At 40.8% G+C, this 127,975-nt stretch overlaps 1 protein-coding gene and 1 long non-coding RNA gene across 2 annotated transcripts; both read right to left on the bottom strand.

The window, feature by feature from the left end:
• Positions 1–11,792: 11,792 nt before the first annotated feature.
• Positions 11,793–50,796, bottom strand: ntf3 (neurotrophin 3). The gene is made up of 2 exons (XM_026147352.2): positions 50,649–50,796; positions 11,793–13,546 (listed from the first exon to the last, which is right to left on the bottom strand). The coding sequence occupies exons 1-2, from the start codon at positions 50,664–50,666 to the stop codon at positions 12,683–12,685; spliced, it is 882 nt and encodes a 293-aa protein (XP_026003137.1). The 5' UTR covers positions 50,667–50,796; the 3' UTR covers positions 11,793–12,682.
• Positions 23,915–25,508, bottom strand: LOC145421491 (uncharacterized). Its single transcript, XR_013902860.1, has 2 exons — positions 24,930–25,508; positions 23,915–24,854 (listed from the first exon to the last, which is right to left on the bottom strand). It is a non-coding gene; the product is annotated as an uncharacterized LOC145421491 (long non-coding RNA).
• Positions 50,797–127,975: the final 77,179 nt, after the last annotated feature.

The raw sequence follows: 127,975 nt of genomic DNA, 5'->3' as shown, positions 1-127,975 counted from the left end.
TAAAGTGTCTTGCCCAAGAACACAACGACCAGGACAGAGAGCCCAGGGATCAAACCGGCGACCTTCCGGTTACGGGTATGCTTCCCAACCCCTGAGCCACGGTCGCCCTTATATAATATATTTATTGTGCACATGCTGATAATCATCAGATCTACAGGCCTCGGGCCATGCTGCAGATTCCAGCTAAACCACCTCTGAAAAAGTTCCGTTTCATTTTGTTTGTTTTAAAATGTTTGAGAAGTTGTCAACACTCAAAACTGTTCTTGGCTCTGAAGCAATTTCCTACTTTTTAGCTGTAATGTGTGAGCTCCAGTTGGACTGACAGTTACCAGATCTTGTTGCCACCTGCAAACACCTTCAGGTTCTCACCAGGTGCCAGGATTGAATGAAAACCCCGGAGTAGCTTTTCAGTGCCTAAGTTCAGAATTTTGATTTCACACACCAATCATTGTGGATAGCTTCACCTTGAACACCCCTTCCTGCAAATCCTCATCGCCCAACACACACAGGAGTATCAATTCCGGACAGAGAATGGTAAATGGCCTGTATTTATATAACGCTTTACTAGTCCCTAAGGACCCCAAAGCGCTTTACATATCCAGTCATCCACCCATTCACACACACATTCACACACTGGTGATGGCAAGCTACATTGTAGCCACAGCTGCCCTGGGGCGCACTGACAGAGGCGAGGCTGCCGAACACTGGCGCCACCGGGCCCTCTGACCACCACCAGTAGGCAACGGGTGAAGTGTCTTGCCCAAGGACACAACGACCGAGACTGTCCAACCCAGGGCTCGAACCGGCAACCTTCCGATTACAAGGCGAACTACAAGGCGAACTCCCAACTCTTGAGCCACAATTGCCTCTTCTTGTAGTTTACTGAACTACAAGAAGAGAAAACCTCTTGTAGTTCAGTAAACCAGCTTTACACCCACGCCAAGTCTGTGTAAAAGAATCCTATTTCCTGCTATAATCCACTGCCTTTCTTGTTAGTCAAGCAAGTAAGAAGGATATAAGTTAAAACCCTTACACCCAAGCCAAGTAGGTATAATAATAATAATAATAATAATAATAATAATAATAATAATAATAAACTTTATTTATAAAGCACACTTAAAAACCAAGGGTATTCCAAGGCGCTTAACAAGTAACATAGAGAATAGAAGGAAAATAATAGAAATAGGACCAAAGCAAGTACTAGGTATGCAAGCAGGTAGCTGTCACTGATACATAGGAAAGCAACAGGTACAGAGCAAAGAAGAAATTAAATGAGCATAAAAGTGCATGATATAAAATCATAAAAGAAATATTAACTAGAAGGAAAGGCAAGATTGAATAAGTGGGTTTTTAGTCATGATTTGAACAGTGCAATGGAATCAGATGCACGGATGTCGAGAGGAAGGTTATTCCACAGTACCGGGGCAGCCAGAGCAAACGCACGGTCACCCCGGGACTTCAGCTGAGATCTAGGTTGGGTCAGAAGTAGTTGAGTGGCAGATCTAAGTGTTCTAGCAGGAGCATGTGGTTTGAGAAGTTCACTAAGATAACTTGGCGCTAATTTATTAATAGTTTTGAATGTAAGGAGTAATATTTTAAATTGAATATGGTACTTTATGGGCAGCCAATGCAAGCTAGCTAGAACAGGAGTAATAGGGCAAAATTTCCTGGTAACAGTCAAGAGGCGGGCTGCTGCATTTTGGACTGTTTGCAGTCTAAGAAGAAGAGAAGAGGGAAGACCGTAGTACAAGGAGTTACAATAATCCAACCTGGAGGTCACAAAAGCGTGAATAAGCTTCTCCAGGTCCTCATGCGGAACATAATGCCCAGCCTTAGAGATAAGGCGCAGTTGGGGGAAGCTAGATATCACTACAGCAGACACTTGCTTATCGAGTTTGAGCGAGCTATCCAGCAGTACACCCAAGTTACTGACATAGCCACAGGAAGAGCTAGCAAAGGAACCCAGAGCAGCACAGAGTTGGGCATGAGGGATTTTACTGTTAAAAACCACAATCTCAGTCTTCTTATCATTTAAAACAAGATAATTACTCAGGAACCATTCTTTGACCTCCCGCATGCATTCTTGAAAGTAGTATAGGGACACAGCAAGGTCGTCAGTAAGTTCAAAATAGATCTGTATGTCATCGGCGTAACAGTGGAAGGCGATATTGTATTTTTCAAAGATTGCGCCTAGAGGGAGCAAATACAATGAGAAGAGAATGGGCCTAAAACTGATCCTTGAGGCACACCACAACGGAGGAAGAGGAGAAGGTGCCTAAGTTAACTGAGAAGGATCTATCAGCAAGATATGATTTAAACCAGTCGAGGGCAGTGCCTCTAATACCCACAATGTGCTCAAGTCTTAGTAATAAAATGTTATGGTCCACCATATCAAAGGCCAAAGAGAGGTCCAGTAAAACTAGGACCATAGAACATCCAGTAGCAGTGATTACAAGAATATCATTAAGAACTCTAACCAACGCTGTTTTAGTGCTATGCAATGGCTTAAAGGCAGATTGAAATTTCTAAGCAATATTGTTCGTGTCCAAGTACGCCTGGAGCTGGGAGAGAACTAGTCTCTCCAGGATCTTGGACAAGAACGAAAGCTTAGAGATCGGTCATAACAGTCAGAGTTTCTTTTTTTAAGAATCGGGTGGACTGCAGCATGCTTAAAGGCCAAAGGAGCACAGCCGGAGAGCAAGGAAAAGTTAATAAGAAATAGGATACTAAGCGAGATAGAAGAATGTCAAGCACAGTATTGGTGTTATTCATTTGAACAACTAGCCACTTAAGAGTCAAAAGTGACACAGGCTCAAACTGGTGGAAAGTTGAAATGCATTCAGGAATGGGGAGAGGATATAAAAAAGGGGGAAGGGGGGACTTAAGAGATGTGGTCTTATCTAAAAAGTGAATTTGAAAATAGCCTGAGAATAAATTAATGGCATGTCCGGTGATGGGTTAACCACAGAGTTAAAAATTTTAAATAAGGTACGGGGGTTATGGTCATTGGCCAGGATGATTTTGGACAAGAAGGACGCTTTGGCCGTTTTAGCAGCACTTTGGAATTTTAAGTCCGTAGCATGTCATGAGAAACCTGAAATTTATCTTCTTTTCCACCTTCTCTCAGCACGCCGACACACGTGATGTAAAGCGTGCGCAGTGTCACTAAGCTAACACTGAGAGTAGGCTCTAGGGCACTTCATCTTAATGGGGGCAACAGTATCAAGGATTGAAGAAAGTAGCGATAACAAGGTATTAGCACAGTCATCAACCAAGCGAAAAGAACAACAGTCGAGAGTGACAGATGCAGAATCCAAGAAAGACATAGAGAAGTTTGACATCACTTCAACATTAATTACACGCAGCGGGCGAAGGGGAGCCACAGGATGTAGTTCATTAGTGCATAAGCCAGTATCAAATATAGCTGGGAAATGATCCAAGATCCCAGCGTCACTTATATCCTTGATACAAATGTCTTGATACAAATGTCAATCAATCAATCAATCAATCAATCAAGGCTTTATTCGCCACGTGCAGGTTGCCCTGCAGTGAAATGAAATAGGACACCCCCCCCCCCCCCCCCCCCCGACCTTACACACACAACACTGACATCACATGGGGATACAGGTCGGAGATCGGTAGCATTACAGAAAAATAACACTGAAATATACACTACAATGGGAAAGTACAAGAGGAAAAAAAAGAGACGTCTACAGGAAACAAAAAAACTCCTCTGCACAAAAAAGCACATAAATGTCCACAGCACAACAGTATGGAACACGTGTTAAGCCACAGGGTCAGGTGGGGGGTGAGGAGTAATCCGAAGCAAACACAGCAGCCATCCTGCCCAGCGCTACCATTCCAGCACGGGCTCAGGAGGGAACAAGCATTGAAGGCGTTTGGAAAGGGAGGGGGGATGAGTGTGTGCATATCAGTGTATATGTATGTGTGCGTGTCCAGAGTTCAGCTGAGACAGTGTCCTTCGCCCTGCTAGGCTAAGTAAACAGTCTTCCAGCCAACCCAGGTGGCCTTGAATGGAATGGGAAGGAACAGACTCAACACGTTATCAGGGTGTTTTTGTTCGACTCCAGGCTTGCGACCGCATCTGGCGCCGAAAGGGTATCCGCATGAAGTGGTGGTGCTTTTTTTTTTTTGAGCGAACAGCTCATATGAATTTCAAAGCAGTTCTACAGTCCAACACTGGTCTCTCAATCTCCCGTTGGAGAGCCGCGAGCTTCGCCATACTTGCGCTCTGTGATGTTGTCATTCTTGTGCTCAAAGAGCCGATTCTGACAGTGTGCCTCACCGAGATGGTATCCAATTTGCGCTCAGAGATGTTATTCGGAGTGAGCCCTTCCAAGATGTATCCAGTCTGCACTCAGAGATCTTATTCTGAGTATTCACGGCAGCCGTAAGCCTTTCCAAGATCTTATCCGTGCTGCACTCAATGAGCCCATTTTGAGAAACTCACGCCTCTTCCCATTGTTCCAATCCCAGCGGGCAGCCTTGTGGGGGTTTGAACAGCCGGTTCCACTTTCTTAATTCTTCGATAAGTCAGGGCCAAGCCAGCTCCGATCAGCCAGAACCCTGTTACCATGGTTCCGAATAGGTAGATATCTTCAGCACTCAGGCTCACCCAAGCCCAAACTTCTCGTTGAGAAAGGGGTGTCAATTGCATTTAGGGACCAGTTGATCAAATCCATAATTCCTCTTTTAGGTTTTAGAGAACATACTGTGGGAGAGTGTTCCAGGGAAAAGTAATACAAAAAAACACGAGACTAGACAAGGACATAAGAGGCTAAGCAGGGAAGCTAAGGGAGAGGAGGAGAGGAGAGGAGAAAAGTGCGACCGCCTTCAGGGGGTCATATGATTGTTGGGTTTTTCTCTGTATCTATGAAGTGCCTTGAGGCGACATATGTTGTGATTTGGCGCTATATAAATAAAATTGAATTGAATTGAATCAAGATCAAGAGCATATGTCCAGACCATATGAGAAAACCAAGTCCAAAGTATGTCCTTTAACATGCGTTCGGTCATTAACCCACTGAGCCAGGTTAAAAGAGTCCGTTAAAGTAAGGAAGTCTTTAGCAAATGGGTCATCCTTACAGCAAGTGTGTATGTTAAAATCACCGGCAATGAGAACACAACCATACTTAAAAAGAAAGGAGCCTAGGAGATCAGCAAAGTCCGTGATAAAATATTTGCTATATTTAGGTGGTCGATAAACCAGAGTGTGGTCGTGGATGCAGTCATCTCCAATAATTGGACTTCAAAGCTAGAGTAGGTAGGTGAGGGTAGCTGCCGAACTGCATAAGAATTTTTAAAGACCGAGGCTACACTGCCACCCCTACCAGTAAACCTTGGTGAGCTAAAAGCGACACAGTCCGATGGAAGAAATTCGGTAAAAGGGATAAACTCTCCAGGTTTCAGTCAGGAATAAAGCATCAATCCCATTATTGGAGAGGAAGTCATTTAAGAGAAAGGTCTTATTGACCAGCGACCTGACATTAAGCAATACCATCCGTATCCTAGGGGCTAAGTCACCACGGGTGGTGCGTCATAGGACACTTAGGTTGCTTCGGCAAACGCCGTGTCGGAGCGATGTCTGTGGCTCTGGCTTTAAAGTAGACCCTGAGGCGAACGCGACTGCCGCTCCTTCTACCGCGTTTCCTATAGCGTTTCTTGTGTAGATTCGGAATAGGTAGGTGGAGGAAGCCGGTCGGAGGGTCCGGTCGGAGGGTCCGGTCGGAGGGTCCGGTCGGAGGGTCCAGTCGGAGGGTCCGGTCGGGGCGCGGTGGCGTCACCCAGGTTCCAGCAAGGATCAGGCCGAGAGGAATGAGAGAGTCTTAGATTTAAAAGTGTTTTCCTGTCGTATGTAATCAGTGCACAGCCATTAGATGAGCATACAACTAAAAGGATAAAAAGATACAATGCCAAGGTCCATAAAGAGCATAGAGAGGGTAAAAAGCAGCGAAGCAGATATAGCCGAGGACGGCAAGCCATGTACACCGGCGCCATCTTGGAATAATACTACATTACTTGCTTTTCTCCAATAAGTGTGGCAATCACCTGAAATGCTGGTTTTCTTTCTGTGAGAAAAATATCACAGCTTGCAGGGTGGGAAAAAATGCATGTAAACTTTTATTTATCCTCAGTAGACACAGGTGTTACGACTTGCAACAGATACTGCTTAGCGGTTCCTTAGTACTTGTCATGGTCCTGGGCCATGTTGGCCCAGTGTTCTTAGTTTTCTTGTATTTTTGTATTCAGTTCCCTGTCTAGGTTCTGTTTCCTGAGTTGCCCTATTATGTGGTTCCCTGTGTGCTTTCCCTTTGTGACTCTCACCCCCCGTGTGCCCCTCTATGTATTCATGAGCCCTTGTCCCCTTTCGTGTTTTATTCCATGTTTTCCCCAGCCTGTTATGTCTGTGTTCTCCCCGTGCTCTCTCCTCTTGTCTGAACCTCTGTACTTCCTGTTTTACTTTGACAGTCTCTCGTCAGTATGCGTCATGTTGTGTTCACTCCTGCCCTGTCTCGTTATGATTATCTGTGTCAGCTGTGTTCCCCGTGTGCTCCCACTTCCCTCGTTAACCCTCTGTGTATTTCTGTCTGCGTCTCCCTCTGTTCAGTGTGACGTCGTCCCTCATGCTGTGTGGATCTCCCTGTGTGTCTACCTGCGAGTGTTAGTTTACTTTTCCCCAGTTTAGTTTTGTATTTCCTGTGTTCTGCCGTGCCAGCATTAAAGCTGTGTTTCTCGAGTTCATCCCCGTGTGTGTGAGTTTTGCATTTTGGGTCCTCCTCCTGCCTGCCACACAGCCGAGCCTTGACAGTACTTCCAAATACGTAATCATGTTGGCTGCTCTTACAGCTACCTTTGCCAAGTTCTCCTACTAATATTATCCTTAGATGTACGTTGTTGTGACATCACAGATTAGTCAAGTTGGTGATGTACTTATAGCTCTGACTCTAAGGCAAGGAACAAAAGCACCAAGGTGTTGCTGATCGGCTCTACTCTGCAGCCTGACAAGTGGTAAGCTGCTCTTAGAATAAGAGATTACAGCCTCAGATCCCAGCTCTGCATGCATGTACATCTCCTTAAGCTAGCTTTACCTCTCAGTAAAACCCAGTGTCATTAGAAGTCACACATTCTGGCGCTCCTCTTTCCACTTATTTCACCTGCTACTGATTAATAACAAATTACCGAAGGGTGATGGGTAACCGTTGGCAGTCTAACTGCTGGGACTTTTAGTGAACACTTTTAGAGAGAAAGGATTTGCAGTGGATGACCTCATGACTTTATTTGGACTAGGTTCACCTGATTAATTCACCAGCGGGCGGCTGAGTGGGCGGAGTCTGCACACCATTTAAAGGTTTTTGAGCTTCTTTGACAGATGCCCCAAACGGTTCAAGGGTTGTACAAACCTTCCTTGACTGTATTGCTAATGCAAGAAGAACAGTGCAATACTACAGTGTTTACAAATGTAATGACTCAACAAATTGATTTGCCAGATTTTTCCCCCCTAATTTTTACAGTTTTGTTTGTTTGTTTGTTTGTTTGTTTGTTTGTTTGTTTGTTTGTTTGTTTGTTTGTTTGTTTGTTTGTTTGTTTGTTTGTTTGTTTGTTTGTTTGTTTGTTTGTTTGTTTGTTTGTTTGTTTTTTAGCTCTGCCACTTTTTGGTTTGTCCACTTTTTTTTAAGGATACACTTTGTTCCATGCTAAAATATACCAAGTTTTCTTTTTGTATTTTTAATATATTCAGCTAAAAAAATAGAACAAATGATATGTTTTTAACATCTCTAGTAACAGCATCTTTGTTACTAGAGATGCCCAAAGATACCATTTAAATTGCTTTTTTGTTAAGTTGTCTTTTTTTTATCTATACACAACACTGGTTCATCCCTTGAGTGTGGTAATGATAAAAATAAAGACTAGACAGAAAATGAGTGAAAAAGACAGTCAAAGTGTCCAAATAAAAATGATCAAAAACCTGGAGGACTAATACTCAACAGCACTTTAAAAAAGTACACAAAATTCTTGCACTTTGGAAGCAAAATACAACACAGTACTGTATTTGTGTTAAGAGTACGGTGGGTTTAAGCAACCACACGCTTTGTTTTGATGGGGTGAAATAATGATATAGGAAGTAAATTTTCTCAATACTCTAATCTCATTACCCTTTCTTTTCCTTTACATAAAGCCCACTGCACACCCAGTGTCACCAGAAGTAAACAGTCACACCACCAGTGCTGGAGTTGGCTGCAGAAAACATCTGATAATGACTCACACAGTTTCAATTTATAACACCAGAAGCCCTTTAGAATCAAATAAAGTTGAGCTGAATGAATGATATTCAGTTGAATTTCTGTGCCTTTTGGGCAAAAATCAAGGTCAGTCAAGGTAATTGATAGTAGTGTTTCTTATGTTATCTGTGACTTTTAAAACCTACCAGTACATTTTCCAAGTCATTTATTTCAAATTGACCACATTATGTATAATTAGTTCAAGTAATGATATTAGCCTGTCAATTATTTTTGATGAATGTTCAGCATCAGTACAAGCTCAGTATCACCTATCAATACTTGGAACAAATATCAAATGAAGGAAAAGTTTTGTAGTTTCAGTGTGAAATTCGAAGGGTAGCATTAGTGGGTATTATGTGTATCATAATCCGTCATTTGCCAGTTATGAGAATAGTGACAGCAAGTGCAATATTAATCCACTAATATAATATATATATTTATTTCAATTAACTTTAGAGAACACCAGAACTTGTGGGCTCCTGTCTCTCTTTTATCATTTCTTCATCATGTTTATAGTGCTGGTCTTCATGTCTTGCTGTTTGGTTGTCTTTTGACTGTTTCCTGTTTTATTTTGATATCTGGTTTTCTCAAGTTACTTTTTTTGGTTTTTATTTCCTGTCTTTGTCTTCACACCTAGTTGATTTTCTGCCCTGCTCTCTTTTGGAGTTTTGGAATACGCTGTGCACTATATATGCAGCATTATCAGTTACCACCCTTTTTGTTTTGTTATACGGAGTCTGCTTAATCATTTTATTCATCACAACATTAAAAGAAATGTTGCTTATCGTCTTTGTGTTTCTTTCTTTCTGCTTGTGGGCATGTTTTTGTATTGGTATCTCTTACATTTTTGTACCACTCATTTCTCTTTCCTTACCATTAAAGTGCAATTGCATCTTCAGCAAAAGGCTCTTACACTTTAATTATGTTTCAAACATCAGATTGTAATATTACATGTCCCACAGAAAAACCTTTAAAAACAAAATGTATGCAGCATCTAGTTTTTAGCCTAGCATCAACAGCTGTGACCCTTTAGCTGTTGGATTGCTTCATTACAGAATTGTTTACTCTAGAAAATGAGTCCAAGCCACAGGTAATGTACAGGATGGGCCATTTATATGGATACACCATAATAACATGGGAATGGTTGGTGATATTAAAGTCCTGTTTTTGGCACATTAGTATATGTGAGGAGGCAAACTCCTCTAGATGGGTGGTGACCATGGTGGCCATTTAGAAGTCGGCCATCTTGGATTCAACTTTTGTTTTTTCAATAGGAAGAGGGCCATGTGACACATCAAACTTATTGGTAATGTCACAAGAAAAACAATGGTGTGCTTGGTTTCAACGTAACATAATAAATAGCCCACCCTGTACTCTCACAGCGTATGCTTCTTGAGGTGGAATCTCTTTCTTATCATCTGAATCATTATGATTTCACACAACATACTTTTAGCTTTAGTATACACGTTCCTGTCTGCAGTGACCGCACAAGAATTTGATAATGACTGAGTCACATTTTTGACAATCACGTTGCCTCCGGTCTGTTTCTGTAGCGTTGCTTGATTTGATTTTTTCATGCCCTTGTTTTGGTGCCATTCTGTCTGTACTGATCTCCTGTTTATTATTTTCAGCATCAAGGCTGCAGATTGTTTGTATCAACTGTTCCTATAATTACCCTATGTTTAGTCTAAGGAAATAATGACTTAAAATATTTTGATCTTAAGTTTTTGCCCCTTAATACAGCCTCTGCAATGACTGTTTTTCCAGCCTCTGAATACTATAGATGATATCATATGGTGATAAGTATCAGATAATTTTATCCTGCATTTGTCATATCATTACGATTTCATCCATTGTGACACTTAAGTTGATTCTTTAGATATTTGGACCTGCATCTTTTTTTGTTTCAGTTCTTTAACAAATAATTTTGACTACCTTATAAATTTTGTTCTGCAATTTGAGTAAAACGGCTTAAAGTAAACAGATACATTTTTTTTAACTTTTAATGTCCATATTGTTAAAATCTGAACATTGACCCCACCAGATGAAGCTTTGATACCTTTGTTCTCTCTCTCTGCTGCAAAGGAAATGTAAAACATGTCATTAGTGAAAGCAATAACCATTTATTAAATCTTTACTAAACCCCTTTCTTTCCCCCTCTCTCGACATTAGTCTGTCTTGTGTGCACTGATTTGTGTCTAATTACACAAAATGCATATTTTTCAGTTTGGAGGGATTGGTCAGTCATTTTGCAGTTTAGATACACAGACACAAAAATTTGTGTCATACATGTCAGATCATTTTAACATATCCTTTGTATCATTTTTAATCAAATGCTTAAAAAACAACAACAACAACAACAAAACGTTTAGGCATTACCAATAACTTGGTTAGAATCTGGCATTAAAAATAAATTAGTTGAGGTTAGTTAGGTTAGAACTAAAAAAAAAAAAAAAGATCTGTTTTTGGATAAAATAATTGTTTTTTTGTTCTTTTTCATACAATTTAATTTAAATTTATATATTAAAAATGCTGATCGTTTTGAAATTCGAGTCATTTCAAGTTACTGTAGTAGAGTAAAATATCCATTGAACTGGAAAATTTGCAAACTAGCTCTGATATAAAGACAAGGATAGTAAAAATCTATAGGCTTGCTTTTATTAAGACAATACAAAAGCTAACCATACATGTGTTTTAAGTTCCAGTTTGTGACACTCAATAGCTAACTTAAGACAATCATCCTTAAAGTGTGTCCTAAAAATATGTTGTAATTTTTCTTTTATAAAAAGGCTGAATAATTGTCTGTAACAGTGGTTCACCATAGTTTCAGCTGTACTCAACAATGTTACTCAATGTAACAATCTGATAAAGATCCAGGGGAGCCGTAACTGGTTTGGCGACATTTCCTTTTACTGGAATCAATCCATTGTTGGTTTTGTCGTTGTAACAAAACATTTTTTTAAAATGTGAAAAATACAAATGCTCTATCTTCAATCATTAGTGAATAAACATAACAGTCTGTTTAGTCTGAACTTCAGTTTTCTGACTCTCATGTAAGTGTAAAAGATGACAAAATAAAGACTTTTGCCACGTTTTATTTCTTTTCTGGCTTCTCTTCTTAAGAGGGTGTTCTTCCTCCCCACAATCACCAAACTCATAGAGTTTCTCTTAATATTGCAGGGTTATGTTATGAGATGATTGGCATTATAAGGTGAACTGAATAACTATAACACTGAATCTTTTTATTTTTATCAAATTTTAGAGACATTACATATAATGCATAAATGCTAATAAATAAACTCAATTTCCCCCCTAAATTGAAGTAATTAAGGAAATGTTTATTTGGATAATTATAGACTCTTGTTAGCTCTGTGGGTTTACAACTAACAGTTTGGAATTGGCTGCATTTGTTGTAAAGAGGTAAATAATGGTATAAGTCAGAAAAACTGGAAGCGTTTCATATTAGCATTTAAATAATGAAAATGTTCCAACTTTAAGAAATATACATTTTTATTAAAAGGAAGAAACAAAAACAGCTCAAGATACCAGTTGAGATTAAAAATTGGTGAACAAAGCCAAGGTGGTCTGTGAATCTTGAATCTCCAGTCACTGCCAGCAGGTTCCACAAGAAGTTTTTTTTATTGGTCAAAATTGTCTCCCATATGAAAGAATGGGCTTGCTGTGCATTACATCATAAAAGTAGTGTCAATTGTGAATGCAGTGTACATGTCTATGATCACAAATGTCAAATCGGTCAGAATTTGGGCTCCATATTGGTCAGTAGGTCCCTGCTGTTCTGTCATTTTTTTAGGTTCACTCACCAAACCATTTGCAGCAAATGCTGTCTGTGAGTTACCACGTCCTATTGCTCAGCTCTGGAGCCACACTGGTCAAGGCACACATAAAGTCTTACTGTGAAGCACCTTTGCAGCCCATCTCAGTATTACAGTCTCTGAATGAGTTCCTAGATTGTTTTGTTCCTTTTTATAAACATTTTATCCTTTTGAAGAAGACTTATTTCAATAAATAACACAAATATAGTCATAGATCATATATAGATAGATAAACATGTATAAACTACATGCATTTTTTATAATTTAAATAATTTATATATACAGTTCTCTCTCACACACTTATTGCCTCCCTCCCCACACCCCCACCCATCCCCTTAAGTGAGTTCCTCAGTGCTGCACCAGCGTTTGGATTTAGAGCAGCACATTAATGTTGAAATATCATTTAAATGGACCTAAGATTCTTCAGTAGAAGCATCACTTTATAGCAGATTTTTGCTGGTCACCGGCATGACACATAATCCTGTGATGGGAAGCACTGTGAGCAGGAAATAAAATCCTATACAGGAAGTAGAATTCCCAACAAGTCTCTTACGTCCTGCGACGTTTCTTTGACAATGCACAGACACAGGAAGTGTTTATGCGTATCCACCTCCAGCTCACTTGATCTTGAAACTGTGTCAGTGCTCGAACATACGACTGCGCCGTCTTGCACTGTGAGTTCCAGTTCTTGTCGTCAATGCCCCTGCAGCCATCCTTGACAGGCTTGGAGGTCCGACAGTGTGTCTCATAAAAGAACTGTCTGATGTCTTTTGTGGCACTGGTTTTAAACTTGGCCAGAACAGTCACGCGCTGTCCCTTGATGTCGTATGCTAACGTTTTATTCATCACCCAGTCGCTCACACTGTCACAAACAGAATATTCCCCCCGGTAGCTCTTGTGCTCAGTGTGACGCTTCTTTCGTGTCTTGTTTCCTGCTGCCCCTAAGACCGGTACACTGCTCACAAAATTATCAGAAAGGTACAATGGCGGTGGCTGCAGTGGAGGCCGGTCGCTCAGTAGCACTCGCGGTGAGTTATAGCGCTTGTGTTGCCTAAGGATGTCCAAGTTCAACAGCATCACCGGCTGATCCATCAGAAAATCATCACTGTGACGCGTTTCTAGCCACTCCTCTGCATCTCCTTTGTCCTCCAAAGGAAAGTTTTCAATCTTGACGGGAGGCAGAGTGTCCCGCGGCTCAGTGTCTCTGCTTTTCCCCTGCTCGCTCTGGTTCCCTCTGGTCTTCCCCCTTGTTAGGTCAGCCTGAAGTAGCTGGATTATGAGAGAGTTTAAAGGGTCTGGACTTGGCTGCTGCTGCTGTTGACTGCTACCCATGTTGGTTGCCTGAATACCATAGAGGTACACGAGGACCATCACATACAGCAGGATGGACATCACTAGATTCACCTGTAAGATCTGCAATGACAGAAAAAGAAGAAGAAGATACTATAAATGAAAGTTCTGTCCTCCTAAAACTCAGGACTTGATTGATTTGAAGTTTTATTCCTTTTCAGAGTGAAAAGATAGTCAAACAGAAATATATCCCACATAGCAAAATTGGTGTGGCCCGGATCTGGCCCACACAATGTGCTTACACATGGCCCACATACCGCAAAGAATGATGGCCCTTTGGTGGCCCGGATCTGGTTTGCCAGAGGTGGCCCACACATGGGCCAGCACAAAGCCAGTTGCAGACACACTGTTGGCCCTGCGCTGGCCCAGAACAGTTTCAGCTCTGGCCCCAGATGTCAGCCTAATGTGTACCTTAAACAAGCCATGTAATAACAACATAATAGTGCAAAAGTAACATGACAAAACTCTGTTCAGACAGTGAATCTCACATAGCACTTTTCTACTCCAGCAGATTACTCAAAGTGCTCTATACAGCATGCCACATTCACCCAATCACACACTTTCTTTAAACTGAGTGCTTCCTAACAACATTCATACAGAGTGGAGGAGCCAGGTATCAAACCACTAACATAAATAACATAAATATTGCCATCATTGCCAGATCTGGCCCACATCTGGTTGACATACACCCTGCCATGACACCAGTCAGTCAGAAGTGCCAGCTTGATGCCGGATCCAGGCCAGACCTGTTTTCTATGAGCCTGGGCCGCATAAATCAAACCACAATCGGGACAGATGTGGCATGTCATCACATAAACAGTGCCACCTACGCCAGGCCTGGCCCATCTGGATGACATACCACTTACCATGCCAGAAGTCAGCCAACAGTGTCAGCTTGACACCAGATCCGGGCCAGACTTGTCTGCTATAAGGGTTATCACTAATGTTTACCTGCGTTTAAAACTTGGGTTAGAAATCATAATAAAAGCTTTTCTACAAAGCTTGTCAAGTTATACCCTACAGCTAACGACAACCTCTTTCCTATTTATACAGAGCCAGTTTTGCCATGATGCCTTTTGAAAACCAATTCACACTTTGACAGGTTTAAGACCTGAATAGTAACACTAGCAAATTGACTGGTTCTTATATAATGCTTTTCTACTCGAGCACTCACGGTGCTTTCTACGATGTCTCATTAACCCATGCACTTTTTTCCAAATCTGAGTTCTGCTTTTTAAAATTCACATTATGGTGAACACATTGGCAATAACTAAGGTTTCAGTATGTTGTCCAAGGATACTTTGGCATGTAGATTGGAGCAGTCAAGGATTGAAGCACTGACCTTCTTAACAGATGACCTGCTCTACCTCATGAACCTCAGCCATTAAGAGAAGGACAAAATCTTTAAAAACCACCGCTGGGGGCTATTCCTAGCTCCAAATGGGCAGGGGTTATAAAAGTCTCCATGGACAACATGCACCAAGGGAAAGGGTGCGTAGTTTTCTTTGGGGGAATGTTAGGACTTCAGACTAATGTTAACTAGTTAAAAATGTTTCTGAAAACTTGAACATTTCAACAGTGTAAATAACAGCCAGTGTGCATGTATGTACGTGTCTCTAACTGAGCACATTACGGGAAATAACACGCCGCAGCATGTATAACATGTTTTTTTAGAAGTCCCATAATTGTCCTTTGACATAAAAAATGCCTGTAACATTCATTTGCATAATAAAAACCTCACTCCCATACATGCATTCATGGTTGTGTCCCCAAAAAGTGTCTTTGTCCTTTATAAACACATTAAACTAATGATAACGATCATGTAAAGAAAACATGAAACTATCAATTGCTTTGCAGAAATGTAGAATAAAATTTAGTTTAGATGTTATTTGGTGGAGAGGCAGTTTTGTAATTGGATGGTTAACATTTTACCAGGAGAAAACACGCTGCTGCTTATTAAACAGTCTTGCATCACTGTCATATACTAACGAGCGATGACTAATTACAGAGATCCTTAAGGTCAAATTGTTTAGCATTATACTTAATTATGGGTTAGGCCTATGTGACAGAGGGCTTGGCTGTAAGAAACAAGTGAACTTAGTCATGATGTTGCCTTTCATTGTCAAATTATAAAAAGACAGAACTCTGTTTTCTGTCATCTCTTGGAGTCTTTCTTTATTAACTACGACTGTGGACTATATATTTTTAAAATTCGTGTGTAAATTTATGCATTTGCACCAAAAGCAGATTTTTCATCACCACATGACTTTCTCTACAAACAAAGCTGAAAGACCCTTACACGTATTAATAAAGTTCCTCATATGAACAGCGCTCTACTACAGCCACAGTCGTTAGCAGTTGGGCAAAATTTAAGCTAACACGTTTCAGCTTTTCATTTCCCCAGCTCTGCTTTGTAAAGTCATGGATCCATCAAACTTAAAAACAACAACAACAACAAAAAACTTTTAAAGAGAGAATTTAAAATTTAACATTTTCCGAAAAGTCATATTTTGGAATGACCATAAATACCAAAGTTGTGTGTAGTGAGTGGCTGAAGAAAGAGCAATTAAACTAACTTGCTGCATGCTCATCAGCTACAGTGTGATTGTGAGAATGCGATTAATACCTTTAAGATTAAGCAAAACTTTGAAGGACATGTCTAGATATTTCTTTATATATGCAAGTGCTGCCGAAAGGACACAAGCATGTTCACTAAGCCATCAGCTAATATTGCAATGTCTTAGAGGGAGAGGAGAAGAGGAAAAGGAAAGAATAGAGAGTAATTAGCTGACAGGTGGACCCAAACAAAAAGAGTTGACATGTTCCCATCAGCAATATTTTGCCCAGTTCATGTAGCTGTTGGAAGGTGGGGAGGAAGACGCACAGCAATGTCACCTTGTAATCACTGGCTCAGAAAAGACAAGCACGTGGACTGACACACACATTTCTTTGTTCTTACTACATCGCAGTTGTTTGCAGGCCCATTCAAAAGTATCACTGCAATGCTGCTGCAAACTCACACACAGATGACAGTCATGTGGGGACAAAGATGATCATATTTGTTTTTAACAGCAAACACTTTTTATTAGAGCTTCATCACAATATTCCTGTGTCCCCGGAACATATCTGAAATGCTCCTTAATGAATTAAGTGGAGTCTTTATTCAAAGAAACCTTTAGCTCTTGCACAGCCTTGAGCTATGGCTCCAAAATAGAACATGTATATTTCTAAGAAGCTGTTCAGCCTTTTCCCATCAGTCTCCCACTTCTTAATGCTGTAGCAAACTGAAACAGCTAAAACGACGATCATTACAAGAAGATTATTATTTCCACCTGTAGTAATTTATGTTAGTGGTATGGCTCTGTTTACAGCAGCATGAAAAGGAGAAGCTGGGGGTGATGTGGGTTGTATGGTGTCTTGCAGATCCAGAGCTTGCAAAGACCCCCCCCCCAAAAGATAACACCATTTAATAACACATCTGGATACTCTATACAGTAATATTTGCTGGCGTCCTTTTTTTTTTTTTTAAATGAAACTGTTTATACAAGTCAAAACCTCAGCAATTATGTATTTGACATCACTTCCTTAAGATGCCATTCACTTAACCTTTGAGTTTTTCTTCCACTTTTCATTAGACCAAAAATCTGTGTGACTGGCCTGTAAACACTTGTGCATAAAAAAAATAAAAATGAACGTGAGAAATTAATCTTACCCCTGCTCTCATAATGACTACCATAAAAGCCCTGACTCTAGTAAATGAGGCTGCTTTAATGAGGTGCTGTCAGTGAGTGACCACTTTTTCAGCTGCTGGACTGATATGGAGACTGTGTGTCTGCTCTGTGCTCCTCTACAGGGAGTGCAGAATTGTTAGGCAAGTTGTATTTTTGAGGAATAATTTTATTATTGAACAACAACCATGTTCTCAATGAACCCAAAAAACTCATTAATATCAAAGCTGAATGTTTTTGGAAGTAGTTTTTAGTTTGTTTTTAGTTTTAGCTATTTTAGGGGGATATCTGTGTGTGCAGGTGACTATTACTGTGCATAATTATTAGGCAACTTAACAAAAAGCAAATATATACCCATTTCAATTATTTATTTTTACCAGTGAAACCAATATAACATCTCCACATTCACAAATAGACATTTCTGACATTCAAAAACAAAACAAAAACAAATCAGTGACCAATATAGCCACCTTTCTTTGCAAGGACACTCAAAAGCCTGCCATCCATGGATTCTGTCAGTGTTTTGGTCTGTTCACCATCAACATTGCGTGCAGCAGCAACCACAGCCTCCCAGACACTGTTCAGAGAGGTGTACTGTTTTCCCTCCTTGTAAATCTCACATTTGATGATGGACCACAGGTTCTCAATGGGGTTCAGATCAGGTGAACAAGGAGGCCATGTCATTAGTTTTTCTTCTTTTATACCCTTTCTTGCCAGCCACGCTGTGGAGTACTTGGACGCGTGTGATGGAGCATTGTCCTGCATGAAAATCATGTTTTTCTTGAAGGATGCAGACTTCTTCCTGTACCACTGCTTGAAGAAGGTGTCTTCCAGAAACTGGCAGTAGGACTGGGAGTTGAGCTTGACTCCATCCTCAACCCGAAAAGGCCCCACAAGCTCATCTTTGATGATACCAGCCCAAACCAGTACTCCACCTCCACCTTGCTGGCGTCTGAGTCGGACTGGAGCTCTCTGCCCTTTACCAATCCAGCTACGGGCCCATCCATCTGACCCATCAAGACTCACTCTCATTTCATCAGTCCATAAAACCTTAGAAAAATCAGTCTTGAGAGATTTCTTGGCCCAGTCTTGACGTTTCAGCTTGTGTGTCTTGGAACACAATGGAAGTGTTTTGGGGGAAACAGTAACATACCGGACAAGCTGCAGACGTGACAAGCTAACACTAAACAGTATTATATGACGCATTTGAATTTTCAGGGTCACTGTACTTTCACGTCCTCGTATAGATTACCGAAAACATTGGTGCCTGTCTGTTTTCACAGAGGACAGGAAATTGATATATGTTGGCATGTGACATAGGACCGATGTAGTGACCGGAATGATGAGCGAGTTAAGGAGTGTATGAAAAACTCAAATAGGCCATCAATTTTGGTTACTAGTTTAGAATAGCCTACGTGTGACGTGATGACGAATTGTCCCATAGAGTTTTGAGAACGGGTTAATATGCCAATTTCCACTCAGTTTTCCTTTATTGTATCAAAGCACTACTGCTCATATATTGCAGTTTGACCAAACTGAAGGTATTCTTGTGAATTAAATTTTTTGCCCGAGTTGCTAAGAAGGTGAGAACCCAGGGATGCAATCATTCAGCTGGCGGGCATAATCGCCAAACTATTGACTCACTGTGAGCTGGTTACCACTAAGTTACTGCACTGTGTACATGCTCTAAATTATTAACGAAGCATGTTAGGACAAGAAGAAATAGCTAAGCCCTCGGGGAAGTTTCTGAGGAACCCTCACATTCATCTACATGTCACCAGAGCTTCTGTGTCACTGTGACAAAGCCATCGCTCATTACCAGTCTGTTTTAGGGTGAGATTATCATGAGGATCTTTTTGTAAACTTGCAGTTTTTCTTAGCCCAACCTTCACCCCTTAAACAAGAATCGCTTCTACGTAGCATGTTTACAAGAAATTCTCCGCGTGCCTTTGAGCACTGTACTTCACACTCAAATGGATAATTGCTCAACAAAAATACATTTTTCATGTGACATTCAGATGGTACTGTGCCCTGAATATAGTCAGAGAACTGGTTAAAGCAGGAATGCAGGATTTTGGGGCCTTGTTGCCCTGCACAACCACAAAAACCCCATGTGATTCACATTAATTTAAAATGAATATTGGCTAAATGTTCTGTTGTCTGTGAACCAGGCCACTTATCCTAAATAAGTATTCTAGGATAATGCTTGAGCCAAAAATCAGTCTCAGTGATAAATGGAACCATAAAATAAATTAATGTGTTTTTAAAAATCTGCTTTAGACACAAACAAAATGGAAAAACAGGATATTGCTTTTGGTGCTGGATTATTTTGTTTAAAAGTTCATGATCAAAATATATTATAAAAGGCATTAAACTTCGGTTTGCAGACAGGTTCAGAATCCAACAAACATGATACAGCTGGCTTTATTTCGATTGGTTCCTCTTTCTAAAGATGGACAAAGGAAGTGCTCATAGTTGTTAGGCCAGTCTGTGCAGTAGTTCTTTCCAAATGTCCTTTTAAAGCTTTTATAATCACAGTATGCCAAGTCAGCAGGGTCTGAATTGAGGCAGGATAAACTCATGAGGCCAATGTCACAGTTACTGAACGGATGTTGATCAAGTACGGTTTAAAATCTGAGTTTGTTCTGAGTAAATTAACAAATGATTATCAGCTTGTTTTGTATTTAGTTGTCATAACCTCTAGGCTGCGAAGTAAGAAAGGGTGTAACAAATGAGAAGAAATGAAACAAAACACCATTGAGGCTTGTGTTGAAGTACACAGTAGACGTCTAACAGCTCGAGAATTGTTTAGTCATCATGGAGATTTGTGATTTTATACGCAGTACATACAGTATCCCTATATGCAAAAGTAGCTAGCAGACCTGACATTAACAGCAGACATGTGTAATTCAAGGTTAAAAATGAACACCACAGACAAAAAGACAACACACCAGAGAAAGTTCGCTGGTCTATAGAAGGTAAGATCTTAGATTTAAGGATTCTTACAGAAGGAATTCAAAACATTTTCTATAGACATTGTTGGAGAAATAGTATATGTTGGACACCCTGTGAAGAACTTCGGCCTATATTTCAGCCTGTTTTATTGCTGTCTCACCCTTTTATTTACACAGCTCATGACCATAACTGAGTGCCTGAGCAGTAAATTGTTAGATTAGCCTTAAGATCCCCTATTATACTACAGTCCCTCTTAACAGAAATGACGCCAATTTATCCACCTAAACAGGCTGGATAAAGGGGCATCATTTCAGATGCTACATCAGTTCAAGCAAATCTTGAACTCTTTCACCTGAAGAAGCAACTTACCCTTTGCATTCAGAGCGGCTCGCTCTCGTGTGAGCCAAGTACATCATCAGCATACTGCAGAATACCACTGCTTTATTCCACAAGCTTTTTATTCTGCTTCTTGCGGTCATTGACACGTAAGTCAAAGTTTTGACAGGTAAGAGCTTGATGAAGACAAATCTACAAATGTGAGCTTTAACGTCCTTTAAAGAAAAATGGGGTGGGGTTGTGGGTTTAAAGTATGTGAAATGACAAGAGATTTTTTTAAAAGATTTATTGATTTTGGAGAAAGCCAAAAAATGTGAGTAGTTTTTTGTGTGTATCAGATAGAATGATTTATTATTCTTCCCTGACTGCCAAGTAGATATGCAATTGATAGTGAGTTCTCTATAGGTTCTCTGTCGTATGAGATATTAGTGTGAGTATTAGTTGCCCTCACACATACAGTATTGTACAAAAGTCAGCCACCCTTCTACTGAGAGCATTTCTGATGAGGCTTTAGTGATAGACAAGCTGAAGAGTCACATGTTCTGTGTCAGGTCTATCCTGAATCTTTTCCTATTTCTTAAGGATGCGACTTTCAGATTCTGGTCATTTGGTGCCATTTTCCCGAAAAGCTTAAGGACAGACTGCATACCATGCTGAGACATGTACTGTGTTCTTTGGGAGCAGCTTTTATGGTGCAAAACATTATTTTATATCTGTATAACTGTATAACAAAATAAAGTTGAACTTTTGCTTTCAATGAAATTAGGATATTTTGGGACTCTTGCCCTTGTATTGCAGTGGCTATGTAGGTTGCTGGTTTGATTCTAGCCAGAGAAACAAATTCCCTGGGGTTGCATCAGGAAGGGTTTCTGATGTGAAATAAAACAGGCGGTGCTACTTTGCAACAAATGAGCTGTTAAAAGTAGCTTTTAGAGCGACTGTAAGTTTAGCTCCGGGATTGTGTGATTGATGTCGCTTCCTACCATGTTGTATGAGGTTTCTGTTTGCTATCTAAATACCTATGTCTTCTCTCTTTATAGCAGTGATAGAAGAATGTAATGACCTGTTACACACACAGAAATCACAAGACATCACTTATATCACAAGACTTATACAAACAAATAATTCAGAAACTTTTCAAGAAAAAAACCTTAACAATTATACAAGACGTCTGTAGGGACTTCATGTCCAAATCTAGAGAAAATTAGAAAATTAGATTTATCTGAATAAATCTGAGTAGGTGGATTTTAACCACTTCATGGTTAAAGGAGACCTTAGCGCAAGTGGAAAACATCCTTGGATTATAAAAACAAAATAAATTAATCATAAAATGATTTAGTACATTGTGACAAAAAGAAATATGCTGCTTAGCTTGGCAATATTAAAAAGAGTAAGCATTCAAGGAAGAAAACAGCGGCAGGTGATCACAGAACTGTTTCTATGGTAAGGAAAAGGGTTTTTTTAGCAAACATAGCCAAGTGACAAACACTCACTTTAGCAAGGAATTTTAGACGAGCAAGAAATATCGTGAATGATCTATACCTAATGTAAAAGTTTTGGCACTTTAAGCCCATAGATTGATGTGTCTTAAATATCTAAGCTAATCATTCCCGTAGAAAACACAGTGAGTGAAATTGCCAAGAACTTTGTTTCACCTGCTCTTCACGCTCACTGAAGCTGTTAATCTGGAACAAGCTTGTGTTGAAACAGGAAGATGCTGCACACAGAAAAACATGCTTATATGTTCATGCACAAACTTTAGAAATCTTGACAGGTACATGAGATTTTGCAAAAGATGCATGATTGCAGACAGTCTGACAGTGCAAAGGCAAAAGCCCATGGCTTTTGAAATTGTCACACCTTTGATTCAGACAGCCTCAGGCTGGCAGCATCTTAGTAAGACCACACACAGGTTTCGTGTGTTGATGTGTGACTGTGTCGCAATGGTTGTGATGGGTAATAGACTCTCATAAATATGGCGTTTTGTTGCATCAGGCAATGATAATTCTTGCCCGGTGCTTTGTATTATTGCAGATACTTGATGAATCAGATAAGAAACTTGCCATCAGGGAAGTACAGTTGCATAATTTCAGTGAGACGATAAAAACCAGGCAAAACACAAATTTTTAATATTTGCCTAGATTAATGCAAAATCTTCCCCTATCGTCTCCTTAATAAGTGGGCCAACCTGAACAAAACATTGCACAAACATCACACATAAAGCCATTATTAACGTCTATATGTTTTATGAATCCAAATGTTTTATGTTCATTTCATCATCCCCTTGTTAATGAAATGTTACATTCTGTGTTTAGATTGTCTCACGTGTTACCTTCACCTACATGTCCTGTAACTTAATGTTCACCAACATTTTTATCTGCTACTGAATTTTGCTCAGCTCACCACTGACTGTGAAATATGGCAGCACTTCCTTTTTGGCCTGGACAAAAGTCTGAGGGCTGGAAGAATTCAGTGTACACAGAAGCGGACTGTGATTGTGCATACAAGGTGATCTGTTCAGCTTTTGTTTTTGAGTGTGGAAACAACAAACGGAGTGAAGAGCAAAGATAAAGCTCCAGTGCTACTCTCTCACTTCTAATATTGAATTTGAAGAGTTTTTATCAGCTTGTTTTCAGATTTCAGATTTCTCTTTTTTTCATTTTGATTTTCTAATGAAAGGTTTTGCAAAACAAGTACAACATTCAAAAAGTGTCACCAGTTATCTTAATAGATGCATCTAAAGTGTCCATGCACCTCTTTGTTGCTCACTGGCAAATGACAGTGAAGCCTGTTTATGTGCACCTCCTCTATCCAAGTCTACTGTTTGCCAGTAATTGTGCCAAGTTAACCACAGACATAAATACACTGCGTGTGTGTACACGATCGTCCAACACAAAACTGTCAGTGTGTTTGTCTTCTCCATGGTCTCTAGTATGTGTTCATTGGTGTTTCGTGTGTGTGTGTGTGTGGTTACATTGAGGTTCATGAAGGACATGGACCGTGACGAACTGCAAATTTATTTAATGAAACACAAAACTTACCTCACTGCTGGAAAAGACTGAAAACTAATATTCTGTAATGAAACACAGCCTTTGAAAAGCATTTACACATATAAACCACATCCCTGAACATTTATTGTGATTATTGTGACATGAGGTCTGAAAACACTACAAACTAAATACAGGGAGTGCAGAATTATTAGGCAAGTTGTATTTTTGAGGAATAATTTTATTATTGAACAGCAACCATGTTCTCAATGAACCCAAAAAACTCATTAATATCAAAGCTGAATGTTTTTGGAAGTAGTTTTTAGTTTGTTTTCAGTTTTAGCTATTTTAGGGGGATATCTGTGTGTGCAGGTGACTATTACTGTGCATAATTATTAGGCAACTTAACAAAAAACAAATATATACCCATTTCAATTATTTATTTTTACCAGTGACACCAATATAACATCTCCACATTCACAAATATACATTTCTGACATTCAAAAACAAAACAAAAACAAATCAGCGACCAATATAGCCACCTTTCTTTGCAAGGACACTCAAAAGCCTGCCATCCATGGATCCTGTCAGTGTTTTGGTCTGTTCACCATCAACATTGCGTGCAGCAGCAACCACAGCCTCCCAGACACTGTTCAGAGAGGTGTACTGTTTTCCCTCCTTGTAAATCTCACATTTGATGATGGACCACAGGTTCTCAATGGGGTTCAGATCAGGTGAACAAGGAGGCCATGTCATTAGTTTTTCTTCTTTTATACCCTTTCTTGCCAGCCACGCTGTGGATACTTGGACGCGTGTGATGGAGCATTGTCCTGCATGAAAATCATGTTTTTCTTGAAGGATGCAGACTTCTTCCTGTACCACTGCTTGAAGAAGGTGTCTTCCAGAAACTGGCAGTAGGACTGGGAGTTGAGCTTGACTCCATCCTCAACCCGAAAAGGCCCCACAAGCTCATCTTTGATGATACCAGCCCAAACCAGTACTCCACCTCCACCTTGCTGGCGTCTGAGTCGGACTGGAGCTCTCTGCCCTTTACCAATCCAACCACGGGCCCATCCATCTGGCCCATCAAGACTCACTCTCATTTCATCAGTCCATAAAACCTTAGAAAAACCAGTCTTGAGATATTTCTTGGCCCAGTCTTGACGTTTCAGCTTGTGTGTCTTGTTCAGTGGTGGTCGTCTTTCAGCCTTTCTTACCTTGGCCATGTCTCTGAGTATTGCACACCTTGTGCTTTTGGGCACTCCAGTGATGTTGCTGCTCTGAAATATGGCCAAACTGGTGGCAAGTGGCATCTTGGCAGCTGCACGCTTGACTTTTCTCAGTTCATGGGCAGTTATTTGGCGCCTTGGTTTTTCCACACGCTTCTTGCGACCCTGTTGACTATTTTGAATGAAACGCTTGATTGTTCGATGATCACACTTCAGAAGCTTTGCAATTTTGAGACTGCTGCATCCCTCTGTAAGATATCTCACTATTTTTGACTTTTCTGAGCCTGTCAAGTCCTTCTTTTGACCCGTTTTGCCAAAGGAAAGGACGTTGCCTAATAATTATGCACACCTGATATAGGGTGTTGATGTCATTAGACCACACCCCTTCTCATTACAGAGATGCACATCACCTAATATGCTTAATTGGTAGTAGGCTTTCGAGCCTATACAGCTTGGAGTAAGACAACATGCATGAAGAGGATGATGTGGACAAAATACTCATTTGCCTAATAATTCTGCACTCCCTGTATAATACAGTTATCTTCACCTAAGCTACTGATGCTACTGTTGCAGAGATCGCAATATGTCTAATTCACACAAAAAATAAAGCTAGAATTGTCCCAACAGAAGGATGAGCAAAGAGAGAGACGGAAAAATTAAAGATGCCATTTAGCTTCTTTTAGCATGCTGTTTTGACTTCCCAGCCCAAAAACTTCACTCTAATGTGCCTTGTTTTCCAACAATAGAAACCGAGCAAATAATTTAAACTAATCTAAAAATAAGATCATCAAAATGCACCAACATCAGTAAAATCTAACACAATCTTTAACAAATTCTGATACAGGTTTTTAACACAACCAGAGGACTTGTATACGAGAGGCCTTTCTTTTCATTACCACTGCTTCACATTCATTCCTGTGAGCACAGGTCCCACCTGTGTTTTCCAGGAACTGTTTCTGACAGTTTGGTCATGAGTAGCCTGCTGGAGGTCATTTTGCAGGGCAGTGCTCCTTCTGTGGAGAAGCTACCAGGAGGAGATACTCCCCTTGTGACATCTGTTCCCAGTTTGTATTAAAAATGAGGGCATGTGTGATTAACAAGGGAGCAGCTACCAGTCCTGCTGATGGGATGACTTCCATGCCCAGGTAATGTCCAGTGTCCTGGTATCTCTTCAACACTCTTGAGGCTGTGCTCAGAGCCATAGTATATATTGATATGCCATGTCAGAGGAACCAATACAAACACTAGCTAAGGACACTAGCAAAAATCAATCTGAATGGATGAGGAGAGAGTGGTGGTCTGAGGTCACTACCTTTCCAGTGCACCTGTTGCCACTTTCATCAAAGCAGAAGAAACAGATTCACAGTGGTTTATGCTTCCAAATTAGACAGACTGGGATCCCTGGAGTTTGAATTTCCATTATACTGTGATGATCACACGTTCCCTTCATTTTTCTAAATAGTGTATGTATGTGGATGTGTGCTTATGTGCCCAAAAAAGCACAAGACGATTTGTCTACCTGTCCCATGTCCCAGGATTCCGGAAAATAGGACAGAAAAGGAAAGTAGGGCGCAAAGACTGATTTCAAAATGACAGCAAGGAGCTCAAAGGGTCATCGCATATTGTCATTTTCAATACAAACTGGGAGCGGGAGTAGGAAGGGGAGCGACTGAAAAATGATCATGGCTGAGCAGTGATAGGAGGCTAAGGCAGAGTTGTGGGAGAAGATTAAGGATTTTTGAGAAGATGTGGTGAAAAGGACACTGAGAGGCACTCCACTGTGTAACCTCCGAACTGAAGGGTGATCTGCTTAGTGATCGGCTGACACTGATGCTTAAGAAGGAATGCCTGAACTGTTTTAAAATGCTACCAGAGGACAGAAAATCATAAACCCATAAACATTTGCATATTGGGTCAAATTTAACTTCACACACAACAAAGACCAAAAGCATTTCACTGCATATTTTGAGGCATGACAGCAGATATTTTTCTGACAGTAATTTACTCTCTTATGGTTTTATTTTCCACTTTCAGTCAACTTTCAAGCATTTAAGACTGAAACGTTTTTTCTCCAGGCAGAATGGAATACAAGAGAAAATATCAGTCACGCACTGAACTTTCAGCCTCTTATGAAGCTTGATTTAATTGGCCGTTTGAATACTTTTGCCTGTATAGACTCGACTATCTTGCTATAGATCCATCGACTGATCCACTCAAGTGATTAAACTTGTGCTTTGGCTGACAGGCTAAAAAGGTAAGGACGCCAGCTTTAAACTAATTAGTGATTAACTGCTGTTTGTGGAGAAGTAACAGGGTAGCAAAGAAAAGCTCTTTACTGAGAGTCGTAGAGTAAAATGAGGACTTGGGGAAACACCAATGTCCTGACCAGAACCTCCAATCAGGGTTTTTGCACCTATGTCGCACATAAAACCAGCATGGTGTTTAGTATCCTCACACCTAATTAATGCCAAATTATATTTGATGTCCTTTCTCACTGCATTTTCAGGTGGATGCAATGTCTCTATGTGCTCAGTTGTTCTTTAGTTTCTGTTACACAACAAATACTGTCAACAAAGCAACTAGATTACTAAAAGGACCTACAACTGTGTTATTTGTGAAGTAGAGCTATATGCATTGCACAGCGGCTCAGCCAACTTCTGCCGTTACTGTTTTTGTTGTGTGTGGTTTGTTCTTATGAATATTTTTCTTTTATTAAATTTTTATCTGTATGAAGGTGCTTACAGCCAGCTGCTTGCAACATCAAACGGCTCACAAACGGACACATTATTTTTGCAAAATGTAGTGGAAAGTAGAATTACTTATCATGACAGTAAGTATTGGATGCTAGACATAACTGATTTGTTAAAGGTATAAATGTTCTATTAAATTGGACCTCTTCTATTTTAACACATTTTCTTTCTAAACCTTTGCTTCCTGTGAACCTTATAACCGGAATGAATAAGCAGAAGAATATGGATGGATGGATACACTTTTGCAAATATACTGTGGATGATCAAATTAAGCATATAATAAAAAAACATGAGAATGAGAACTGTATGTACCCCTCTGAGCCAAAAGTCCCATATTCAGATAGTTTCTTCTTCTCTTTGCTCTGTGTAATGTCAGTGAGAATGGAGTCTGCCAATCTAAAGCAAACAGCGCTGCGAGCTCAGATGTCCCACCCACTTACTGTTCAAACCTATTGTTTAGAAGTGGCAGCCAATCAAAATAAAGCTGGCTGAAAGACAAAAAACCAGGAAGGAAAAAGCAGCTTATTTGAGATAGTGGATGAACCACTGTAAGGGGAAGCACTGAAGCCCAGTATTAGAGAAAGATTATTTTGAACTGTGACAATGTTACTCTATTGAAGTCCAAGAATAAAAACTACGGTGCTGGAAATGAGCGATATAGTTCATTGTATAAGTGTGTAAATCCAAAAATACAGTCAGACGGACTAAAGGAGCACAACTGTAGACATTCTAAAAATATCTTATTGAGCCACTGATAAGTTAAGGACCTGCATGATAGTGAGGAAAGCAAAAAGCCATTCGACCAACAGTACAAAAGCAGCAGTAGGATTTGTTGGATTTACACTTGTTTTTTTCTACACAACTCAATAGGAAAACTACAGCGGCAGACCGCAGAGCTAATGAAATACAAGGAACATCATTCTTCCACTTCACACAGGTACTGAGCGAGCCAATAGTTGAGAAAACAAGACATGAGCAGTCCCTTTGCATCGCGAAGTAATTTTCTTGGTGCAGTTACACTTGATATAAACACACCTGAACTAGCTGCAGAAGTGCACGAACAAAAGTTAGTAAAATAAAACCAGAAATAAGCTTAACCTTAGGCTAACCAGTTAGTCCTGCCTACTTGTCGTCAGATCTAAGAATAGGTTCTAACAGTAATGCAAACATCACTACCTGAAGTTGTCTGAATTCAACTTTAGCTTCTTGGAACTTTGATGTAAACAGCTTCAGCTTCTTTATGCAGAAAAATGAAATGAGTCAAAAGGGATAACTATCATTTTTCCACATTAGTGCTGTATTGTCCCAAGTCCATTTTGATTATCATTGCAAACTGTTAGCTAAAATAAACCCCCTTAATGCGTTTAGTAGAACTTTTTCACCTTTGGGGCTCCAATCAGAACCAGTTAGAAACCTGTAGTCACCGTGGAGACCCCAGTGAGGTCAAGGACACTTATTGATGGGACTTAGTGGAGCAGTGTGCCAAACCAGCAAATCCTCTAGAGGGATTTTCACCCAGCAATGTCTGAGCCCTAATGCTGTCCAATTGACTCCAGATGTTGCAGGACACACACACACACACACACACACACACACACACACACACACACACACAGAGTGACAGAGGCATCCAGTCCAGTCTGCCGCTCAACTTCCATTCAAGTGTTTATTCATCTCTGCGTTCATCAGCGCAGAGAAACTTAACAAAATGTAGTGTGGACATGGAGGGGGATGAGAAAATCCCATTCCCATTTGTTACATAGGTGCAGATATGCTATGAAAAGCTCTGTGTAATCACTGAGCTATTTATGACAAAAGGCTCAAAGAGTAATCTGGAGCTCCGAAAGCCTAAGCAAAAAAAGTTTAAATAAAACACGAATAACGTGTGGAATGTTTGGTAGAATGTTCCAACTAATACACCAGGGCTTTTATTTTAAAAACTCATATTCCCTACCATCTGGCCTGCTAGCATGGCAAAAGTAAGGAAAATGCTAAACAGCCAGAGAAACAGCAAGTGGAGTAGTGATAAGAGAATACCTGAAATGTCCCACAATTTTCAAGCATTACCCGTGATACGCTAAAAGCTGTGGTTCAAGCCTGTGATGATCAAGGCTTGGGGGGTTTGTTATATTCCAAAACTGATCGCAAAACAAGATCTTGAAAAATAGATTTCCAACTCAGCCATTTGATAACAGAAAACAGAAAGACGTGTTGAGGTCGCGCCAGGATCTCTGGTGCCGACGTATCTGAGCAAAAATGTATTTCCTGAAATGTAAATATATTTAAATAGTTTCTATCTTTTTTATTTGGGCTTTTTTAAAAACTTCCTATATTGTCATAATTCTCAGTACATTCTACCTGTGCAAACAAAGCGAATTTAAGATCGCACACTCATTTATGCTGTGAGGATCTGCCTTTGCCCTTTACGTTCTGCCACCTCCCACCTCGCTCTCTTTCAAGCCTCTGAGCTGTTATGGTAAGTGCAGGGAAGGGCAGAATTCCAATCATAACAGTGAATTACCCTCTGAATGTTTTGTTGCCATGAGCCAGGTGAGTCATCCGCATTCACAATGATTATTTCTTAAGAATACTAGTTTGTGCCCGTGCGTGGATGCAAAAGCAAGCGACGCGGCCGCTGTAGCATGTATTTGTGTGTGTTCAAGAGAGGGAAAGTGATGTCAGTGTGTGTGTGTGTGTGTGTGTGTGTGTGTGTGTGTGTGTGTGTGTGTGTGTGTGTGTGTGTGTGTGTGTGTGTGTGTGGTTATAAAAGCTCTGTGTGAAAGAGAGGGAGTGGAAAGCTTCAAAACATTTTGAGGTCAAAGTGTTGTGTGTTTAGGAAAGTCTGCTGTCTGCACACACACAGGTCGGGTGTGAATTCTAACTCAGAGTACATGTACGTACACATGTACATACCTACAGGTAGGCATTCCTTTACCTTTCAGAGGAAAAAACAAGCTTGAACACACACCTCGAGAAAATAAACCACAGACAGGAGAAAGACGGACTATTGCTCGTGATTTTCTAACCACACAGCAATGTAGTAAACTGTTTGTTGTGGATTTTGCACTTATTCATACAATAAAGGCACAAAACAGAGTCGTTTCAGTGCTTGCAGCTTGCCTTGGGGGCCAAAAATGACATGACAGCTGCTGGAGCACATGCTTTGCGAGCATGTGCTCTGGTGTTCTTTACGCTTGTTGTGCACCTTCCAATTTCGGTAACCTGCTGCAGCATGGCCAGGCTCCAGGCACAGGTGTGCGAACGGGTCAGTGTTTGCAAACATGGGATTCCCATGCGGCACTGAGGGAGGCTGCTGTTACCCTTGAAAGAGATAAGATTTTCCACAGAAAACCCCACTAGTGTTTTCTTTTCATGTTATGATTTCTCGCAGTGCTGACATTTCCATTTCAGCACCGCAGTGATGTTTACATCTGAGCTAAATTGCCTAGGAGTGCACGAATGCACCTCAACTGCCAGTGTAAATGGTTACAGGTCTGTTACAACATCACAGTCCCGACCGTCAAGCATAACCTTGACGTTAAGAGGTAGTGGCCGAGGTAGGTAGAACTGCAACATGTTTAGAAAAAATACTTTTAATTTTCTTTATATTAATTTTTAGGCTTAAAAGAGATCTTTGGGTCTTGAATAGCTTGCTTATCTTACACTAAGACTTGGTGCAACTCCTCAGTTCACTGCCTGTCTGAAACAGCACACTCTCCTCTCCTTAAGCAAACTAAAGGAGAGGAGAAAGGGCCATATGATGGATATCAGCTTTCACCGGCATACAGAGTGAAGAGTAGAAAAAACTGATCCTGAGCTTTTCTGGGGATTACTCAGACTTACACTGAAAGTCTTATTTAAAACTTTTGTCATGTTTAATATGAGCATCCACTATTGTAACTGTGTGTTCTATATAACAGAAAATAAGGGCAAACATAGTATTTCCTTTGACTTCTCCTGCTCTTTTTCCATTGTTTGGGCAGGTTTGTAAAAGAGATTGTGGTTTAGGTCAATGAATATTAACCTTATTTTTCAAAGCTTGACTTTCTGAGCATGCCATTGAATTCGTCATAACTCAGAGGACAATCGTGCTGCATCTGTGATATATACAATTTGCATGCATGATGCATGGGAATAGATCTCAAAACAAGATCTCAACCATTTGACGCAGAAAATAGAAAGGCGGGTCAAAGTTACTGTGGGATCTCTGGTTTGGACGTATCTAAACAAAAATGTGTTTCCTGAAATGTAAATATATCTAAACAGTTTGTGTCTTTTTCTTTTTTGTTGGCTATATTTTTTCCCACTTTCTGTTCAAAAAGGGTCAAGAAAAAAACAGCTAGAACTGTTTCTGAAATTGTCATGATTAGATGTTGATAGCAATAAAAGCTTGGCTGTGACTCTACCGAAACAGACGACTGCATGGAGACTGTGGGGCAAGGAAACCCTACTAGTCTTTGGTCTTAGATTTTTTTCACAGACAAGCTATAAATGTAATTTAATATGTAAATTATACTTTCATTGTTTTTTAAATTCTCTTGTTAGAACTGCTGGATGAACAGCAGACATCCTGGAAAACCCGTCATTGCTGGGCTGTCTGTCAGTAAGTCAATGCATTGGCTGAAATCTGCAATAAAGTATTCAAGCTGTTGACAGATTGTTCCCCTGGATGAGAAGAAGTGCCAGAGTGACCTGGTTACAAATTTAAAAAAGGAAAATCACCCAAGAAACACCTAAAACCATTAGAGAGTACACATGAGTTTCACTGCTGTACATAGAGAAAATGACACAAATGAAAGTGGTTAGCTGAATCTATCTGTTGTGGTGAAGCGACAGTGGAGCAGAGAAGTGAAGGTGTCAGTTTACTGGTCAATCAGCATTTCTCATCCTCACCTATGGCCACGAGGTCTGGGTAGTGACCGAAAGAATGAGGTCATGGATGCAATGACAGAAATGAGTTCCTTCAAAAGGTGGCTGGACTCGTCCTTAGAGATAGGGTGAGGAGCTCGGGCATTTAAGAGGTGCTCAGAGTAGAGCCACTGCTCCTCCACAACAAAAGAAGCCAGTTGAGGTTTTGCTTGGTGGTTGGACACCTCCTAGGTAAGGTTTTTTGGGGGGTATGGAAGAAGGCCCAGGCAGAGATCCAGGATTCACTGGAAAGATTATATATGTTGGCTGACTTGGCATCCCCTCAGATGAGCTGGAAGAGGTAGGCAGATGTGCCGGCCACAAACCAAACCCAGATAAGTGTTAGGATGTATTGACAGTTTTAAACTTTAAAAGTGCTCCTGTGGCTACTTCTTCAGCTGCACATCTTATTTGTGATTTAGCTAGATTGTTCAGCACTGATTTATTATTGCACTTCCAGAAAGTTGCAGGGTTGTAGGACATTAATGTGAAAATGTAGGCACTTACACGACCTGCTATTTAGTCCTAAGTGTGGCGAGATCCCACAATCCCCAAAATGCAAATCCCTGTCATCTTTTATTATGTCCATCAGGTGAACCTACAGGTCTTTTAAATCCTGTCTAGTTTGTAACAGCGAGCTTTAAATAGGTAAACCTGTAAAACTGATGATGTCCTGTTAGAGCCCTGCCAAGTGAAGCATTAAGACTGCATTAAATGTCAGATAAATGTGAGTGGAGCACTGAAACAGAATGTTACTATGCACTCCCAGAATGAGAGTTTCACCATTACACAGCGCTGTGTAACTAAAGTATGCTTCGGTTTATCAGAGCTTTCAAACTTAAAAATAAAGATTGAGAGCAGCTGTTGGAGTGTTTGGGTAGCAAAGCAAACCTGCAAACTCCTCACCCTCAGTGGTACGTTTGCCCCTCCCTACCCCATTGAATAAACGAGTGCTGCAGTGTTGACAGTTTAGTCCTTGTGTGAAAGAGAGAGGAACAAATGGAACGAGAGAGCCTCTAGCCATCTCTTTTTTTTTACACAACAGGCCATGCAGACACAACAGGGATGGTCAGAGTTGGATTTCTGTGGTTTACCCAAAGAGTAAAGGAAGGAAAAATCCTCTTCTACCTTGATGTGGTTTTTCATTGTGTCTTACATCTGATGAAGTCCACTTTGGCTGGAATTACACACAGCCAAACGCACTCACGGACTGAGCAGTGTTTCTGGTCTCTTCTACACCTGACCTATTTTTTAAAAATCAATTTTCTGCTTTTTTTCCTTTTGCCTCTTGAGCACTTTGTGACACATTTGTTTGTTGAAAGGACTCCAGAGTTACATTTAAGTAGATTTCATATCCAACACTTACCTAAATCCGCAGCTTCTCCGCATGCCTGGCATCAAGCCGCAGGAGAAGAGTGAACAAAGACTGAGCACAGGAGTAGCCTGACAGCTGAGAACTGTGTGATCTGATCACTGAGAAAAATACTGTATGTGTATGCAGTAGATTGATAGTCAGGAAACTGCAGAGTGAGAGAATAGTAAGAGAGCGAGAGCAGTAATAGTTTACCAATCCAAATCAGATGTAGAGATCAAGGGAGCTAATCCAGTGTCAAGCCTAATAGAATCACACAGGAATAGACTGAACGGCTCAACGGTGGCTTAGACCTGGCTTCTTTGTGTGCGTGAGAGTGCATGTGTCAGTGTATAATGGAAGTATTCCCTGGATTAATGGTTGGCGAGAGAGACTACCAGCAAAACAGGTTAAATGTGCAGCTATGTGCATACGGTTCCTAACAATGACAAGCGAACCGTATGAGTGGCAGATGAGTTGTTTTGTTGATCAAACCTGTGTATAAAAGACATGGCCGCTGTGACATCACCCTCAAGTTAGTGAAGTACCATCTCAGAGCTTCAAGCTGAGTATTTTGGGTGTTCCCATTATAGCTTTTTTTTTTTTAACAAACGTAACAAGCAAGAGGGCGGCTCAGACTGAGAAACCGAAGAATCAACACAATCAAACCCTAGCGGGTTGGGTATAATTGTCGGCAGCAACTGATGATGCGGTGATCCTGATATTTGTAAGCAAGAAAAGGGAGAAACTGAGGTCCTGAATTCTTCCAGTTGTCGCAAGAAGGCAGCAGCAGGGAGAATTTCATCCAGGAGTTGAAGCTGTATCCCAGCCAAGTGAGCCTGAGCAGCCTCTAGCTGTGTGTCCGACATAAAATACAATTATTTTACTATTTTCATATCATTATTCAGAACCAGTGTGTGTTTTGAGCTACAAGCGCAATTGTCAAACTCAGTGGTCCGATTGGTCAGATCTGTTTATTTGCATTTGCGAAAAATCTTGATCCAAAAATAAATAAAATGCTACAAAATTATGTGGTCGCTGTAAACCCCTGCATTAAGATAGATCTCTAACGCACTAAATATTTGTACGAATTTTACGAGTCTGGTGGGTAAACTAGAAACTGAAAGCTTTGTCCATTTTTCAATATACAGTTTATACCCAAAACACAAGCCATTTTTGTTAATGTTTGTTGTCATTTAGATGTAGGAGTGCACAGATTGCACAGCTGACTGCCAACAAGCTGTAATGGTTATAAGATTATCTTGGTTAGATCAAGAAGTCTGTCTACTGGCTGCTGATTGAGACTGATGAGTTCAACCTCTCTCCTCTCCATCTCTTGTGGCCCCTAATCTCCATCTTTTAACATCACTGTGATTTCCTGATTTCTTGCATCTTATCCGAGTCTAACTGGAAGCAAGTCTTGCCTTTTTAATGTCTCTGGGTCAGAGTAAGAACATCTATAGGAAAGGTGTGGCAGAGCCACGGGTTTCATTTCACTGGTCACCAAGATGAAAAAACAACTGCATGATTTCCCCTAAAATAAGGCTTTTAAAGATTTATAGCACTAAAGCTTTACTCAGAGCATAATCCAGACTACCAACACAATCGACATATTTGATTCATTCCCCCCTTTGTACTGAACAAATGTAATGATAATGTCAAGAATAGAGTAATCCAAGATAGTAACCTTTGCTTCTAGTCTACCTGCTGTGAAAGTCCATTGTGGACTTCTCTCAGTGTGATTGGATTACTAGTTGTCTGTTTGGCCAACTGTGTCTTCAGTGGCCTTCATGTCTCTGCCTTTTTTATATGTCTGCAATTGTATCTGAAAAGCTGTCTCGTGTGTCAAGCACTTTGGCTGATATCACGTCATCTTGGAATTCCTCAAACAAAAGGACTTGTCCTGATCTGCAAAAGTGCAAGTTTTGTGATGCCTCTATGGTTTTTCTACAGTTCGTGTAAGATGGGCAATTGGAGTTTTGGCATCGTTGCACTACAGGATGTCTCAGCCTGCTCAAGCACGCAGACTCATCTGATATGCCAGTTTGAACCCTAATCGAAAGCAGACGTGTCCTCTTCTTTGCCCTAAATTGGTCTGGGACTTGCCCTGGAACAAGCAGCAGTTACAGGTGTAATTGGCACTTTTGTGTTAGTTTGTGATTTATAGCCTGCTAGACACTGAAGATGATGGCAAGTTATCATTATTGTTATTTAGGGCCCTCCAACAGACAATATTTGGGCCAAGGCTTCCTGTTCAATTTTGGATGATCGTTAAGTGTTTTGAGATGCCAAATGCAAGTGCATTCCCTCTTTTGCTCCTTAATCTATGTCTGCTGTTTTCTTACTTTTACATATGGCTGTCGATTGAGCTTGATGCCTTCAACCTCTCTCTGTTCTGTCTCTTCTGGTCATACTGTGATTTTCTAATTCCCATCTTTTTGTCCACTTGTTTCAAAGACGTAAAAGGCACAACTATCAGTCTTTAACTTTAAGTGACATCACAGTTTTAAAATCATCTCCTTTTTTTCCTCCTTTTCACCATGTGAGTCGGATTAGTGTTGCCAAGTCAGATTACGATTTGCATCTATACTTCTCTCCCTTTTGTGTAATTATCATTAAGTAGCTCTCAGACCATGATAAATTGGACAGACGACAATCAGATAAGTCATTAAGGCAGTGTGTCACATTCGGCGCACATGATCGGCCTTCCTCTTGGTGAGCTGTTCTAAATTTCTTCAAGCATGCCAGCAAAATCAACAACAAACTGACAAAAGCCATGGTAAGTTTAGTCACAATAGAACCTGCTTTGCTGTTTTGTTCTCGCAGGCACTATTTGTCATCTGACTTGAGATCCAAATAGGAGTGTTTTGCTGGCTGTGTGTCCCGTGGTTAAAGGAAAATTGGCAGGAGTTAAAGCCAGACTGATAACTAAATTGATAACTGTGTTTTACAGTCATTAGTTTTTGCCCTATTTCTTTGAAAGACCAATGCAGGCTTGTGTGAATGTGTTTATTGATTTGCTAGACGTGATCCAAGGCTATGTAACTTCTGAGGAAATAAATGCCACAGATGACACATTTCTCTCAGACTCACTAGTTTTGTGTACAGATTACAGAGTTCTGATTAAACTTTGGTAAATGTAAAGTTAAGGGTTTGAATGCTGTCATTAGAGGTCATCGTAAGTATAGTCATTCATCATGTGTTTGTTCCACCCTGGGTGCTGGTGCTTATTCTGCTGTCAGGCACTTTGAACACAAGCATTCCTAAACCCCTTTACAAAAAACAGAAAAAATCATTTTATTTGTATTCCAAGAGGTTACAGTTTCCAACAAAGTAATATTAGCTCAAAGGATTTGAAATGTTAAAGACACATGCCTAATTATTCTTGCCCAAATAAGACTGCCGTTGTTCTTGGACAGCAGAAACCACCACATACTGAATTATTAACTACCTCCTGTCAGTATTTTGGCTGTGGATTTGGTGTGGTTTGGCAAACTAACCGGACTGTAGAATTTCTAATTGCTCATCGCGTTATTTTCTTTCTTTATTTTTGAATTCTTTCATTCTGCCAAAAAAATTGTGCTGAATGAAAAGTGCTGATGAGCTGAAACCTGACACACAACCTGAACACCACTAAGAATGGCAAAGCAGTTGCCTAAATGTGGTTTAGGGAAAAAAGTCACATTTACATGCAATGTAAACGTATTCTGCAAACCATGTGGTTTTTGGTGAATGCGAAAAAAATTCTAACCTTGGTCTCCTCAACCTGTTTGTATTCCCAAGTCACCACATATGGATGCTTCTTCAGGACTCCTGAGTGTCACATTGCAACACACTTCGTAACCCGTTAGGATAATTTTTCAATATAGCGGTATTCTGATAGCACCAATAGGAGTAGATAAGCATTTGAAACAGATGCCTTGAGCAGTCAAAAGTACTCTCTTGGTGCCATTACCACTTCGGGACTGTTATCAGTGCTTACTGAGGATGTGTAAGTGAAATGTATTTTTACATAAATCAAACCACATAATTTAATTCAGAAACCTAACTGAGAGCAACAGAAAAGATGAAGTAAAGCAAAACAGAAAAATGAATGTTTAAAAAAGAAACTTCTGACAGTGACTTTGCTGTGAATGTTTCTTTAAAACAGAATCATTATCCGTTGGTGTCCAATTACGATATGACCAGAACACCAAACAACACCTTGTGCCAATGACATTTGATAAAATGATAGTGTTTGATGCTCTGGATATATAACACACACTCAGACTACCCACTGAAATATTCAGCTCGGTAGGAAAATTCATTGACAACAACAGTAATAACTTATTTTTAGAAATGTTACAGTGGAAATTTTCATCATTTGCTTGTTCCAGTTAATTGTTTTAATACAAAACATTTCAAACACTATATATATTTTTAAAAAACTATCAGATTTATGTAAAATAAGAGTAAGCCTTACTCATTTTTCTCTTCTCTCTTGGTCTGAGCTGATTGAATTTTGCATGCTGCCAAATCTAACACATTCTACCTTGTGGTTCTGTCACATTAGTTATCACGTTCCAAATGCAAATAACTGAGATAAACTACATTTTTGTAAGCACAATGGTAATACTGTACCAGGGGGAAAACACTGCTGCTGCCAACTGATTTTTGGTGTGATTCTTGCAAGAGGAAACCACTGGGGCAGAAAGATGAAGCCAGTGTAGAAGTGCCAAAAAGACAAACAAGCTGCATTTCCTTCAGAGATTACGGGAACCTGGTTTCAAAAGTGAGTTACTCACCATTTATTTGCATTAATTCTCATCTTAGCAGTGTTAGAAAGCACGTTTACCGCATGGTCTTTGTGTGTGTGTGCGTGCATTTCACCCATGATGTTTATGGATGGAGCTTGCAAAAACCAGGCTTGGCTCATGTTAATCAGTGCTGGGATCATTGTTCAAAAAAAGTACTGTATTACACATTAGTAATGAGGCACATTAGTTAATTACTCTCCAGAGAAAATAATTTGTTACACTACTCGTTACACTGTTTTCTTGTTGTTCTGTACATTAGCCCAAAACACAGTATCTCATAATAACCAGTTAACAATATAACCCTGGGGCTACAATCCCACAAACCAACACTAATCCCTATCCTAATAAGGACACACATATGATCTTTCTTTTAGTTTTTACATATGAACAAGAACTTGATGACACAAAGCAAAGATGAAAACCAGCCCAAACAGAGTCTGCAAGCCTGACCACTGATCACTGCCTTTGTTACCTCTTCAGTTTAAGACTCACGCTTGTCTTTGGGCTAGATTAGCATTAGCATCCTGTCTGTACAGGTCTCAGCAAAGAGTTGAAGTTGCGTTAGCGGTATAATGACGCTGTTTCTGTCCTGGACACACTTTGCATTTGCCATCTGCTCTTAACCTTAATGTGTAATAAAAAATAAATGCAATGTCTATATCTCATCTCTAGAACGTGCTACAGTAATGTGTTACTTTGTAATGTGTTACACCCAACAGTGGTGTTTAAATGATAACTCCTGTCAAATATGGTCACATGCAAAAAGCATAGTGCCACTAATTGTACATGTTACTGGCATTAAGAAAAATAGTTTGAGAGTCATATAAAGACCTTTACACTCAGGGAAAACATTATGACAAATGACTGTTTTTTATCATTTGAAAGATTTGAGTCATTTGAATATCCCATGAAGTTTTTAATTTGCCTTCACACATCTATTGACTGCTGGGTTGCAGCACACCACATCACTTGCAACATGTTTCTCGAGGAAGTCAGGCATTGCCTAACCTCTGTTTTATCATTAGTTTTGCAATGCTTATTAGATGCAGGCAAATTAACCACTATTGTCCTTCCACATGCTTGCAGCAAGAAGTCATGATATTAGATACCAAATGATATACGGTATATCAGCTGGGCTGTCTTTCCCTTTGGTTTTACTAAACCCAAAAACTGAAATGAGTAAGTGCAACGCCTTTAATGTGTTTATCTTTCATTATCCAGACATAACTCAGACTGTTCATGTTTAAATGTGAAAAAAGGAATAGTATTGCAGAATCAGTTCAGGTCATGTTGTGTTTCAGATCTTAAACTGAAACAACTGAAAAGTGAAGTAGCTTGTAAAATCACTAAATGGTCTCGGAATAGAAATACAAGTGAGATTAAAGGCCTCAAATACTTGCAGCAGATATAGTGCAGATTACAGATTAAGCATCCAGTCAGTCTTGAAAAGGAACACAGGACCAGGGTTGGGAAGGTTACTTTTAAAATGTATTCCACTACCGATTACAGAATACATGCCCCAAAATGTATTTTGTAACGTATTCCATTACTTTACTCAATGAGAGTAACGTATTCTGAATACTTTGGATTACTTAATATACACTCAACAAAAATATAAACGCAACACCTTTGTTACTGCTCCCATTCCCCATGGGATGGACGTAGAGACCTAAAATTCATTCCAGATACACAATATAACCATCCCTCCCAAACAGTGGTCACAAATCAGTCCAAATGTGTGGTAGTGGGCACATCTGCTATATTGAGATAATCCATCCCACCTCACAGGTGTGCCACATCAGGATGCTGATCTGACATCATGAGTAGTGCACAGGTGTACCTCAGACTGCCCACAACAAAAGGCCACCCTGGAATGTGCAGTTTTTTGCGCTATTGGGGGTCTGGGGACCCAGAACTGGTCAGTATCTGGTGTGACCACCATTTGCCTCATGCAGTGCAACACATCGTCGCATGGAGTCTATCAGATTATCAATTGTGGCCTGTGGAATGTTGGTCCACTCCACTTCAATGGCTGTGCGAGGTTGTTGGATATTCGTGGGAACTGGTACACGCTGTCGTATACGCTGGTCAAGCACATCCCGAACATGCTCAATGGGTGACATGTCCGGTGAGTATGCTGGCCATGCAAGAACTGGGAGCTGCCAACTCAGCTGCCAACTGCCCTGAACAATGTGAACCATGATTCATCCGTGAAGCGCACACCTCTCCAACGTGCCAGACGCCATCGAATGTGAGCATTTGCCCACACAAGTCTGTTACGGCGACGAGCTGGAGTCAGGTCAAGACCCCGATGAGGACGACGGGCATGCAGTTGAGCGTCCCTGAGACGGTTTCTGACAGTTTGTGCAGAAATTGTTTGGTTGTGCAAACCAATTGTTCCAGCAGCTGTCTGGGTGGCTGGTCTCAGACGATCTTGGAGGTGAACCTGCTGGATGTGGAGGTCCTGGGCTGGTGTGGTTACACGAGGTCTGCGGTTGTGAGGCCAGTTGGATGTGCTGCCATATTCTCTGAAACGCCTGTGGAGACGGCTTATGGTTGAGAAATGAACATTCAATGCACGGGCGACAGATCTGGTTGACATTCCTGCTGTCAGCATGCCAATTGCACGCTCCCTCATTGCTTGTGGCATCTGTGGCATTTTGCTGTGAGACAAAACTGCACATTCCAGGGTGGCCTTTTGTTGTGGGCAGTCTGAGGTACACCTGTGCACTACTCATGATGTCAGATCAGCATCCTGATGTGGCACACCTGTGAGGTGGGATGGATTATCTCAATATAGCAGATGTGCCCACTACCACACATTTGGACTGATTTGTGACCACTGTTTGGGAGGGATGGTTATATTGTGTATCTGGAATGAATTTTAGGTCTCTACGTCCATCCCATGGGGAATGGGAGCAGTAACAAAAGTGTTGCGTTTATATTTTTGTTGAGTGTATTATCATGCTTTTTACAACTACATGAATGTACTATTGCTGTGTGATTTATTACTATTACTAAAGGTTACTTGCCATACCAATACCAACTAGATGTTTAAATTTTAATATAAATGAGTAACAGTAGTGTGGACATTAGGTAAGGCTGCACTTTTTGCAGCGATCTCCTATAGAAAACTATTCCGTGCGTATATAAAGGGACCTCTGGCTAATACGTCGGGTTCGTGTCGGGCTCATAGCCGAAAACTAGCTTTACTTTGTTGTCTGGGTCAACTTTTCTAATGAGAGACAGAGAGAGGGATTGAAAGGCTGCTTCAACGGAACTTTTTGTTTCGGAGGAAAACACAAACACAGCGTAAAGTTGAGTCTTAATAGCTCACTTACAACTGGGCTCATCAGGCACTCTTTTTGGCTGCAGTGGTTATTATTATATTTACATGCTTCCACCTCCTGTTTCTGTTACATGTATTCTGTTACTCCCCAATACTGCACAGGACTCTCAGGAAATAAACTTACTGTCAGGCAAACCACCAGGCAAAGCACAGACGAAGAGTGAGTCACCTTTATAGCATGCAAAGCCTGTGCAACTAGTACTAGAATTATGACTACATTGGACCATAAGAGGCCAGCCATCAGTGGAAGTAATACGGTGGAAGACAAGGGTATGGAAGCTGGTTTCATTCTGATTTAATACACACTGCACCATAGTTCCAAGCTCCGTATATTTCATAAATATTTAATGCAGATTTTTGAAGAATAGTCCAATTGTAGCGTCCTTGTCTACCCATATGGAAAAGATATATATAAATCTTATAAAGTTTGTATCTGTCTTGTGTGAAACTTGTATGAAAAGCATATAAGAGTGAAAACAGATATAAGATGCCTTGAAAAATTATATAATGAAACTTGTATGTTTTGGATACTTACTAAAACAATGTATGAAAGTAATGAGAAAGTGGCCACTTTCATGAGTAAATCATGTAAGCCTTATATGATTTACTCATGAAAGTGGCCACTTTCATGAGTAATCACATATAAGTTTTTACTATTTCTTTTCCATATGGGTAGTGATAGGGTTAGCGTGCATTGCTCTCATGTTTCCAACTGCCACATAAACACATCATTCAAACAGCCTTTCCAGTGCATTACCACCCCACATTTATACAAGCCTCCTTTCACTTAAAGTGTTCTTTGATTATTGTTACTTCACTCAGATGTTTGAATGATGGATTTAATGCTACACAAATATGAACCTACTGACCAGTTATACTGGGGAGTCAAACATAATGTGTGTGGTAAACCCAAGTCATAAATCCAAGCTTCTTCTTCTCGCTCATTCATCATAACTCAGTCAAATCTTGACACACAGACAGGAAACACATCGCATTCAGTGTGAGTTATAGTTTGCATCAAAAATGCACTTCACTTGGAAATCACAGAAACAAAACATAGTTCAGTACTTGGCTGAGAATGATTATGCTTTTGTTTTTTCTTCCCTATCAAGTAATCAAATCATAGTTGCCTGTACATTCAGGAGTACCCTGTAAACAGGAACTTGAATTGCTAATTTAGCATACAGTCAGAAATGTATCCACAGGGTGTGTTTGCCCCCAGCCAATGTCACTAATGCAACAGAGAGATCAGTAAAATCAGTCCTTTATTCCTGAGTGATAAAAGCATGGATAGGCCAACAATGGAATCCAGGGACGGCTGAAGAATGCTGAAAAATGAAGCCACTGTGGAAGTGGTAAAAACTCCAGTTCCTCTTGAGCCACTTGAGACAGTATTCATTTTCAGCCTCTATGAACAGCTTCACTTTAACTCTGAGGAAGTTGGATGTTTTTAAGTCATCCACCTAGATTACTGAGTTAGAGGTGTGGCCAAACTGATTATGGGAGTCCTGTCACAGGCAGCTGGAAGCCAGGCCAACGTCTGCTAGGCCTCAGACATTGAATTAGACCTCTTCACTAATTGTTCGTAGTGTTGATACCTTCAGGAGCATTTTAATGGGTTATTTGACTAACATTAAGGCTTACTGTTTTGGTATAGACCACCACAGAATTCTGTGCATACATTTTGCTGACTTAATTTCTACCTTTTTGTTCGTCTGTTACTTAGTTTTAGCTTAAATGTGACAAAACCCATATTATGTCATACACTAATGATGGCTACCTAGAATTTAAAAAAAAGAAAAGAAAGAAAGATGGCAAAACATGTTAGTGTTAGTGCCAATGTGTTTCACACCACTGGAAACATTTCTTTGATGATTACCCCAAATTTGGGGTTTCTGGGCTTTGAGATAAACATTAGTTGGGATTAGTATTATGTTTGGTTTAGAATTAAACCATATGAGGGGACATGTATAGGGAACTGAGTTTGTGTACAATGACTATGAGTCTGTGTTAAAAACACCAGGCAGCAGGTTTCTCCCCGAGGCCACCTGAACAACTGCCAGCTCAAATATCAAAGGTGGCCACATCAGTCCTCACAGACGTCACCTATAGGCATTTCATTCTATACGGAGAAAAAGAAGATTGCGCATCATCTTAGACACATTGGACATGTGTGCTTTTTTTTCATTTTTTCAATGAAACATTAAAGTTGAGTGGGATCCCACTGCTGCTAAAAAGTAGAGAAAAACACAAAACTCTTCCTCCAAGGGAGTCATTTTTCATGGAAGTGACGTTAAGAAATGAAAGACAACATAATCTGTAGTAAAAGCAGCACCTCCATGTCATGTCTTGGCAAATCAAATAATGACTGTTAATTTAGCAGATGTGAGAAGCACCATAGATTACGCATGGGCCACTTGGGTGCTATAAATCTCTGCTGAAACTGACAGATTGGAAGAGAATGTGACCTGACTTTGCCTGCAGTTTTATAGTTTTAGCGGGGAAACCATAATCATCTTAATGGTGAAAGACCCCAGATCTTAATCTGATATAACAACTAAATGAAATCAGGTTGCAAATTGGATTAGTGTGACCAAAAATAATGAAAACGTGTACATAATCTTTTTAGACACCATCTGACCGTCAGACTCCTTTTGACGAAGGGAATAGTCGAGTAGCTAAATACAAAAGATATGGAATATAGCATAGAATTGTTATTGTTAGTTTAGTTCATTTTTTTTTTGTCTTATTTATTTATTTTGACCCTGTGAGATAAACAACACAGACAAATGGTTTCATAAAACAATCTGGCATTTAAAAAAAGTCACTGGTTAACTAATGGTTGTGTTTTGTAGCCAGGCTTGTCTGTGGTTGCCCCTCAATCCGACCCCTGCATCCCCTATTGAGTACTTTTACTACAGATGCCGATATATCTGTGCTCCTGGTAAATCTAAGATATTCAGCAGAGCATATCTCCACATGATATGAATTTTTACTTGAAAAGCTCATAATCTTTTCTGTTTAATAAGGAACACTAAAAGTTAAACAAAAATTAAAAAAATATGGATGCAAATGTTACCTCTCAGTGCTGACTAGGGTGACCTGATGTCCCTCTTTATGTGGGACTATACGGCCTTTTGCCCCTGTCCCACAAACTGAGTCGATGTCCCACATTTTGACTGGCTCTGTGTGATGTGCGTCTGCACAGTTTAGTTCTATTTTTATTTCTAAGTTAGATAAGAAAATTTCAGACTACCTCCCAGCATTAGTAACAGGCCCCACATTGTTCCACAGAAACAGTTTTTGGCCCACATTTGTTTTTTGGGGATCTAGTCACCCTGGTGCTGGCATTGACCTCCAGAGAGGAGCTAAGCTATATTAGCTAAGATTGTGTATCAGATTTATGTCTCAAATTTGCATAGCCAGAAATAAATAAACAAGTTAAATAATTCGCCTTGCAAGTCCAACGGGAAGCAGTCGTTGTGATTAGTTACCTACTTCCCATAAATGTTCTGTGTGCAAGGTCAGATTAGGAGCGTTAGGAGATGTTTGAAAGGATTTCATTTAGTGCTTTCAGTCAGCCACAGTCTCTAAATTTAGTGACAAAAAAGTGAGGTATTTAGGTACTTCTGCTACTGTTTTAACTCCATTAAATAGATATTAATTTGTTCTGGAAAAACTGACATTTTGAAAGGTCATAAGACAGCAAAGCCGAATACTGGCTCTCTTATGTTTAGCCAGGCAGGTTTTATGTATATACATAAATAACCACTTAAAAAGCTTTTTATGGGAATTCATCACAGAGTTTCCCTCTTAATTTGGAATAGTGTGAGTGGAAAGAAAACTGTCTGGGAAGGAGACGTAAAGAGTGAAGAATGAAGGACATAACGATCTAGACAGTGGAGGTGAGGGAGATAAAGAAAATCGTTGAGACAGGGAGGAAGATTACCGTCTCAAAACTAACAGAAAGAGGACAGCTGGACTGTCATATGACTGCACTGCAAGGAAGGCCAAGCCTCACCTTGAAACCTCATGATCTCTATCTACTCTGACTCTCTGGGAATTGTGGGAATTACCGTTAAAGAAAATGAAGAAAAAAAATAGACAAGCAAACAGAATTGTGCTAATGAGGATTTCCATTTAGAGCCTTTTATATCACAGCAAGACTCAAGGTTACAGGTCAAAGTAATGAACATCTTAAATGAATTGTGGAGGATGTATACGTGCATGCGTCTGCAACTCCCCTGCTTTGTGTCGTTTCTGTTCTACAGAGCAGAGCTGCCTAATCCCCATCCTTACAGTATGTTTTGCTCTAACTAGTCATAAAAATGTGCAGCGTAAACACTCTGCTAAATGTGTAAACCATGTCAGAGCAGGCGAGGCTGAGAATCTGTGACCATAGGATGAAAGAATCAGCTTGGTCCACACCAAAGACCAAGGGAAGACAGGAGGGAAATTAAAGATCGTGGTAAACCCACTAATACTTTGCTTTCCTCACCCTTTTGGTATTAAGACTGCTCTTGATTCATTTGCTTGACATTTAGGCTTTAACTGCATGTTGATGGGTCTTCGCTGACCAGAAATCTTTTAAGAAAAGTGCTTGAAGTCTCGAGTACTTGACTTTAATTACAAAACACTCAAAAAGCATCTCAAACCAAACATAGTCGAGGGCTTTTGGGGATGTCGGCATTATAGATGGACCTCTGGGACCAGAAAAGTTACTACTGGTCCTTGTGAAGGTGACATTTCTTCACTTTCACTTCTCCAACTATTTTATGGAATAGTAATGCTAGATTGAACATGTTCTGCCAACTTTCTGTTTAATCCAAGTCCATAATACTGCATTAAAGTTTCAATGGTTGACCAAAAATGTAGAAAAGATGATTGCAGAACACGATGTAATGAAAATAAATGAGAAATTAAATTCATAATTTCTGAATATTTTTCATTTGTTTTAATTTGCAGCTTCTTGTTGCATCTTTTTTTATTTTGAAAGTTTAATTTACAAACAGTAACAGGCTCAAACAGACCAAACAGAACCTTTTCAGATGTTTTTTTTTTTAGTACAGAACCAGAAACTGGAAAACACGGTCAGAAACCTGAGCAAGGACTTTGCATGATTTTTTGTGACTTTATTTGTTGTTTCAACTATCGGATTTAGGGGTCTGCCTTATTTGGAATTTATTTCAATTAATAATTAACTTGTAAAATGCAGTTGCTGAACAGCTCCATAAGGTGGTGCCATTTTCCTATTTGCGTTTGAGTTTGAGTTTTTAGTTGTACACAGACACTGACGAAGCGTATGTCGTAATGGCCTCCTATTGTGTGGTAGAAGTTGAGTACTGGAGAACAAAGCGCTAGTGTAGAAATCTCCATTTCCATAATCCCACAAAGTTCTAAGATAGGAAGCTGTCCCATGCTAGATAAGCTAGCCGACTTTTGCTAGTTTTTCCACAGGCACCATCGCATATTACAGGCTTTGTACCCTCATGATTTAATTGTTTAATTGTTTTTCCCCCTCAGTGTGGGAGGTTGTGCTGCACACATAAATGCCTTTGTGAATATATTGGTAATTAGCACATTTTCCAATGCTAGATATCAGAAAAGTGGCGTATCCGAGTACAGAAGCAGATACCTGTTGATATTCCTTTTTGGTCATCTATGTCCCACTAGTGGGACCCACAGTTTAAAAACCACTGCTTTAAACTAACTAACTTCACAACAAGAATATTTGAACATTAAGGCATTTTGGCTTCTGTGCTCTCAGCCAGAGCACTCAGCTCACATGTGAACGTACTGAAAAGAAACATGATGAATATAATGATTTTTTTTTTCCTGCTGCCCATCACCCTTTGTGAATTTTGCATGGACCTTAAGCTGAGTACGAGCAGTAGGCCCATCCTGAAAGAATACCCTCATCACTGTTAGTTAATAATAACTGAATTAAAACAAGTTTATTTCAGGAAAATATACCAAATGAGCACACTATACATGTTTTTAAATAATTTGTTTTTTAGCCAAAGTATGTTAATAGCACAGGACTTGTCGGTAGGGATTTCTGCATAACTCTAAATGAATTTGAAATTTGTTACAGCCACAAAAAGCTGAGAATGGGATCCAAGATTGATTCTCTGGGTTTGTCCCACTAAATATATCCCAACACTGATTCTGTAAAAGCCTGCTTGCATTTAAAAGATAATGTACTACTTTCATTTCCATGGTAAAAGTTGTTAACCCTCTCAAGGCAGGCGTTGTCGATTTGCAAGAGTTAAAAACTAACAACCCCACATACATATTTTATGAGTGTTTTTTTACTCAGAAGTACCACTGCAGGACTTGGTTGTGCATTAGCAACAAAAAGTTTAATTTGAGCCTGAGAGGGTTGCATTTTTTGATATATACATTTTCGCTTTATCCTTCCCTCATACATCTGTTGGATTTTTTGTTTTCTGTGATCTAATAAAACTAATTTGCCATTTTTGGAAAGATTTAATTGTACAGTTTCTGGATATGTAGAAAAATGTCAGTTGTAAAGTGAATTATACATAATCCTGCAACACAAGGAGAGGTGAAAAAACATCACATGTTGAGGGGAACAGATTTCCAGAAGAAGAAGGGGGTTCGGGGACACTACAGCTTCTGGTCAGTCCATCTGGAAATGTCACAAAACATCTGTGATGGGATAACACTGGTGACCCACCCAGACTGCCTTTTCCTGGCTGATGCTCCAATCCAACTCCATTGGTCAACAAGAGACCAATTAAACAGAACAGTGATTTCATCTGTTTCTTTATTTAAGTTTCTATCTGGTGAGGAAAAATGTACTAAGCACACTTTTTGGTGTTGTATAGTTACAGTCGCACATTTTTACACCTCCAAACTTCTTGGCACGATCTCTGCCATTTTCACTCTGCACATTCGTTAAAGTTGATTTTATGCCTCATTACGTTTGTTTCTGTTGAAATAAGCTCGCTCTGATTTTGATCTTTGGTTGTTGTGTTTTTGGCGGCAGTCCTTTGATAGCTGCGCATTCATAATTTCCCGACATGTTTTCTCAAGCTACTCTTGGAATTTAAACCAAGGTGATTTAAAAGAAAAACTGCCACAAGAAATGAAAGTAGAACAAAAACTATACAAACAAGTTATGAGATGAGATGCATAAACAAGAGAAAAAAGTTAAACTATCCACAATAAAAGTATAGTGTTTTTAACCATATCTACTGTACTTCATGTTCTTACACTGAGCACCGCCCCTACGCTGTTCACAACCCTAACTCCTTATTTTTTCTCCATTCTTCCTGCAGTAAAGCACAAAATGAACGCTGTTAAACTGCAGCTGCATGGCATGCCCGCACGCAACAGCTCACAGCTGGAGCAGCAGCTTCTCTCAGGATTCCTGGGAGGCCATCATTGACTCAAGTGCCCATAAAGTTACGGAATTGAGCCGGTGTCTCCCTCTCTCGCCTCCTTCCATGTGTCCTAATTTCCCAGTCCTGCTGTGTGTCTGGATGTCAGGAAAGGCTCAAATCCGCCACCGCAACAGCTGCTCCGGCGGCCTCTTGGCGTGCATACACACTTCGACGCACGCACGTACTCAGAAAAGTGTACGAGAAGCAGCAGCAGGGACTCATCCACCAAAAAGGCTGAATACGCCCACAGATGCGCGCCATTACACAAAGCTGCCCAGACCACAGATCCTACAATACACGCGCCTCATCGGGCCATCATGTTAGTCCACGCACCCGCTAACAGCATCAGTATTTCTGGGAGGATTATGCGACTCATTTAACACCTGCCAACAGTGAAATCTGAAGTCTGAGGTGGTTTGATGGAAGGGAACAAGGTTATACAATGTACCCACGTGCACCTACTCCAACCCCAATTCAAATATTTTAAGTATGTTTTCACATTCATTTTAAACGAGTTGGGAATGTTTCTTGCATGCGCATTTTTAACAAAATACTAATTTAAAGTACTGAAGTTCAGTACGTATGAAGATTCTGGAGAGGGTATCTTTGCGCCCGGAGAGCTCTCACTTTTTCTTTTCTTTTTTTTTTCTTCTTAGGTCTAACAGGTTTTAGTCTGCATGCGTATACAAACAACGGGCACGCACACACACGGAACGAGCAACAAGCAAAGAGGGAGAGCAGTGCGCACAGGCCACCTTTATTGTAGGAGTCATCCGTGACACATCAACTTTCACAGCCACTAACCGCGATCTGAGGAGCAATTAGCGCGTGGGTAATCCAGAGGCACATCGTTCTCGTGCGCATTCGGCCAGATCCGCTGGTAAAACTCCCGCGTGTGACTAAACAACAGGAGTTCCAAACATTTGTATGCGTAAACCAACTTTGTAAATAGCCAACCTTCAAGTCTACCTGTTCCAAACTCCGAGGAAAACGTGCAACATACGTTACTTTGTCCATTCTGGGTAGTTTCCCTTTTTACTTGGTTTTACTGACCAAAGTTTAAAGTTAGAAGGTGAAATAGTCGGTGAACACAAAATAACACAGTTTTTTTTAAACTAAATACGAAATCTTCAGCACATATTTAGACGCGATTCTCTACCAAATTCAGGATTTCTGAAACTTTTTAAAGCCATTTGTACAAGTTGTAAATCCAGCAGCTCTGAGCATCTGAGTCTGTTACCATCGTTTAAATAATGTTGAGCAAGTCGCACACTTTGGCTTATACCTGGTGTCAAAGAACCAAAGAGTTTTGCAGCGACAAAAATACTCCACTAAGTTCCCAGTTAAATGAAATCAGTTGTTCCTACCGTAATAAAGGTAACCATAGCATCGGCGGGTTAGTATCCAACAGAGTCGACATGAAGGTGATTAATTTTTACACTGAATCCTTCGGCGAAAACTTCCCACTTTGTGAGGGCTGCCGCTTGTCTGTGCGCCACACTAGTTCTGTGTGGACAAGATCAGGGTGTGCGTAATGCTCTCTCTCTCTCTCTCTCTCTCTCTCTCTCTCTCTCACACACACACACACACACACACACACACAAACACACACACACACACACACACACACACACACACACACACACACACACACACACACACACACACACACACACACAAAAACACACTCACACTCGCTCTCTCTCCCTCTCTCTCTCTCTCACACACTCTCTCTCTCTCTCTCTCTCTCTCTCTCTCTCTCTCTCTCTCTCTCTGGACAACATAATCTACGCCGCTCTTTCTGTTACAGGACAGATGGCTCTTGGCGCATGCAGCAGCAAAGAGCAAAGACCTGCATGCATGCATGCGGGCACTGTCTGTCAGCGAAGCAAGCCTACTGACATGAATTAGGACACAGAATTAGGAGCGTGTGAGTGTGTGCGTGCCGCGCGTGTGATTAATGCTCTCTTTCAGTTTGTCTGTATGTAGTTCTGGCTTTTATTGGTCAAATTCTTCAAAGCCTAAAACTAAGATTAAACTGCAGTCTGAGTAACAGTACAAGTTTTAGACAGAAAATTTCATTCAGATTGTTTTATAGTCTATAAAAACTGGTAAATCATTGTAATTTGGGAAACATTAGTGTGTCAAACTTTTATTTGCAAGTTCCTAAAAAAATCTGACTCAGCTTCTTGTAAGAGTCAGTTTCAAGCACTTTATTTAATTCTAAAACACATCAGACTTTGCTAAAGAGGACAAAGTCCTGTTAGTCCTCACAGGAGAATTATTGTTGGCCGCCTGTCCAAGGTGTACCCCGCTTCTCATCCTGTGGCAGCTGGGATAGGCTCCTGACACCATGGATAACGATATCGGGACACAATGCTTAATCTTGAAATTCTGGTGTTTTCAGTACCACTGCCACAGATTTATGAAATAAATCACCAGAGCTGCCAGTTTAGCTTACTGGCTTAGCATCACTCATATGTCCTGTGGCTAAAATGCAGTTTGAAGTTGACCTGTGGGCCTTCGCTGTGTGTTCTCCTGCTCTTTCTCCCCCTCTTTTCTCCACTGCTGACCTATCAAATAAAGGCAACAAGCCTATAAGTAAATCTAAAAAAAGAAATCACCAAACATCTAGCCATGAAGTCTGCCTTTACAAACATTTCTAAAGAAACAAATGGGCCATTCTACAGAGCTCACTGAATTTGAGCGTGGTACAGCATTAGCGTGCCAGCTCTATAACAAGTCAGTTTCTTCCCTCGTAGATATAAAATGATCAACTGTAAGTGCTATTATTTCAAAGTGGAACCTTTTGGAACCACAGGAGCTCACCCACGAAGTGGCAGACCACTAACTTTAATTGTTATGTTGTACAGCACTTTGGTCAACGCTCTGTTGTTATTAAATGTGCTTTATAAATGAATAAAATGAAATGAAATACCAAGTTACAGAGTGCTGTAGCACACACACCAAACCGCCAAACATCAATTCAAAAACTGTGTGCCAGGAGCTTCATTGATGGCACTGTTGAACAGCTGCTGTAGGTGTGATGTGTCGGTGGCCCAGTAGTTTTGTTCATATACTGCACATATTATTGTTATATCATTGTCATGTTTACCTTGAGTGAACACGGTATAATATTATCAGTATAATATGATAACTTTCAGCATTTTTGCTATGCATTTGTAGAGATCAGCATAATGTAAATAAAAAATAATTCTTAAATGAGGAAAATAATAAAACTCAGAGTTGGATTAGGCCTTGGCTATCTCCTAGCTTCAGTGTCTGTAGGATAAGGCATTCTACTTAAAGGCTTGTTGTAGTTTCTGTGTCCACCAGTCTACTACAAAGTTACTCAAACTTGCACCTGCATAGATTCAACCTCATTCGACAAGATGCTACCCTGCATTGCCAGCAATGACACCAAAGGATCTCAGTGGATGTTTGACTGTAACCAAATAGGCTGTAGACTACACTATTACTTTGTAATTTAATTCAACCAACCATTGACAATGCCCTGCCCCACCCAGTAACCGGTGCTATACCTGTTTTGCTCTCCATTTTGGCAAAGACGGATAATATCGCTCAAGATTATTTTAACCCCAGAACAGATAAATTATCTTCAGCTTTAGCCAGCAAGCTAACTAAGCGTAATTTTGTCTTCAAGGAGTTTGTGTACATCCTCCTCATCCTAAGGGACCAGACCAATAACATCGGGTTGTTTAGGAAATAATAATAACACATTAAAAAAACTAGGAGATGAATAGAAATGAATAAATAGAGATACATTACAGCATATTTAGTTATGGCGGCATCGCCACGTCACAGCAAAAAGGTCCATAGTTTTCAATCCAGTCTGAGGCCTTTCTGTAGCTTACAGGTTCTCTCCGGGTACTCCAACTTTATTCCACCACACTGTTAAAAAAAACGGTAATATTCCGGCAGCTGGGGCGCCAAAATACGACCGTAAAATAACAGAAAATAACTGTCCCATAAAAATACGGTTATTTTCAGTAATGAAAATAGAGTTTGTTGCGCTAATTTTACATGGGATTCTGCCTTTTCCAAGTGCTTTTAGACATTAAATTAGGAACATTTTAACGTGATCAAACAATGAAATTACCTATAAACAAGGTCAATGAATGTGGCAATATGAATCATAATACGTATATGTACAGAAATATACAGTTAACAGTTGGTTTAAATAATAATGGATTGCATGCCCTGGGACAGACTGACAGAGGTGAGGCTGCCATATCGCACCATCGGCCCCTCTGGCCATCACCAGTAGGTGAAGAGTCTTGACCACGGACACAATACCGAGAGTGTCAGAGCCGGGGATCGAACCGGCAACCTTCGGATCACAAGGGGAACTGCCAACTCTTGAGCCACGATCGCCCTAAATAGCAAAGATAATAATACTTATGTGACGTAACACAAGCTTATAGGAATGATGTTATATACTTTTCCATAGCATTACATTTGAATTCAACAGTTCAATCTTTCAAATAACGGACAAATATTTGTGAAATCATGATACATTTGTGAATGTATTTTAACAATCTAAAATGCATATGTACAGACAGATACATTTAATAATCATGAAAATTTTTTTATTACATTACAGTGATTTAACGTTAATCACAGTCTATTTACGTAACTTTAATGATATTCTAGAAGAACAGAACAAAACTGAAAAATGCACAGTAGAATATTTTTATATTAGGATTTTTTCCTACAGTACAGCCATACCTGCGACCTTGTGGTTGTTAGTTCACATTCACTGGCCGATGCTTAGCGTCATGTTATTATGTGTCCCAACATCCAATGGCATGTCACATTGTTTTCATGGCCACACCCTCACCCCAGGTGCAGAGGCCTATTTCTGTTCAGGAATGTTGTGAATACTTTGAGATTTATATTAATTGCAATTCCTACCTCTACATTTATTTTTTAAAATATATAATTAGCACAGCGTGTCCGTGCAATGTTTTATATGTTTTTTTTAGTTTTCATTCCTATTAATTATATTTTCACTTGTTACCTCTGAATTATTGAATCAGACCTAGATGACATGAAATTTTCAGCAAAATTATGATTCAAATACTCCTTTAATTATTGATTATTCTCATTAATTTTCAACCATTTTATATATTTTTCCATAGTATTACATTTGGATTTAACAGATCCTTCTCTCACATAACAGACAAATATTTGTGAAATTATGATACATTTCTGAATGTATTTTTACAATCTAAATATGCATATGTACAAAAAAATATATTTAAAAAACAAGTAAATTGTGTTTTACTATATTTACAGTGATGTTATGTTACCTTCGACATGTAAAATCACAGTCTACTTATTGATATTCTAGAAAGACAGTACAAAACTGTAAAGATACTTTGACATTACTATTTTTTGGAACAGTGCATCCAAAGACATGGATTGGGTTAGGATAATTGGTGTAAGTGTGTGTTTTAGTGGTTATCTTTGTGTTAGCCCTGCTGAGCTGTACAGAGAGTGCATAGAGCATCTCTTGACTTGCGACAGCTGGGATAGGTTTCAGCCTATCTGTGACCCTGATCAACAAAACACTTCCAACTTCCACTCATTGAATATTTTCTCTTTTTTGGACTATGTGTAAACTCTAGAGTTGGTTGGTGACTGTACATCCAAGTTATTTTTTAGATATTTACATCAAAACGTTCAAAAGGCACCATTGATTGAGAGGTCCAGTTCCAGGAAACAGCTAGCATATCCACCTGTCACTCAAAGCAGCAGTAGGTCTATTGTTAAGACTTAAGAATGACTGAGTTACATCAAAATGTGTACAGTTGTTTTGCTGAGAAAAAACAGAAATGATAAATAGCAAAACCAATTTTGTACCGCTTCATAAACCTGTTTATTTTCCTATAAATTGGGGTGTTTTAACATAAGATTTTGGGGGAATTAAGTCATTTGTTGAGTTAGCCTCTAGTGTCCACCTAAGGAAATGCAAATGTTCAGACTTACACCGTGTCTTCATTTTTCAGCCGTGGAGTTTGACCCTTGATTTGTACACAGGCAAATTTGTAACATGTTAAAGTTTAAATTTGAAGTTTAAATTTTTACTTAATATTAAAGCAGAAAATAAATAATAAAACCTGCGATTTGATAACCTTGTAAATGATGACACACAGCTGCTCTACTTACTGTAACAGGATTGGTGATTACCAAAGACATTTTTTATGTTTATTTTCTGCTTCACAAAGAAAACAGAAGAAATAGTAAAAACACATTTATTTGTATTCCTGGAGAGAAAAATTAGTCCAGTGTGCTGGCTCAAACTGGTGCATAAAACATGACTTCACTTTGTTATTTGCCCGATACATAACTATGTCAGTTTTAGTTTTAAGCACAATTCCTAATATTTTTTGTTTTTCTGACAGGTGATGTAATAACTTCTTTAAACCACGTGTATGTTTTATGTCACGCAACAACATTTTTGTTGAGGATATTAGGGAGAAATAGGTCTCTACTTTCCCCTCCTTGAATCGCTACCTTATCGTGGTGGAGGGGTTTGTGTGTCCCAGGGATCCCAGGGGCTATGTTGTCTGGGGACTTTTGCCCCCTGGTAGGGTCTCCCATGGCAAATTGGCCCTGGGTGAGGGACCAGACAAAGAGCGATTCATAAGACCCTTATGAAAAGGACACCGAGGGAACAGTTTACCCTGCCCGGGATAGGGTTACCGGGGCCCCGCCCTGGAGCCAGGCCCGGGGAGGGTGCCCGAGGGCGAGCGTCTGGTGGCCGGGCCTTAGTCCATGGGGTCCGGCCGGGCACAGCCCGAAGAGGAGACATGGGCCCATCCTCCCGCAGGCCCACCACCCGCAGGAGGCGCCATAGGGGTCGGGTGCATTGTGTGCCGGGTGGCGGCCAGGAGCGGAGGCCCTGGCGGACTGACCCCCGGCTGCCAAGACTGGCAATAGGGACATGGAATGTCACCTCTCTGGTGGGGAAGGAGCCTGAGTTAGTGCGTGAGGTTGAGAGGTACCGGCTAGATATAGTCGGGCTCACCTCTACACATGGCTTGGGCTCTGGAACCAGTCTCCTGGAGAGGGGCTGGACTCTGTCTCAGTCTGGAGTTGCCCCTGGTGAGAGGCGGCGGGCTGGGGTGGGTATCCTAATATCCCCTCGGCTTGCTGCCGGTACGTTGGGGTTTTTCCCGGTGGACGAGAGGGTTTGTTCCCTGCGCCTTAGGGTCGGGGAACGGGTCCTGACTGTCATCTGCGCTTATGCGCCGAGTGGCAGTTCAGAGTACCCAGCCTTCTTAGAGTCCCTGGGGGGGGTGCTGGAGGGTGCTCCACCTGGAGACTCTGTTGTCCTGCTGGGAGACTTCAATGCTCACGTGGGTAACGACAGCGAGACCTGGAGGGGCGTGATTGGGAGGAACGGCCTCCCTGATCTGAACCCGAGCGGTGCTTTGTTATTGGACTTCTGTGCTAACCACAGTTTGGCCATAACGAACACCCTGTTCGAACATAAGAGTGTCCATAAGTGCACGTGGCACCAGGACGCTCTAGGCCGTAGGTCGATGATCGATTTTGTAATCGTATCAGCAGACCTGCGACCATATGTTCTGGACACTCGGGTAAAGAGAGGGGCTGAGCTGTCAACTGATCACCACCTGGTGGTGAGTTGGATCAGGTGGCGGGGGAGGACGCTGGACAGACCTGGTGCACCTAAACGCGTAGTGAGGGTGTGCTGAGCCGGAAAAGGGTGGAGTGCCCACTCCGGGTCGGGGATGAGTTCCTGCCACAAGTGGAGGAGTTCAAGTATCTTGGGGTCTTGTTCGCGAGTGATGGGAGAAGGGAGCCGGAGATCGACAGACGGATTGGGGCTGCAGCTGCAGTAATGCGGACGCTGCACCGGACCGTCGTGGTGAAGAGGGAGCTGAGTGTAAAAGCGAAGCTCTCAATTTACCGGTCGATCTACGTCCCTACCCTCACCTATGGCCACGAGCTGTGGGTAGTGACCGAAAGAACGAGATCGCGGATACAAGCGGCAGAAATGAGCTTCCTCCGAAGGGTGGCTGGCCTCTCCCTTAGAGATAGGGTGAGAAGTTCGGCCATCCGGGAGGGGCTCAGAGTAGAGCAGCTGCTGCTCCACATCGAAAGGAGCCAGCTGAGGTGGTTCGGGCATCTGACAAGGATGCCCCCTGGGCGCCTCCTGGGTGAGGTGTTCCGGGCATGTCCCACCGGGACCCAGGACACGCTGGAGAGATTATATCTCTCGGCTGGCCTGGGAACGCCTTGGTATTCCCCCGGATAAGCTGGAGGAGGTGGCTGGGGAGAGGGAGGTCTGGGCCTCTTTGCTTAGGCTGCTGCCCCCGCGACCCGGCCCCGGACAAAGCGGATGAAGATGGATGGATGGATGGAGGTCTCTACTTATTTTAAGTTAAAACAATTACATGTCCGCAAAATTAAAGATTTTATAACACAATTGAGAGCTGTAGCAAAATTATGACTATACTGTGTGTGTGTTTTTTTCCTTTGTATGACTAAGCACTAGTCATACATCACAAGAAGTCCCTTTTGTTCAGCATCATCACTGTAAAGCAGTCTGTAAATTTTTAATCAGAACAGTGGCAACACACATCTCCTGCAGGTCCCACAGGCCCCCCACGTGACATGAAAACTGTGTAATAATTATCCTGGACGGCAGTGAAATCATCAAATATGCACAAAGTTGGGTGATTTGGAAGAGTGACATGGATGGAGAGGCAGAGAAGTAGAAAAGGAGTCAGTAGAGAAAAGAGAGGCCGATGAAAAAGAGGAAAAGCACGAGTGAGGACAGGAGGTGAGAGGAAGAAAGGGTTGAGTGAAAGTAGAATCTATTGAAGAGGAATTATGTGAAAGTGGAGGAGAAGTAGATGAGGCACAGAGTGAAAAGTAACCTTGAGATATTTTCAGAAATGTCTCTCAGACATTTTTCTGTGATGTCGTAAAAGATCTTCATCTGACCTGCACGAATTATCCACTATTGCAGCAGGAGAGGAAGTTTCCATCCTCTCCTCTGTGTTAATGTTAGTTCACATTTGCTCATTATTATTATTATTATTAATGTTGTAATATTATTTCGTTATTGCACCAACAACAATTCAATTTATTTATTTCAATTCAAGTTTATTTATCACAAATCACAACAACAGTAGCTTCAAGGGACTTTATATTGTAAGGTAGACACTTTATGAAGGGAGCACTCTTTAATCAAAGCATCAATTAAACTTGGGGGTCAATTAAGCGGCAGTATCAGTTTCAAGTTCCAAGGAGAAGAAACAACACAGTTTTCATCCAGGTCATGGAACACTGGACCAGCTCTTTACCTCTTTGTGGACTTGGAGAAGGCAGTAGACCTTGTCCCTTGGAGTATCTATGAGAGGTACTTCGAGGTGTCTGGTTCTTATGCAACCATTGCAAGAGCTTGCTTCGCATTGCCAACAATAACTCGGACTTGTTCCAGTGAGTTTTGGATTCGGCCATGGCTGCCCTTTCTCACCGATTCTGACCATAATTTTTATGGACAGAATTTTTAGGCATATCAATTTGGCACAAATCTTCCACTTGGGTGGTCTCAGAATTGCGTCTCTGTTTTTCACAGATGATGTGGTTCTGTTGGCTTCACTAGGTGATAGCCTCCAGCTTGCACTGGAATATTTCATAGCCAAATTTCAAGCAGTGGGGATGAGAATCAGCATCTCAGCCAGGAAAGGGTGGCGTGCAATACATTGTCTTTTATATTTTTTTTGTTATTTTTGGGAGAACAGCTGTTACAAGTCACTCCCTAGCTTTGTTGTTTCATTATGGATAATTTCCAGAACAGTTTTCTATTTGTGGATGTGAATGTAGTACTGGTGGTGAGAAGCGAGTGGGACAGTTTGTAAAAATTCTTAAATTTGTAGTTGAAAAAAAGAACAGACATGCTAGTCGTTCACCGAGTGGGCATCCTCCAAGCTTGGAAAATATCCCCTTTCAACAGAAAACTGCTAAAAACTGCTGCATAATAAACCGCAATGATGCTGCTTCACAAAAAAGTCTAGCTGGTGTGACACAATTCAATTCAATTTTATTTATATAGCACCAAATCACAACAACAGTCGCCTCAAGGCGCTTCATATTGTACAGTAGATCGTACAATAATACATACAGAGAAAACCCAACAATCATATGACCCCCTATGAGCAAGCACTTTGGCGACAGTGGGAAGGAAAAACTCCCTTTTAACAGAAAGAAACCTCCGGCAGAATCAGGCTCAGGGAGGGGCGGGGCCATCTGCTGCGACCGGTTGGGGTCAGAGAAGGAAAATAGGATGAAAGACATGCTGTGGAAGAGAGACAGAGATTAATAACAGATATGATTCAATGCAGAGAGGTCTATTAATACATAGTGAGTGAGAAAGGTGACTGGAAAGGAAAAACTCAATGCATCATGGGAATCCCCCGGCAGTCTACATTTATTGCAGCATAACTAAGGGAGGATTCAGGGTCACCTGGTCCAGCCCTAACTATATGCTTTAGCAAAAAGGAAAGTTTCAGCCTAATCTTAAAAGTAGAGATAGTGTCTCCTGAATCCAAACTGGAAGCTGGTTCCATAATGTGCAAAACAGAGTGAGTGAAGTGAAGGTAAGCAACGTTTTTCCGATGTCTTGTCAATGAGAAAGCTACATTAAGGTTACCAAATCCCTCTGAGAGACCTGAACCGTAGTGATAAGTGACTGAAAAATGACCTCTTCCCAATGAGAACCTACCACTAGCCACATAGTGGCTATACATTGCTGCGTCGGTTTCTGTCAGTGTTTGTATGGATAGCATATAGGCATATATGGGAATGATATTTGGGGATTCTAAACATCATGTTACTTTGGACCCCTGACTTCACTTTTACAATTCACATCTGCCAATTCAGTTTAATTCAGTTTTATTTATATGGCTCAAAATCGCCAACACTGGTTGCCTCAAGGTGCTTTTTATTGTGAGGTAAAGACCCTATAATAATACAAAGAAAAAGATTATGTTAAATACATTAAAATGGGATTGAACAGAGCAAATAACAAAAACTTGCAGTTTGCAATTTGTTTTACAGCCTTATAAAAGGAAACAAAATTAATGTATATAAAATACAAAACTGTTCCATTAAAAGTAAACACTACCCCAGAGTGAGCGGCCTTGTGTAAGGTTTGCACTCTTGGAGTGCTTCTTGTTTATAATGGAGCAACAAGCTATGCCAGAGGCTGCGTTTGGGGAAGGCCTCATTGAGGATTGGCAATAGCTCCTGGGCCTGGTAGATCCCCCTGAAGCCTTTGAGAGAGGTTGGATGCGGTCCAAGAGGACCTCCTATGTCCCAATCCTAACCTCTTTTCCTTGACCACAAGAACATAATCCATACTCATGTAAGTTTTGTTCTACAGTGAAATTCCTTCAGGGAGCATACATTTACAGTACTTCCTGTGGAAATTAGAGTCTGGGTGCTTTTCTTGCTGTCCCTGCTTTGCTTTTGTGTTGTCTGTCCTTAAGATTGTTTGAAACTCCATCCATCCATTCGCTTCCACTTATCCTTTTCAGGGTCGCGGGGGGCGCTGGAGCCTATCCCAGCTGTCATAGGGCAAAAGGCGGGGTACACCCTGGACAGGTCGCCAGTCTGTCGCAGGGCTAACACATAGGGACAGACAACCATTCACACTCACATTCACACCTAGTGGCAATTTGGATTATTCAATTAACCTAACCCCACAAGCTGCATGTCTTTGGACGGTGGGAGGAAGCCAGAGTACCCGGAGAGAACCCACGCAAACACGGGGAGAACATGCAAACTCCACACAGAAAGACCCCGGCCTGATGGTGGAATTGAACTCAGGACCTTCTTGCTGTGCGGCAACAGTGCTAACCACCATGCCACCGTGCTGCCTAAGTTTGAAACTCCCCATACATAAATATGACTTGTATTAACCTGACTGGAATCCAGATATTAGTTGTGAAGCTGCTACATGGAGGGTGAAACACAATCCTACTTTGGGATCCCCGTCAGTCTTATCTGACAGGCTTATTCCGGACACAATCATGAGCAATGTCCTAAATTACATGATCTTGATTAGTTTTTTTGCACAGTTAATTCTCCAAGAAAGCCTGTTCTTAAGCGCAGTGCGTTTGTTTTTGTTTGGAGTGTGCTAGGGCATCAGCGAACAGTCCTGGGCCCTGTGCTTCGTACGTCGCTTACTACATCCAAGATCAAATGAAACATCCAAGACCAAATCATCGCGCTAACTCTGAGCTCGCTATTCCGGTTCCCCGAACACACCTGTTGTTGACGATTAGTATAGCTGGATGAAGTAATGTGAGATCACTGGGTGGCCCAACAGGGGCTACGCATCGATAGTAGAAACATTGATCGGCAACCCTTTGATTGGTCGGCGAAAATGTCGAAGGAGCGCGCTCGGTATTTTTCGGCAGCAGAGCGAGAACTCTTGAGTGAGGGATTTCAGGAGTTTCAGAGTTTAATTAAAACGCAAGGGAACACTGCAAAGGCTGCAAAAGCAAGGAGAGAGGGCTGGCAGAAAGTTGCTGACAAATCAAACTCGTAAGTAATTCAATAATAACAATAATAATGGAGTGGATTTATATAGCGCTTTTCAAGGCACCCAAAGCGCTGTACAATGCCACTATTCAGTCACTCTCACATTCACACACTGGTGGAGGCAGCTACGGTTGTAGCCACAGCTGCCCTGGGGCAGACTGACAGAAGCCAGGCTGCCATATTGCGCCATCGGCCCCTCTGGCCAACACCAGTAGGCGGTAGGGTAGATTTATCATATCACACCATATTATCCAATATTATATTACATTATATTATATTATAATATGTTATATTATATCCCCTTTCACATTAGAGCCACAACAGGACCCACTAGAACATGGGAACAAGTAAAAGTGAAATATAAGAATATTCTACAGAATGGTAATATTTATCACTTATATTGCTTGTCGTCTCTTGGAAAGAGACCCTGGAATAATCTGTTTGTTTGTTCATAACAGCAACCAAGAAAAGGGCAGAGCAAAAAAAAAGACAGGTGGTGGTCCTGCACCCCCTCGTCAACAAGTTGGTTAAGTGAATAATACCCTCACGGGAAAATCGATATCTCTCTATGAGCACACTGTCGCGCTGAGCTAACGGATCCTGCCTGTCCCGCAATATACGCTGAATTCTGAGGACTCTCCTTATCAATCTTGCACCTTCCGCAATGGGTTGCTCGCGTAAACGGACAGGATATGACTGCGACAGACTTCCCAAATCCACCTTCGCTTTTATAGCCGTGGTCTCTCATCTTGATTACACGAAGTAATTTACAATTACTACTCTGAAATATGAATTACATCTGTAATAATCACATACATGTAATAGAATGTTAATAGTACATTTCCCTTTTTTAGGGAATGACCTGTATGTATCTGTGTGAAATCAATAAAAGGATCAAGTGCTGCATTATCTTTAGTTACATTGATGTTATTTATTTATGGTGAAACAGTGGTGGAATATCGCTGTTGCTTTCGTATGAATGACGCGGACATACCTGCGTGGCCGCGATCTAATCCTGTTTACATAAAGTAAACCTGCTCCCCAGCAGGTTTACGCTTACAGCTCTGTTGCTATGACAGCAAGTCCCGGATGGGCTTCGGGGAACCGAATGATCCAGGATCACGCGAAATCGTCAACAATCTCATCCAGCTAACTCACTTAGCGCGGTACGAAGAACAGGCCCCAGATCACCAATAGCAAACACTTCTCCTGTTGAAAAATATCAACAACAGGTAATTGATGGGACAGTGGTTTCATCACAGCCTTCTGGGTAACATGCCACCCTTTGCTTCATGGAAAATTAAACAGCAGTGCTGATGAATGCATTTATGGAAAGGGATGAATTCAGCACATGCAATCTTATTTAAACAAAATAGGATGACAAACACGCACATAATTAACACAGACAGATGTCTGCAGGCGGACAGGGAAAACACAACATGAAAACGCATGAGGATGGAGAGCTGAAAGTAGTGTAAGGAGCGAGTTTGGGATAGGATGGAGGAAGAAAGCTAAATGACAGAAAGGAGGCACTAAGGAAATTGAGCACAGAATGGAGAGAAGAGGTAAGGTGGAAAGGGAGCGAGGGCACTGAAGAGAAGGTGAAGAGAGTTACTGTAATACTGAGTTCTACAGCTTCCCAGACATGTAGACAAATAAAACAGCAGAAGAAGACAGTGATGGCTTTAGGTTACCGACACAAAATGTGTGTGTATACTAATCTTCATAAAACCTGTGGCTTTGACAAAGTGGAACACTTTGAACACAGACCCCACACTGAGTGTATTTGTGTTGACATAATGTGTCTGCTGATTGTGGTCTTGAGAGACAAGTGAAAAGAATGCATGTTTAGTGTGTAAGGTTGTGCAGTTTACAAAGAGCATACCTCCATTATTTCCTGTAAAATACATGCTATTAAGGACTATAAAAGGTAATATGTGTATGCATTCATGGAAAATAACAGCAGAGAATCAAATTTGACCCAGCTGTGGCTTTAATGTTTGTCTTTATGAAGACAGGTTATAGATGGCTAGATAGTGAAGGCACACAACAACCTGTGCTTGTTTTGGTTTGGGGGTTTTTTGTTTGTTTTTTTTGATTGAGTGCCATTTAGACTGTACAGGTCAGCGTGGACCTCAGTGGATATGCCTCCTCAAACCATAACTGAGCCAACAATTAAACCTGTCATGCTAAACAAGGCAGCACAACGTTCTCCACTGCTTCTGCAGACCCTTTCACGTCTGTCACGTGTGCTCAGAGGGAACCTGGCAATTTTGATATTCTATGGCAAATGCCAATCAGGCTCCATGGTGCAAGGCAGTAAGCACAAGGCCCACCAGAGGATGTTGGTCTTTTTTGGTCACAGACATTCACACCAGTGACCTGCTGGAGGTAATTTTGTACCTCTGGCAGTGCTCATGCTGTTTTCTCCTTGCACAAAACAGCAGGTACCAGTCCTGCTGATGAGTTAAGGACCTTCTACAGCCCTGTCAAGCTCTGCTAGAGTAACTGCATGTCTCCTGGAGTCTAATCCATGCTCTTGAGACTGTGCTGGGAGACACAGCAAACCTACCAGTATTGACACTGACCTTAGCAGAATGCAACACTTGTGAGAAAACACTCAGAAAAGATGATGAGGGGAAAAAAGTCAGCATCCTCCACCTGTAAAACCATTCCTGTTTTGGGGGTTGTCTCTGCTGCTTCTCCTACTGCACCTGTTGTTAATTTCATTTACACCACAGCAGCAGAAACTGATTAAAATCCTCCCCTGATACATAACTGACCAGATCAATATGCTAAAATGATAAATGATTTGATGCTATACTCTGATTAAACAGTTTCTCTGTAATTTATATGAGCATACCATAAAAATCTTGAACATTGCAAGGTTGGGGGTGTCAGTGAATCAATTTCAATGCATTTTTTGTGTGACAGAACAGCGATTAGTACTATTCAGTATACACTACACTCACTGTGGTGCCATTTGGTTTGGAGGTTCCGTGTCTCGTTATGGCTCTAAGGACAAGTCCAGCTGTTGAAAAAGAGAGTACAGATGACTAGATCTGGGTCAGAAATGTCAGATGGCACACATCAAAGTGACTTTGCGCGGTCCTCAGTACCCGATCTGCAGTAGTTTCACCTGCAGGGGCTATGCAAACAGCAGTTTTGATTGCTCATACCCTTCTTCTACACCTTTCCAAAGTAGAGTGTGTGAGGCTCAACAAGCCTCTTGTTAATACTTGACATAGATTATGGAATTAACTGTCTTAGGTAAATTTTATACTGTTGGAGCTTTAGATAGCATAAATTATGAGTAATTGTAAAGTGTCACAATGAATATCAATGTACTGATCACATGACTATGAGTGCCAGTATAGTCGTTGTATTTGATTCCTCTTCATTACTACTCTTCATTACAGGGTGGGCCATTTATATGGATACACCGTAATAACATGGGAATGGTTGGTGATATTAAAGTCCTGTTTGTGGCACATTAGTATATGTGAGGGAGCAAACTCCTCAAGATGGGTGGTGACCATTTAGAAGTCAGCCATCTTGGATACAACTTTTATTTTTTCAATAGGAAGAGAGCCATGTGACACATCAAACTTATTGGTAATGTCACAAGAAAAACAATGGTGTGCTTGGTTTTAACGTAACTTTATTCTTTCATGAGTTATTTACAAGTTTCTCTTTGTTTACAGCCATTGACATGTCGAAGAGGTTAACACGTGAGGAGCGGATCGAAATTGTGTTGATATCTGGTGAACGCAGTAACCGAGTCATTGCAGCAGATTTCAATGCAAGACAACCAACGAGACCACCCATCTCCCATGCTACAGTTAGCAAACTGCTTGCTAAGTTTTGTGAAAATGGTTCAGTGTTGAATTTGCCAAAATGTGGACGCAAGAAAACGGTCACTAATGAAGAAACATCAGTGGCTGTCCTAGCTTCATTCAGCAAGAGCCCACAGCGTAGCACTCGCCGCATGTCACTGGAGAGTGGCATTAGTCGAACATCCCTTCGGCGGTATTTGCTACTCACAAATGGCACCCTTACAAACTCCAGCTTCTGCACCATCTCAACGAAAACAAAAATTGGAACAGGACCCTCAGTTCACGCAGAAGATTTTGTTCAGTGATGAGGCAAACTTTTATGTGAATGGTGAAGTTAACAAACAAAACCACCACTATTGGTCTGACACTAGCCCACATTGGATGGATCCCTCCAAGACTGTTGGAACAACAAAAGTGATGGTTTGGTGTGGTATATGGGGTACCATTCTTCATCAATGGAAATCTCAAGGCCACTGGATATTTGAAATTACTACATGATGATGTGTTTCCCTCTTTATGCACTGAAGCTGGCACGTTCCCTGAGTTTTTCCAGCAAGATGGTGCAGCACCACATTATGGGTGCCAGGTCCGAGCATTCCTAGATGAACAGTTTCCTGGAAAGTGGATTGGTCGTCGTGGGCCAGTTGAATGGCCCCCGAGGTCTCCCGATCTGACCCCCTTAGACTTTTATCTTTGGGGTTATCTGAAGGCAATTGTCTATGGTGTGAAGATACGAGATGTGCAGCACCTGAAACTACGGATACTGGATGCCTGTGCTGGCCTTTCTCTTGCTGTGTTGCTATCAGCAGACGCGTTACTGTAATCCGATTACTTTTTTCAAGTAACGAGTAAAGTAAGGGATTACTATTGCAAAAATGGTAATTAGATTACCGTTACTTTCCCTTAGGAACGCTGCGTTACTAAAACCGTGATTTTTTTGCGAGAATGTCTCATAACATAACAGTGACGTAAGCAAGTGCGACGTTTGTGACAACAGCTGTCTGCAGATCAACATATATCGAGTGCGGGAGAGAGTATGAGCGTGCAGCGTTTAAAACGTGGAAGTACTGACCTTCCTTTAAGTTTGATTCCATAAAAAGTCACAAAAACATTAGCGTCCATTGTGCGTGGGAAGAAAACTTCTTTTTACAGCGAAACCCCCCCCCCCCCCCCCCCTAAACTTCCAAGCAAGCACCGAGTGCGCAACGACGTAATGGAAAATTCACAGAGAAACTCGCGGATTCGTCCACTGACCGCCGCGGCACACCTGCACCAGGGTAAACCTCTGCCTACCCTACTCCTGCTTTACAGGTGAAAATAGAGCAAAAGGACCGCTAGTCTTTGATTTTATTTATTTTCTGCTGTGTTTTACTTGCATCTATTTGAAAGAGTGAGTGTAAACACACACACAAAAAAAATGATGTGCTGGAATGTGCAGAAAATAGGTTTAAATATTAAACAAATTTCTTCCAGTCAGAGAATGTTGCATATAATTAAATTTTTGCTTGATGCACAAAGTTAAAAGGTTAAAACTAATAAAACAAGTTTTAAAAAGAGACTTTTCCATTTGATTACATTTTGTATGATGGATTATGTAGAAAAAGTAGAATTGGGCTGAAAGATCTATCGCTTTATCACCTACTCAGGTTGTAAATCGTGTTTTTAAAAAGTAACTAAGTAACTAAGTAATTAATTACTTTTGAAAATAAGTAATCAGTAAAGTAACGGGATTACTTTTTTGGGGAAGTAATCAGTAATTAGTTACTGATTACTTTTTTCAAGTAACTTGACCAACACTGGCTATCAGTGTGTGAAGAGTGGGAGAAGAGGGTTGCATTAACAATCCAACACAATGGGCAGCACATTGAACACATTTTATAAGTGGTCAGAAACTTGTAAATAACTCATGAAAGAATAAAGTTACGTTGAAACCAAGCACACCATTGTTTTTCTTGTAACATTACCAATAAGTTTGATGTGTCACATGGACTCTTCCTATTGAAAAAACAAAAGTTGTATCCAAGATGGCCGACTTCTAAATGGCCACCATGGTCACCACCCATCTTGAGGAGTTTGCCCCCTCACATATACTAATGTGCCACAAACAAGACTTTAATATCACCAACCATTCCCATGTTATTACGGTGGATCTATATAAATGGCCCACCCTGTACTTATTATGGCAGATGGCAGGGATTCTTTATGAAGGTTACTGTAAAATGCATTACTGTCCTCTCTTCTCAGATTGTTGCACAACTGTGCAGACATAGAAGAAAGCTTTACCTTTAAAGCTTGCTGCACCCTCATTCTTGGTACAGCTTCATGTTTTAGTTTCATTTTTAAAGTTGCTATGGTACTGTTTACTGACTGTGAAGTCAGTGAGTAAGCGGTTTGAATTTGCCACCCTTTATGTCAATACATCAGAAGTCTTTGGTGTGGTAAAGGAAATATGGACAAGAAAATATTTATTTAACTTTATTTTTTTCACACCATTCTAAACACAATAATTTCAATTTTTAAAATTAACAATTATGGGAAGGGCAGGCTATGACTGGAGTGTGGCCTCGCACGTCACCAAATGAGTCAAGATGGGTGAAAACCTCTTTGGTCTGAACGGTAGTGTTCATAGCACATGAATGATGTACTCCATAAGGAAAAAGTCAAAGACTGGGAAGTCTAAGGGTTTAAAATAAAGACAGCAGGTACTTTGGAGCTTAAAGAGGAAGCAGCAAAATAACTGAGTAAGACATGTTTGCTTAGCCAAACCAAGATGAGTGGAAGTGAAGGCTTCCTTGATAAGGAATGTATTTAAAGGTTTAGAGCAGATAAGATGTTAACGGTTTCAGTCCCTTTGCAGACCGTTTGTACAACAAGGAAATACTACTCTGTCAAGCTAAAAGTAAGGACCAGTAGCACTGTTCTTTGGGATAGTGTTGATTTCAAGTCCAAGCTCATTAACGCTGTAGAATTACACAGTTTTTGGAGGGGTTTAGAGCTTCAGGCAGAGAAGAGGAGGTAAGCGACTTGCAGTTGGCGTGTACTGCACTTTGCTCACAAGCAAACTGCAATTAAAAGTTATTGGTGAGATTCCAATTTGTCATGCCTGCAGGGGTTAGCTGAGGAATTCAGGGTATACAGTTAAGTTGTGTTTTTTGTTGTCAGAGTATTGAACTGTGGATTTTGGTTTGCTGCGTTCACACTGAAAGATTGAAAGATATCTGTTGCATTTATTAACTTGTATGATCACCAAATGACACACGGCTGCAAGCCAAATGGGAAATTCAGGAAGGCTGTACAAGATTCCCCAATGAGTAGAATAAGCACAACAAGCATAACTGGCAGCATGCTCAGCCAGAAGGTTCCACACATGGAAAGCACATGCTAACTATGTTTGTCCTGCTGTGATACCCAAAGATATCAGCAAATGAACCACTTCTTAAATTCTTCTGGGAAGATTACTAAACCTTTGGGAATCAAGAGCACTGGGAGGTAGAAGCGATTGGATGGCACTGATTACCACCTGATGAAGTTAGCCAATAGAACAGAAAGCAGGGCATGGAGCTAAGGACCTGCCTTTTGTTCACTCATGCCATTTCCACCTTAATCCAAATACAAGACAGAGGCACTGAAATTTAGTTTGAGATGCTCACAGCATTTAAAGATATTCATTTGTTTTTACAGAAATATAAAAAGAAAATCTTGGGAAATACACTTGCACCATAAAAGCACACATAAAAAATACTTATATAACAATAAATAAGTATATAAGAATCTAAATATATGTACCACAAATTTACCTTTCATATTAATTCACCTTTACATCATCATGGTCTGCCGTCTTTTTTTCCATCTTTAGTAATTGTAGACTTAACAACTTGAAAATCCAAACTTATAAAGCAAGCTTTAGTTTTTTAGTTCTTAAAGAAATACCATGATGATGATAATACGAGCAGAACACAACATCTTGCTCTGAGAGAGACAGAAGCAGGCAAAGTGAAGTGAATGAGGAATGTGAACACCAGGGAAGAAGAAGGGATTGTCAGTGATTCCAGACGACAGAGGCAGAAGGTGAGACAAAAACTAAAGTAAATAAAGCTGAGAAGAAAACAACAGTGATAGTAGAGTTTAATGCTTAATGTCGCAATATAAAAGCTTTGTTCTGCTTTAAATGTAGGTCATTTATTCCTACTATCTGACATAGCCTAGCTTTCCTGAAATGAGATATGGGAGGCACTTCTATTTAAATAGGCTGTCATATTGCACATTAGGAAGAACATGGGATGGATATTGAAAAACAATTATGACTGGAGACTTTTAATGGGGCTGTTTAGCTGTTCTTAGGACTATACTCTTCTGGAAAGAGACCTTTGATATTGTGCCTGGAATCTGCTAGAGTCAATCTTCTACTTTTGGGGTAAAGTTCCTAATGCTCCTGTTACCACTGGGAATACCTTGGACTTTACCTCCCACATCAGCTTCAATTGTTCCTTCAGCTCCTGGCACTTCTCAGTTTTGTCTTGCTCCCTTTTCCAGATGTTTCTGTCTACTGGGATTGCCACGTCTGTCAGAACTGTGGTCTTCTGCTCCTTGTCAGCCACCACAGTGTCTTGTTAGTTTGCCTGCACCTGCTTGTCTGTCTGGAACTTGAGGTCCCACAGGACCTTACCCCTGTCTTCTCAACCACCATTGGCGGTGGTTGAGAAGCCACTCCCATATAGAGTTGGGAACTTCAAATCCATATGTGGCACACATGTTCCTGTACACTATTAAAGCCACTTAGATGGGCCTTTCAATGCATGTAGCCCCAGCTTGGATCTTACATCTTGCTGTTATGTCTGTATCCAGGGCACATTTGCATCTTTCCTTTGTCATCTTGTTACTCCACTCCTAAATTTATATCCATAATAACTGTTAGTGAAAAAGCTGGCTATGGGGATTAAGGGCTAAGCAGCAGGGACAAATCAGCATTTGATGCTGATTTGATGCTGACAAATCAGCATTTGATGCTGATTTGTGTGATTGCCTTGGAGTTGGCATCCAATATTGTCTTCTCCACTGAATTCCTGATGAAGACAATTAGTCCGCTATTAGCCTTGTACTGTATCAAGCACTCCAGTATCCGCGTGTGGGAATTGAGTTGTAGGCTTTCATGTAGTTAACCTAGAGTTAACCTAGAGAGTCCTTGTCAACACGTAGCTGGTTCTTTGGTCCTCTGGTAATATTTCCAATGCCCTTTTCATCATGTGTTGACTCGCATACCTACTCAGCTTGGTTGGTGTGATGCCTGACAAAATTTTCCATGTCTAAATTCTTTCATATTTGATAAAATGATCAGCGTTGCTGCTTTACCAGGTGCAAAAATTAAGTTTAACATCCAGGCATCCATGAAAACAGAATTTATTACATTTAACAGAGTTAGAAGTTAGCAGGAAGTTAGCTTGCTAGTTTCCACCTAAACATGATAGACCATGTTCTGACAGAGAGATTTCTGAAAAAAATTAAAAAGTCTGCTATCACTTCCAACATAAAGGAAGACAGAAAACTAAACAGTAGTGACATTTGTAGGGTTGCTGAAGTTGGACTAGCTGGTATATAATGATGTGCTACGTGATCGCTAGCGGCACAGCTATGTTAGCATAACAAATACAGTGAAGCTGGAGGATTAATGCTAACTTGTTTCCACTCGATAAAAGTTAACGTGAGGGTTCCCAATGCTTGTAAACGGACCAAACTTTAGAGAACAACTGAGATAATCCATCCACAATACGAGGTTAGTCATTAATATACTGCAACAACATGGGAATAGAGCAGCTGTGAGAGAATTTAACATTAATGAATCAATGGTACGTAAGTGGAGGAAGCAAGAAGAATGAGTTGAATAAAGTCTGACTTATCTAAGTGTTTTGTTTCGCTTAATGCGCCTTATAATCTGGTGCGCATTATGGTCCAAAAAATAACAACTATATACAGCTATATAGCAGTACAGGTTCAAGGGTTCAAGGTTCAAGGTTCTTTATTTGTCACATGCATAGTTATACAAGTATAACACACAGTGAAATGTAGCCTGACACGCTCCTCGACATGTGCAAAAAAATTGGGGGGGGGGGTGTAGAGGAAAAACATTATATATATATATATATATATATGTAGTATATACATTGGGTGAATGTGCAGCAGTAGCAGCAAGCAGGTGAATTCTGTACATTAATATGAATAGACATCTGACTATTTTACAGGATAGACAATATAAACATATTTAAAATTAAAGGAATTGAAATGTACATTGTGCCTTGGTTTAGTGTCTGGAAGAGTCCTGACTCAGTCAATTATAGATGATGTGAGAGGGCGGGTGTGTGTGTTTAGGGCCCGGATGGCTTGGGGATAGAAGCTCCTCTTGAGTCTCTCTGTCCTTGCCCGGAAGATGCGGAACCTTCTACCAGATTGCAGAAGTTGGAACAGTTTGTTGCCAGGATGGGACGGGTCCTTCAGTATCTGCGCTGCTCTAGTCCGGCATCTCCTGGTGTAGGTGTCCTGAAGCGGGGGGAGAGCAATCCTGCAGCAGTGTTCTGCTGTACGGATCACTCTCTGGAGAGCTTTTTGGTCCTTCACACAGCTGTTCCCAAACCACGATGTCATGTTCTGTGTGAGGATGCTCTCCACAGCGCCTGTATAGAAAATCCTGAGGATCTTTGGAGAGACCCTGAACTTCCTCAGTTGTCGTAGGTGATACAGGCGCTGCCTAGCCTTTTTGGTCTGGACCTGAATGTGGGCAGCCCATGTCAGGTCTGAGGAGATGTGGACACCAAGATACTTGAAGGACTGCACCCTCTCCACTGGAGCTCCATTGATGATAATGGGCTTGTAGTCTCTGTGCTGACTCCTTCTGAAGTCCACCACCAGCTCCTTGGTCTTGCTGATGTTCAGCTGGAGGTGGTTGTCCTGGCACCACGATGCCAGATTCTTCACTTCATCCATGTAGGCCGTCTCATCGTTGTTGGAGATGGCACCCAACACCACTGTGTCGTCAGCAAACTTCACAATGGTGTTGGAGCCATGGGTGGCCACACAGTCTGAAGTGTAGAGGGAGTAGAGCAGTGGCGAGAGGACACATCCCTGAGGTGCTCCTGTGTTGATGGTGATGCTGTTGGAGAAGCACCTGCCCACCCTCACCACCTGAGTTCTGCCAGTGAGGAAGTCCAACACCCATGCACACAGACGGCTGTTAAGTCCCAGATCCCTCAGCTTTGTGAACAGTCTGCAGGGCACTATTGTGTTAAACGCTGAACTGTAATCAACAAACAGCATTCGCACATAGTTACCCTGTTTCTTGTCCACATGGCTGAGAGTGGTGTGTAGGACGTGGGCGATGGCATCCTCTGTGGATCTGTTGCATCTGTAGGCGAACTGCAGCGGATCTGTGGTGTCTGGGATGGAGGAGGAGATGATGTTCTTCAGCAGCCTCTCAAACACCTTCATTACTACCGAGGTCAGTGCAACTGGCCGGTAATCGTTCAGGGATGAGGGTTTGCTGTTCTTGGGCACAGGGATGATGGTGGATCTTTTGAAGCATGTGGGGACCACAGACTTCGCCAGGGACTCGTTGAAGATGTAAGTGAACACACCTGCTAGCTGGTCAGCACAGCAGCGCAGCAGACGGCCGGTGATGCCGTCTGGCCCCGCCGCTTTCCTTGTGTTCACTCTCCTCAGTGCCGCTCGGACGTCATGCTTCGCGATGCTGGTCACCGGTCTCTCGCTGATGACGTCACTGTCCTCGGTAGTCAGGCGGTAGATAGCATTAGCCGCCTGGCTAACCTCGAAACGGGCGTAGAACTGATTCAGCTCGTTGGTGAATGCAGAGTCAGCGTTGATCAGCGCAGTGTCCCTGGCTTTGTAGTCCCTAATGGTGCGTAGTCCGTGCCACATACTCCGTGTGTCGCCCTGGTGGAAGTGGGACTCCACACGTTCCCGGTACCGGCGTTTGGCATCTCTCACCGCGCGCCGCACGCCGTATGAGGCCGCTTTGTAGGCGCTCATATCGCCAGTGGCGAGAGCCGCGTTGTAGGAGGCGGTCCTGGCGTTTACTGCAGTGCGGATCGATCTGTCCATCCACGGTTTCTGGTTTGGGAATGTGGTGACTCTCGCAGTGGGGATAATCTCCTCCGCTAGCATATTGACGAAGCATACTGCTACTTCCGTAAACTCGTTGATGTCGACTGCGCATGCTCTGAACATGTCCCAGTCGACGTTGTTGAGTGCGTCCTGTAGCGTAGCTTCTGATTGGGCAGTCCACCGTTTTACCTCCCTCGTGGTTACTTCTTCCCTCCGTATGCTTTGTTTATACTGGGGGATGAGGAAGATGGCGTTGTGGTCAGACTTCCCAAAAGCCGGGTGTGAGACAGCTTTGTAGCCCTGCTTGTATGGCGTGTAGCAGTGATCCAAAATTTGATCCCCTCTCGTTGGACACGAGACATGCTGGTAAAAGTTTGGCATGACTTGTCTGAGGTTCGCTTTGTTAAAGTTGGACATTTTAACATGGGAGTCTATGGGAATCTAGTTTATTTAGTATTGGCCACTGACCTCAAATGGCCTCAAATTAAGGAGTATTTAAAATGTTTCTAGGTTTAGGCTCATGCCAGCTTTCAAATGACAGATGATTGTGAAAATACTGAAATAATCCCATTGGTTTATTTTGCTTCCTAGGCCCTACCTTAGATTTGCATATAAGGACAGCTGGTTTGTAACGCTTGAGTCACTAACAGCTGTTAGACTGTAATGACTGTAATGACAGTTGAAATGAAATCCAAAGAATGTCATAAGGAAGGAATGTTAAAGGTAGAGAAGTAATGTGAGGAAACAATGTCATATACAATGGAGCCAATAAATATTAAACAAAAGCAGCAGGGTCTTTTACATATTTTAAGTGAATCTGAAAGTAATTAATACAGATTTTTTTAGTCAGATTTTAGTCTGAATAGTCAGATTTTTTTTCTGGAATTAAAAGTTTCACTGAAGTTTAGTAAGATCCCCAGTAGCTGCAGTAATGCAGCAGCTATTTGTCCTGGGGTCATAAATGTTATTGTGTGTAACTAGAAATAAAAATGAGTATGTTTAGAAATGTTGAAAATCCCAAGGATCATTTTGACAGAAACGTTATATTTTATCAGAGGGCTAATAATTTTGTCCTCATCTGTGTATATTATATTTCTCCTAAAATATTTTTTTAAACAGTTATAACATAAAACATTAGGACAGATCCTCTGTTGTGCAATGCCGTTATTAAAGTCTCCATCAATAATAAATAATTGTATTGTCCAAAGTTTAGTTTTATGTAGTAACAGATGTTGTTGTAGAAATAGCTGCTTAAGTAGCTAAGCTAAGATATCTAAAAGAAATGTAACTTCAATGCAATGCAAATGTAATGCAAAACTTAAACCACTCTTTGGTAAAAATATAATGCTATAATGCATTGTGGTATGTAATTTGAATAAACTTTGAACAAACAAACAAATAACTTTTTTTTAGCCCACTTGTTATGCAAAAGTGGGATATGCTAACAAACACTCTACAAAGAAGCCCAGTTATGCGAGGTTAGCTTTTAACCTTTTATCTAGAACTGCTCATTGACTACAGCCCCACCATCGCCACAGATTCATCAAGCTTTTGTAGAAATGTGTAAGAATCTGACTGTGCTATTAGCTGGTTTAATCAGGCCTTTCATAACTGGGAAATGAACAACTTATAATATTTATTTATGTTTGAAATACACTGTGACTGTATGAATACAACAAATAAAATCTCTGCAAATGAACAAGGCACTATAAATGCTTCATAGAAGTTTCTCCAGTTATATAGAGTTATGTCACACTAGTCCTCCTGTATGTACAAATGTAAAACAGGGCATTGCTAAAAGGCATCGGTGCTGAACAACCCTTCCCTGAGTAAATACAGGTTAATTTAATGCAATATAGATATGCAAATACACACACGCACATATAGAGTACACAAAGAGTGAACCAGAAAGCAAAGGAAAAGCTACTTTTGTCCTGAAAACCTCTATAAATGACAAAATGCAACTGTATATATATTGTGGTGGGCTGGGTGGGTGTGCATGTCTGCGTATTGGTAATCAGGTGAAACTGAATACAAGCATTTGACATACTTGATTCTTATTAAGCATGGCCTTCTGCAAACTGAAATCCTGCCAAAGGTGTTCCCCTGCCTTTCACCTATAGTTCATACTGGGAGAGGCTCCAACAGGAATAACCAGAGACTAAATGAGTGAACAAGCAGTTCCAATGTATTTGAATTTGAGTTTGAATTTCTGCCAGTAACTCTATCAATCTGATCAAAAGTTTTAAAGTGAATTTTTTCACAGTTATATGAGAACATATCTCCACAGTTGTTAAAAATAAAAATTAAATGATCCATTTAACACGTTATTGACATTAAAAAAACATCTTAAAAAATTAAAATCTAAATAGGCTGCAAAGGTCAAATACATATGTTTTATTATATCCCACTGAAACACTTCATATCCCGAAGAATGCCTGTAACTGTGAATAAAAAATAAAAATTCAACATACCCTCAAACACAAATTCATAAATTCTTAGTATGTGAGGTGGAAAAAGCTGAGTTCAAAGTCATTTTTTTCAAACCCTCATGTTACTTTGCAATTATGCAAATAAACAAGATGATCCAGACCAGTGTCAGAGGAGTGTTTTTTTTCCCTTGTACAATAGGAAAAGACATGTTCTATGCTGAAGCTAATCTGCAATTCAGAAGCAACAAAAGATGAACAAAAAGGGAAGATCATTCTCCTTGCTCCGCCTCTCTTTTTGTCCAGTCAGACAAGTTCGTTTAAGACACTCTTTGCAAAGGAAAAAAACAAAACTTTGCTTCTTAGTAAGATCTGTTTATCAACCTCGAAATAGTTTTTGGTTAATGGTTCTTCCTGGGTTTCAAGGTGTCTGTGCACAGGAATTTTTTCCTTGGATAAATTTTACCTTCTAGTCCCAGAAGAGACCTGGTAGAGTTCACAAAAGATGTTTCAAAAAGGCTGGACCAGGGACAACAAGATGAAAATGTGCTCCAAAACATCTCCCAACAAATACTTGTGCTTTTGTTATTGCTGTTTTTTTTTTTGTTAGCCAATTAATTTTGTTAGCCAATTAATTTCAGAGTAACAGAGTCCAGGCCTTCTAGTCCCGAACAGCCACCAGCTGTTCATATTTATGTTTGTCATATTATGAAGAGGTCCTGGGTCCAGAGGCGGGGTACTGGTCACCGATCTGTCACAGGCTCCACTGGAATAAATAAAAGGTTTTGGTAGCACTTTATAAAAATGTTACGCTATTAAGCAGTGTAAGGTATTAGCAAGTGCATAATTAATAATGTACATAGCTTCACTCCTTTTTAATATGTCATTTATAAATACTGATATGTTTATCTACCCGTTACTGTTATACCATGTAGAGCTATCACTGCTACTACTGCTACTGGCAAGTAACAATCATAATCATAATTACAGTAATAAGCATAGTCACAATAGCATATGTGTATTTATAAATGGCATACAAAGGAGGAGTAACGCTATATAAATGATGAATTAAGTACTTGCTGATAGCTTATTAATACCTTAACAATGCTTCTTAATAGTGTGGTGTTATTATAAAATGCTACCAAGTTGTCTGACTACAATGAGAAAATAAACCAAATTTCATAATGATATTAAAAGTAACTCAGTTCAGTCTGAGAGGAAGTAGCTGGACAATATTTACATCTTCATTTACCTTTTCCTTTTTTTGTAGAACTGGATGTCATCAGTGGTTGTTGATGTTAACATGTTTATTGAATCATGCTGCATTGCAGAAAATGTAAAGATCATACCTCTGACAGTTGATATACGTTCCTCTTTTACCCCATGAGAAAGGTAAAAAATACAAATTGTTTAGTCCAATAAACACTCAGTAAGCAATCGCAAAGATGGTGCGAGGGTGAATGACATAATAAATTCTATTCGTTTAGTGATGGAATCGTCCAGTTGGTGTGAATTTCATCCAGATTAACTCTTGTCAAACTTTTCTTCTGTATGTAATTACGGGCTGGATGTTTGGGTCACATAGGCCCAGATGTTTGTGTGTTTATACTGTAACAGCCAAGAACAGAGTTTTGTGCTCTGCACAACCTGATTTTTCAAGTTTGTGTAGGTGTTTTGCTTCCTGTGCTGTGGAAAACATCTTGCACTTACAGACATACAGTAGATGTTCTGTGTCAGTCAGCATCTGTAACCAGTTAAAAAGCTAAAACAGACCATTTTTGATGGATAAACTGAGCCTGTTGGATTGTTGTGGAATTGGATGGTGGTGGATGGAAAAGAGCTACGATGAGATGAAGCCACTGAGTGTGTGTTAGTTAAAATTTTGTTCGAGTTCACACTCATGCCTCATGGGACAAATGCATGATCAACACCACTTAAAAAGGTAATAAAAGCCCACTTAGTCTACAATTAAGTGTTAGAGACAGTCTGCTAGCAACTTGTAATAGTAGTATTACTTAGAACAACTACTGAAAGCCATTTAGCCAACATTCAAAGCTAAACTTATCAGCTGGTTTCAGTAGCATGCTGTCTGGGTGCACTTTGAACAACCAGTTCTGTGACTTACCTCACACGCTGTATTGTGTGTCTTTCCAAACAATAAGCACAGAAATAGTAGCAAGAAACAGCCACGATTTCCACCGAGGGAAGAAATTGCTTGCTTTTTTCCCCCCTTTTTTTGTAGCAGTTTACAGATTATTTGCCCCCAGCCCTCTTCTCCTGTTACTGCATTCTTCTGTGTGCATGTATGTGACAGTGATCCTTAGCCTGGAGCTGAATGGGACAGGAGGAGTTGACGTGCAGGAGAGAATAAAGAAGATAACAGGAAGAAGCTGGTTAGAGAACCTTGGATTAAGCAAGTAGGGAAAACAGAATAAGAGATGGGAGGCGGGGGGGGTTCAAAATGTCATGTAACGCAAAAAGAAAAGATTATCATTAAAAGAGGAAAGGAACAAAAAACAGGTGAGAAAAGGAAAGAGTGGAGGATAATGAATTTTAGTGGTGCGTGGGTCAGATTTCTGCCTAGTTTCAAGGGTCATTGCTTACGTGTGTGTTCACATGAAACAAGCAGACAAAACAGTCAGCTATAAATAAGAAACTGAGGAAACCAGCCACGCAAATGTCTAACAAGCCAAACTGGGCAGAAAGGAACAAGATGAAGAACAATTTTGATGAAGACTTAAAAGGACCTTCGGATTTATGGTTTGAATTTATAAACACATTCATCTAATTAGAAGCAGAAAAAGAGATTAATAAAAGAAAAAAGTACAATAATGAAATGCATATACAATGTGACCCAGCTGCTCTGTTTTACGTTTTCCCAGTGAGAAGGTTGTGACTTTTCCCCGGGGGCCTCTCAATTCCTTGGCTCACTAGTTGGCTCAGTCTCATGTTTACACTCTTCAAACACACTCTGCCTTTATCTCTCTATCTCAGCCTTTCTTTTTTTACTTAACTACACATACTCTCACTTACATGAGCAACATTTACTCTGTGACTAAAAACACTAGCTTGCTAACACTTGGGATCTCATCAAAGGCTGAGAATGTATTCATTTGCTCTTGTTTGCATGTCTATCATGTAGCGACCTTATACAGGAAGGTGCACACAAAGCCAGAACTGGAACACAGTGTTCAAGCACACAGTGGCACTCATTAATTTTTATTTTTTTTTTAACTGTATAGCTTTTTGTTTCAAGCTACATACAAAAGCATCAATGGGCACCTACTCATATGACCCTCTCACAGGGATCTTCCTTTCCCATGGGGGTTTTGCGGCTTTCAGATCAGCATATTTGTACAGAGCACTCTCTCTTGGGCATTGTGCACACTCGTCATCAAAACTTCTGGTTCAAAAAATGTAAACCTACATTATGAAATGATTCTTAAACTTCCTAGAAGTACGTAATCGCTGTGGTCATGTGTTACAGTTACACATTATACAAACTATAACCACTTTTATTGGGTTTTTTAAATATATTTTTTGGTCCTTTAAATTTTTTTAATCCTTGGCTTTATTGGATATAAACAGCAATGATCAACAGGAAAGCAGAGGGAAAGCCATAGGCTGGCCACTTTCAGCCATGCAACATATTGCCTGTTAATCCGACTGAGCTGACTTTTATTTTTTTTATGTTCTATTTTGGACCCTACATTTATGTGAAGGAAACGTACAGTAGTACATCATTTCTCCTTTAGTGGGAAACACAAAGGGCTGCACTTTGAGAACACTGAATGGAAATCACAAACTGATTTCCAAAGAGCGTTTAGCTGAAACCTTGGCATATCTTGGCATAATATGCAATGTGTCCTTTAAAAATGAAGGAAACTGGACAAGTAAAGGACAAAAAAAGACATGGCCGACCTAAAACACTATTAACAGGAGATTAACAGTTCCTGAAAGACACATTTGGAAAAACAGACTTTAAATATCACTTGACAGATGCATCTGGTCCTTCAGTTTGATCCATCTACTGTTTGCTGAAGTCTAATTTCTGATGAGAAAATTTTGTCACAAATCAATTCTTAAAGAAGAGAAATGGGGAGAAAAGACAGAGGTATGCCAAATTACACAAGAACTGGACTAAGAATCACTGGCAACAGGGCTTATTGAGTGAGGAACCAATATTTAGCATAAGGATAGGCGTGGAGGCTCTGTCAGAGTTTGGGGCTGCATAGTTTGGGGTTGGGGATCTTGTTAAAACTAAAATGGAGTTCTGAATTAAGAAAATGGAAAATGTCTTATTAGATTTTTAAGCATGGCAGTGACCTCAAACACACTGCCAGGGCATTAAAAGGATACCTGGATAGAAAAACACACAATGCCCCCCCAGAGCTTGGACCTCAAAATTACTGAGAACAGGACAAAAGACCAACATCCAAAGAAGAACTTTCCAGCATCCTACAAGAACCCTGGAGAACTATTCCTGAAGACTGCTTAAAGAAATAACAAGAAACACTGTTCAGAGGTCTGTACTACAAAGCAACATACAAAGGATATCTCTCCGTTATCTTGTTTCACTTACTGTAACACTGGCAATCAGAACAAGCGGTTACACAAAGCTGGTGAGCAAATTAACCAAGGGTTTCTCCTGGTCGTTTACTAAGGGGTGACATTGGCCAATCACAGTTATGGATATGATTATTGGCAGCAGAGAAGCTGATTTTGAAACTTAAAAATAACCATAAAATAAGATACAAAGTAATTCTCACAAATGAGTCCATTGTTAAAGTCTTTGCACTGGCTTCTGGTTAGGTTTAGATATCAGTTTAAAATCATGACTCTTACTTTTACGGCCTTACACATCTGTTTAAAGACGCATTTGGATAATGTTTTTGTGTATTATGATGTTTCTGTGTGAGGTATTTTTAATATCCTTGTAAAACACTTTGTGACAGATTCTCGTCTTAAAAAGTGCTATTTATAAAGTGCTGTATAGTCATTTTTACTTACTTACTACTTGCTTACAATCTTTTACAAGTTTTTTTCCCATACAGAGTGTACAGCGCACGCTAATGTTTTTGTCACTTTTTATGGAATCAAACTCACAATAATGTCAGCACTTCCAGGACGGAACCCCAGCTGTGAAACGGATTAGAGCAGGACCACCCGGAGCCTAGAAGCTGGTGGTGGAGATGATGGTGGCTTGAATGGAGCTTGTGTGATGAGAGGTGGAGATGGGTTGCACAAAGGCACCTGCGAAGGAGAAAGACAGAAGCACAGTGAGATTTCTAGTACGCGGCATGAATGCTGATTGGCCTGGAGAAGGCAGGAACAAGGTGATTGGACTAGACCAGTGATGTCACAAACAGCCTGACAGCATGGGAAAGTGGAAGTGATAAAGCTCAGATTTAGCCAGCAGCACCTGGGATTGGACAGATGTGAGACCTTTCTTACTGAACTTACACATAAGCTTCATTAATGAGGTTTAGCCAATTTGGAGCCTGGAAAGAAAAAAAACAGCAAGAGTGCATACCGTGTAGGTAACAGACTTATCAATATTACAGTTCTATCATTAAGACGTGGGAGAATCTGATAGATTATACTCAATTATTTGATACAATGTAAGTTTAAGTGACAGTTTTATTTAGCTCAGCTTATTAAGATCAAAGTGGGCTGTATCTGGCCCACAGTACAAAATGAGTTTGACATCCCTGCTTCAGACCATCCTGCTATCTGCACACAGAGGTCTGAGGGATCCTTCAGTAATGGTGACACTACGAAACTAACTTGTTCCAGATGTGAACCTAACTTGGAGGTTAGGTTCAAAGTGTAAGAGACCATGCTGCTGTAAGATGTGTGCCACCTCTATAGTACAGAAAACCCAGGACTAATCTGAAATTACCTGGATAAAATAAATGAATAATAAATATTGACTTTCAAGCTTGAGATAGCAATAAATTACCACACCTATTTCCCATTATCCTAGCAACTCAATAACAGTTGTTCCAATTGTTGCTATAGCGATGTTAAATTCCCGTAGAGGTCTACGTCAGGCTGTGGCTTGGGTCACTTTTATCATCACAGAGTGGGCTATAGCACAGGCTTATCAATCAGGCACCAGCCATAGCTGGTTCGTTGAAGACTGACACTATAATCCATAGTTTTCAGTTATGAGAGGTGTGTTCACATGCTGTTGCCATACTCTATACCAACTGGCAGCTGTAAATAAACCTTGATAAATAGCACAGTAACTATCTGGTTAAACTTGAAGACATTCAATAGATTGCTGGTGGTCAAAGGACCATAGCACTTTTTTTGTCCTCTGGGCAGGCATGTCCCAGTAGCTCTGATGTTATGTGAAAGTAATAAATTGCAGTGAATAAAAAGTAACAGTAACTGTATTTCCACAGTCAAATCAACCCATAAAACCTTCACCCCCCTAGAAGTAGCTCTGAGTATTGCACCTTATGAATGGTGGCTATCTTGATCCTATATTTCTCTTTTTGTTCCTTTTATTAAACTTTTATTTTCTTATAAAGTAGTACGCTTAAGTTTAAGCTATACCAATAGAGCAGCTTGGTAACATTTATGTGTGGGACCTGTAGCCAAATAGAAAAGAAGACAGTTGGAGGAAGGGAGAAGGAAGAGGGCACAGTAAAAAGAGGAGTAATTCAAAGCCACAGGTTTAGTTTACCAGTCATGGCAGCCAGACGGCAGGAAAGCTGCTGCATTAGATCACTCTGCCAGATAGGAGACGGAGAGAGTTTTTTCTTTTTTTTTTAATTATTCGTGTGTGTGTGTGTGTGTGTGTGTGTGTGTGTGTGTGTGTGTGTGTGTGACAGAGAGAGAGAGTGTGTGTGTGAGTGTACAAGAGTGCTACAGAGTTGTTGGGTTAGATTGCCCAGTCAGATAAGTCTGCAGTTCCCATATGGGAGTAGGGAGGTAACAGGTAACACTAGAATAAGTGGTCCTCCTGGAATAAATAAAGGCCTCTCTTCAATAAAAAGGGAAGGGAAAATGGGAAGGCAATTGAAACATTTACAAAGCCAAGGTGATCTGATGTGGGAGCTTGTATCAGCTGTAAACATGAGAAAAAACAATCTTAGACATAGAGCCACAATCAATATTTGTGTTCGGTTTTGCCAGGTCATAGCTGACATGAGTAATTTAAGTTTCCAGGTAGTCTGAGCAGGGACAAAGTGATCACACATACTGCCCATCATAGAAAAAGAAGCAGTGTGTAAGATGAGGCTCTGGAGTTTGAGAGTTTAGAAGGATGTTTTAGTCAACACAGGCATACAAAATGATTTCCTCAAACTTTGCCCTGTTGATTTACATAATTATTATTTGCTAGAAGTGTATTCATTATTAAACTAGCTCTATCTCCTTTCTTCATTAATTTAGTTTCAACTATTGTGAAGGAGAAAATTTGATAGGGCTCCATTCCAAGAAGCAACTCCAAGCATAAAATAAGACTGACTTCATTAACCCGAAGATCAGCAACTGAGTTTTAGGTTCCACAACAGTTGATCACCTCCAATGCCGTTACTCACCATGGCAATGGGTAAATAAAGAGCAGTCTCCATTTTAATCCAGTGGACTGGGGGAGTAAGAACACATGTTAACACCTAACATGATATTTACCTTAAAGAAAGAGGGAAGAGTCATTTTAATCACTTTGGGCCATTCTGTCATCATCATACACTGAACAGAAATGTAAACGCAACACTTTTGTTTTTGCTCCCATTTTTCATGAGCTGAACACAAAGATCTGAAACATTTTCTACATACACAAAGAACCCATTACTCTCAAATACTCTTCACAAATCTGTCTAAATCTATGTTAGTAAACACTTCTCCTTTGCCGAGATAATCCATCCCACCTCACAGGTGTGGCATGTCACGGTGCTGATTAGACAGCATGAATATTGCACAGGTGTGCCTTAGACTGCCCACAATAAAAGGCCACTCTCAAATGTGCAGTTTGATCACACAGCACAACGCAACAGATGTCCGCTACCATAAGCCGTCTCCAAAGGCGATTCAGAGAATTTAGCAGTACATTCAATCGGCCTCACAATCACAGACCACATGTAACAACACCAGCCCAGGACCTGGTGTGGTCAGTCATCATAACCTACTTGAGTGGGCAAATGCTCAAATTTGATGGCGTCTGGCACGTTGGAGACGCAGACATCGTGTGGGTGAGCGGTTTGCTGACGTCAGCGTTGTGGATCGAGTGGCCCATGGTGGCGGTGGGGTTCTGGTATGGGCAATGTTATGGACAATGAACACAGATGGATTTTATTCGTGGCATTTTTGAATGTACAGAGATACCGTGACAAGATCCTGAGGCCCATTGTTGTGCCATTCATCCACAACCGTCACCTCATCTTGCAGCATGATAATGCATATTGCAAGGATCTGTATACAGTTCCTGGAAGCTGAAAACATCCCAGTTCTTGCATGGCCAGCATACTCACCGGACATGTCACCCATTGAGCATGTCTGGGATGCTCTGGTTTAGCATATATGACAGTGTGTTCCAGTTCCTGCCAATATTCAGCAACTTCGCACAGCTATTGAACAGGAGTGGACCAACATTCCCCCACAATCAACAACCTGATCAACTCTATGTGACGAAGACGCGTTGCACTGCATTAGGCAAATGGTGACCATACCATACTGACCCCCCCTCCCCAAACAGCAATATTTATGCAGTCTAATCAGCACGTTGACATGCCACACCTGTAAGGTGGGATTATCTCAGCAAAGGAGAAGTGTGTTTACAAACACAGATTTAGACAGATTTGTGAACAATATTTGAGAGTAATGGGTCCTGTAGAAAATGTTTCAGATCTTTGAGTTCAGCTCATGAAAAATGGGAGCAAAAACAAAAGTGCTGCATTTATATACAGATTATTTATATATTCTTCATATCTGTGGTCATCATTCATCGAACTTGAATTTTCATTAAATAAAGCTAGAATCCTCATTTTGCATTTGATTTTCTTTGATAGCAACTTTATGAATGAGCAAATGGAAATGGAGTGTCAGTAAGCTCGTTCAGATGCAGCAGGAGAGGAGTCTCTGACCCCGGCGACTGAATCAGAGTTTAAGTTAACTCTGCAACAGAATTTCCCCCTCTTCTCAAAGTTAACAAACTCAGCGATGCTGCTTCCTGTTACAGCGCCCAGGACAGTGCTGGCGACAATCATCAAGACTGGAGGCTCTCTAATGACTTTACACCACACGTTTTTGAAAAAAATGTCAGAGCAGCCTTAAAACCACTTGAGAGGGGCTGAAAGCATTCTTTGGCAAATCTGTGTACAAGGTATGTCTCCAGGAGCCAGGTCTACTGGGTGGCAAAGATAAGGGTGCTAGTTATAGCTAATTCAATGTGTCGAGACAGCTTCTTTGAGACTAAGCAATCCATCAAAGTAACAAACAATCGGGATATCTGTGATGAGCAGAAAAAGAATGATACCCTCTGGAAGATGAGACCTCTACCTTAAACAGATTGCAACAAGGCTCCCTCAATGTGGCAAGACTGTATGCCTGTGTAGATGAGGAAATGATTCCCAGTACATGCCACTCTCCTGTACAGCAGGGTGTGCCAGGGAAACCAAATCTTGCTCGCTAGTCCCAATGATTTACAAGGACTAGATTCACTGACCACCAGCTGAGAAATTGAGGAAATGCAGTTGCTTGGATGTCACAGTCCAAGAGGAACCTGGAATACTGGATATGCTTTAAACAAAAGGTCTCCTGGGAAAAGGGACCAGTATAAAAAACAGAATCCCTCTGTTGTGCAATACACCAAGATGGCAGATGATGTCAAATTGCAAAAACAAGAAGCTTTCAGCAGGTTTTAGTATTTTGACGCTAAGCTAAAAAATACTCCCCAGCAAAAGGGTGGTCGAGGTCAACAAGGTGACCAGTAATTTTGAAGTGATGCACACAGAGTACACTGAAAAACAGAGCCCAATGATGATGTCAAAAAATATAGGGCACTTCATTTGTCATACGATCATGGAGACAACACACATCGCAGTGAATGAGAGCTTATGACATGTCAAAGACACAAAATGCTTCCTGCCATACAATGCATGATCAATAGTTAATGTCATGTGTAACTACAAATGAAGCTTCAGGTGTCCTGTAGATGTGCAGAGTGCAGTTTAATCAAAAAGCTCCCCTAAGAGATCTTATTTGTTAAGCATTACTTCGATGTTAAGCTTTAGTTCCTAGGATGATATATAGCGCTCTCTTCCCTCCTTTTCTTGCCAGACCATTTGTTTATGTTCTGTGTTTGTTCCGCATGTTTTCCTAGCTGCCAGTGGTTAGTGGTTTTGATTCCTGTTTATGTGAAATTTACCTCAGTCAATAAATAACTTACCCCCTCTTTTTAAACATTGTCTGCTTCCATGTCCGGCATTTCAGCCTTCTCTCCACCACATATTAACTTATAAGCAATCAAAGGATGCGTGACATTATTAAAGAGCACAATTAGATTGAAATTTAACTGTTAGTGGGAAAGAGAAATGATGTACTAATTGACTACTCGAGTTCATGCAGGTGACACAAAGTGAACAAGGAAAATCAGACCCTAAAAAGTTAACATGGTGCAGATGTCGTCTCTATTCCGTTGAGGCATTTCACCGATTTGTCCCACACAGGGCGGCACTTCAGTTAACATATGGATCACAGCTTGTGTAACATTGCAAACACATTGTTGACTGGAAGAAGAAAGTAACAACAACTGAGAAAAAGCTACGGAGATCAAAGCTGGTCATTTTTATTAGACACACATAAAATTCATTTTTAATTTTTTTAATAATATAAAAGTTTTTACATTTAAAAATAAATGAAAAAATGAAGTTCTAATGTTCTCATGTATGGAAACAGTTTCCCTGTTTATGATGGTTATGTTGGAAAATAATGTACTGCACCTGCAAACTGTCACTTGGTTTCAGTTTACTGAACTATCAAATTTAATACTTCAGAACAAAGTCACAGGTTTGTTCAGGTGACTGTTTGACAGGCTGATGTTAGGCTGATAACAGAAAGCAAAACCCTGATCTGTTGCTTCATACAACATGCAGAAACTGCACCAACACTGACAGGCAAGAAAGGTATGCCTCCGTAACCAATACATTAGTCAGACAGCACTATGACTTTTGTTTTTCTGAGATGTGAGCCAAGCCGCAACATGAGTTCTAAATACTTTTTCCTTATGAGGTTATGCAATGAAAGTTCATAAGAGAAGCCCGAGTAAATATGTAAATAATAAAATTATTAATTTTGGACTCTGTGACTTTGTGCTTAGCAGCCATGACAATTTCTGGATAACCACCAGTACATAAAGAAAAGTGCCATAAAGAGTGATTCTTACTGCATGGCTTTTCAGTCCAGACTGAAATATACCAGCGTTGGCTTTCCAACACAAATCTGTGATGCATTCATGGTCCTCAAATGTTGGAAGCTCATTTCATAAGGATGACATTGTGGCTTTGGGTAAATTATCTCAACAACTATTGGATGGATTTCCAAGGAATCTACTATGAACACAAGTTTCATTGGTTTAATTAGATTTCGTGATAAGTTGGAGCACTTGTTTCGTGAGGGGGTGACTCCCACTATACTAATGACAGCATAATGTAGTCCTAAAGAAAAACTGTAGAGATTGTGTTCTCTGGAAATACATCAAAGAAGAAAAGTAGTCCTGTTTCTACAAAGAGATCACTATTGAATTTCCTGTAATTTTATATTGCTTAGACAAATTCCAGTCACCTTTACTATATTGTGAAAGTTGAGAGACATATCTCAAATTACTGTTACTGACAGAAAAGAATTTCCAAAATACAATAGTCAAAATTCACTAGCAGTGTATTATATTTGTTGTTACTGTTGTTGGTGGTTTCAAGAACAGGCATGTCTTTTCACCAAAGCATCGCCAGTGTCTACTGCAACTAAAATTGCAGTATTCAGAATTATACGTATACACAGAGTGTTTAATCCTGTTTTTCACAGTTAATTCAGTTTTATTTATATATGCCAAATCATAACGACAGTTGTTCAAGGTGATTTAAATTGTAAAGGCCCTACAATAATAAAGAGAAAATTTCAAAAATCAGATGACCCCGTATGAGTGAGTACTTGGTGAAAGTGGGAACAAAAAACTCCCTTTAAACAGAACGAAACCTCCAGCAGGACCAGGCTTAGGTTAGGGGTGAGGGGAGTAAGACAGGACACTCTGTGAAAGAGAGCCAGAGATTAATAATAATTAATGACTGAATGCAGAGTACAGATCTGTAGAGAGCGAGAAGAGGTGAGGGATGAAGACAAATGCAGTCCATCATGGGAAGCATAGGCCGATTGTAATGTAACTAAGGGAGGATTCAGGGTCACCTGATCCAACCATAACTGTAAGATTTATCAAAAAGTGTATTTGTACAGCTGTCTGTTCCATCAGTGTAGTGGCTGTCATCTCATACTTACTATAAATGCAGAGCTGCAACCTGAAAAATATGTTTTGGTTTACTTTTGCCAGTTTTGCATTGGACTCCTAACACTCACATAACACAAGTGACAAACACTCAACACAGTAGCTGACAGTAGCTTCAGTGCTGACCATTTAATACACGCACAAACACAGATTCATTTTGATTGTGTCATTACAGAAGAACAGGTCTGTCTTACATGCAGGCAGTAGGCTCTGTTGGATTGTTTTGTTGTTTTAAAAATAATTATTAATGCTGTATTTTTCATTTTAACATTAGTAGCATTTTTTTAAAGCAGCTGTAGCTGGGTTGATAGGGCTGCATGATTCAAGCAGAGTCCTCCTTGCAACTAAAAGGAAGAGAACTATAAAATTGTTCCGTTGGTCTGTAACGGCATTAACTGCATAAGGCATACTTTCATACAAAGGGTCAGATTAAGCAACAGGCTATAAAGCACTTGCTGAGAACAGGAGAAATATACAATAGAAAGGAAAAGGGTGTAGTCTGTGGAGAATTAAATGGGAATTTAGAGTGACAAAACAGTAGGCAATCAACAGTAGAGGTAAATGCAGACAGGAAGGGTGTAATGTACAAGGTTAAATTATGTTGTGTAGCCATGGCCCTTGAGGACAGACAGGAAGGGATATATTAAACTTTCCTCTCCCAACAACCTGAGAAAATGTTTCATTTCTTTGAGTAGTAAACAGTAAAGTTTAAGGAATAATTTGAAAAATCTCAATATCACCAATTTGTTTTGGCCATGTCAACAAAAACTGGCCTTGTGGTCTTCATCAGAATATGAGACAAAAAAGAGCTAATGTCATTTATATAAAGCAGGTGATTGGCTTAAAGAGTCACATAGTGATTCACAGTAATTCTCCTCCTAATCTCATGGAAAAACACATTCCCCTTCTTTCGTGCTTCATCTGAAGATAAGCAAAACACTTAAAGTGACAGCAATCCCAAATCTATCCCTGCACAAGCTGATTCTTGTGCCAGTTAAGCAATCCAGCTATCACTAGCTATCTGGGATCTGTTGCATTACCCTCAGCAGAGGTGTGTTAGTGGGATGAATGGTGTTAGAAAAGGCCAATCACATAGAAAGCCAGCATTAGACTTTAGAACTACAATTGGCCCTATTACACATCTTGGAAACAAAGGGCAACCACAATGGAAATATGGCACCAGTAACAACAACAGTGAGCTTTTAAGTCACAGCCATGTTTGAACCTGTGCTCATTTTGATCTGTCCTACACGCATAACATTTAATTTATATTTCAATCATTTGATTGACAAAATCATACATGTCAAAAAATGGTCCTAGAAAACAGAAAAAAGGGAAAAATAAAGAACCGCCGACACTGACCTCAAGGAAAAAGGATGAAAGTAATGAGCTCATGTCAGCTTAATAACTATGTCATTTCCACCTTCTACGCGTTCACAGGAGTAGCAGGCTTCCTCTCGGGTCACAAGTCGGAGCCAGCACCTAGAGTGTGTTAGCATTGAGACCATGTACATGATACAAAGTATCAACATGTGGCACCAGGAACGTTCTTTAGGTATACTTTGAATTTGAAATGGCCAATCATGGTCAGTAGGTTTTGTTTGATACATAATACATCAATACATCAAATGGATGACTAGCTAGCTAAAGAGCCACTTCAGCTAGACATATACATGTGTGGATTATATTAGAAGCCACCATTGTGTCTGTTTTTCCTTTCACTCACTTCCTGTCATTCAAGATGAGCAGCACCATAGTATCCCTAATGTAAAGAAATTATGGATTTCCACTTTGATATGCTCAGGGTACATGCAGGAATTATGGGGAGCTGTAGCTCACAGGTGTACACACGGGGACTTACACACACAAACTACACCCTTTTTGGCTCCTACCTCAAAGCACACTGTGCGCTGTTGATCTTACGTGCTGCACAACTTTCTAACAACGTTAATAAGCGCTACAGTGACTCAGTATCGCATCTTTTGGAACAAAGTGCCATTAACAGGCTCTCACTACCTGGTTTACCTACTAATGCTAAAAGATATTTCTATAACCTAATTATGAAGTGATATGAAATGTAAGAAATAAATCTCGGTTTGCATGTATGCTTAGCTCTTGTTTTATTTGCTTAGTTTGGCAGGATGCCATGCAGGTCTTACTTGGAATCAATGAGATTTATCGCTGCATGTCATTACCCTGGCCTGTACCAAAGAAAAATGAAAGTGCAAGTTACTTAAACAACAGCATTCGTTTAGTTGCATGAATCTCTCCTTTGTTATTTTATAGCAGCTCTAGAATCAGCTTTTGAGTGATGCCATCCACACAGTCAAAGAGTTGTTTTCCAACTTTGTAGAGTTCTTCAGAGGGTCTGAACTTTTAATTTCATCTGACAATGTTGGTACTGTTGTTTGGTTTCTTCAAGGCTTAACAAGCATTTAACCACCTGGTTGACTCGTGTCCTTAACCACTCTGTACTTATGTAATGAAGTGAGAAAAACAGGAAATGGAAGTGAAAAAATTACATCTAGTGGAAAAGAGCAAAAATGTATAAGTTTAGAGTGGAAGCTAGTTAGCACACCATCTACTTTTGGTCCTTTATCTCAGGTTTGTTTAAATAACATAAACAATGGGTCCTTTTTTCCCTCCAAGCATCCCACATAGCCATAGCTGTTCTTGCATACAAATCTGTAATAAAGATTACAACCAGCAAGAAGTTAATGCAGGTTAATGCAAGTTAATTGCCTTTGTTTGCATACTACATTTTAATTTTTTAGGACTTCTGTTGAACTATAAGAACTATGAAGATAAATGGCTGCTAAAAAACTTATTCTAAACCAGGATGTCATTTGATCACTACAGAGATAGAGGGTGCAATTATTTAGAGTCAGACCTTAAGAGATCTAAAACAAAAAGACGCTGTCTTACATGCTGATGTTGCCCAAAAGGGCAGTGAGGATCAGGCCTTTAATTCAGTCTATTAATCTGTTGAAATTAAAATTAAAGACAGAAGAAGAAAACAAGGCAGTCATTGACACCAGCACATTAGGTCATAGAAGTTAATAGAGGACACTTTGAATTTCAAGATCCAGTTCTTTTATCGACCACATGAATCGAAAAGCTAAATTTGAATTTTTTTTTTAAATCAAGGGGGTTCTGGAGTATAAAGAGATGCAATAAAAATAACTTTTATTAGAGAGCTAAAATGTGGGAAAACACATGGAGAAATGGAGTTATGGTCTGAGCACGTGTAGTGGCCTGTAGAACTGTTTTACTCCTCCTTGCTGATGAACAGATGATAGTTGCTGCTGAAGGCCTATAGGTTTTTGGACAATGGCATATTTTTCTGTATTTGACCTCCATACGCATCTACATTGAATTTTAAATCAAACATCCAGACTTTCAGGTGTAATTCAAGGGCTTTTACAGAAGTACAGCATTAAGTATTCATTTTCAAACTCCTTAAAATGAAGCTGAAAGCCTACACCTCATTCATATCTTGGTTCACATCCACTATGAATGTGCACAGAGACAAAATTATCATATTTTTCTTTCACTAGTACATTTTCATTAAAGCAAAATTGAATATGCAGCTATTTCATTTCTGTGCACAAATTGGTGAATGAAGCCCAGTGGACCAAAATACAAAGAAACCCTTGTAACAAATGTTAACATAAGGGAGCTGCTTTAAGGGTCTCAAGAAGCATTTGCTACACAATATCAAACATTTAGTTATGTCAGTAAGCCACTGACCTGAGGTGTTATTATGTAACAGGGCTAAGCAATTAGGTATTAATATTCTGTATATTAATATTCTGTTAATTTTGGACATTTGAAGAATAAAATAACACTCCCAAACTGTAGAAATAAAGTAAAAGGCTTCAGTAATGTGTGTGTGTGTGGATGTGTCTGCACCTGTCAACCTGTTTAGCAAGTTCTAGCAAAAGATTCAAATAAGACTAATTGCACATTTGACATCTTAATAAAGTTACATCCTGTTCTCTGGATCCAGGGTGGTTTACTGCTTCTGCTATTGTTAACAATGCCAAGAACAGTCACTTAATATAACCCTTTAAACATGAAAGGCGACGGTTTTATAGCTTTTAAAGATTTTCAGATTTTTGTGACATTTTTGTGTTGTACATTATTGTTACTTACATTGTAAGTTTTTGAATAAATTCTCATTTATACATTATACATATACAATTATTCAATTATTCAATTCATTTCATAGACTGTGTCCAGTAATTCAACAAAACTTATCCAAGTTTTTTTCCAGCACTGTACTGTAGTAGTAGCAGTTGTGGCAGTGGAGTACACCCAAGGTCATATTTTAATTGTCGATTAAGTGCGTGTGTGTGTGTGTGTGTGTGTGTGTGTGTGTGAGAGAGAGAGAGAGAGAGAGAGAGAGAGAGAGAGAGAGGAATTCCTTTAGTACACAATGCACCTGGTGACTAAGCTAAAAAGCATTTTTGCTATGCTTTCATCAAGCCAGCAGGTTTTCTTTATGGATCATTATCTGTCATTTTGTTTTTTCTGCAGTGACTTTGCTACTGATAATATCTAGTCCTCTCCTGAGTTTATTTTCTTTGCACTTACTGTCTCTAGTTGCCTTTGATGACACAAGAAGTTGCTCCCCCCCTCCCCCTTTTCCATAATTATCTTCATATTCTGCACTGTTGTCCTTGCCTGTGTCGAGTGTTTTTGTGTCAGATACATTTTCAAGTTTTATTTACTCTGAGAAAGTTTTCCACCACCGCCCAGTTTCTCACGCAGAGTTACCCCCACAACACCAAACACCACAGTCTAACTTGGGCGTGAGCAACACGTAAGCAAAGCGTATTAACGACTTATGTAAAAAACACAATCCGCAACCGTCCATACAGGTAAAATTTTCAAAATGAGCATTCAAGAGAATCATCCAAATAGAAATGCAAAGATTTTATGGAGCATCTTCCAGAGGTTTAGCAGTTATATGCAGGAAATTATCCATGTACTGTAAATTTAGTTAAGACTATGGTTTGCTTTACATTAGAGTCAGCCTCAAGTCAGCCTCTTACTTAAGGCTGTAGGACGGGAGTCAGCGTTATTATTTATCACAACTTCATCATTTTAATAATCCTCTGAGGTCTCAGTTTTCATAGTTGATAAACCTAAACTTTATATTTTGGAAAAAGGCAACACAGACAACTTTTTTTTTGTTTTTGTTTTTTTTTTTTGGGGGGGGGGGGGGGGGGGGAATACTAAGACTTTGGAAAAGTGAATACAAACAAAATTTACACATTCTGATTACGCAGGGTTACGGTTCGGGCTACTACTAACTTAAATTTTAGAGGGTTCATCATAGCAGTAAAAAGTCAATGAAGAAAAATCCTCTAATGGCAAAACAGAAATTGATTTATTTACATAACTGGTATTGGTAAGCAAATGATAAAGAACGATAACTCTTTATTGCCCCTGAACAGTCATACCTAGTACAGCAGTAAAATGAAATGAGAGGAGCAGTAAACCCGCTGCGTCTGTGTGCGCCGCCAACTTAAAGCTGATATGAATAAATGATGGTAAAGTGGATGTCCTGTTGTCTTTTTTTCTGTTCTATCACCTCTCATTGCTCATTGATTACAGCCTCCTGACCAGCAACTATATGTCAAATGCCAAGAATCCAATCACTCAGCATCATATCACAGGCTATGATTCATGTAACACAGGATGGAGATTTCACGAAATTAAAGCAGTTTGCACTGGGTGAACTTCAGGCCAAATTCCCTGCAACTATAAGAAGGAATATGCAGGAATATGGTGTTGGTAAGGTCTTGGCTAACATGATTACTGGGATGTGCAGCCAAGCTTTACGACATATGGCAACAGGGCTTGACGGAGTACTCTAAACAAAGGACAGAAAATCCATTTGTATCTTGTATTTTATATATTTATATATAATAGACGACCCCTGTATTTGAAATGCAAACACAAGACTTTTACATACAAACATGACCCTTGCTCATAGAAAGCGTCTAATTGTTGAGGTTTGTTGTAACATAAAGCACATTAAAGCGAATGCTGTTGTAATTTGGTGCTATTTAAATAGAACTGAAGTAGAATTAATTTAATTCTGCTTCACTGAATTTACGTGCAGATTTTTCCCCTGGTTGAGCTTTTAAGACATCCAATTAAAATCACTCCATTACCTACTGACTAACTGCCCTTGAATAAAACACAACATGGGGATGTAATGACACCATCCTCATGGGATTTAGACAGGGAAAGCAATTTTCTTTTATTTTGTTTGGAATTGGAGCTGGACAGCAGTTTTTTGCCATCCTTTAATTTATAATTGTCTTCTTGAATCGCAGCTTCAAATACAGCTTTATCCTTAAACATCCCATTTTGTCATTGCTATCAGTATGTAACAATAAAATATCCTTGGCCTTAACTCTTGATGAACTCTATTTTAAATTACTGATAGATTTGCTGAAAATTCCATTAACTGATACACATCTGAATGTCAGCTATTTACTGATTGGCAAAGGGAATGGAGCTTGAGGTGATGGGAGGGATGCTGAGATAGAGATGCAGGTTCAAGAAGCAGAAAGAGATCATCATTGAGTCATTGACCTTGGGCCCCACCAACCCACATGTTCACACACCCATTCACAGCTGCAATGCTGGTCCTTATTGGTGGACAAGGATGAGGTATCATGCATTGTTTCCTTCTTGTTGATAAAATAAGAATCATTTATTTCCGATAGCTTTAGCCAAGGAGTTGGCTAGGAAAGTTAAATTTAATGTAGCAGGCTCACAATATTACAGCCTCATTTGTGAAAATACAACATTATGGAGCAAAAGTTTATTATGTTATTGTATTTCCCCACATGACTGATTTGTATCGAACCATTACACATGAACTCTCCAAAGAGACACAATGTAAATACACACATGCAGCATGTCTATTCATAAATCCCCACAGGTATAGAAAAACGTCAGCTGCCTTACAAAAGTATTGGGCCACATTCCTGCCAAAATGCATTTTTCCTAATCTGTGTTACTTTATTTGTCAGAAGTCTGTATTTTCTTGTTCTTTATTGCAATTTAATGACCAAAAATTGCATTACATACCTAAATAAACCCAAAGTAGCACAGCTGCTTAAAACTGCATCATTAACATGGTGAATTTCCTTTGGCTCTGGCTAAAACCAAAAATACCTCTTTGCAGGAAAATCCTATAAAACAATCAGACCAAACCTTGCCACCCATGTATGCATACATCCACAAAAATGTGTTTCTCTGGCTCATTGAGAACTATACGCTGTGGCTCAGTTTGGTTATTGTTATCTTGTCATTTCAATCTATAAACCAGAAGGAGCAGAGCGTTTCTTTGGTGCAGCTGAACGCTTTGTCAACTGCTGATGAGGCAGAAACACTTAAAAAAAACACATGTGAGCAGCTTACTTCCCAGACATATGTAGTTAATGGCCAAAAACTCGAAGGGTAAGTTGAGAAATAAAGTCACCCTGTTGCAGCCGCCTACGAACAGACATATGCGAAGACTTAATCTGCTACATAAACATCAAACTGAATTAGCCATCGCTAATTGTTCTTACTGGAAAACATTTCTCCGTGGGAAGGGGTATGCACGCACATTTGTATTTGGAGAGCGATCAGAAAACGACATGACTAAGTCTTATGTGTCACATACATTTTCTTAGGTCACAACAGCTTTCAAATGTTCAGTTTCCACTTGGAAATCATTACATTTCAACTGAATCCCTGTGAACCCAAACTAGTAAAACATGCATATTCTTTAATTTGGGCTTTTTTAAATATTAGCAGAAAATCTTGAAGCTGCTGACACTTGCAGGATCAGCCAATGGCCAAAACCTTATTAGCTACTGAATAACCAGGTTGTTCATTATTACTGTATAGCAGAGGTGTGGACTCGAGTCACATGACTTGGACTCGAGTCAGACTTGAGTCATTAATTTTATGACTTTAGACTTGACTTGAAAAAATGTTCTAAGACTTGTGACTTGACTTGGACTTTTACACCAATGACTTGGGACTTGAATTGGACTTGAACCGGTTTACTTGAAAAGACTTGATATTTTACCCCAAATATAAAATTTAACATGCATATTATATAGAGATTGAAAATGTGACGTCATTCACGGGTAGAACCGCAAAGGATTCTGGGAACTCGTGGCAAGCGGTACTAGCGCACGCAGGCTTTCAATTGAAATCTGTTACACAGCGATAAAAAGAAACACAAAAATGTCAAGAAGCCGTTGTATTATTAACTGAAATAGCCGGTCGCATGACAGCCACGGGAAGCCGACGGGTAAAGAGATCGGTTGTTATCGGATTACGTCGTTGAAGAGAAATTGTTCAAGCCATGTTTCCGAAGTAACAAAGACGCGACGGATGGCCTGGATTGCAGCCATTCAAAGACCAAATATAACGTCCCAGAACACTCCAGCTCACAGGTTAGTCTGCTCCAAGCATTTACACGAAGGTCAGTGTTTTTTAGTAGTTAATACGTCATTTTCATAACATAATTAGTGATATAGGTTACAAGCAAGTCTGGCGCTGAACAGAAATTGCCACGGTATGCTCCTTTATTTATTGTGTTTATTGTGCATAAATAGTGAATTGTCCTGACACAATATTGCGTTTCGCTTCTGTTATTATGGTACATTGACAAAAACATATACTTTTATTCACAGGATAAAACAGGTTTTTTGTATCACTAATTGCCCAGTACGATTAAATGGCCTGTAAATGGCCTGTATTTATATAGTGCTTTACTAGTCCCTAAGGACCCCAAAGCGCTTTACATATCCAGTCATCCACCCATTCACACACACATTCACACACTGGTGATGGCAAGCTACATTGTAGCCACAGCCACCCTGGGGCGCACTGACAGAGGCGAGGCTGCCGGACACTGGCGCCACCGGGCCCTCTGACCATTACAGCATACAATATTATTGTCACTGCTACATTTCTGTGATGGGTACCAGAAATTATTTCCACTGCTAATTAATTACCGTTGAGCTCAAAGGTCCTATTAATAAACGGTTAAGGAATGTGTATTTATGACGACAATTTGTGAGACTGGTAAACTTATGATACGTACGATGGTCTTTCGTTCTACACGGTGCATTTCAAGGTCCTGCACCCATCCGTCGGTAAACTGTACCTGGGCTTGTTGCAGTGACCTGAAGTTACTAAACTTCATGAGTGTATGCACTCACTCCAAGAACCGTATGCTTATAAATATGCATATAAATATGCTAAGATGAGATAGCTGACTTCATCTAACTAGCAAATGTTGTCCAGGCTACGTTGGTGATACAGTTTTTTTTAATGTGTATGATATTTTTGTCATGCGATTTTAAAGCTGGTCCTACAAACGCATCCAAGAATAACATGCAGCTTATCTCAGAACTGTCGGTGAAAATTTTTCTTGGAGCTAGGTTTAATTGAGCTGCATTTTAAAGAGGTGCAATTTCACAATTTGTGTATATTTTCTAAGTTCACTATTTTGTCATGTGTTGAGAAAAACACAGATTTTAAAATTACATGGTCTAATATTTACATTTAGCATAACTGCAACATTATTTTTTCGTTTTTGTTTTTTTTTTAAGACTCGAAAGGACTGTGGATTGTGCTTACATTCCAGTGGTGGAACTGCAACACTTATTTCTAGCCAGACACTTTTGTCTTGAACTAAACTTGAGCAATAAAATCTTCAATCTACCACATTTAATATCAGATTTTATTGCTCTCAAGTTTTGGCAACACTGTGCTATTTGTCAGCTGTTTTCTTGGGTCAGTGCTGTTTGTAGATGCAGCCTTTGTAGATAAATGTATGTTCACCTTCTGCCCATAATAAGCAGTAGCATTTTTGGTTTGTCTCCAGAAAAGAAATGGTTTTGGACGTTGCACTAAATGGTTTGATAATTGGCTGTTTCTGCGCCATAATGAAACGGTTTGGCTCATGATGTTCAGTAAAGCTCGCCTGCCATCATAAAGTGGGAATTGATGGGGCCTACACTGAAGATTTTATTGTGTTTCATTACATTCAGCAAAAAGAGGGACAGACAACAACTGAGAAGTTAAAAGTGATGCGTCCTGGCAGAGAAACCAATAAGAAAAGTACATTTTAAATATGCTTCACCAGCAGCAACATCAGTCAGTAAATGATCATTTGAAGGGAGATCGTAAAAGTTAAAACCAGCCAATGAAAATGAAAGAAACAGTACCCTAAGGTAAACCTGTAGATCATAAAACTTGGGTCTGTTTTATATTAGTTTGCTTTTTATAAGCAGCAGCTACTGTGTATCCACAGTCTTTATTTTTAAGAGCATAAAAGCTGTTCTTGGCACTTAAAAATGGCACACTCAGCAGAAAGAGGAGTATGGAAGAACTGATGTGTGATTATTGATATTAAACCAAGACTGTGGTCTTCAATTCCCTGTACAGCCAAAATCCACCAATAAAGAAACCTCTAAATAAGCATTAGGTGTGTAGCTACAGCCTGATGTAGCTGACAAAAGCAAAAAAACACACCATGAAGTGGCAGCAAAGTCTTTTCTATTATTGTAAGGTTACTGTATAACATAGAGAGAGATTTGGCTCGATATAAATAACAGTGAATTGAATTTAACTGAACTTTTTCATAGATAAGAAAACTGAAATAGGCCTCCAGCACTTCAATAAAGACTAAACTATTACAGTTTTGTACAATCCAAGATTGTTTAGCTGAGTAAGAATTGTGTAGAACTTACTTTCTTAAACATTTTAATGTTCAATCCATTTTACAGATCACATATGAGACCAAACTGGACATGCTGGTCTGTAATATAAAAAATACTACTTCAAACGCTCAGTTTTTCACAGTAATGTATAGATACTTTTGAAAATGTTATTTTTCATGACTGCATGTGTTCAGAACAGATAACAGGCATGATAACATCAACTAAAGTATTGATATTTTACTGTTTTGGTTGATAAAATTAATTTATTCATTTTAGGACCATATGCCTAATACTCCATGAAGTGATTTTTGATCATTGAACATCAGTGCACCTGTGTATGTCTTTAGAACAATTATTGTATTGTTATCTTTATAACTGCAAAAATCATCCACTTACCATAAATTATTAATTTTGAAATGAAACGCCATTCCCCATAACTAAAGATGTTGTCAGGTGATCAAATATCTATTTAAGTGTTCATTACTACAGTGTTTCTCATAGCTTTCATCTCTTTTGCTTGTACAGCATAATCCTGTGTCTGTGCCTTTTGTTTGTTAGGCTTAATAACCGCTCCATTAACTTTTAAAAGCATCTGCAAGGGCTATAAAAATAAAGACTTTATTATAATTTAGTCCGGAAAGTGGAACCACTCCCAAGGGCAAAAGTTCGACGTCTTAGACTTAGACAGCTGCTGAATAAAGACGAGGGAGTGGTGCTAAATGGACCAAAGTAATCCATCTTCTTGCTGCACTTGACCAAACAATACTATCTGACTTACATTAAGCATTAATAAACAAGTAACCACATTGTTTCCTTTTTCAGATGACCAGGTTGGCTGCTGTTCCACCTGGCAACAATAGCAATTGAGTAATCTCTGTCCAACAAACATACATGCACACACATAACAGCAAACACACACGTGCACGCGCACGCATGCATGCATGCATGCACATGCGCGCACACGCACACAAATACACACATATACACACAAAACAAATAATAGGGTGAATATGGGGTCAGTCCACCTCATAATGTGTCTGCCTCCTGTAACACTATTCTTTTTATTACCCAGAAATCAGATTATACCTAATAATCTGTGCTAGGATGTTCACAGCTGGAAGTATTTCTAAATGTTGTCCAGAATGCAAAAAACAAAAACCAGGCGATGCAGAGTAACACACTGGCAGCTGGGAAAGCAGTGCGACACAAGCAGACACAAACGGACTATCAAATAAAACAGGATGCAACCAAAACACAAGATGAAGCACAGAGACGAATACAACAGGACAATGACAAAGCTAAACTGAAACAAGTAATCCCACGCTGTAAACTGTAACTAAAACTAGTACTAACAATCAAAATGATATAAATGAATTAAAATTACTTAGAAAACAAATGCAGAACTGTAAAAACTCAGCACCACAGTTTACTTCGCCTGAGGCCTGTAGTGTCAGTGTTATGCCTCCAGAAATGTGTTCTTATGTGTTCTTTTTATCTCGTTATCGCAGCTTAGAGCGACTTGTGTATTTTCGTAACCATGACAACATGAGAGCAGTGCACGCTGGGAGTCAGGAAGTAAATTTACCGTGTGGCTCTGGATATTGGTGTGTGGGCTCACGCAGTCGCCAGCTCCACTGTTACAGGTTTAATCCTTTTCCCTCCGCTAAGGCATAGTCTGTGAGTATAATTCATTTTGTACAATTAAGCGGTGAAGCGTTTTGAACTGTTGTCTGTTATTCAGTTGGCTTTATTGTGTCTCATATAAGCTGTGCGGCTAGGCTGTCAAGCTGTAATAATTAGCCAGATGCTTTGAGCTTATTGCATCTATAATACATTTCATATATTTCATTGTATTGTGTTTACAGTATATTTCATTGTATTGTGTTTACAGTTTCACAAAAGTGCCCAGTAAAAACTCCTGGAGTTCAACCGTCTGCGTCCTGGAGATTTTTTTGGGAGTGTTTAAGCTGAATGGAAACTTAGCCCATTACAGTGAAAAAACTGCAACGCAGCTAACAGGGCATACGAGGATCGCCACCATACGGAGCTACTCATTACCAAGAGATAAGCAGCTTCCACTAGAGCTTTTGGAGAACTTCGCCGCAGCCTTCCTCTCCCGATACTGGAGACCCAACGACACGCAATGTCACAACGTAGCAATGCTGACAAAGGAAATGGAGACAACCAGTCAGAGTGTGTGCGCTCAAGGAGCAGTCGCTCATCTGGTACATCGTCTGGCTCAAAAATCAGCATAGCCATCGCCATGGCAAAAGCAAAGGCTGAAAGCCGCGCAAGCTAGAGCGGCACATTCAAAAAGAGAAATCGAGCTTAAAGTGGAGCAAGCACGTATTCAAGCCAGCCTCGACGCATTAATCGACGAAAAGGAAAGGGATGCCGCCGTTGCAGAGGCGAACTCCCTAGTAGCTGGTCTACAAGATATGGGTCTCGAAGTACGCAGCGAAGTTAACAGCCCGGTCTCCCAGTCTATCAAAGACCAGCGCATGGCTGCCTTTATCTCCGAGCAGGCCAGCCTATGCAAGACCCAAGCTGCTGGTTCTGCTGCTATTATGCCACACCAAGCTCTTCAGGGCCCTTGGAAAAGCGATGCACCGTTACGACAGAGCTCTAAGCCGCCCTTCTACCCCCCTCCAACTCCCCAATTTAGCGGAACACTTCCGCAGCAGAACCCCAAACAGGATTTTACGTCTCCCGCGCACCAGCCCGTTCATGGGACGCCTTACAGAGGTGACCACGACCATTCTACAACCAACGGCCTCATCAAATATCTTGCTCGCAACCACTTGGTGACTTCAGGTCTCACCACATATGACGACCAGCCAATAAATTACTGGGCCTGGAAAACATCGTTCCAGAACGCCATTGCCAATCTAGACCTGTCTGCCGCAGAAGAACTCGACCTCCTAACCAAACACCTGGGAAAAGAGTCAGCAGAACAGGTAAGAAGAATAAAAGCGGTCAACATCAGGAATCCAACTACTGGACTGTGCTCGGCATGGGGGCGCCCCGACGAAGTATATGGCTCGCCAGAAGCGGTCGAACAAGCTCTGTTCAGCAAACTAGAAAGCTTTCCAAAGCTCACAACAAAGGATCCACGGAGGCTCCGGGATCTAGCCGACCTGTTGTCAGAGCTACAAGCCGCCAAGGAAGATGACTACCTCGCAGGCATGTCGTACTTGGATACCTCCAGAGGAATTAAGCCCATCATCGAGAAACTTCCATACAGCATACAAGAAAAGTGGCTATACCACGGGACGAGATACAAACAAGAACATTTCGTCAGCTTCCCACCTTTCTCCGTGTTGGTGAACTTCATCCGCACCGAGGCGAAAGCACGTACGGACCCAAGTTTCAACCTCTTCATGCCAAGCCCTCCAGCCGAGAGAAGGAATAAATGGGAGAGGCCTACGAAGACGTCCATTCACGCCCACAAGACACAGGTCTCAGGCACTGCCAAGTCTGAGTTTAAAGAAAGCAGGGAATGCATCGACCCGAATAAACATTGCCCCCTGCACAAAAAGCCCCATCCTCTGAGGAAATGCAGAGGTTTCCGTGAGAAGAGCTTAGACGATCGCAAACAGCTTCTGAAAGAACACTACGTCTGCTTTCGCTGTTGCTCGTCAACAGAACATCTTGCAAAGAACTGCACAGCCGAGATAACATGTACTGAGTGTGGGAGCGCTGCTCACGTAACAGCTCTCCACCCCCACCCACCTACCTGGAAACCCAAGTCGTTCCCCTCCACCTCAGAGGATAGCGGGGAGGAGGACAAAGCGGATAACCAGGAGGTCAAGTCAACGTGCACACAGGTATGTGGGGAAGGTCTGAGTGCCAGAGCGTGTGCTAAGATCTGTCTCGTCAGGGTGTTCCCAAACGGACGCAGAGGGGAAGCCAAGAGAATGTACGCTATATTGGATGAGCAGAGTAATCGCTCTCTCACGCGGTCAGAGTTCTTCGAAGCCTTCAAGATCTCTGGGCGCTCGTACTCATACACACTAAAGACCTGCACGGGACGTACGGAGACATCGGGGAGGAGAGCCAGCGGCTACACCGTAGAGCCATTGGATGAGAAATTGAGTATTTCTCTGCCTACCCTCCTCGAGTGCAACCAAATCCCTAATGTCCGTGCGGAGATTCCCACCCCCGGTGCAGCCTACCATCATGCCCACCTAAAATGCATCGCTGACAAGATACCACCTCCGGACCCAGACGCCAACATTCTTCTCTTACTGGGCAGAGATATCTTACGGGTCCACAAGGTCCGAGAGCAGATAAGTGGCCCAGGAGATGCTCCCTTCGCCCAAAGGCTTGACCTGGGGTGGGTCATTGTCGGGGATGTGTGCCTCGGAGGTGCTCACAGACCACTGGAGGTGAGAAGTTACAAAACAGCCATTCTAGGAAACGGTCGTACAAGTCATCTCCAGCCATGTAACAACCAGATCAAAGTGACAGAGGTGTTTGGACAAGCACGTGACTATCAACATCATCCAGCGCTAACCTCGACGATGCTAATTGGAGACAATTTGGGGCAAACTGTCTTCGCTCGCACTCCCAACGACCACAAACTTGCTCCATCCATGGAAGATCTAGAGTTTCTGAGAATAATGGAAGCCGAGTGTTGCCAGGACAGCTCCAACAGTTGGGTCGCACCTCTGCCGTTTAGGTCACCGAGACGGCGACTCCCCAACAACAGGAAACAGGCTCTCGAATGCCTCGTCTCACTTCGGCGCTCACTGGAAAAACGACCACGGATGAAAGCTGACTTCCTAGAGTTTATGGAGAAGATGCTCAAGAAGGCGCACGCAGAAGCCGCCCCTCCCATGCAACCTGGTCAGGAGCGTTGGTACTTGCCCCTGTTCGGTGTATATTACCCTCGGAAGCCGGACAAGATCCGCGTGGTCTTCGACAGCAGTGCATCCTATGAGGGAGTATCGCTCAATGATGTTTTACTCACTGGTCCGGATCTTAATAACAGCCTACTAGGTGTTCTTATGAGGTTTAGGAAGGAACAGGTTGCAATCACTGCTGACATCGAGCACATGTTCCACTGCTTCATCGTGAAAGAGGACCACCGGGATTTTCTCCATTTCCTGTGGTATAGAGACAACGACCCTACCTCTGACATCGTGGATTACAGGATGCGGGTCCATCTTTTTGGTAACAGCCCCTCGCCTGCCGTCGCAGTGTATTGCTTGCGGCGGGCGGCTAAGGCAGCAGAGGCCGACTACGGCAGCGATGCCAGGAGATTCATCGACCGCGATTTCTATGTCGACAATGCCTTAAAGTCCTTCAGCACAGAGGAAGAAGGCATCGCAGTTCTCCAACGAACGCAGAAGATGCTTGTGGCTTCCAACCTCAGGCTGCACAAAGTTGCATCAAATCGCTCTGCGGTCATCAGAGCATTCCCCCCCCCAGGATCACTCTCAGGATTTCAATGGCCTAGATCTCTTCATTGATGATCTGCCTATCCAGCGTAGCCTGGGACTGTTCTGGAACATGCGCACGGACACCTTCACGTTCCAGATCGAGATCGATCAGAAGCCGTTCACCCGCAGAGGGGTACTCTCGACCGTGAACAGACTATACGACCCCCTAGGGTTTCTCGCACCCATCACAGTTGACGGAAGACGGATACTCAGAGAACTCAACTTGCAAGCGGAGGATTGGGACGCACCCCTTCCCAAAGACATGGAGATCGAGTGGACTAGATGGAAACAGTCTCTCCAAGACCTGGAGGGGCTCCAAATACCACGCCCTTATACGTCCCTCTCCACCACAGGTGCCCTAAGGAGAGAACTCTGTGTCTTCGCCGACGCATCGGTCAAAGCAATAGCAGCCGTAGCCTACATCAGGGTAACTAGCAAGCAGGGACAGACCGAGATTGGCTTTGTATTTGGGAAGGCAAAGTTGGCTCCCCAACCTGGCTTAACTATCCCTAGACATGAACTTTGCGCTGCCGTGCTCGCTGTCGAGATCGCTGAGATGATAGTTGCAGAGATGGACACAACGTTTGACAACATCACCTACTACACAGATAGCAAAGTCGTACTGGGATACATCTACAACCAGTCAAGGAGATTTTATGTCTACATACACAACAGGGTCCAACGAATCCTTCAGTCACCTTGTCCCGGCCAGTGGAAGTACGTCCCAATGCATCTCAACCCAGCTGATGTTGGGTCAAGAACTGTAGCATCAGCCCTGCTCAGCAGCACACCATGGCTCAAAGGACCAGCCTTTCTCTGCGACGCATCAGGGCATCCATCCGAGCTTCAAGAGACGTACAATCTTGTCAACCCCGACATCGATGCCGAAGTGCGTCCACAGGTGACGACGAAACTCACCCACGTCGCCAAAGGTGTGGTACACCCTCATCGCTTTGAACGCTTCTCCAAGTTCAGCACACTCCGTGCAGCCATCGCACATTTGATCCACGTAGCTAGCTCTTTCGCTTGCTCGACGCAGAGCGAATGTCGAGGCTGGCACATTTGTCGTCCTACAGAAGAGGAGCTGCTGAGAGCCGAAGTGTGCCTTGTAAAGAGTGTCCAGGGTGAGTGCTACGCAGAAGAGCTCAAGTGCATCAACTCGGGAATCAACATACCATCTTCTAGCAGCTTGTGGAGATTGCACCCCATTATGGACCAGGATCGACTACTTAGGGTAGGAGGTTGGATCGAGCAGTCAGGCTTAGGCATGAACGAGACTCATCCCATCATCATTCCTGGCCAGCATCACCTCGCCACTCTGCTTGTGTCCCACTATCACAAAGCAGTAAAACACCAAGGGAGACATCTTACTGAGGGTGCCATTCGGGCTGCAGGGTTTTGGCTCGTGGGAGCCAAACGCTGTATCAGCAGTCTGCTTTACAGATGCATCACTTGTAGGAAACTGAGAGGGAAGGCCGAACATCAACAGATGGCAGCCCTGCCGGCAGAACGGCTACAAGTAGCACCTCCCTTCACCTACGTAGGTGTCGATGTCTTTGGACCATGGGACGTCGTTTCACGCCGCACAAGAGGAGGAGTCTCGAACTCCAAGCGATGGGCGGTGATGTTCTCATGTATGTGTTCCAGGGCGGTGCACATTGAGGTGATCAAAGCCATGAGTGCTAGCAGCTTTATTAACGCCTTGAGGAGATTATTTGCGGTCAGGGGCCCCGCGAAGCAGATACACTCGGACTGTGGAACTAACTTCGTCGGCGCTTCCCGTGAACTGGGGCTGGACAAGGAAAACCCAGGGTTTGACAGGGTGGAGAAGTACCTCAGCAAACAGAGCTGCACCTGGGTGTCTAACCCACCCCATGCATCTCATATGGGTGGCGCATGGGAGAGGATGATCGGCATCGCCCGCCGTATCTTGGACTGCATGCTGCTTGAACAGAGAAAGTCTCGCCTGACACACGAGGTTCTGACCACGCTTATGTCCGAGGTAGCTGCAATTATGAACGCAAAGCCGATCATCCCTGTGTCATCCGACCCGGAGTCGCCCTGCATCCTCACACCGGCAATGCTCCTGACTCTCAAAACAGGTTCCACGCCTCCTTTGCCGTCAGGCAAGTTCGAGGAAGCAGATCTTTTCAGAGAGGAGTGGAAACAAGTTCAGAGCTTAGCAGACATGTTTTGGAACAGATGGAGGCGTGAATACCTCAAAACACTGCAACTTCGGCACAAGTGGCAAGGGAAACAGCCGAATCTTCAAGAAGGGGACGTAGTTCTCTTAAAGGATAATCAGGCAGAGAGAAATGAGTGGCCCATGGGCATCATCACGAAAACCTTTCCAGGGAAGGACGGATTGGTCCGAAGAGTCGAAGTGGAGGTCGTCAAGGATGGAAATAGAAGAGGATTCTCTCGTCCCATTACAGAAGTAGTTCTGCTTCTTTCTCCAAAGTCCGATTCCGCCAATTGATGTGGGCTCTTTAAAGATCCCAAGCGGGGAGTGTTATGCCTCCAGAAATGTGTTCTTATGTGTTCTTTTTATCTCGTTATCGCAGCTTAGAGCGACTTGTGTATTTTCGTAACCATGACAACATGAGAGCAGTGCACGCTGGGAGTCAGGAACTAAATTTACCGTGTGGCTCTGGATATTGGTGTGTGGGCTCACGCAGTCGCCAGCTCCACCGTTACAGGTTTAATCTAGGGCTGGGTATCGTCACTGATTTCTAGAATCGATTCAATTCCGATTCACAAGGTCCCGAATCGATTCGATCCACGATTCGATTTAATTCGATTTGATTCTATTTAAATCTGGGAAATTTTGACAGTCAGAAATATAATTCAGATCAGTACATTTACATATTTTTGTATCAATAAAAAGGAAGCTGACACACGCAAGACTTTATCACAGGTGTGAGCATCACAGCAGATGCCTTTGTGTCAAAGTAGCTGAGGATAAAACACAGAAAAACATGAAGGTGATTTTCCTGGCCTGGGATTTTATAAAAATATTCTGCAGTACATCAAAAACGAAAGAAAACCATTAATTAATGAACATTACCTCTGACGTTACAGCGGTTTTATTAGAGACACGGCTAAGCATTTTGCATTTTGAATAATTTTAAAAAGTTTAAATTTGTTCAGTATTGAACAGCAGAAATGAGGTTTTCTTTTCGGAAGAATGTAAAAGGGAAAAAAACAGCGGCCGACAGCGCTGTAAGCAACAGTAGACGTGTGCGTAACAAGCAAGCGAATAATGAAGAAAGGGAAACTGTTCTTGAAGTACAGAGAGAGAGAGAGAGAGAGAGAGAGAGGGAGAGAGAGAGAGAGAGGGAGAGAGAGAGAGAGGGAGAGAGAGGGAGAGAGAGCTGCGCAATCGCGATGGAAGCAAAACAGTAAAAGTCAGAGTGAATTCATGACGATGTTTATGTGAAGCGTTTGGATCTTCTTTTGCTGCTGGTTCGGTCAATATTGTTTGGAGAGACATCAAACTAACAGCTTTAGAATCAGCGCACAAAGGGCGTGAACACAAAGTGCGACCCGCCGACAGATCAGAATCAGCGAGCTGTCGGCTTTCAGCCCCGACTGTGAGAAAGGCGACATCTAACTGATTCTGATCCGCAGGTCGCGCTGTGTGTTTAAGTCTATGTGCAGAATCCGTGTACCTGCTCTCATTTACTGTCTTAACTGTTTGGTGGTTCTTGAAATGTTGTGAGATGTCACCAGAGATTCTGGCATTTCGGGCAAAATAAATTTATATTAAAAAATCGATTCAGGATTTGAATGAATCGATTTTACGTTATCCAAGCCAGAATCGATTATAATCGATGAATCGATTATAAAAACCCACCCCTAGTTTAATCCTTTTCCCTCCGCTAAGGCATAGTCTGTGAGTATAATTCATTTTGTATAATTAAGCGGTGAAGCGTTTTGAACTGTTGTCTGTTATTCAGTTGGCTTTATTGTGTCTCATATAAGCTGTGCGGCTAGGCTGTCAAGCTGTAATAATTAGCCAGATGCTTTGAGCTTATTGCATCTATAATACATTTCATATATTTCATTGTATTGTGTTTACAGTATATTTCATTGTATTGTGTTTACAGTTTCACAAAAGTGCCCAGTAAAAACTCCTGGAGTTCAACCGTCTGCGTCCTGGAGATTTTTTTGGGAGTGTTTAAGCTGAATGGAAACTTAGCCCATTACAGTCAGGCAAGTTCAACGTACGGGACAAGTGCTCACATGAAGCTGGTTATCATGTCTGTAGCGCATTTTACGATGGCTTTTACTGTAACATAATCCCTTTTTAATTCAAATGCAGAGGAATGTTTCCTTTTAAAAACTGTTTGTCAATCATCATTTATTTATTTGGATTTATTTTACGCAACTTATTTTTATGAAATCATACATTTTATAAGTCAGACAACTCTGAAATTAGTGGCCCCAGTGTGTCTCTTTCACCCTCATCCTGCACTACACATACAGGGGCTCTCAATGAGGGAGGCCTGTTATTAGAATCACTGTTATTCTATTTTCTGATTTATTATACTGGTAAACTTAAACATATTTATTTTTATTTATTTTATTCATATTCAAAACATCAGTATTGGGAAACCCTAACCATAACATTAGGGGAAACAAGTGGGAAACCCCAAGAAAACATGACCAAACACTAGGGGAAACAAGGGGGAAACACCAAGAAAACAACTTCACCAAGTCACATACTTACACACACACACACACACACACACACACACACACACACACTTAGCCACTCCCACACCACTTGCTGACCCGACTACTTACCTCCTCTCTAGCTAGTCATCGTGATACATTGACCCACTGAACCAGGGTCTCACTGACTAGGGTCCATCTGACTCAGACTCACACTACACCAAACAAAACACACAGCAGGCACGTTGTCCGGGGAGGACCATCCGACCGTGACACCGGGTCACTCGACACCAGTTACAGTTATTGAAAACTGTATTAACAGTAGAGCAGCTGATTTTGCAACAGAAGATAAAATATGGACACAGGAGTGTGTGTAAGAGGAAAAGCACTGTAACATTAAAAGTGTGTTCTTTAAGCACTTTGGTCAATAAGACTTGAAAAATTCACTATGTTAATAAAGCTGAGTATATCTGAAGGCACGAAGGAAAAGTACTAAACAGCTGCTGATTGTGTGAGTTATAAACTTATCAATAGCACAACTCTATCATTTAAAAACAGAAGAATTTGATGGATTAGTATTGAATATTGACTGATTCATTGTTTGAAAGTCAATTTTTGTTTTTATTCTCTACTCTTCTACAGCATTGGTTTAACCTCTGTGCAATAACCTATGAATTGATATGAAACAAGAGCGGGATGAACTACCATTTCATTGATGTTATTGTTTTTACTGTAGACAAATGTGCTGCTGTAAAGATATTTACAGCATAAGAAACTACAGGGACTGACTACACTTTTATAGCCAGCCTTAAGTGGCTATACAAACTACTGTAGTTTTGGAATTGGCACATTAGTCCCAGAGGTATTTAATTTATCCAGATCCATTTTCATTAAACAAATACTAATAATCCTAATATAGTATTTTACTGTATTTTGACCTCAATTTTTTTGTATAATATTACATTTTTTGCACCCATAAAAAGGGGAGATCAGAATGGTACATTGCAATACTTTCAATAGAGCTAGTTGTGTGATGTAAGATCTCTTGCAATTTTATTGCTGGCTCGGTTTGCATCAGCCTAGTCACTGATGTCAATTCTCAGCTCATCTCAGTGGGATTTTGGAGCTGATGGTTTGACCGGGTGCTGCTTTCTGCTGACATTTTACCCCTCAGTCCAGGAGGACAAAAATCGGATCCAGGCCAACGTTAGAGCTGGATTGATGAAAAGCAGACATTTCTCAGATCTGGGGTTTAGCTATCCAAAAGCATCTCAGACTTTTTCCACCATATGTCTGCTCTTCTGCTGTTATCTTAAATCCCATTTGAACATTGTGCATAATTTATACACCCATACAAGGAACTGAATGAATGCTCAAAGAATTTTTGTCCCAAGTAAAACAGCCACCATTTAAAAAGACAACATTCATAAAAAATTACTGACTATAAAACATCAGCATTAAAAACATTCAAACAAATTAAGGCATTAGGTCATGAAAAGGAATGGATTTTATATTCAGCTGCAAAAATAATGAATGTCTTTATTTATAAGGGTGCTCTGATTAGCAGAAAGAAGAAAAATAACGATGTTTTCAGCCTCACAAAGATCACAGTGACATCACTAAGCTGAGGCAGTGAACTGCCAGAAAAGACCATGTGCTTGTTGTTTAACTTATGTTATGCATGTGAATGTGAAGCCTAAACAGTACTTTTCATTTCTGACCACCATGCTTGCTTCTGCCGTCTTTCAAGATTAGTTTTTTGTTTTTTTGTTTTTTTGTCTCTCACTCACACACACAAATGTTAGGCAATACCAAAAACTGATTTTGGGGTCAGTAAATTAAAAGCAGAATACTAATCATTTAATCTCCATTGTCATCGCCCCTTTCTTTTCTCCCTTTCTTTTGCTTTTTGGTTATTTTGATATGCAGTTGCTCGCACAAACTATAAATGTTCAATGAGCAAAATTTGTAAAGTTGCTACATAAAATGATCTCAGTAAAGTTATGTGTACAAGGGAAAGAGTTTGAACATCATCTTCACCCAGTTTGTGCCGTGCAGGTAAACCACACCTTTGCGAACTCTATCCCCTAGCATGAATGCTAACCCTTCCTGGCCCTCTGAGCGTGCAAACAAACTTGCCTCAAATCCCTCACACTTTTACAGAAGCGCAAGCAGAAATGATAAACCCCCTCTTACTCTGCTATTTAACCATTTACAGTTTCATAACTATGTGCTGCCAGTTTTTTTTTCTTTGCTATATGCAGGATGTCTTTATTTATTTGTTTATTTATTTATTTTTAAGTCATTTGGACGTGGCTCTGCTGGTGTATTTTGGATTATTGACCTGCTGCATAACTTGAGCTCGAGCTTCAATGCATGAACTGATGGCTAGACATTCTTCTTCATCATTTTCTGGTAGAAAAGAAACATGGCTCCATCAATTACAGCAAGTTGTCCAGGTCCTGAAAGCAGTAAGGCAACCCCAGAACACCACACTACCACCACCATGTTGCTCTCTTCCTCAGTATGTCTTTTTTCCTGTCTTCTTCCCTTCTCCCCTGCCCTGAGCCTAGTTCTGCTGGAGGTTTCTTCCTGTTAAAAGACTGTTTTTCCTTACCATTGTCACCAAAGCAGTCGCTCATAGGGGATCATATGATTGTTGGTGTTTTCCTTAGTTTTCTTTGTATTGCTGTAGAGTCTTTACCTTAAAGTGCCTTGAAGCAACTGTTATTGTGATTGGTTATTGCACTATAGGCCAACTTTTTGTTCCAGTCCTGCCCTGCTGTCATGCTACCCATATTTCCAGAATCATTATAATTCACACAACTTTTGCAACTCCACTCTGCTCTCTGCTTCTCTCTGTCTTGTTTGCACTTGTCTGTAGTTTTAACATTAAATCTTTCACCCAAGTATCTTCCATAGCAGAAACCTCTCTCATTCTCTGTGCAATTTCCTCCTCTACCTCTTTATGTTCCCAGGCGGTGACCCTTCCTCCTCTTCCACATCCCTGATTCAGAACAAGAAGGGCTGTAACCCCAGTCATACACACACACACACACACACACAGTGTAACTTCAGTGCAGCCACTCAGGATCAATTACTGAATTAGCATCTCAGACTGGAGGAGCAGGAACAGAATGGAAGAGAGTTTTTTGTGATTCTTAATTCTTTCCCTTCCACTATCATTTCCCTCATGACTTCCTTTTCATTGTCTATTTTATTCTTTAATGTATAGTGTCACATGCTATAGAAGCTGTGTTGTGCTCTGTGTGTGTTGGGTGTGTGTGTGTGTGTGTGTGGGGGGGGGGGGGGGGGCTCAGGCACAATTGATTGTAGGAAAAAAGGTAAGGAGAATGCAGCACTGAAAATCTTAGAAATATGGTATCTAACCAGATTCTTATTCTGGATGGCATTACCTTGGCCTCCAGTAACGCTGTGAGGAACCTTAGAGTCATTTTTGACCAGGACATGTCCTTCAATGCACATACACTGAACAAAAATATAAACGCAACACTTTTGTTTTTGCTCCCATTCCCCATGGGATGGACGTAGAGACCTAAAATTCATTCCAGATACACAATATAACCATCCCTCCCAAACAGTGGTCACAAATCAGTCCAAATGTGTGGTAGTGGGCACATCTGCTATATTGAGATAATCCATCCCACCTCACAGGTGTGCCACATCAGGATGCTGATCTGACATCATGAGTAGTGCACAGGTGTACCTCAGACTGCCCACAACAAAAGGCCACCCTGGAATGTGCAGTTTTTTGCGCTATTGGGGGACTGGGGACCCAGAACCGGTCAGTATCTGGTGTGACCACCATTTGCCTCATGCAGTGCAACACATCGTCGCATGGAGTCTATCAGATTGTCAATTGTGGCTTGTGGAATGTTGGTCCACTCCACTTCAATGGCTGTGCGAGGTTGTTGGATATTCGTGGGAACTGGTACACGCTGTCGTATACGCTGGTCAAGCACATCCCGAACATGCTCAATGGGTGACATGTCCGGTGAGTATGCTGGCCATGCAAGAACTGGGACATTCTCAGCTGCCATCTGCCCTGAACAATGTGAACCATGATTCATCCGTGAAGCGCACACCTCTCCAACGTGCCAGACGCCATCGAATGTGAGCATTTGCCCACACAAGTCTGTTACGGCGACGAGCTGGAGTCAGGTCAAGACCCCGATGAGGACGACGGGCATGCAGTTGAGCGTCCCTCAGACGGTTTCTGACAGTTTGTGCAGAAATTGTTTGGTTGTGCAAACCAATTGTTCCAGCAGCTGTCTGGGTGGCTGGTCTCAGACGATCTTGGAGGTGAACCTGCTGGATGTGGAGGTCCTGGGCTGGTGTGGTTACACGAGGTCTGCGGTTGTGAGGCCGGTTGGATGTGCTGCCATATTCTCTGAAACGCCTGTGGAGACGGCTTATGGTTGAGAAATGAACATTCAATGCACGGGCGACAGATCTGGTTGACATTCCTGCTGTCAGCATGCCAATTGCACGCTCCCTCATTGCTTGTGGCATCTGTGGCATTTTGCTGTGAGACAAAACTGCACATTCCAGGGTGGCCTTTTGTTGTGGGCAGTCTGAGGTACACCTGTGCACTACTCATGATGTCAGATCAGCATCCTGATGTGGCACACCTGTGAGGTAGGATGGATTATCTCAATATAGCAGATGTGCCCACTACCACACATTTGGACTGATTTGTGACCACTGTTTGGGAGGGATGGTTATATTGTGTATCTGGATTGAATTTTAGGTCTCTACGTCCATCACATGGGGAATGGGAGCAAAAACAAAAGTGTTGCGTTTATATTTTTGTTCAGTGTATTAAACAAGAATGTAGGACTGTTTTTTTCCACTTGCGCAACATCTCTAAAAGTAGAAATATCCTGTCACATAGTGACGCTGAAAAACTAGTTCATGCATTTATTACTTCCAGGCTGGACTACTGTAATTCATTATTATCAGGATGTCCTAAAAACTCCCTGAAAAGTCTTCGGCTAATCCAAAATGCTGCAGCAAGAGTACTGACAGGGACTAGAAAGAGAGAGCATATTTCTCCTGTTTTGGCTTCCCTTCATTGGCTTCCTGTTAAATCCAGAATTGAATTCAAAATCCTGCTCCTCACATACAAGGTCTTAAATAATCAGGCCCCATCTTATCTTAATGACCTTGTAGTACCATATCACCCTATTAGAGCACTTCGCTCTCGCACTGCAGGCTTACTTGTTGTTCCTAGAGTATTTAAAAGTAGAATGGGAGGGAGAGCCTTCAGTTTTCAGGCCCCTCTTCTGTGGAACCAGCTTCCAGTTTGGATTCAGGAGACAGACACTATCTCTACTTTTAAGATTAGGCTTAAAACTTTCCTCTTTGCTAAAGCATATAGTTAGGGCTGGACCAGGTGACCCTGGATCAGTTATGCTGCAATAGGTGTAGGCTACTGGGGGATTCCAATGATGCATTGAGTATTTCCTTGTCAGTCACCTTTCTCACTCAACATGTGTTATTAACCTCTCTGCATTGAATCACATCATGTCTTTATCCTGCTTTCCTTCTCTGATCCCAACCAGTCACACCAGATGGCCCCGCCCCTCCCTGAGCCTGGTTCTGCCGGAGGTTTCTTCCTGTTAAAAGGGAGCTTTTCCTTCCCACTGTCGCCAAAGTGCTTGCTCATAGGGGGTCATATGATTGTTGGGTTTTTCTCTGAATGTATTATTGTAGGGTCTACCTTACAATATAAAGTGCCTTGAGGCGACTGTTGTTGTGATTTGGTGCTATATAAATAAAATTTAATTGAATTTAATTGAATTGAATTGAATTGAATTGAAAGCAAGTTACGGTTCAGTATCTTTACACATTTAGGGTGTAGACCCATTAGGTGATCGTTGTGTGTAAAATTTGAATAATAGCGTAGGAGGAGTAGAAATGTAAAGTAGTAGAATGGACAAACAAGAGAAGCCTCACCATTGCATAACCTCATCGATCCTTCAGCTGGATGATAATAATGATTGTTTTACTGAGTTCATTAAAGAGTTTAAAGACTTGAAGGTGCTTCACTGAATGTCTTCAAATATATACACACATAATCACACAAGTTCTGGTTCAGCTATCGGGATTTGAGAATGTGTGTTATCTATTTAAAACATCAGAGTAAGGCTATCTTTCAACTATCTTTCAACAAAAATGCAGTGACTATCATGGGGAGATTTCACTGCATCTTTTATGACTGCTTTGAGTTATCTGTCTGATGTGTAGATCATGTGCTGTATATCTGTTTTTCAGTTCTGAGTATGTGTTTATCTTCTTTTTTCTACTTAAGAATGCACTGACTTGCAGGAAAACTAGAAACCATAAATTGAGTATTGCATTTGAGATAGCAGGAGGTGCTGATTCCTAGCATGCAGAGACACATACACTTATACCCCACTCTGAATACGCGTAAGCAGCATGCTAAAAGGAGTTGGCAAAGCAGCAAAGAGGCCAGGTTTTGACAAGTCTCTCACAGTCCCTCACACGATCTTTTCTTCCTACCTCTTACACTCTACCCATCCATCTCTCCCTCTGTCATCCCCTCCTCTATTTTCAGACGTCTTTCTCCTCCCATCTCCTTTCGTCCTAGACATGTCGGCAGCATTTTTTTTCCTTCCCAAGGACGAGGACACACAACATGAATTATTTCCATGGCCCTGTCCTGTATGGAGAGGCATGAGGGAAAGATTTAGGACAGCAGAGTCACTCCACATTCTCCATCTCACAGCAGGAAATGTGTCTTTTCGGTTAGCAGCTGATGGAATTAAAAAAGGTCTTAACGCATAATGCATATTCACATGCCTCGCAGCTTAAAGGACGCTATTGTGATAATGGTTTTCAAATTGCTTTTTAAAGACAACTGATTTTCAGTTGACCACAGATGGAGGCGACACATCACAATCTCATTTTTTTATTCATGTAACCTTCTCTTTCAGCATTGTCAATTAAAAGAAAGAGAAAAATACTCAATAGAGTTGCAATGTAAAAGCTGTCAACTTTACTGTCATGGTCAGTGACCTCTAGGGGCTCTCTTCATGTGTAGATAGAGCTCTTTCTCCTCCATTGTTTCAGGTTTTCCTTATTCCCGCAGCTGAGATGTGTTGCAGCTCATCAGCCATCTGAACATGTCATGCCTTTTGTTCTCTGGGCCTTGATCTGCATTGATCCTGCCTGTGACTGTACAACCTTGTGCAGCTTGGTATGACTTCTAAGTGGCTAAATGTGTACATTTACAAAGGCAAGTGTATCAGGTCACAGTGGAAGCTGGTGGGGGTTCCCTGTCATTTTTGTTCCAGCACTTTTTCTAATGTTTTGTGGTTAGACAGACCGCTCAACAATTCTACTGTTTTTCTTGTAGCTAGCACTCCTTTTAAGCTAGAAGGGGATATTTTATTTGTTTTGGCCTTGGAGAGCCCAAAGCTTAAAGCTTCCCTGTGTTTATTTTTGTCTTGCAATTGGTTGGTTTTCCTCAATGGTAAAATAAATACTACTTCTACTGACATTAACTATCTGGTGGTAAATAGTTTTTTTCTTTGCTACACCCAGTGCCAGATAACGTCTTTGCTGCTTAGGGGGTTATAACACTTGCATATCTGTTTTTTCCCAAAGGAATCTTGGAAGAAATCTCCATCTGTTTTCATTGGTTTTCAAGAATCTCCTCCTAAGACAGCTGAGGAATAACTTTTTATGGCTGATTAACATTTTTAGGCATTTTTCTACTTCCTTAGGTTAGGGAAATGCTATTGGCATCATAATGTTTCCTAAACTCTTAACATTGTCTAACATTCACTCTCTTTTTGGCTTTGGTGTTGTCTTACACAAGCCAGAAACTGAGACTTTTCACCCTAAAAATAAAAGCTGATCCTTTTGACAATTGGTTTAAGTTACTTTAAGTTTCAGAACTACTGAGTGATTACTGAGCCAGTGTTTTGCTTGCAAACTGCATGCACATTGCTAGCAACCAAAAAATTTTGTGCCACACCCTCATTGTGTATGATTTCACCTAGCCATAACCACAAGCATCCACCTCCAAATCGATCAGTTAATATTTTTCGCTAGTGACCAGATACTGCCAGAGTGTTAATAAGTAAGCCACAATATTAGTCGGATAACATTCCCCCAAGAGTGCACACAGCCCTTTTCCTCTAGTTCCAGCTCAGCTGAACTCTGGTTTTCAAGTTTTCCATTAGGTGGGGTTCCAAGCAATGTTCCCTCTAATTTTTCATGTGTCTGAGCGAACATACAAACTCCCTGAGCGGACACTTGGACCACTGTGAGCAACATTAGACATGTGCACTGTGGTCACGCCAGCATCGAATCCATCCAAGTTACATGGTTTATTAAAATAATCAAATTACAGCATTTATGTTAGACTAATTTTAATTAACTGCTTTAGCCCACTTACAATGAAAAAATCTTGTTCATGACCTATGTAGTATATTAACAATATTGGAAGTAAAACTTAACTTTAACTCCAGTTTTGAAAACACAACTTTCTTTTTTTTTTATAAAGTTGACTTGTATTATGAGTATGAGTCTGTGGTCTGGGAGAGAGTCTGTAACTCTCTGTCTGCAAAATACCGTATATAATGACTAATGTTGGCAATTAATTATATAGTTACTTCTTCAAAAAAAGTAACTGAGTTATGCAAACAACAAAGTTTTTTTGCAGCTGTTTACCTAAAAATGCAGCCAAGGCGTTTTTTTAAATAAACATTTCAAACTATTTACAGAACAATCAGCTGTTCTGCATCAAATCTGATGCCACACAAATTATTTGTGCCACTCCAAAAAATAATTTCTGTCCACTATGAGATGAAGGAGAACAACAGCCTGATACCTGCAGGCCTGACAGCAGGAGATGTAGCACTGCTGTAACACCTGTAACATTCAGCAGTCGCCTCATTGTTCTGACACACACAACAAAACTATTGACTACACTACACACTAACCACACAAGATTTGCGCTAAACGTCGCAAATCTCTCACATCTCAAAACACTCCTAAAACTTCCCCCTTCCTAAACAACTAAATGCGATGTTGTCATATAATTATTTGATTGGTCGACATGGTACATTTTTCCACCAATAGGAAAGGGTGGGGTTTTTTGGCGTTGTTTTTGCTCACAGGCTTTCGAGCGCTTTCCTTATAAAACGCCGTTTTTACCATTTCTTCCCGCAGTAAATATAAACAACGACAGTATTCAGGAAGAAAACCAAACATTGCATATATTTTTATCATAACTCTGGTTTTACGTGGCCTATCAACACAATTTAAAAACTGATATAAAGTCCACACTTTTTCCATCAATTGTTCCGTCTGTCCTGCTCACATCTCCAATGGTTGTACACGTTCCACATCAGCCGCGCCGCTTTGCTAGCTAAAATACGATATTATATATACGAATGTGAATCGCATCATTGGCTGGACTATGGGATAAGGTGGCATTGTTCTAATCCCATATGGGAGCAGCCAGTCACTTACTGACTAACACTGCAAAACAGAATTGTTAAAGTTTTAATTTTAATTTCAATTCAAGTTAGATTTTTTTTGTGCGCAACGCAGATCTTCTGTGCACAGAGACCGTGCCAGCAGTGCGCAATTGCGCACGCGCGCAGCTTAGAGGTTCCAAGTGATCTGAAAATATGACATCAAGAGACTGCATGCCACTGAGTGGTGTCACTCGACAAGTCAGAGCATCTTGTTCATGAAAATCAAAACCACCATTTTTGAAAGCTGGCAATGAGGTAAATGGCTGGACCAAAAAAAAAAAAAAAGCAAATGGTAAATCAACAGATTCTTTAAAAGTGCTTTGTACAACATTACTCATTCATACAAGAGCTTTTTCAGTGCAGAACTACTTTCTATCTACCATTTAGACACATTCATACTCCGGTCGATGCATCAGAGAGCAGCTTGGGCTTAGTAGCTGCCCAAGGATATTAGGCATCCAGACTGGAGCAGCCAGGGATGAACCACCAACCTTGTGATTAGCAGATGACCTGGACTTCTTGCCACATTGCTATAAGAACCCCATGCACATTATGTGGTACTTGACTGTAATAGAAAACGTCCAAAACTAAGTTGAGCCAAGCTGAGTAGATACTAGTGGAAAAGGGCTAATAGTGAAGAACAGTCCATTCTAAAAATGTATCTGTCATTATGATTCGTTTTGATGATGAATACAGAAATGCACATTCTACATACTACAGTTTAAAAGTCCCCTGAGTGGACCATCAAGACTGAAGAGTGAACGAAGCGGGGGAAGAAAGGGAAGTGACAGCATGTGACGGCAGGGACATAATGAAGGAAGAGGAAGATGATGGAGAGGCGTTGAGGCAGCTGGCACACAGCAATGTCAAAACTCTGTCTGATGGAGAAATGATGAATAGAGAGAGAGAACTACAGTGATTATGGCTCCCACTTCGTAGAATTGGAGGGGTTTTTTTTATATACATTAAGTTTTACACATTCATCTTTCAACTCTTTCTCAATCAGCTGTGTGTGAAAGTGGCTATATTTCTCTGTTTCAAGTCCCATGAGTTTTTGGTTTCACTAAAAATATCTGCTTCTCCTGGTGTGAGCAGTTAAGCTTTCATGATTAAATAAATCTGCTTGTTTTTCATCATCAAACCAAGTGCTTTTGCACGCCACATGATGACAGAGAGACAATTTGATTTGAAGACAAATGCCAAAACATAATTTTCCTTTACGGTAAGAATATGGCAACAAGAAAAACTTTTTGCGACAGACAGACTCTTGATTGGGCCATCAAGGGGACTGCACAAAAGTTCTGCTCTTTGACATGATTTCAGATAGGTATTAGGTTTTTGACCTTTCAGGGCAGAACAAACATTAGCTTAGATCCCTGAAGGAATTGTTATTGCTGCTGTGTGTTTTTTGTTTCTTCAAAGTAAAAAGAAGGGCTGGCACTAAATATTGGCTGATCCTTTCCAACATCACTATCATAAAATCTTACTTTTATTATAAAGTGTGTTAAAAGTCGGGGAACAATCCAGCTTTGTTTAAGGTAAAAAATAGAGTAAGGCCACCCTAGCATAAAACAGTCAGCTAAAGATGATGGAGGCTGTTTAAAAAGGGAGGAGGGAAATGAGTTTACACACACTGAATATGACCATAATTCTAAAAACTGGGCTGACCAATAAAGAATTTCAATGAGTCAGATAAGGATCAGGAAGTTCACATTACTGTCTGAAACATCCATTCAAAGCCACAAGAACACTAACTTGACATGTTACGATCCCTCCACTGCTTCCCATCCAGAAACTTCCAGCACTTTCAACACTATTACCACTCGTGTTAGCAGCCAAACATTGTTGGGGCTACTGTGGTCCAGAACTGGAACCTGATCCTTTTTGCGGTAGCTGCTGAGAATTTTGCTCTCATGTGTAACCTATAAATCTGCCGTTTCTTTTAATAGTCATCTAGTGGTCTGTGGCAGTACTTTTAATTAATCAAAACTATTGAATGAATTGTTTCATTTACATTAATCTCTAGAATGCACACATAATATTCACTTCAACTTGCACATAATAATCTTCTGTAAAGCATACATAAGACAGAAGGCTCCAAGGGAAAAGCTTTATTGGAGAAAATGGCAAACTCACTCCCAGGAGAGGCATACTACATTTAGGAATAAGTTATGTCACCAACAGCTAAAATTAGTCTTCTCACTGTTGAAGAAAATCATTTGGAATCCACAAAAACATGACTTTGATACAAAAAGTAAATATATATATATATATATATATATATATATATATATATATATATGCTAAAAAATTGTAGTATACACACATACAGTTTTTTTTCTTTCCAAGTCAAATCTTGGAGCTCTGTCAGTTTATTTGGATGCGGTCACCCTGTTCTGCCCCTGCCAGTTGTGAGTGTATCAAAACTTTGACACATGGGAAAATCAATAATGTGCCTGGGAATAGCTCTTAAATTCTTTCCCATGTAGATGGGATGGAGTTCTTCTGCAGTTTCTAAGCAAATGCCAGTGGAGCACTGATTTCTGTGTGCAACAGTGCCAAGCTTGCTGCTGTCGTGCTATCAGTGAAATACAAAGATTCGGACCACTGTTTTCATTTGAAAAGAAAAATTAAGTTGCTGCCAGCTTGGTTTCAGTTTTGTGCCCAGTTTGGTTTTTTGGTTGTTGTTTTTTTTGGATTGTCAGTAAGGGCTCTTTTTGTTTTTTGCCTTGCCTACCTTCTTTATCTCACACTTTGATTTGGTTTTCACATTCAAAACAGTACATCATTTCCATAGTGAACTCAGCAGAGAGAGATGAAGAAGGGCTACATAATTAATCAAATTTTAATCTTGATTACGATTTTGGCTTCCCATAATTATAGATCGTGATCAAGCAGTCACTAATCTCCATGGGCCAGTCACACCTGTTCCCTGCACTGCACAGCTTTAACAAGTAACACTAAATTATAAGACAGATATACAACCAAATTCAGATGTTTGGCACATCAGAAAGTAAACAGTAAAAGTGACTTTAACCAAGAAGAAATCATATTTAAAGAGTGTTGCAAAGTTGTATCTGCACCGCAAAGCAACTTAACTTTTTCAAACACCTGAAAACACACCGAAAATTGTGTTCCTGTGCCTGAGCTGGAACACAGATGTTAAGGTGTACCCAAGTTTTTAAGCCACAGAAGCCTTAGGAAATTGGGAAAAAAGCTGCCACATTCGCTGCATGTAATCCTGGGCCAGCCAGCACAACGATCCCTGGCCATGCTTGGACTGCTTGACTGGTATTTCTCATTTGCTGTGACTGTCTTGATTACCGTCACCTATGTATTACCCCAGCTGTGTCTTGTCTGTTCTTTAACTTTGGTTTTTACTGCTAGTAAAGGCTCTATTAGGTTTTATACCTCACCTGCATCTGGGTGAACACTTACAGTATACAGTGTATCAACATGGTTGCACAAGTTTTTTTTTAAGTTTTTTGAAAGTGAAAGTAGAAAGCATTCTTTCATCACCTCATGCTAAACTGATGCATCACATTTAGCATGAATATTAGCAGTAAAATATTTCAAGCTAACTTTTTATTAGCCTTTTTTTTTTTTTCATTATAATATCCAAAGGCAGCACAAGGGTTGGGCCTATTTTCTCATTCCAGCTCTCCAGAACCTCACTTTACATTTGGCACTGTCATTAAAACACAATTACAAAATGAAGCCAAATTTAGACATCATGTTTGAGAGAGGAGTAATATAATCTTACAGTAAGATCTTTCTCCAAAATCAGTTTTCTTTATTTAGATAGAGGGAAAGAGAGACAAACTAGTGATATCACAACTGAAACTCAGTCCCTGGCCAGTGGGAGAAAATGTGTGTCTCAGTCCACATGGTTGGATACTGGATGCTTTTCGACCAAACTCCAAATCCATGTTACAGTAATAGTCTAACCTCAGATCTTTAAGTTCTTGCCTGTTTTCCTTACTCTTCAGAGCACGAAGAACAAAGACCTTCACAACCACTATTACAACAGTATCATTATACAAACGGGCTGCTTTACTCACAAAAGTAAACTCTCTAAATTCCCCTAAATACCAGCACATACAATATTCAGTTTGTCACGATAGAAGATCCGGTGACTTCAAGCTTCCTAAAATGGCATGCAAACCACTTAACAGCACTTCTGAGGAGTTTTTGTGAAGCTCTTTTGTGTTGTGTCAAAATTAGTTTGGTCTTAAATTGCTGATACCAAATGTCTCATTGTTCTTTGACATCTTAGCAATAAAAGAAGCCTAAGATTTTATTTTTCAGAGCCTCTAGCTAGTCCAGTTCCTGTTATGTAATCAAAACTTCAATAGTGAATCTCTTTCATGCACGCGTATAGAGCGAAGCAGTGTGCTTAACTGAATCAGAATGAAATGTCTTTCCCTGCAGAGGTGATCTAAGGTTCACTTCATAACTGCACAACATTCAAAATTTGTTATTTCTTATGATTACATTTTTTAAGTTGGAATGTTGTTTAAAATGGAAATAAAACTAAAATTTAATGGCTTATAAACCTCATAAACCCATATGTTAAAAACACATCAAATATTAGTTCATTTTGAATTTAATGGCAACAGCATGTCTCAAAGTTAGAATTAGAATTAGAATTCAACTTTATTGTCTTTGCACATGCACAGGTACAGGGCAATGAAATGCAGTTTGCATCCATCCAGAAGTGCTTTAGTGATATAGATATATTACAATATATATTAGCAATAATATAGATATGTCAGTATATTACAGAAATGGGTCTATTATGGTATGTCATAATGTACACGGTATGAAGTATGTTGTGAATATTCTATAACTATAAGTATGTACAGGCTGTAGTGAGTACAAGCTATGTACAGGCTATGAACAGGATATAAATATGAAAAACTATACAGAATATGAAATAAATAACTTTACAGAATCTGGGATATACAGCTATACAGAAATGGGAACTGTGCAAGTTGTAAACAGTTGTAGGATTAAAGATTATCGAATGTACAGAATGATTATTTACACAGAGCTATACAGTAGTGCAGTTAAGATAAGTGAGATATAGTTTCTACAGAGGCTATATAAAGTGCTAGTGGTTGTGAGTGGTGGTTCAGTCCATGTTATTATTGTGTTTGAGGGTACGGTTGTCCATTGTGTGTGTGTGTGTGTGTATGTTCAGTCCATGAGTTTAACGTGGGTCAGATGTCAGGATGCAGAGTTCAGGAGTCTGACAGCTGTGGGGAAGAAGCTGTTCCGGTACCTGGTGGTCTTAGTCCGGAGGCTCCTGTAGCGCCTCCCAAAGGGCAGGAGGGTGAAGAGTCCATGTGATGGGTGACTGGGGTCTTTGATGATTTTCCCAGCCCTTTTCAGACACCGGTTCCTGTAGATGTCTTTTATGGCAGGAAGTGGTGCTCCGGCGATGCGCTGGGCAGTTTTCACGACCCTCTGCAACGCCTTCCGGTCCGAGGCAGAGCAGTTCCCGTACCAGACTGTTATACAGTTGGTCAGGATGCTCTCGATGGTGCAGCGATAGAAGTTCACCAGGATGTCTGAGGACAGGTGGTTCTTCCTCAGAGTCCTCAAGAAGAAGAGGCGCTGGTGAGCCTTCTTGACCAGCTTGGAGCAGTTGGTCGTCCAGGTGAGATCCTCGGAGATGTGAACTCCCAGGAACTTGAAGCTGCTCACACGCTCCACAGCCGTCCCCTTAATGTGGATGGGTGGATGTGGGTCAGCATTCCTCCTGTAGTCCACGATGAGCTCCTTGGTCTTCTCGGTGTTAAGCAGCAGGTTGTTTCTGTCGCACCACTCAGCCAGACGATCCACCTCCTCCCTGTAGGCGGCCTCATCGTTGTCACTGATGAGGCCAATCACCGTGGTGTCATCTGCAAATGTAATGATGGTGTGGGAACCATCAGCAGGTCTGCAGTCGTGGGTGAAGAGGGAGTAGAGGAAAGGGCTCATCACACAGCCTTGTGGTACACCGGTGTTCATTGTGATGGTAGATGAGCAGCAGTTATCCAGCCGGACATGTTGGGGGCGGTTGGTCAGGAAGTCCAGTAACCATTTGCAGATGAGGGAACTGATGCCCAGGTCTGTCAGTTTCCTGATGAGTTGTGAGGGGTGGATTGTATTGAATGCTGAACTGAAGTCTATAAACAGCATTCTGGCGTAGGTGTTGTTGTTGTCCAGGTGTGAGAGGACAGAGTGCAGTGTGATGGAGAGTGCATCCTCTGTGCTCCTGTTCTGGCGGTATGCGAATTGGTGGGGGTCCAGGGTGGGGGGGAGACAGGATTTGAAGTGTGCTAGGACCAGTCGCTCTAAGCACTTAGTGATGATGGGAGTGAGTGCTACTGGGCGGTAATCATAAGATGGGAACAACCAAAAGCTGAAAAAAGAAGTGGTACTAAAACAAAACAGCTGAGGGAATATTTTGCAGCTAATTTGCTTAATTGGCATAAAAGATGATCATTTGATTGGTTATAAAAAGACCATTTTAGAGAGACAGAGTTTCTCAGAAGTAAACACGGCTCTGCTCAGATTCGATTTGCAAAAATGCCACAAAAAAAACATAAAAACCAAAGAATCCAAATGGTGGAACAATTTAAGAAAAATGTTCTCCATCATAATATTGTGAAGACTTTTAACATCTCATTATCTACATTGCGTTAGACCATCAAATGATTCGGAGAACTGGCAAAATCTCTGTGCACACGGGACAAAGTCAAAAATCATTATTGGATCCCCATGATCCTGAGTAAGAGATGACTGCATTAAAATCAGGCATTATTCAGCATCACTGCCTGTAGATTTTGCAAATTGCAGTTGTGTAAAGACAGCATCAATGTTTAATGGTATATATAGACTTTAGAGCAGCATATGCTCGCATGCAGATTGTCTTTTTCATGGAAGGCCTGAAATAGCAACCTGGCTGTGTGTTAAAAGCATCCGGGTGCTGAACCTCCAGAATTTCATCAACTGAAATCATTTGGTTATGAGATGAAAAATATGAAAAAGAAGTCCCAGGACCGTTGACTACCCTATTTCAGACCAGAATGGACCCACAATTTCCCCCAAAATCAATTCCTAGACGTGTACAGACTGTTGTTAAAAGTAATGTTGCCATCAAATTCTATGTTACCCCTGTTTCCTCTTTTACCTCTTTATTTCATGACAAATTATGCCCATAAATGCTTTGGAGATTATTCCGAATGCTGAACATGCATTTGGTATATGTATACCATGTATGTGGAAATGTACAGTCTGGTACATTTCTAAAAATGAATGAATGCAGTAGTCAGTTTAGCAACGCTATTAGTTCCTAATGGTTAAAGAAAACAGCTTCACCAAGATAAGAACACTAGAGTGTCGTTTTCTACAACCAGGAGACATCTTTACAGCAGGATGCAAACTACTGGTCACGTTCAAGAACAAGAAGGCCAGCTTAGCTATTAAACATCTAAAAGAGCCTGCCCATATCTGGAAGAAATTGTTTGGAAAGATGAAACTGCTCAGATTCAGTAAAATGCTGCAAAACTGATCAGACAGTGCTTCACACTTAAAATGGATAATGAACCAAAGCATACCGCAAAAGCAACCCTAGAGTTTGTCAAGGCGATGAAGTAGGATGTACTTCAGTGGTCAGGTCCAACCCAAAAGAGCATGCTTACTGAAAGCAAATCTGAGCACAGAAAGGCACACAAACAAGCAGCAACTGAAGGTAGGAAAGTAAAGTAATAAAGCAGTAGAGGCCTGGCTGAGCATCTCAAAGGGTGAAATGTACCATTTGGTAAAGGCCATGGGTTTTAGACTTCAAGCAGTAATTGAATGCAAAAATGTTCATCTAAGTACTAAAATGAATACTTACATTTAAAATCGGGTTAGTTTGCTCAAGTACCCCAGCGTCTGAAATTTGGAGATTATGTGTAAAAATGCATTTATGTTGTTCCTGCATCATCATAATAATGTTGGCTCAGGATCAACATTGCAACTGGCCAGTCATGTTGTGATATCATAGCCATAGTCAGTTGTCATGACCACTGATCATCAACCACTGATCAAAGCCAGTTGATCAAAGATCACTGATCAAAGACCATGTGTACCATTCACAGAGAGTTGGGGAATGGCTGCAATTGCAGAAATTTAGTTATTGTGCAAGTTTACTGTTTATAAGTTTGGGGAAACCTGCAGTCAGCTGAGACTGAAGAAGTCACTTGGATGAGTGACAAAACGTTTCGCCCTCTGGAAACGTTACGTCCAGATGAACAGAATCCACCTTTTGGAATTGATCCAGTATAACAAATATATTATCAAGTCAGGCTTGTTGCTAGCCAAATTTAGGTTACTCGTATTAGTTTGCTAGTGGTAGTTTTTAATATCATTCACTAACTTCTTGGCTAATGCCAACTGAATAATCATTCATGATTGGTCAGTTTCGGTGTTGATCCTGTTTGGCAAGCAAATATTGGCCCAGCATTTTTATAATGATGTAGGAATAACACAGAAACATCAGATCATGCTTTATAAATGGTTTGTCCAATACTTTTACTGAACCTCTTGAACAAAAGCTGAAAGTCTGCACTCCAATCACATATTGATTAGATGATTTTAAAATCCAATATGGTGGTGTACAGAGGCAAAATTACGTGAAGTGTCATTGTTGAAATACTTATTGACCTAACTGTACATAAAAGCTTAACTGTGTTCAAAGATGGATATAAACAACAGACAAGTATACTGTTGATCTGTTACAATAAGACTCTGTTTTTGACCAT

The sequence above is a fragment of the Astatotilapia calliptera genome, chromosome 17 (assembly GCF_964374335.1).
Source record: "Astatotilapia calliptera chromosome 17, fAstCal68.1, whole genome shotgun sequence".
NCBI lineage: Eukaryota > Metazoa > Chordata > Actinopteri > Cichliformes > Cichlidae > Astatotilapia > Astatotilapia calliptera.
This window is presented reverse-complemented; position numbering and strand designations above follow the sequence as displayed.